Source organism: Prenolepis imparis, unplaced genomic scaffold, assembly GCF_030444845.1.
Source record: "Prenolepis imparis isolate NDT839.2.m4 unplaced genomic scaffold, iyPreImpa1.0 SCAF_4, whole genome shotgun sequence".
In the NCBI taxonomy this organism is placed as follows: Eukaryota; Metazoa; Arthropoda; class Insecta; order Hymenoptera; family Formicidae; genus Prenolepis; species Prenolepis imparis.
In genome coordinates this window covers 15,003,120-15,125,015 of record NW_028141162.1, presented here as the reverse complement: position 1 = coordinate 15,125,015, position 121,896 = coordinate 15,003,120, and the positions used below count along the sequence as shown (strand labels likewise).

The 121,896-nt window shown below is 34.3% G+C and overlaps 1 protein-coding gene and 1 long non-coding RNA gene across 4 annotated transcripts in view; one reads left to right on the top strand and one right to left on the bottom strand.

Moving 5' to 3' along the window:
- Positions 1-20,798: 20,798 nt before the first annotated feature.
- On the top strand, positions 20,799-102,998 carry LOC145935748 (uncharacterized). The gene is made up of 6 exons (XR_014425266.1): positions 20,799-20,971; positions 21,096-21,137; positions 44,001-44,050; positions 65,139-65,229; positions 102,659-102,869; positions 102,957-102,998. It is a non-coding gene; the product is annotated as an uncharacterized LOC145935748 (long non-coding RNA).
- Positions 102,999-121,688: 18,690 nt separating this feature from the next.
- The window catches only part of Olf413 (DBH like monooxygenase olf413), a 263,489-nt gene continuing 263,281 nt past the window's right edge, over positions 121,689-121,896 (bottom strand). For all 3 annotated transcript variants that reach the window (XM_083035221.1, XM_083035222.1, XM_083035223.1), the window contains one exon: positions 121,689-121,896. This exon is cut by the window's right edge and continues 7,157 nt beyond it. The gene's annotated coding sequence lies outside the window, so the exon portion shown is untranslated.

Here is a 121,896-nt window from a genome sequence, read left to right as displayed (position 1 = left end):
AATCTTAAAAATTGACAAAGTTAGCTCTTGGACGAATAAACAATTGTTTATAACTTTGGAACCGCTCAACTACAAACGAAAAGAAAATCACTACAAACAACTACAAACGATTCTAAAGAAGACTGCGCAAGCAAATTTGCGATATCTCAATGTCGAGTGCGAGTCATTAAAAAAAGTTTTTTTATTTATTAATTGATAAAACTACAAACGAAATTATTGTTACTACAAACAACTACAAACGAAATGCTATCATTTTGCGTTTTAGAAAATTAATTTTTAAAAAGTCGGATGCTAGGTTCACATAGCTCGTCGTGTGCGAATATTTTATTACTTCATTAATAGAGTTTATTATTTAAATATTTGTAAAAAAAATTGTAAGAAATGATAACATTATTAATGCTATTATCGCGATATTTGTCGAAATTATTCAAACGAGGAATGAAAGCGTGCAAGGATAAAAAGAGTTCGGACGCGTTACTATTGTCGCTTATATCGGACGGGTGATCACTGAAATCGGCTGACCAGTGCTACTTTCTATCCCTGATTAATCGCCAGACTCAAAAAAAATCACTTTCTCATTATTATTGCATATGTACATTATATTGCATATTATATGCGAGTATAATATGACTCATTCGAGCGAGATTTGTTAAATAATTTTGTGGAAACGCTCATATATACATGATGTTGTATGATATAAAACTTTCTATTTTTTTCCCCGATTTCAAACATCAAACGGTAAAAGTTTTATACGCTGTGTGAGCTATGTGAACCTAGCACCCGACTTTTTAAAAATTAATTTTTCAAAACGGCAAATAATGGCATTTGGTTTGTAGTTGTTTGTAGTAACAATAATTTCGTTTGTAGTTTTATCAATTAATAAAGAAAAAAAATTTTTTAAATGACTCGCACCCGACATTGTGATATTGCAAATCCGCTTGCGCAGTCTTCTTTAGAATCGTTTGTAGTTGTTTGTAGTAATTTTCCTTTCGTTTGTAGTTGAATGGTTCAAAAGTTATAAACAATTGTTTATTCGTCCAAGAGCTAACTTTGTCAATTTTTAAGATATCGCAAATCTGCTTGCGCAGTCTTCTTTAGAATCGTTTGTAGTTGTTTGTAGTGATTTTCCTTTCGTTTGTAGTTGAACGGTTTAAAAGTTATAAACAATTGTTTATAACTTTTGAACCGCTAAACTACAAACTAAAGAAAAATCACTACAAACAATTTTAAAGAAGACTGCGCAAGCGAAGTTTAAAAATCTTAAAAATTGACAAAGTTAGCTCTTGGACGAATAAACAATTGTTTATAACTTTTAAACCGCTCAACTACAAACGAAAGGAAAATTACTACAAACAACTACAAACGATTCTAAAGAAGACTGCGCAAGCGGATTTGAAAAATCTTAAAAATTGACAAAGTTAGCTCTTGGACGAATAAACAATTGTTTATAACTTTGGAACCGCTCAACTACAAACGAAAAGAAAATCACTACAAACAACTACAAACGATTCTAAAGAAGACTGCGCAAGCAAATTTGCGATATCTCAATGTCGAGTGCGAGTCATTAAAAAAAGTTTTTTTATTTATTAATTGATAAAACTACAAACGAAATTATTGTTACTACAAACAACTACAAACGAAATGCTATCATTTTCCATTTTAAAAAATTAATTTTTAAAAAGTCGGGTGCTAGGTTCACATAGCTTCTAGTGCCATATTTATAATTGAAATCACTGCGTATCAGTGATAATGCACTGATTTTATTTGAGAGTAAATTATCATTTTCTTTTTAAAGCGTAATATTCTAATAGATTTATATTTCATTAGCAAATTTAAAAAAGTTTTTTTTTTAATTTAAAGAAAAACAAATTTTGAACATATGCAATTCTCCGCGAAATAGTGAAAATATTATCGATAAGGGATATATTGAGTTATAAATGTATTAGATAACATTGATGATCTTTTCTAAAAGAGCCAAGTTGATTACTCATTATTAAGTTTCCGCGGATGACATTGGAATGGATCTTTATCCGAAACAATTTAGTTCGAGGAAAAAAAGGAGACGCTCCCCTTTTCTAAAAAAAAAAACAAATCCTACACTCGATCTTCACTACCGATTTTATGGAAAGTGCTTGACGCCCAAACTCAGTCTTTTCTCTCAAAACTTGAGATTTTCTCCCTGTCTAAACATCTTTCCAGATAAAATTAACCCCGAAGCGATTCTTCTCAAACGCATCTCCTCAAAATAAGTATGGCTTACTAAGCGTTTTCGTTTTCCGAGAGATTTATTTCATTTAAAGCAGTGTCTCTCAAATAAAATATACAGAGAAAAAAATGTCAAGCTCTATCAAATCTCTATTATTTATAAATACTATCTTCGATTAGTTATGTAGCAGTAACGTCTACTACTTAAGTATTACATATTACATATAAATATTCATATTCATATTTATATTTTAGAAATATTTATATTTTAGAATTTTTTGTATTTTTTCAATATATACATATAACAATGGAATATTTAACATATTTATTTATGTGAAAAACGTATCTAAATTTTAAATTTATTTTCTTCATAAAGATCTGTTCTTTTGCAACTTTATATTTTTTTCTGCATCCTTTAAATAATTTCTTAAAACTTGAAATTTCATAAATCTAAACTAGGGGCTTTGCTAAATATCTTCATTATAAATAAAAACAACAGAATAGTGTTCTGTAGTTTTGTATCAAATTCCTTACTTCCTTATTTATATTGGGAAATACTGGTTTAGGATAATGCAAATGTATCAAATGAACATGGAAATTTACTCTGTTCCATTGATGTTGGGACTAAATTAGAGATGGTTTGGTGATAGAGACAAGCTGTACGCATTAAATGGACTACTGACACCATGTATTTTTGGTAGGTAGATGTGCACGTGCGTCGAGGTACATGGGCCATAAAATAACCGCGAAACGAGAAAACGCTCTGATGGTTTAAAAATTGCTGGTTGCTGTTGTATTCATATTAGCATCATAACTTGCCGGCCCTATGAAAAAGCGCATCAATTTACGTATACAAAAGCTACCGATATTCCGGTAATTTCCAGTCATAATCGGATTTATAATTTACACAGCAATTCCTTAATTAACTTTTAATCACGATGATCTACATGTATTACATTTAGATAAAACGTAACTAAGTATTATAATAAGTTTTTTCTTGAAAAACCTTTTCTATAATAAAGATATATTTTTATACATAATTAATATTTAAATGATTGAGTGATGAATAAAATATCACATATGTAATTGTTGCAAATATATCATTTCTTGCTCTGACTTATATACATGTATTATACTTATATGTATATAATACTTATATAAAAGAATTTGTACGCTCGCGTATGTTTGTGATATAAAAATAATCTAAAAACAATGTCCTATCAAAATATACAAACGATGAATTTTTTGCTCCTTCTAAAATATTAAATATCGATACTTACAATTAGTAGCTACAAAGTATCGATACTTTGAAAAGATATTTAATATTTTAAAAGGAGCCACACACACACAACAAAAATTCATCGCTTGTATATTTTGATAGTACATTATTTGCAGATTATTTTTATATCATAAATATATACCAGCGTACAAATCTTTTTATTTAATATACGTAATTTAAATCTGCGTTGTATAGGGTCACAAAGGAGACAAAAATTCATCGACATTTGAAATATACCGATATTTAATTACGAAGAGGTTAAGGCTTATTTAATTTTTCCCAATATTTATAGTTAGACATATAAATATTAAATGAATAAAATAAATAATTAATAGACTCACCGATCGATCGCCGTCTCGCCATCCATCCCGCGATGTTGGAAGATAAACGCGCGAAATACATGTTTGGAGAAACGTCTCACGACAAACACTCGAATTCGCGAAGCGACGAACGCCGATTTTAAATAATCGCGGATGCCCGACTGCGTAATCCAATGGGTAGATCGAGACGTTCGTTCGTCGCTAGATTCGACACTCCCGACTCATCACACGCGACAGGTACCTGTGACATTTATCATAAATTACACGAAATATGTGTTTGGAGAAATGTCTGACGACAAACACTCGAACTCGCGAAGCGACGAACGCCGATTTTAAATAATCGCGGATGCCCGACTGCGTAATCCAATGGGTAGATCGAGACGTTCGTTCGTCGCTAGATTCGACACTCCCGACTCATCACACGCGACAGGTACCTGTGACATTTATCATAAATTACACGAAATACGTGTTTGGAGAAACGTCTCACGACAAACACTCGAACTCGCGAAGCGACGAACGCCGATTTTAAATAATCGCGAATGCCCGACCGCGTAATCCAATGGGTAGATCGAAACGTTCGTTCGTCGCTAGATTCGACACTCCCGACTCATCACACACGACAGGTACCTGTGACATTTATCATAAATTACACGAAATACGTGTTTGGAGAAACGTCTCACGACAAACACTCGAACTCGCGAAGCGACGAACGCCGATTTTAAATAATCGCGGATGCCCGACCGCGTAATCCAATGGGTAGATCGAAACGTTCGTTCGTCGCTAGATTCGACACTCCCGATTCATCACACGCGACAGGTACCTGTGACATTTATCATAAATTACACGAAATACGTGTTTGGAGAAACGTCTCACGACAAACACTCGAACTCGCGAAGCGACGAACGCCGATTTTAAATAATCGCGGATGCCCGACCGCGTAATCCAATGGGTAGATCGAAACGTTCGTTCGTCGCTAGATTCGACACTCCCGACTCGTCACATACGCGATGTTCGAAGGTATCTGCGACATTTATCTCAGATTGCACTCGCGACTCGACATCTGCAATGTTAAAAGATATTCGAGACATCAGAGACTATGCGAAACAATAATATATTATAATTCTTTAAACTCGATTAATATTTTTAACAGAAATCAACTGATAACTGTCAAAAATATTAATCGAGTTTAAAGAATTATAAAATTTTATTTAAAACACATATTATTATTTTTATTTTTATAACATAGTATTATTTTAAAAATTAATTAGCAAATTAACTCTTTAATCAGCTAATTTCTATCAAAAAATATTAATAAGGTGTTAATTTGTTAATTAAATTTTAAAATAAAAATATGTTATAAAAATTAAAATAATAATGTTTTAAATAAAATATGTTATAATTCCTAAAACTCGATTAATATTTTTGACAGTTATCAGCTGATTTCTGTCAAAAAATATTAATCGCATATAGATGTTTTTCTTGCTTATATATTTTAAATATATTATTTTAAATTATTATAAATAAGTATATTTAATATTTAAATTAATTAATAAAAATAATTTGAAAAAATAAAAATTTTTTGCACTGCTTATGCTATTTTTGCATACGTATAATTTTCCTATTCCTCGATGTTATATAAAAAAGAATGATATTTTTATATAAAGGTTGTTTAAACTTGATTAATATTTTTTGAGAGAAATCAGCTGATTAAAGCGTTAATTTGCTAATTAATTTTTAAAATAAGAATATGTTATAAAAATTAAAATAGTGTAATATATTTTAAATAATATGTTATAATTCCTTAAACTCGATTAATATTTTTGACAGTTATCAGCTGATTTCTGTCAAAAAATATTAATCGCAGCTAAGGCATTATAACATATTATTTACAATATATTACTATTTTAATTTTTATAACATATTTTTATTTTAAAATTTAATTAATAAATTAACGTTTTAATCAGCTGATTTCTGTCAAAAAATATATTAATCAAGTTTAAACAAACTTTATATAAAAATATCATTCTTTTTTATATAAAATCGAGGAATGGTGCTTGTGTTGTCTAGTAGATAATAAATATAACATATGTGTTATTTAAAATATTATGCTTATTTATATTTATAATTCAAAATATATGCGATGTCAAGATCTTACATTATATCATGATTATAAAAAAATAAAATATTTTTAAAATTATTGTAAGTTATATGAAATGATATAAAACATTAAGTTTACAATCATCGAAAGAGTTAAAGAATTCAGTTTGCATAGCGATACGTTTTCTCGCTTTTCTTGGAGCGTTGGGATTCTATCCTATTTCATGTGCATAATAAACAGAATACAAAGGCGCGCGCGAATACACACACACACACACACACACAAAAGAGTTTGTATTTCTTTATATAGGGTGTCTTTGTATAGTCTGGTCAAATATAGATTCTATTTTTGTATAGCCCCCGATATAAGAGTAGGTCAAGACGAGTTGCGCAGATAGAAGAAGATTCCTTCTATTGTATGGAATAAGGGGGAGGATAGATAAAGTGCGAACGAAGGAGGTAGAAAAGAGAGGTTGAACGACAGGTCAGAACTCCAATATTCGGAATTTATAACTTTTCGTAACTCAGTCGATTTCTACACCTAATACCAAGTGCTTTTACTGTGTCCACTGCTCACACTAGTCCTTTTAGTCAGTTCTTCAAAACCATTTCACTGCCACGTCATTCTATTATTGTCATCCCTCCTTGCTTTCGTATGTAACAATAATGAACGAACAAGAAGCTGAGCCTTTACGTATTTTTAAACTTCATATGAATGCAATTTCGCGTATACAATTCTTCAAATACCTATATATTTTATCGACAATTATTTAGTTAATTTAGATTCATAATAGACAAAATAATATTTATGAATCTAAATTAACTAAATAATTGTCGACAAAATATATATTTAAAGAATTGTATAATAAGATTTATGTATCATATTTTCATTTATTTTCAATAAGATTCAAGAATTCAAGAATTCAAGAATAAATAATTCTTAAATCTATTTATGTGTTCTGTCCCCCTCTCTTTCTCTTCATTTCTTTCTTTATAATCTCTGAATAATTATAAATAAATAATTTTTGCTGCTAATAATTTTATCGCTTTCTTATATCTGATACAAGATTAATCTCGTATTATATTATGTATTAAAATATTCTATATAAAAATACTTTACTGCAAATTTTTTATTCGTTATTTGACGAAACGATTTTTCGTAGATCAGTTTTGTTTCGTAAGGTATTGCTCCAGGGAAAAACGCAGTGGCGAAAGTCCCGTGTATCGATTTTGAATTTGTGTATAAGCGGCGAATCGATCCTTCCTCTCTCTTCCTCTAACCCGTGTGGTATTATACACGAATAAATTCGTGTAATCGCATATCTCAGAGCAATCGCGTAGTCGGAGAAGTGCTCTTGGAGAAAAATATAACTCCGCCGGGGATTCCCCGAGGCTCTATACATTCGCCTTCTTCTGCGCTTCCGCCTTCGAGGCCGCGGCTTCCGCTCTTTTTCTCACCCCCTATTATCTTCCTCTGCCATATTTTAATGACCAGTCGTAAAGTACAGGAAAATTAAAAATTCATATCGGCGAGAATTTAAGAGTCGTCTGCGCGCTTTACTCCCATTGCTTCCTGCATGTGCATTTGCAATATAAACATAAAAGTATGGATAAAATTGTGCACGATAAATGTGAACAATAGAATAGACTATGTAGCCTGAAGGCTTAATTGTTTAATACTGCTGATAGCCAGACATTTTCGATTATTTAAACATCGTTTAATTAAAGTATCAATGATAAACTACAAGTCTTCTTAGTTTTTAAATTAAGTTAAATTAAATCGATCGATAAAATTGTTCCACGAATTAATTTCATATTAATTTTAAATTTGATTTAAAAAATAGACTCCAAATTATATTGTAATAAAAAAATAGAGATGTAAACTCTATATACTAAAAAATAATACATAAAAAATTATTATTAGACTCCACTCTTTTTCTCTCTCTCTTTCTCTCTATTTCTTTTTCTATCGATTACTTGAATGTGACATTATTTAATTACTATATTAATTTCCATATTCAAGAAATAATCATTTAATTTGTGATCCCTCGATTAATCCGCAAATTTGTAATACTCCTCAATTTGAGAAAATAATTTGCATATCTACCATATAGAAAACAATTAAAATCATCTCGATTATTATTGTAAAGTTAATAGTATATCACTATATATTGCTAATAGAATTTATTATTTAACAGCTGAATTATTACGGTATATAAACGCGCTGATAAAAAATTTTCACATTTATAGCGTAATAATTCAGTTGTTAAATAATAAATTCTATTAGCAATATATAGTGAAATACCATTAACAATAATAATCGAGATGATTTTAATTGTTTTCTATGGTGGATATGCAAATTATTTTCTCAAATCGAGGAGTATTACAAATTTGCGGATTAATCGAGGGATCACAAATTAAATGATTACTACTTTAATATGGAAATTAATATACTAATTAAGTAATGTCACATTCAAGTAATTTATAGAAAGAGAAATAGAGAGAGAAAGAGAGAAAGAAAAAGAATAAAGTTTCTAATAATAGTTTATGCATTAAAATTTTTTAATATGTAGAGTTTACAACTCTATTTTTTTATTACAATATAATTTTGAGTCTATTTTTTAAATCAAATTTAGAATTAATAAAATTATTTCGCGGAATAATTTTATCAATCGATTTAATTTAACTTAATTTAAAAACTAAGAAGACTTGTAGTGTGATTAATGAAAATTAATGGGAACATATCACCTCCCCTTTTTCCTCTTTACGATATATCCGCGTTTTATTCGGTTTTTTTTTTTCGCATTATAACTAGTACCGCGCGAACCGGAAATACTATACCGGAAGGCTGAACTGGCACAAGGAGAAATTCACGCAAAGTCACAGCAAGACCGCGGGGATGTTTCTTGCGGTCCACTTTCATGCTTTTGACTTTTGTCGGCCTTCCTGTGCCATCTACCTCACTTTTCCTTCCGTGCTTTTAAACCTTCATCTTCGGTATATTTTACGCTGGATGATATTCTTTATATCGTGCACACCAATTTATTAACGAAATTAGAACGATAAATATCCACAAAATGAATACCAAAATATATACAAAATAAATATATGAATATAATGCAGGAATAATTGTGAAGAATTGTGCATTGATTATTTCCGAGAAAAAGTTATGAAAAATGCATAATTAAAATCTCGTAGAAGTTTGCAGTTTATATGTTTGCTGAACGATAACAATGCGCGAACTGTCTACGTAATTATCACAGGATTATGACATATTAAAGTTAGTCTGTTATTTTAGTTTTCTCAGTCCTTGTGTTATTTATGAGATTTGTAGACTTATAGGATATATCTGACATTTCTCGCGCGAAGATATATTTGAATATTTAAATAAATATTAGTTTAGAATTTTCTTTTTTCTAATTGGTCATATACATACATACATATACATTTATACATATGTATGTGTGTGTGTTTGAAATGTATAAAAATAAATCTAAATTAATTAATTACGAATATTTAATATAATTTAAAAATTAAAATATTGGAATAGACATTATAATATACGCATGTAAAGTTTTCATATTTTTTTTCGAAGAATACTCCGAGTTCTGTGATTCGAAACTTCGATCAGAGGGTTTGTTATCGTTAGTGCTTAGTTATCAGTGGGGACTAAACCTACTTCGTTCATTCCGTCAGAATCCGGGATTTTGTGCGTCCGTGTCGCAGCAATAACAATAATATTCTCTCGGTCATTATGCGAAATCCCTTGCTGCGAATGTGACGTATCTAGCAAACGTCAACCTTATATGCTGTTATTGTTGGTACTTAAGACTTATCATAAAACGGGTGTCTGGAGGAGGATCATCCTCAGTTTCTCCGTCATCAGACGGAGGAATAATCAACTATCTAATAGATTGCCTAATATATTGTTTGATGGTTCAGATGCAAAAACTGCGTTTGATTAATTAAAATTTAAATAAAGCTTAATCGGCTATTAATTAATTAAAAAATAAATAATAGTTATGCAGATAGGAAATAAATAATAAATTCATAAATTAATACAATTCTATACAGCAAGGAAAAAACATTTTAAAGCATCTAAAGCGAGAAAAGATATCTGATGATAATTTTATAAGTTTTTACACTGCCGATAAATAATTTGAGTACACAGTACTTTTAACTACAAAGTCACACTACTAATTAATACATGACTTTTAATTATTATAATAATATTAAATTAGAAATTCAAAAAGCAGATATTTTTAAAAATATTTCAATATCTTAAATAATTTCTTAAGTAATCTCTTAAATAATATGTATAAAAAAGAATTTTACGAAATAATTCTTTACAATTTTATATATATGAATTCTTTTTAATTGTGTCAAAAATTTATAATAAAACAAATCAAATATTTGTATATTTAAAATTTATAAATCTAAATGTTATTAAATAAAAATAAAATAAATTAATAAAATTTAAATATGAAAATGTATTATATAATACTTTCTTTAATTGAATCAGTGAAAATGTCAAAGCAGTAATAGAAGATTTCATTAAAAGAAATCAGGAAATATTTCATTAAACTTTTATAAAAATATTCATATTTTGCTCCTCTGTCTTATGTCATATTAATTATGATAAGATTTCACTCTGAAATATCTGTCATATTTACAAGATGTAGCTTTTGAAGTCTTTTCTCTAACCATTTATTTTAAATTACTATTTTTCAGTTTTTAGAAAAGTCTCCGCACAAGATATCTACAATAAAGCACGTAATTAGTATTCAAAAATTCAAAATTATATACATATTACACTTTTTTATTCTTGAGATGCGATAGATAAAAAATGAATAAGACTCTTGATCAAATTCAAATATTTCTGTAACAAAACGTATTGCTAAATAATAAATTTATCTCATATATATATATCTCAATTTATCTGATATATAATATAAAACATAATTCAAACATATCGTTCTGATTAAAATTACCAGTATCACTAATTAATGATACACTGATTCCATTAAAGAAAGCATATTCTTTATGAATATATTATGACCACAGTTTCCAAATTTACTTACATTCTCCTCATCGTAGATATGTCCTGCTCCGACAACCTGCTACTGTCCAATTGTCCAAGTATCCAATTATTCAACCGTCGAATAATTAATTTCAACTGAAAAATTTATATAAATATAATGTTTTGGTCATAATATTTATAAGTGTGTATAATTAAATGTTTTCAAAAATATTTATAATCAAATATCCTCTCTTGTATATTTCTATATTTATATCATAGATGTTTTTACAACATATTTACTCACCTATTACTGATTCATCATAACCTTGTTTATGCAACTTTGGATGTGCAACTCGAGTTGCTTTAAACATTCACACGATTACGAATACGATCTCGGAAATCACTTCCGAATTTTACGCTTGTAATGATATGTATATATTTTTAAGACAATGCATATCTTAATGACGAGTCACGAACAAATTACCGAAAACGAACGCGAGAAATCAAACGATTGCCCGACCATATCTCACCGATTCTACAATTAAATACAAGATATTTCACACACGATCTGATATACAATAACGTGCAATAATTATTCGCCCGCTGCGAATTCATATTTATATGCTTTTTGATCTTGAAAGAGCAAAATGTAACGGCGACGCCGATTCCAGTTTTTTACTTGTGACGTCACGACAAAAAAAAGGCACGTACCCCTTTACGTTCGTAAAGATTACTTCGTCCTTATTGTTCCGTGTCTCTCGTATGCAAAATAACGCGTACATTATTATATATTAATCGTTTCGAATGAACGCACTTGCTACGAAACACGTAGACACGATTACCGGCGTTTGTTTATCCGACACTGTGAACAACAAGCCGCAGCCGAATGCCATGTTTGCGCGGGATCACGGGACTTCGGGCCGAAGGCGCGCGAGTCGACACGAAGACGCCCGAAGTGAGACGGCGGCGCACGAGCGATCGACCGCGATCAAAATCATCGATACACACGCACCCCAGTCGACGCTACGTCTTCTCCCACGCGATTCGATCGTCATAGATAGTTCCGCGCTCTAACCTTTACAGTGAAATACCTGGCCTTTGTAAGATTACATCGTTTGCGTACGTATTACATATATGTATGTATATTTGTGACCGCGTCGATTGTCTCGCACTTCCTCGGCTGCGTCGCGTCGGTTACATTCCGCGTTCCTTCTATCGATAGCCGTGAAGTTGGGGGCATGCGTGCGAAGGGCTCCGCTGAGGAAGATACTCTCTTTTCTCGAGTGCGCGTGTCGATAAAAGTGTCGTATTGACGTCGAACGACGAGTCTTAATTAATACGTACGCGATAATGAGTGTAGCTTCGCGGCTCGATTCGCGATTAGTAAGACAGTGTTCGATTTGTGCTCGCGCTTCTCTCGGCTATCATCGCAGTCCGATATGTTCGTTCCTTCGCTCGTCCTTCATGGCTCGTGACGTCACGGCTCGTGACGTCGTCACAAACGCGCGCCAAAATATCGTAACAGTCGCTATTTCTCGGCCGCCATGTAACAATCTACGATCATCCGAACATTGCAGGACCACCAATGCTCGATTATCCGAACCGCGTTTTAGTTTCGTTATATTTCATTGACACGGATCGCGGCGCGACAAAGGTACAATAAATAATTAATAAAATGCGACTTGTACGCGTCTTTCCGGAGTGGATATTAATTAGTGTAATTATCAACGGAAATCGACTTGGATGGAAACGATGGACATCAGTCTGTGTGGTGAGTTTATTATTATACATGCATGATCATTATTTATTTCTAATAAAATCTCATATTATAATAATAATGTGCAGCGATTAAAAAATACATATTGATATAAAAGAGAGAAAAAATGAGAGAGAAAAGAAATACAGACAAGAATTCGATATGGTTTCATAAAAAAATTTAAGAAAGTTATATTTAAAAAGAGGCTATGTTTGTAAAAAATCACGGTTTTTTTCTTGCAGATTTAATATCGTGATTGCACTTGGATTGGCGATGAACACGAGTCTGTGTGGTGAGTTTATTATATTTATTATACAGATTGTGATGACTAAATCATTATTTATTTCTGAGGATCTCATATTATAATAATAATATGCAGCGATTAAAAAATATACATTGATATAAAAGAGAGAAAAAATGAGACAGAGAAGAAATACAGACAAGAATTCTATATGGTTTCCATAAAAATATTTAAGAAAATTATATTTAAAAAGAGGCTATGTTTATAAAAAATCACGGTTTTCTTCTTGCAGATTTAATATCGTGATTGCACTTGGATTGGCGATAGACACGAGTCTGTGTGGTGAGTTTATTATATTTATTATACAGATTGTGATGACTAAATCATTATTTATTTCTGATGATCTCATATTATAATAATAATATGCAACGATTAAAAAATACATATTGATATAAAAGAGAGAAAAAATAAGAGAGAGAAGAAATACAGACAGAAATTCTATATGGTTTCCATAGAAAAATTTAAGAAAATTATATTTAAAGAGGCAATGTTAAATTGTTAAATAAATAATGTTAATTGTAAAAAATAACGATTTTTTTCTTGCAGATTTAATATCGTGATTGCACTTGAATTGGCGATGGACACGAGTCTGTGTGGTGAGTTTAATATATTTATTATACAGATTGTGATGACTGAATCATTATTTATTTCTGATGATCTCATATTATAATAATAATACGCAGCGATTAAAAAATACGTATTGATATAAAAGAGAGAAAAACATAAAGGTGAGGGAAGAAATATAGACAGGAAAGTAATAAGCACAGTATTGATAATCTACATGATTTCCGTAAGAAAATTTAAGAAAATTATATTTGAAAAAAGGCAATGCTTTAAAAAAATAGCAGCATTTTTTTGCAGATTTAATATCTTGATTAAATATCTTGATTACACTTGGGATAATATATCACTTGTGCATACGTAAAGAGAGCTTGCCAAGATATTATTTAACCTCCGATTAATCCATCACAAAAACGTTGTGTTGTAATCGTATAACGTTAGCTAAGATTTTAAAAGGAACAAGAAATATAACAAGGATATATAAGGATATGCGGGTACCCTTTTTTCTATCTCGTTAAGATCTAAAAATCAACCAAAAGCGTTACCATTTTATATGTACATATAGGGTGTCTCTAATCAACACTCATACTCGCTTCTCATATCAGATATTATGTGAAAAAAATTATATAAATATATATTTCAATCATTTGCACAAGTGAAATAATATTTTACAGTGCGATATAATTAAAATTAATGACATACATTCAATAATAATATATCCTATTCTCAAAAAAATGTATCAATCACTTCTTGCTTAAATAACAAGTTTTCGGCCCTTAAGCAAAATGTTAAATAGATCTCTGTACTATTATTTTTACCGTATTATTTTTTTATTTGTGAAATTGACAAAGCAAAATTAGTAAAATAAAATTTGTTTTATTTGCACAAAGATGGTTTTCTTGCTTATATATTTTATATTATTTTAAATTATTATAAATAAGTATATTTAATATTTAAATTAATTAATAAAAATTTTTTGCACTGCTTATGCTATTTTTGCATACGTATAATTTTTCTTACTTGTATAACATTGTTCAAAATAAATTAAAATTGATTCACGACACCCTATATGTATATGAAAACGTTGAGATGTTTGCTCAACGAGTTTGCTGTTCTTTTACTAATTAAAGTCTCATTCTTTGATCTTAAAAGCTCGAGCTAGCAAATAGAAGAATCTGTCAATTTTCCGGGCCAATGCTCAATTGTACATATCTCGAAAAGAATTCTGCTTTTTTGTTGAGTCATTCTCTTTTTATCTGTCTGTGATCGAATGTCTTGAGAAAAATATTCTATATGAAACTATTACGGAAAAATCTATTGAAATTATCGAGATAAAAATGGAAATAAAAGTCAAGCGCAAAATTAAGACATGTATATTTTATTGTAAATATTTAATTATTGCAAATATAAAATTATCAATATGAATAGCGTACGTTTCAATCTCTTTTTTTTTGGGGGGGGGGGTCATCTTCAGCACAATTAAAAATATTTATTATGTATTTATTAATTTATGTAATTGGTTTTTAAATTTAATATTAAATTATTAAATTTAATTTAATTTAATTAGGCTGAAGGTGGCCCAAAAAAGGAACATACGCTATTCATATTGATTTTATATTTGCAATAATTTTATATTTACAATAAAATATAAGCATCTTAACTATATTGCGTTTGACTTTTATTGCCATTTTTCCTCGATTTTATTATATTTAGAAGAATCTTTAATTGCAATGAATCTATATTTTCTTTATTATCTTTATTCCTACTTTTATTTATTATATCCGATATAATCGTTAATGGACAATTCACGCATAAAATATAATATACTTATTTTTCAAATATATGCATTTAAACAACAAAATACTTCTGAAAAAGTACATTGAAAAATAAAATAGAAAATCTTGTTAAGAATATTGTTTACAATATAAAATATAAATTACGTTTGAATCAAATAAAACATATAACATATAAAAATAGTATTTTACAATTAAATTTATTTTATGTCACATTTATTGTCACATAATATGTGATATTTTTTATTGTTTCTTATTTTAATATATTTGTCTACTAATAATTTGCGATTGTGCTAAAAGTAAATGGTTTCTGCGCGTAAAACATTATATCGACTTTATCCGACAGTTTAATAAGAGCACGCTCAAGCGTTTTAATTGATAACACAAGAGACATAGCATTCTAGTACCATTTTCGCGAAATCTCCTCATTTCGCTATTTATTCCATGGTAATTATGTAACTTCTCGTGCTGCGCGCATGCTATTTACCGTCTTGCTTTTCTTCGTTGATGTACATTGTTATTACCGCGGGCCATAATCTTAACCAAATCTCGTGAAATTATTGTCATAAAACAAACGCTACTTGATGGCAAAGTGCGGCAGTATAAACTTATATACATGCGGCAATAAATTTAAATTCCAATTTCGCTGAATGCAGTTCGCAGCATAATACTCTCGAAGACTTCCCCTCGAGCATGCTCATCTGTATCCGAGTAAAATACTTACTATGTTTCTTGGACAATCCAACAACGCTTTTTCTTTATTGTTATCTAATGAAAATTCAATGAATCCTTCAATAAGTTACGAGACAATAGAAAATTTTGCCTCATCAATTTATTATTAATTTAAAATGAACAATTAAATCATTTTTTTAACATCAAATATTGCGTGGAATTGCATGGCTTCCTACTTGAAATCTTTTTTAATTTGAAATGAAATGTTAAAAAAGATTAATGCACGCAAAAATTATGAGCTCAGAGTTAAGAAAGTATAATGTAGAAATAAATGTTGAAGTATAATTATTTAGCTTAATCTTTTGGATAATAATTTTACAATATTATCGTGATTGTGTACACTAGATTTTTTATCCTATTTATTCACGACACATATTAATAATAGTTGCTTTCCATTTATATCAAAACTCAGATAAATCTCACTTCTGTCTTTCTTCCAACATCCATGTTAAAGAAAGACAAAAGTGAGATTTATCTGACAATGAGCTTTCATGCAAATGGAAAGCACCTAATTTTGCTGTTAGATTTATTACGGGTTTCATTCTCTCAGGAAAGAGAACCGAGTGCGAATACATGAAAAATAGACATATGCAACTGTAATTAGAGTATCGCTAATCGGTGCTTTAGATCCTCCACTTCTAGAAAAAAGAACTAATGATGAAAGTAAGGCAAGACGAGTAACGAGATCATGATACTCGATAAGTTCTGACAAGCACAATTGCGCCCCTCGAGCGGTGCTCGTTTAGGCTGAACATTTCCACGGAACTGTTCCTTTCTTTTGTTCGACGCGCGAGCTTGCGTAACGACTAAAGTTCCCGTTCATCGCACTTTTCTTGACGATCTTTCGGCGTGAAACTCACGATTTAGCCTTTTTGATATCACTCGCTGTTACCGAGTATCGGAAGTAATAATGACTCATTAAGCTTCGACGAGCGAGCAAATAGTGCCGGTGGAAGTTCGTTATGGAAGTCTGTAAAATGTCTGTTCTATGTTACAAGGAGAATTCTGGCATGTACATGTGAATTGCAAAAATGATTATCGATCGTATTATTATTATATTGCGTCAGTGAAATATTTTTGTGCTTTACAAAAATAATCTCTAAGCCGTCATAACGTAATTAAAGAACAAAAATAGACGTTGCAATTAACAATTAATTAGCAATCTAAAAAAATATACACACATATTACAGTATACATATTGCAGTAATAAATTTCTTGCAATAATTTGCGCATTTATATTTATTGACAAAAAATAAAGGAATTAAAAAATTAACATTTTTAATATACTTTTATTCACACTTTTATTATATTTATATTAGAAGAAAAAATTATTAAAATTGAATTTTTTTAATACATAAAAATTAAACAAATTAAATAAAATTTAATTAAAATCTTTTAGTAATTTTATCAAAAGAATAAACTTCTATTTAATTTAAAGTTTTACAAATTGTTTAATTTTATTTAAAAAAGTTTATTCAATTTGATTTATTTCATAAAATTTTTAATAATCTTGAAAACAATTTAAAAATTAGCAAAGTTAGGAAGGGAATTTGGATGTGTATGTAAAAGCTTGTATTTTCTGCTATTTTATTTTACAACAAATACAAATAAATTTTATAGGACATAAAGTATTTCTTAAAGACAATTAAACGGGTTTCCTTCTTCAAATGCAGAACTTATTACGCGTTTCTGAAACATAGAGCCGCAGATCGTGGATACAAATCACGTGAGCATGCTTTCTGACGCGGAACTAATAGAGGTACAACAAGGTGGGCAAACAGTAGCGAAGGTTCTCCTGATTGCAACGAATTAGAGTGTCCCATGTAGCGATTCGGACTATGTGAGCAGGCGGGGCAACGATGTGGTCTAGATGAACCCAGGCAAACCTACGAGTGTGGTCACCTTGTTTTGTTCAGACTGCAGAGAATGCGACATGTACCAGTCGAATGCAACGCGGTTAATTGTTCGGTTTTTATAACACGCAGCACTAACTTGAAACGAGCACGAATTCGCAGCTACAAAATTTAACACTATCGTGTGGATTGTGCGGTAAATTCGCGTTATCGAACAACTTTTGCAATGATATCGTATTATATTTAAAAGCGTAGCTAAACGTATGTTAACGTCAAAGCACAAGCATTTTTTTGTAAATGAACAGAATTTATGAAATAAAAAAAAAATATATAAGTAAAGGATAAATTTATATATATATATATATATATATATGTATATATATAAAATAATTTAATTAAATAATATTATATATCTCTCGTTAACATTATTTAATGTATCACATCATGCACGTCAATATTTCCAAGAATAATTTTGCATGTTTAATCCGAAACAATTAAGATGTGGAAACACAAATAACAACGATTATCTGCATAAAATTGTTTATTAATTAAATTAATTCCCGTTGTAAGTTCGAGGATTATTAATTGATGGAACTTAGTAATCTCAAACCAAGAGATACAGTTCCGAAAAATTAGAATTAATTTTCGTGCTTGGCTCTATTGGCCGAATTTAAAAATCACATTTATTGTTTATTAATTGTTTACACATTTTGCTCGTTATTTTTCTATTTTCTGGGATATTATGTGACATTCGAGAGAAATTGCAAGATTTAAGCTTTGGCATGCGAAAAATAATATTGGAGAGTAAAATAACGAGACGGTAATCATGGAATAAAAATACAAAATCGACGTTGTGTTGCCCACGTTCACCAAGATGATTAGTTCGCGCCAATAGTGCGTTTCACTGCCTGCAAAAAAAATAAATAAATAAAAAGCATGCATATACGGACATCGAGCAATAACCACTAGAATTTGTTAGTGGAGATATTTGATCGTGCGACATTTGGGGAAATCGTGTATTTGCACGAAAATTAATTACTTTTTGATGAATATCGCGAACATTTATTGCTCGCAAATATTGTAACATTGAATGCGTTGAAATTGATTGTATAGTAATCGAATCTTGGTCATATCGAAATATCTGACATTCGGATGAAATAAATCAATAACGCGTATCCTTTTCTAAAAAAGGCGTGTTATATCGATAGTCGAAAGTCTACATTCTTACTTTGCGCATAACAAAATTATGATATATAAAGTGCGTGTTTTTTTTAATTGTTTTTGACTCGCATTTATGATTTTATGTTAATGATGAAATGATTGCGCGACGAAAAGGCTAAACGTAGTCCGAAATTGTTGACTCGTACTACTTAATCTATCTATATTCTTACTTTGCGCATAATAAAATTATGATATATAAAGTGCATATAATTTTCTATTGTTTTTGATTCATATTAATTATTTTATATTAATAACTGAGTGATTGCGCGACGAAAAAACTAAACGTAGTGAGGAATTGTTGACTCGTACTACTTAATCTAATCAATTTTATTATGCGCAAAGTAAAAATATAGAAAGATTAAGTAGTACGAGTCAACAATTTCGCACTACGTTTAGCCTTTTTGTCGCGCAAACATTTAATCATTAACATAAAATCATAAATGCGAGTCAAAAACAATAAAAAATTATATGCACTTTATATATCGTAATTTTATTATAGGCAAAGTAAGAATTTAAATAGATTAAGTAGTACGAGTCAACAATTTCTTAAACTTTGTAGACTATTTTTTTTTTTAATTACGCAAACTCTGCACTTATGAGTATTAAGTTTGCATAATCGCTTTTCCGGTTAATGTAAAGTCCTATCTATCTTTTTAACTTCCATTATAAGTGGTTCTCGAGTATACGAAAATAGCAGTATCCTCTTAAATTACCAGCGCGTGGGAAAAAACAGAAATTCCATTATTCTGCCGGAAGCGTTTAGCCGCGCAACAGAAGATAAATGAAACCAAAATATTGGGACAAGTTTGACAAAGGAGGTAGAAGTCTTATTTTGCGGTATCGCGTTACGGGGGATGCAACGCATTTCTGTGCAAAGTGTGTGCGTAATTACAATGGCTACAAACACATACACACACGTACACACATTTTACGTACACTAGAATAACATAAGCGCGCGCTACGCTCTACCAGTCTTCGACTTTATGTTAAAAAAAATATTTAAAAAAAAATAATATAAAGTTTGTTTAAACTCGATTAATATATTTTTACAGAAATTAACTGATTAAAGCGTTAATTTGCTAATTAATTTTTAAAATAATAATATGGTAAAAAATTAAAATAGTAATATGCTGTAAATAATATGTTATAATACCTTATTCTTGATTAATATTTTTTGACAGAAATCAGCTGATAACCGTCAAAAATATTATAACATATTATTTAAAACATATTATTATTTTAATTTTTATAACATATTATTTTAAAAATTAATTAGCAAATTAACGCTTTAATCAGCTGATTTATGTCAAAAAATATTAATAAAGTGAAAATTTGCTAATTAAATTTTAATATGTTATAAAAATTAAAATAGTAATATGTTGTAAATATTATATCTTATTCTCGGTAAATATTTTTTGACAGAAATCAGCTGATATATTAACATTTCTTTTAGGAAAAAAAACATAATTTTTATTATAATTGTTATATTTGTTTAAGTATTTCTCTATATATATATTTTATTTGTTACAGGTAGCATTGCTGATAAGCTGCGCGCGAATTTGACTGCGAGATTTTCAAGTGTCGAACGGACGTTGATTCGATTATAGTTTTCGCATCGTTTTTTCTTATTGTACGCAATGTACGCGAATTACGCGTGCGATTCACGCGTCGTGTCGGGAGTGCTGTGTAAAGTTTCGCGTGTCGGGAGTGCCGTGTAAAGTATCGGGCGATCGTAATTATGCGTATTTTCGCGAGTGTCGTGAGTGCTACCATGGACCAAGAGAGGAGGAGGAGGCCCGGGGAGGCATCGGGCGACATCGGAGCAACTGTGAGGTATGCAAAATAAAAATATTTTTTTCTAAACTGTATTGAGATATTCGACAATTTCCAGACTATCGAAATATCCTGTACACATACACACACATGTATATACATAATTTGAATATTTTGTTTTCAGATCAATGTGCTGTGTACTACAATTCCGCTATTGCACGTATCGGTGAGTGAGAAATTGTTTATTTATTTTATAACATTTCTATAGCGATAATGGAAGTGTCTGAAGTTGGCGTCTCATATCGTGAAAATTCATAAATAATTAAGAGTTTTGGCTTTATTTAAAGTTTTACTATTCAAATTCAATTATTTAAAACGATAAATAACTAAAAACAATTGATTATTGCTTTTACATTATCTACGTTATCTATTTTTAATTCATTATGAAATTTTAATTAGCTATTACGGTGTTAATTAATAACAACTGATGGACATTAACGATTAGTCGAACTTGTTTGATGAATAGTGCAATATGCTATTCTCGATATATTACATATGCTATGACTCCACTGGAGTCCATCAGTAACAATAATTATTAACATTGTTATAATAATAAAGTGTATAATTGATATTAATTGGAGTTATATGACAATGCTATTACTTAGCTTTGATAGATAATATTCACAGATAATAGAGTTAAATATCATAACTTGTATTGATATTGATTACGGTACATTATGTTTTCTATATTTTTCTTGAGATAAAATTTTAATAATTGATGTTATTTACTACTGAAATATAATAATCATATCAAGTTATTTTGCATAAAATATTTGTTTTCTTAAAAAGACGTTAAAAGTTTTTATAAATTTTCTCTAAAATATTATTTTCTAGTATAATAAAAAAATGTATGTTTTTCTGTTTTATTGATTGTCTGCGTCAAATTTTTCATTATTAGTATTTTTTAGAAATATTTATTGATTTTCACATTAAACACTTTTAACAATAATAATAAGATGAAATAATTATATTGCGGGCGCGTTTAAATTTTTTGCGACAATAAACATAGTAAAGACACATCATCTTCTTTAAAAGTTAGTTTCTTGTAATTCTAGCGTCTTGCCTTTATGTCTATTTTTTTATTATTATATTTAAATATTTCCTTAAATTTGCAAGGTAAAATTTGTCGGATAGATATTATGCGTCGCGCTGGTAGCATCGCGGCAGCATAATAAAGGGTGTATGATTTCAAAGATGGAACAAAAATATATAAATGGAAATACGGTATATCTTGCGCTTCTCCCTTTCTTTCTCTCTCACTCTCTCTCTCTCTCTCTCTCTCTCTTTCTCTTTCTTTGTGGAAAGCCGTTGTAAAGTGATATCGGTTGGTTTAACCCTCTCACTATATCTTCCTCTGTCTATTTTCTTGCGATCTACCAGTGCGAGGAGGATCGCATTCGTTATGACGGCGAAGCTATTCGAAATTCAATCCGTGGAAAGAAGATTTAATATTTTGACAAGGGTCTTCCGGATCTACGCGTTATTGTGAATACTTCCGCTATACCACGCGATCCATATAATCGATCGCGACATTGTTTTCTAAACGTTGCTCGTACTTACCTACTCTCATATCGTGCACCACCTGCGAAAAACGCTTTTGTTGTGGACAAAACATGTGAACGCCGGTGCATGAAACAAAGATTTTTCTCCCATTCTACTCGAAATTCACTATTTGATTGTTCGATTTTAACGTACGCTGGAGTTGTATGTTTGCTGACTACCTATTGTTCTCCGATTTTAAAAATGCGATTAAAATTTATGGATTTGTAATACTGCTTGTTGAAGTCACGTAAAAACATGTTCAATTAAAACTGAACAATTTAATATACATTAAACAGAGTACATTGACAAGCATATTTTTTATAATATTTTACACATATTGTGCATTTAGTATAATTTGTTGCATTAATTGCATTATGCGATTGATATCTTGTTCTACTCATTCATTAATTATATTTAAAATACATATAACAGATTTTATTCGAAATTAATATGAAATACTATTAAAATATATGACTTTCTTATATCTTTTTCATAAAAGAAGCAAATTGAACAAATTAAGAGCGTTGTAATATGGATTTAAATCCATTATTACCAACTATTTTCCTCTGCACGACCTCTCTGCACTACCTAGCGATGCGAATTTATTAGCCGTTTTATAGAGCTATAAAACGATTACCCAGTACTAATTACCCCAAGTTTATGTACTCAGACAATGCGTATGCATACAAGCAACGACAGCGCGCTACGGTTAGAGTTCCGGAGGCTTGCGGGTATAGATCGATAACACTTTCCGGCGGAAACTGAGCTTAAGCGACTCAGCTAACAAGAGGAAATGAGTTACCACGATACCTTTAGATCAGGAAAAGGGTTTTCTCTCGTTGTACTCGAGAGAGGTTCGAGACGCGCAGTCGTAGAAACGCAGGATTGTTTCCCCCCGTGGTTGGACGCGAAGGTTAAAGGAGATCGGAGTAGTCAAGGTGTCGGTTCACACATTACGCCATAATCCGGGTACGGTATACGGCAATGTTGGTCTGAGGTATCTCGGGATGGAGGATGCGGCGAAACCGCATCGGGACGCCTTAAGCTCTCGGGCAGCTGGACGGTTCGTGGACCCGGAAACGATTCCGCCCTTGCGAATCCGCATCGCGGTCGCAAGCTTTCCGCACGTAAAAATAACGACAATGCGCACGAGAGATATCTAGATCACTTTTAACTGTGCAATAAGTAGTTATCTTTCATATATAGTTTCCACGTACGCACATATACGGATTACTTGAACGATCTTTATATCAAAGAAACGAAAACTGAAAATTCCCTCTTTATGGTTGCCCTTATAGAAAAATTGCTATAAAAGATCAATAATACATTTTAGTACTTCTCATAAAAATGTTTAATGTCTTTATTTTCGAATAATGTTATATAATAACAGTTAATGTTGATTTTTATTTTCCTTTATATAGATATTTATCTGGAAAATCTAGATTTTTTAAAAAGTTTAAAAAAAAATTAATCTTTCTTGACAAGTAATTTAACGTTTTAAATATTTAATTCAAAACGATCATTAAAACCGTAGTTTTGATTTTTCTATAAAACATCTCTTTCTTTTAACAATTATATTTTTATTAAAATTCTGAAATGTATAATTTATTTGAAATTAATTAAAAATATAGTTTTACACTTAAAATTTATGTGATTTAACAGATTTAATTTAATATAAAATAATTTTATAGTTAAAGAATTTTCTGTAACATTTTTATTAAATTTTTACATCGAATTCATTAATTTTTATTTTTTAATATTATATTCTGTATATGCGCTCAGCACTGTTCACCCGATCATTTACTGACTCTCCGATATTCACGCATCGTGACACACAATTAATTAGAATTTGGTGTAGGTTCTCCTTTTCTCCTTAACGAGTATTACTAACCCAGCGACCGCTATTCTTGTTCGTCGTAGTTTCTCCCTGGTAGTTTCTCGCCTTTCTGCGACTATTTTTTCTCTCCTAGGAAGAACGCGTTTTCGTGAAGCCACGACAGGTTATTAGTTCCTATGAGAATGGGTATAGCCAACGTTTATGCACTCTGCTCGCTTCAGACAACAAAAATAGCTTATACATATATACTTTTCGCAAAAATAAGCGTATCTATACATACTTCGTGTAACTTCGCGAGACGTAGCAACTTTTGCAATTTACATTTTTGAAATATGATAAGATTGATGCGGTAAAGTTGCTTTGTATAGGTGCTTTATAATAAAAAAAAAAAAAACAAATAAAATATTAAAATATAATAAAATATTAAAATATAAAATAACTAATAAAATATTATTTTTGAATTATACTTAAGAAAATAATTCATAAGCTTGACTTGAAATTCTTTTATTGATTATTGCTTATTGCTTGAATGATTTTGAAATTCTTTTTTTACTGTGACTTAAGTTACTTATCTGGAGTCGACAGAAAATATATGAGAGTGATTAATCTTGTTGAGCTTATTTATCGTTTTTCGTAACGACTTTTTCACCCACATAAGTTCCGGATTATAACCACTTTAACGGTTACGCAATCGATATCGTACAGATCCATTTGATTGACTGACTAATTAATTGCGACATTTATTTCTTACAAATGTGTTCACTCAATGACAAGTATAATAATATTCGCAAAGTGGACAAGTGAAATAACTTGTTTTAGCATTAAAAAATATTGGTGAATATGACAGGAAACAATGCAAAATACCGCTTGTTTACATAAAACGTTTTTCGATAAATATTCGCGGAATTTGCAAATGGATGTGCATAAGGTAAACATCATATTACCTGCAACATGGAACTACAATATAAACCCATTTACGAGAGAAAAAATACGAGTTAATGCATTTAGCAAATCAATCTGACGAGTATGAAATGCCTATGTATCACATTTTGTTTGTAATTAATTTCCGTCACGTGTAGATTATTCCCTGTCATAATCTGACTAAGATTGCACATGTTATGATTTTTATTATCTTCTCAAATTATAATTATTCCGTGCGAATTATGAAATCCTGAATTCCATTAACTATTCGAGAGATATTATTAGTTTATCAATATTTTTAAAATCTATATATATATATAATATAAAGGGGGTTAAATATTATTCTGCTTATTTTTAATAATTCATCTTCTTATAAATTATATATGAATAGCGAAGAAAATGTGTATAAATCTATATAAATAGTTCGTCTATATAATTCCGTGAATTTTTGTGCTTGCGATCAAAAGTTTTCAGAAAACTATCAAGAACTGCTCTCGAATGGCGAAACTCTCGAGAACAGATATCTTTTGCGATCGGCCGATATGCCATTCGTCTCCATAAGACAAAGACAGACGTCGTTGTGGAGAGAGGGTTAATCACGGTCAAATAAAGTTTCCTGTGCCCCGAGGGATATCGAACGGAAATTTCAAATAATTGCTCGATGCGAAGGGTTCCCGGTTTTCCGCCGGGATAATCGCTAAGCCCACCCTTTTACCTCCTAAGCCTCGGCATAATCCAGGAACCAGTAAAGCTCCGTGAGGAAGGGGTTGAAAGAAGATGAAGGCGCGGAAAGGAAACGAGAATAACGGACGGGGAATCGTGGATAGACTCGGTGTACGGGAAAGAGCGAAAGGGGGATGATATTGAAAGACGAGGGGAAGAGAAAAAGGCGCCGAGGACGCGTTTAGTCCGGTCGCGGTCTTCTTCCCTCGCTCCAATTGGGCTTCAATAATTTGTGGATCCGGGTCCGGGTCCGCGCGAAACGACAAGCGGGAGAGAAAGAAAGTGAGAGAAAAGACTCTTCGCGCGGAAGATACGCGGGGGAGTTGAAAAGTTTACACGCTCCGACGGTGATGTATGGAGATTGCGCGTGCGTGACTCGCTTAGCTCTGAGCTCTGTCATTCGGCCGATCTTCCTCGCGGTCGGCACCGCGCCAGTGCGCTGATAACCACCCTCCATAACATCCCTCGTCGAGATACCGGAACGCGTACCGATACTCCCTTTTACGCGTGCATGAAGCAGTCGTACATCAAAGCCGATTTAGATTTTAATCTTCTGATTTATTGTTAGTTTGATTCGGATTTTGTTTCACATAGTTAATGAGTTGAACTCTTCTATTCTTTATATATCTTCTGCTTTTAATTATCGAGAGATTAGTTTTCTTTCTTTTTTTTCTTAATTTTTTCTTAAATGAATCATTAACGCAATGGAGCAGTAGCGATCAAGTCACTTGTAACAAGATAAAAATCAACGGGACATAATATTTATTTTTACTTTTATATAAATTTTCACGTGAGGCTAAATTCGAGGAATTCTCTAATGAGAATCCGCTTTGTAGAACAGACAAAGATTGAAAGTATGAATTATCACTAACTTGCAGAAAGTGATGATTTGAGTCGAGGAAAATTAGACAGTAGACCTGTATGGTCTAGACAGGCACGTTCTGAAACTAATTTTGGCTAACTCAGGATTTCACTGTCGCGAGATTTATAGAACGATCTGGGAGAAGATTGAGTTTTAGGCGCTCATAAATTATTGAGCTTCGCCGGAAACGCGAACGTCGTGTGCATTCAGCGTTCTAATTATCACGTTACATGTACCTATCAGCTATCTGTCGGATACACTTTCTGTCTTGATTGAAATTAGTTTATTTGATGCGAGAAGAGCACGCGTGACCATACGAAACACATAAAATATAACATTGATATAATGTTGAAGCATTTATATTAATTTATAATTAAAAAATACGCAAAACATATAAATTGATGGAATCTAAGAGATTTTATATATAATACTTTTAATTAATTTTAATTAATAAAAATTGTTCGTATTTTATTTGATTATACCCAACGCGATTATACAAAAAAATTGCAATTATAAATTAATACTTTTATAATTATTTATTTCTGTCAAATTTATAGCTTCTATTTGTGAGAAATAAAAAGCAACAATAATTCGATATTATTATATTAAAACAATTTTTGAACAAGGTTTTTTACAATTTTTTTACAATTTGTTTAATAAGAAAGATTATACATTTATCATATTCGTTATAAATAATTTAAAATTTTTAATTTGTATATATTATATATCTATAACTTCTTAAAAAGGCTTATTAAAAATTCTATAAAACGGTGCCAGATTTAAATGAATTCGGCAAAGCAATTTCCGGGATAAAACACTTCTCGGACTTGTATTTCCGTTTGTAAAATATTAAAAACTTTTAATAGATGAGTATTCATAAAAGCGTATAAATATATATGTTGCCCTGATATAAAACCATATAATCTTTCTTAATTTACTTTTTATAAGAAACTAAGTGGATCTTTATACGTTCTATATAGATATAAAAAAGAACATACAAATTAAAATTGTCAAAGAACATTATTACAATAAAACTGCAAACATCCAATTTACGTTACTAATTTATTGCACAATTGTATTCATTTTCTGGTAAAGAAAGACGAACATATAGCCATTAACATGACAATAGCCGTTCTGTACACACTCTTACCCGCATATTTTTCGTGCCAAAGAATAGCGATAATGAAAAGCCTTTAGTAATCATGGTGTTTATTCGGGCACTCATTGGGGGGAAGAACGAGCTGTCTCTAATTCGAGACTCAGAAGTAAAGGATTAATTGAAGGCAACAATTAATTTATGATGTTGAATTAACTTGCGACAACTTTGACAAACTACCAAGGGTGAAAACTGAAGCGAATAGAGGCGCTATAAATAAGGACGCGACGGAGCGAAAGAACGAACTCGCAAATGACATGAAAAGTCGGACGAAAATGGCTGGCGCGATGAGTTTGCAATGAGAGTGTCGAGAAAAGAAAATAAAAGAAAGAGAAAGAGATTCTTAAGCCCCGGGACAGGCGAGGACCTCCATATCCTCGGCTCGAATTAGTCGTGCCGGATTTATTCCGCCGACGCGCGAGTTGGATCAATTTTTTAATCCCCACCGGAAACCGCGAATTATTCAGGAAATTATTTTTGGGATAAAATCTGGCACGAAAAACCGCATGAAATATGATCACATGAATTATAGCATTCTTCGTTATCGTGACTGTTAGTATACTATATGTGGAAAGTATGGCATACATTGATTGCGATATTTATGAATTATTAAAGGAGATATTTTTGTTTGAAGAATAATTTACGATTCGAAACTTTTACGATTATTGTTGCATAATAATATTGAAAGATATCGAAAGAAATCTTCTTTTCTATTAACGAAAAATATATAAATCAATTTAAATTCATGTTATTGTTAAAATATCAAATTGGCATTACTATAGGTATTGAAAAATCCTAAAATGTAAAATTAAATTTAAAATTTTATATTTATTAAAATGCGCATTGGTAGTCATATATTATATTTTTCCGTATTTTTCCTAGCTGTTTAATTAATTTAAATTGAAATCTTGAATTATTTTCAATTGTCTGAGTAACTCTTAGTTATTCTAATATAGAACTTTAATAATTTACGTTTATCTTTATCTTATATGAGCGTACAATGTAAATTATTAAATCAAATTTATGCAATATATAGAGAATGTGATATCCACAATTTTTTTAATGCACATATATTTTTTCCGTATAAAATATGCAAATACGATACCGCGATAATAATAAATTCGTTTAGAACGAAAGTTAAGGAAACATGTGTCATCGTTATCAGCCTGTCGATGATACGCCTCGTCGCGTCGCATATTTTCACGTTTGTTTAATGATCTATTCTAATCCTTAATATTTGCCCGCAATCGGCACCGAACCATTTACTCCGTTTATAGAATGAAATATATCATCGTAATGGCCTGCCAGTCCATGGTTATTTTCTGTTAAAATCTGCGTCTCCGTGTTTAATCTATTAACGATCGTTGTCGCACGAGTTTTAATGGATGCGACACGATAATAACATATTTTTTGTCTTCAATATTATTATTATTTATTACACCTGTGATTCCTATAATAATTATTTTTATGATACGTTTTATATAATATTATTATATATTGGATATAATAATACATAATATTACTGAATGGATAATAAAAATAATAACACATAAATATTGACAAAAAATGAATATAATAACAAATGGCACAAAAGAGGGGAGATAAGATTATAAGAATATATTCTAATATTTTAATTTTTCATATTCTAATATATACTTTTATTCAGCAAGAATAACAAAAGGAAATTTTATACTTGAGTTAAAAAATAAGGCAGATGTGTTTCATATCTTTAATTCGATGCGTAGACGAACTGTTCGATCAATGTCGAACGATTTCGCGAGCAGACTTCCTTGCCCTGCCTTTACTACTTTGTCTCCGTCCTGCTGCTTTCCGCCTCGTTCCTCTGTTATAAAGTGCCGTTCACCCGCCGACTCTTATCGGCGACTTCGCACGGAATCGATATAAACGCTATGTCACCCGCGACGTGGGTCGGCCTGGATCCAAGTTCATTTTGGTCAATGTACTTTTCGTTGCGCGTGATCCACATGCGGTAACATGAGAATATTCTTTCGGTTGCGAGATTATTAATCTTAAACATAGCAGACTGCACGTATATATCTATAAAATATATTTATATATTTTCATTATAAATTCTTTCATCACATTTTCCGTTTACTTAGAAAATGAGATCCAAAATTTGTGAAATACCCGAAATATATTAGCGGTATCTCTAAATATAATCCACGGTGAATTCTCGATGCTACATGCTGTTTACTACAGCGCGGAAATGATATTAGGTCAGCAGTCCAGTCCCATCACACTAACCGCAATGGCATAGTTTACCGGAAATGCAGCTAATGTATTAAGGTAATAACGTGGACGAAATGGTCTATTTCGGATAAGCAATATGCGAGTGATTGACAATCATTTGACATATTCGTGATATTAGCGTATTAATAAAAATTTTTTAATTTCTCATAATGAGAATATATGAGATTATGTATATTTTTTAATATGTACTTCATACATTATTAATTTAATTAATTTATTCATCTGTAACAAGGTTGTGCGTTAATTGAAAAATATAATAAATATATAGAAATAAAATAATACTTAAATCATAATAAAACACACACACACATAAATATATATAGAAAGAAAAGTACAAAGAATATTAATAAAATATAAAAATAATAGTTCTGAAAAATAATTATGACGCTTTAGTTCATATTCCGTTTAATTTAAAACAAAAAGATATAATAAAAGTTATTAACATTAACGTGAAAAACAATTGATGTAAAATTAATTCGGTGATTAAATAGAGGTATAATCAAGTTGCAAATACACATGTAGATGCAATTTGATGTTGTTGGTTAGTTTAGCCAGTGTATATATTATCGAACTTCCGCGTGTATGTCTGGCTATCACTTCAGCAGACCAGTTCCATCGTACCGGAGATATAGGCAACGTATTAAGGTAATCACGTGGAGGAAATTGGGACATTCAGATTGAAGCGCTTGCGAATGATTGAGTCACGCAATATTCATGTCTCATCCGCGCGTAGAGAGCTCGATGATCGAACGTGCGACGATAGATTAACGATCCCTCTCAAGTTGGGGGCATACAAAAATATTTATTAAAAGATACTTTCCTTTGATCTTGTTGATTAATACGATAAAAAATAGTTGCAGGAGGGAAATATAAGATTTTAAATTTTTGTCAGAAATATATGTTATTCAGAAATTAAGATATTTTTTCTTTCTTTTTTTTTCTTAAAATATTTTTTTAGATGATAATTGTATATATTTCCGTATGAGACGTATGTCGTATCTTAATCCGATCAACGTGTTCGGCTAAACGCGGAATCCTATTATCCGTTTACAGAGCGGAGTAACGTTTTCATATTTTCCGGCTTTACGGGATGATACGAGCAAAATGCTTTTGTAGCTGCGAATACTTGCCCTGCATCGGATAAGAGTGACATAGATAGACGTTGGTAAGAAAAGGAGTCTTCTTGTTCGCGCCCACCTTCTTTGACGGGTTACACGTATTATTTATTTATATTTATTCCGTATATTACGCGCGGTCTCGGGACATGATACATGAGAGAATTTTAAATTTGAGAAAAAAACGAGAATTTTCGGAGTACATGTTTTCTCTCGCGGGTGTCGTAGAAAATGCGGAAAATATTTTGCGTCGTTACCGGACTAGAGAACGTGCTGGATTAGTCTTTGATGCCGTGCGAGTTTATATCATCCTGGCGCGGTAGATCGACGTACATACACGATGTCAATATTGTCACTCTTTGACAGTCTTTGAAGCACGCTGCATCCGCGTAGAACAAACTCGATGTAATAAAGAGTCGCATATTTTTGAAATTTTGCCAACAAGGGAGACAACAGTGCCCTTTTTAACATGAGATACAAAGAATGATATAAAGAAATATTACTAGAAGGCAATGAATGTAATAACAAGTGACACAGAAGAGGAAAAATAAGAATATATTCTAATTTTCTAATTTTTTTATGCTCTAATATATATTTTTATTAAGCGAATAACAGAATTTTTAAAAACTAACGATACCGTTTTAAAAGACAATTGTGTAATAAGAGTGCGCATACGCTCGACATCAATAAAAAGGTAATATTATAACAACGTCCGTTTCACCCACGAATTTGCTAGTATCCGGTATATGTGAAACTCGCCGGTCGGTCGCGAATGTAAGTGTGCGCGGAAAGTGTGAGAGTGCACCAACTTCTACCTCCACCGGTTTGTCGAAACACAGTTAACTTCCTAATTAGACTCCGGCCGTAGTCTGAAGCGGGTTGTAAAAGCGGGACTCTCATTTTCCGAGACAATGAGGTATCTCCGTAAAATTTTCACAATGAATTAAGAACAGCGCGTGTAAAAGCCGCCTGGTCAGTGCTGGTTCTGCAGTTTGCGTGGCCGGGTGCAAAATTCGTGCATAGAATGGATAATGAATGGTTATAAAAAGGACGAACTTTTCTCTATCGAAGCTTTTACAAACGCAAATTTATTAATTATACTTTAGTATAATCAATTTTTTTTGTTCTGTATTTCCACAGAAAAACTCTAAACAGACTGAGCCATAGTGATATTGTTTTTGTAAAGTTAATATTACTTTAAAGAATTATATCCATATTACTTATGTTATTATTATATTACTTGAGATGCAGAAAGAAAAGTTTGTAAAATTACATTTCGAAGACTCTCTTCATAACTTGTCGCTTGTGTAGTCCTTTTATATATTGCTATTCATCTCTCAAACAACTTTGAACATTGATGCACTATCTTATTACATCATCTTTTGATATAGATTCTATTTTTCCAATAACATATAAAAATATAAAGAATAAATTGGTTGTCCTGGATGAGTAATAAGAACCAAATGACTATGTCAAAAAACTGAAAAATAGACCTTCTAAATATTTTTCTAGAGAAAAGAACGTAATATATGTTTCGGCTATGTTCATGTTTGACATTGTTCATGTTTATATGTTATATGTTTTTACATATAAAAACATAATAAATTGATTATATATAAGTTAGTATATTATATATACATATATATAATCAGAATAAATTTTTATAATATTATACATTAATACATTTTTTTTTTTTAAATTATTTTTACTAAAATTCCAAATATTAATTCTTATATAATTTAAATAATAACATAAACAATAAATATTCATTTTTTCATACAATTATCTCCAAGCTATGAGAATCATTTAAATTTATAACTAGAAAGTAATTAAAATTGATGCTACTTATCCGATTTTTTTATACAAAAATTTTTTAGTTCTGATAATACACACAGTTTTATACCTCCTTTTTCCAATAATACTATATTGATTCAATCATTTTTACGCGGTCAGCATATCTCTTGCGTTTTATTCAGGACTGATTCTGCACTGAACTACTTGCATACGAATGCACATTTAACACGCACGTACGTGGACATTTAAAATAATATTCGCGCACGTTTAGAGGCACACGGATCCGCGCACGTAACTTCTCTATTATTCTCCGCGTGCAGTTTTCCCCGGCTGTCTCGGTTACACTTCTTTCGTGATGCGTTGCGAGTTTTTAAACGAACTGCTCGCAATAAACCGACAATAATATCGCCGCTTCTCTCCACCGATCTCCAGCTCTTCCATCAATAACCGGTGGAACGACGGTGGTTTTCCCGACACGGAGCAGACGCGAGCGGAAAACTCTCTGGATGATTTGCCCCCTCGTAGAATTTCGGGCTTATTATTTATGACTGTGAGAACTTCACGCTGACTATATTACGTCGAGGTATGCATAATGCACGCGTGAACAAAGTCTGCGTAATATCCGTACAAACATATTCAATGAATTCGCGCAGGCGTGACATCCTATATACGTACGTTATTTCTGGATTAGAATATTTCAGAATTAGAGTTGTTTATTGCTGAGCCGCGCGCTGAAATGTTAACAGAAGGCATTTTATACACTGATGCAAACGCTACAGAGTTGTAATGCACAGGTTTTTACAAAAGCAGAAATAAAATTATATTTTCCATTTTCAAAATACGGTGAAAACTCTTTAAACGGATATTACTAACTAATAGTAGATAATAAAAATTGAAAAGCAGAATATAATATTGCGCGAAAAATCAAATTATTAATTAATAAAATTATTAATTAGCATATTACGGAATATAACAGAGAAACAAGTTACTTTATTCCTTATACTCGCGTAATTTTATATTTCTTCGACATTATATTTACCTCGTGAAATTTTAATAATTGATTTATTCATCAATTAGCGAACACTGCATTCTGCAAAACTCATTATTTTCAAGCATCGTGATAGAGAACATAATTTCGTTATTCACTCTTGTAAGTTGCATAGGCCATTTTTAACCAATACTTGAATTAATACGAAAATTTATATGCCACATTGTACGTAAATATTTTTCCGGAGAAATAGTGTCGTGATACTTTGTTCTGTATCGGCCGCGAATCTCTTCCCGAAGCAAACCAAGCATGCACCAAGTTCGTTCTGCATATAAAATGCATTCGTAAAGAATCTCACGTCTCGGCAGAGGCAGACACTTTGCACGTAGCTATGCAATACTTTCCGAGGCGCATCTCGCGATATACTTTATAGTGGTCGGCTGTGCACAAGGGGCCAGGTATCAATTTGCGAGAAAAATTAATGCCTCCCCTCCTTTCTTCTTTTCCTTCCGATCGGAAAGACTGAATGGCTACACTTCGTGCGAGATATTGGCAGGCATATGCTTGAAGAAATACTTATTGTTAGAAGAAGTATTACCTCCCAATGCACACTTATACTGTATAAAAAGATGATGATTCAATATATGAAAATAACGCTTCATGTTTTATTGCTTTAAAAAAATATAATGTATAGTTATAAGATTAAAAATTTAGAAAAAGCTTCAAAAATATCAAAAATAACGAAGTCAAGATTAATTATCTTGTAGTCTGCTTTTTATGAAAAAGGTGAGAATTTAACGCAGTTTATCTAAAAAATGAAGAAATGTTGAAAAAAAAGAAATGTTCATTAAATTTTCCTATTTTCTAAAGATTCTATCCGAATAAATAATTCTCACATCTGTCGATCTACTATAAGTAGAATCCAAGCTCGAAATGGGGGGGGATTACGATAAAAATAAATTGCAATGCAATATTCAACGAGATATGTCATTGGAATATAATTACTGCTTACAAAGTAGAATATTTGGATAATGTTCATGATTATCTTAGCATGTGCCACAACGTAATGGCTACGAAAATTTTCGTCTCTGAGCGCACGATGTGAAAACTAGGAGCAAATGCTTGCATGATGCATTAAGTGCGACGGTATGAGGCGGGACACACGTTGTCCATACTTTTTTATTATACCACCGCGTGCTTGTAAGAGTCATGCTCGTGGCGCAAGATGCGGACAGTTTGTTACGTCGAGTTTCTTTCGAATGCGAAGAGGTGTGCATGAATTCTACATGAAGAGACCCTAGCGGTTCGCGAAGAGAGAACGGTGCCTTCGCTTCACCAAGTTGCAAGTTGCAACGGTAAATTTACATTGGCCTCTTCTCGCAGTGCATTTCTTTCGATACTTCTTGAAACACTCAAGTCAGAATCTGCGTGTTTATTTGTGTATTTAATCTCGCTGCATTCGATAAATTAACGATAAAAATAAATTGCAAATATACATATATATCTTTTAACAATATAATTTATTTACAAATAATGCTGAGTCACTTAATTTCATGCTGCTTATTTTTGTCTTGAAAAAAATGATGTATTATATTTTATATATATATATATATATATATATATATATATATTTGGTTGAAAATTATATATATATATTTAATATATAAAATATATATTATATATTAAACTAAACATAACGATTTGACTAGATTATGACTTGAGATATCTCACTTTTCTTAAACTTAAATTTTTGCTATTGGTATTAAAAGATAAAGGTTTTCAAAATCATCAGTGGCTGCGTTATTAACATTAGTATCAGAATTTTGACATTTATTCAGACTGATTAAAATGCGGCACGTCTTTCAGTACAAATATTTTCAATACTTTCAATACTTCGACACAAAGTCGATATTACCGAGTTCTCTTGGCGATTATCATGCATGTCGCGTCGTAGTGCATTTTACATTTTCTTGTATATTTTATAAGACAACTAGAATATTCTTGATAGAATACATTTATTCTAACTCTTACTTTGACAGGTTTTGTTTCTATTCTATTCTAAATCTTGCATTACGTTTCTACGAGCTGCAACATATATGCAGTAAAAAAATATGATAACAAAATAAAGATAAATATAAATCAGAAGTTTTTAAGAAAAATCGCAAAATAAACTTTGTTCACTTCGACAATTCGGCAAATTTCGCGGCTTAAACTGTTGGACAATATCTCTGCTTAGAAACTTAAGCTGTTCTCGGGAGCTTAGCTTGGTACTTTTCTATAGCAGTACAACTGGTGTAGAGTCAACACAGATAAGAGGTTGGCGACCGGAAGGAAAAGAATGGTAAGAGGCAACAGTAAGCTCGTACAACGGAAATTGCCATTAAGGTCACTGGTTCTACCGGTGTTAGTCGCGGCTAATCAATTCCGCCGCCGTTCGCCGATAGTTTTGGAATAGTAGAATGTACGAGTGACGTTTACAACCGAAGTGACTTCCGACACAGTTGCATTCGTGTCACTGTTATTACGAGAAATGTCGCGGTTTGAAGCTCAATTCCCGATATATCCGCGCCAATGCGTTTACTATTTCAAGCGATGTCTCGTATTCAACATTCGCTCACAATAGTGTATATTAATTTATTTAGTGTTAACACAATGTGTTATCACACCACTACATACATATGCAAATAGGGATTTACATCATTTTCCCATATTATGTCTCATGAATATAAGATAAATTTTTGAATTATCGATTTTCTTGTCGATTTCTATAATAATAGAGATTTAAAGACAAAATATGAAAACAGTAATCTGCTTTAATTATGAAGTTTCTTACTCTTCGTGTGAAAACTGAAGTAGAGAAAATAATCTCTAATAATAAATTATTTTACTTTTTGAAGAAATAATACATAAATAATTTACTCTTAAATATTTACTCTTAAAATTTATATATATCGATTATCGATTACTTTTTTCATATATTATTGAATCGCATTGAATTTAAAATATTTTCATATTTCATATTTAAAATATTTTCATATATTATTGAATCGCATTGAATTTAAAATATTTTAAAATTTAAACTTGATCTTATTTTCAAAATAAATGGCTTAATATTAGTTGATATTTTTGCATTTGACTGCAGATTCGCGAAATTAGTGCTTAAACCGGCTTAAACCGATATTGAATTATCTGTACTTAAATGCAAAGTGCCGTTAAATTCATGGCACATTTTCGGTATTTTATTTTTGTCGCATAAAATGCAATTGACGCAAACTATTGCGATTAGAGGTCAAATCGATAATATCTAGTAAACACACGTATATATCCTTAATAATTAATCATTGAGTCAACGATCGCATACCTGATTCGCGTTATTGCCACGTGAATCAATGCGGTATAACAGATGTTTTGTGATATACATATATTCGGAGGATAAACGTAGTATGTACATACATATGACTTCGATTTATGATAAGGATGCTAACTTAACAAAAGTTTTAAAGCTTCAAAAATATTCACGAGTTAATTATTGAGTTATATGTAGTATTTATTTAGTATTTATTAATAGCATTTAAAATTTGCACTATTTATTAATTAATTCTTACATTCTTAAATCTGTACACAGATATGTTTTCTTCCTAATCGAATTTTAATTTTTTGCATACTGTGTCTGCATAACAAGTATTCAAAAAATTTCGAACTACTGATCATAATTTAGAATAGATATATTCACGCTTGTAGGATGCACATGCGAGAAAGTCTCTCGTTAGCGCTTTAAATTATTCTTCTGTACCCATTGTATCAAGTGTTCATTCATTCAATACGATTTGTCACGTGTACGCTAAAAATAATTTACGATGTATAAAAAATAAATTCTTTAAATATCGTATGTATATGGTATTTAAAGAATTAATTTTTTATATACATTGTAAATTATTTTTAGCGTATACACGTGACAAATTATATAATAATCATATTGAATGAATGAACACTTGATTCAATGGGTACAGAAGAATGATTTAAAGCGCTAACGGGAAACTTTCTCGTATGGCAATTCTACGAGTATCTGTTCTTAATTATGATCAATACTTCGAAATTTTTTAAATATTAGTTATGCAGAGACACAAAAAATTACAAGTTATTCAATTCAATTAGGAAGAAAACATATATTTGTGTGCTAGCAGATTTGAGAATGTAAAAATTAATTAACGAATAGTGCGAATTTTAAATGCGATTAAAATACTGTAACTCAATGATCGGCTCGTGAATATTTTTGAAGCTTCATAATTTATCTCTATTAAGTTAGCACCTTCACCATAAAAAATCGAAATAACATATGTATGTCCATGTGTTAGAAGTCTATATTTATAATTTATATCATCTGTATTATATCATGAAGTGCTTTTTGTACTACTTTTTCCAATTTTTTAATATTTTAAAATTGGGAAAAAAATTCGTGCATTTTCAATGTTTAATTTAAAATTATTCAGATCATAATAATGATTTAACTGGCTTTCTACTTTGAAGTTTTAAATGAATTGCTATATTTTCACGTTTATCTAAAACAAATTAAAGTGTATAGTAATATATCTGAATTATTAGAATCGTGCTTTCTCCTCTTTCTCTCTCTCTCTCTCTCTCTTTCATCAAAATTTTTTTCTTTGAGTAAAGAATCTGCAAGACTGACTCTTCGGACACTTCAAGGAACGGTAATACAGCTTTTTTAAAAAGGCACTTTTACAGAATGACTTTTTTTTCATCGGCCACGACAATATGCGTGTTCGACGACACATCACGTATTCGCTAGCCGTAACGTTAATCGCATAAAAGCCCGCCGCGAAAATGACGTCGTTTCTCATCTTCTCCGGTATAACCCGTGTCCACGTAGCTGGAGAGTCATCCGGACGCATCCTACCAATCGGGAAATATCGTGGTGCCGATGCGTCGTACATCATGTATAACCTTACACCTTGAATTTGCAGTAACCACGCACGGCGGTAGGCTCGCCTCTAAACATGCATTAAACTTATATTATGAGCCCGCGGGTACATTTTGACATTTCAGGATGTGTGTGCGCGCCTGTGTGTTTATTTATGTAGATGTGTATGTGTGCGTGATGTGCGATATACCGCTTGGGATGCGCATACGTGCACGTGCGATGCCTGCGAAAATCCCTGATAGTGTATTCCTGGCTAAGAGATATGCGTCGAGACAAAATTTATATATTGAGATTTAATTAGATAAGAGTATATTCTTTCTCTCAACTGTCATATACACATTTTTCTCTGAAAATTTTATTTAATTTATTAGCAGTTGCGGGGGGCAGTTGCGGAGTGTTTCGTACTCATCTATTTTTCGCTCGTAAATATCATACAAATATACTAGTCCTTTTAAAAATTAAAAAATTTGACAAAAATCTGAAAGCTTTAAGAATATATAAATATAGATGTTAATAAAACAAGTATATATCAGAAATCATAAATAAAAGCTCATACAAATAAATGCATGTGACTACTCTCCTCCCCTACACACAGACTCTTTCAGTCAGTGTGAGTGGATAGACGATTGTTAGTGGAGATTTAACCGCGTTGCCATCTTTGCCACATATGTTTGCGTGGCTTGTACCTTGTGCCAGCGGCGCAGTCAACGAACGCATTTATGTACACCAGGCATCAATCAGAGATATACACGCACGCGAAGGTACCGATCTTCGATGGTTCGAGGTCCATTCCGTATATAAGTTGCGACCAGATGCCTCTAGGGTAATACTAAATTTCGACTCGAATTTTTTAAACTCTATCGAATGAAAAAATACTTAAAAACGTATAACAAACAAAGTTTATTTGTGTGAGCTAATATAAAGTCTTTAAAATGTTGGTGCAAATTAATTAATTTAATTTACACCGCAATGTTTCTAGAAACCTTGCAATTATTATAATAATGAGTATTTTAAAAAAATGCTGCATATTAAATTACTTAAAATAACTACTGCATTTGTAATTATAATTATAAATTTAAAATCTCGCGGTTGTTATGTCCCAATTAAAAAATAGCAGAGAATAAAAATCAACTTTAACCAAACTTATAATAAACAAATAGAGAAAATATGAAATTCTAAATTTTTTTATTTTTTATGATTAGTAAAAAAAAAGACAACTTTATGAACGTATCATTTCCGCATCAGCATGAAACGCGAATGGGGAAGAGCTATCGTATGCATACAGTAAAAAAAGGCGCCAGCTTTCAAAGGATTCCAGCGCAGAAGTAAATTGCGTTTGTACAATTCGGTGGAGCGATTATTTCTGTTTATACCAGTTCGCATATGCCGGTCTTTTTTTCTGCATGCGACCGCGGGCGAAACTTGTTTTTGTCGCGGTTCCTCCGCATTATGCGCGTGTGCGGATACAATGACGAACGAAACGAATCGTTCGGATAATTGTCGGTCGAACTTTGGGTTGAATGACTTCTCTTACGGAGGAGAACTGTTTGAAACGTCTGAGTTTGAAGTATATTCGAAAAATTAAACGAGCAAAAATCGTACCTGACTGTGATGCGGGAAATATCTACGTCATTAGAATTTAGAAAAATCTTTTTCAGTGATACTTTTTTTAATGAAAGCCATATATCTCAATAAATGTTATAAATAAACGTTATAAATATTATAGACAAAACGTTATAAATAAAAGTCAAAGCAAAACATTAATTAAAGACTAATATTGCTATAAATACATTGATCCAAGTGAACTCGGAGTTAATGTTTGCTTTCAAATTTGTACTTTAAACTAATTAGCGCAGAAAGATAAATTTAAAATGGGAAGATAAAACAAGAAATTGGGATAACTAGATAAGTAAATTTCTGTGCCGAATTTGTTACTGCTGTACAACGAGTTTTATCAGCATAAAATACTATTTTTCAGTTTTTCGAGAGAAAATTTGCCGATACATTAAGTCGACTTTTTTTGTCCATTGAATTTACTAGCAACTAGCAACAAATCGTTAATTTGCATTCAGTTTCCATTATGCATTTAATATTAATTTCGCAGCAGTTTTATTATTTTCTTAATCACATTTCCGTTTGCTAGAATGATTTATTCGTCGACATGAATAAAGGTTGTTCACCTTCTGGATGGTTCACGGAAATAACTGATCAAAAAAATTTCATTGGATTCGATATGCATATGTAATTTTGATTCCGCAACGAATGCTTAATTTTTGATGCTCTTGCTGTCATTATTACACATCGAGAAAAATCTACTCCATGAATATCTATCAGATTTTTGCTCAGAACTTTATTGGCCAGGATATTGGAAATTAGAAATTAAAATTTTCGTGATATCGCGCTACGTTCTTCTGCCGAAAGAGAGTCGACATCGAAGTTCACGAGGAATTCGTATATGAATGGAAAACGCGATAATTCTGGTATGTCTTACGTATAAAGGGTCCCAGGACCAAAATGCCATATCCAGCAATTGAAAAGCTCGGCGAGTCGCGAAACTTCATTTCCGCCCGAGTTCTCGCCGACAGCGATTATGAGCCGCGAATTCTCGAGGCCGCTCGACACGAATGTTCGAGCCATTGACCTTCGTCGTACACGCCACGAAATGCAATCACGAATTTCACGTGCAGGTGCAAGGGACCACGTGCATCCGCCATCGCATCTTGCGGGGACGCTTAATACTCTCGGCAGATAATTTCGCGACGAAGGAAAAACCGCGCGTCGCAAAAATTCTTTCGCAAAAATGCGGCAAGAAAAATAAAGCTCAACTATCCCGCGCCATCGGCACGCGATATATATAAATGTAAATGAGTAGTGCTTTCGTGGTATGTGCAATTAAGAAGTTATGAAATTCTTCCCTGTCGGAACATCTTTCCCGTATCTCTGTCCCCTTGCCGCCCCGTGCCCCCTCTCTCTCATCTCATCTCTCTATTATTCCGAGTTTTCCAGTTTTATGATTTATAACCCGCAGGAGCGTGTGACGGGATTATGTAATTATTTCGATGCCTGTTGAATTTCGAAACGTGTTTGCGCGAGGTAGAAACTGTGTTAATTATCAAACGTCTGACATCGAAGCGAAATGCATGATTAATATTTGTAAAATTAATCAGGATTTGCAAAATCGTATTTACCGTGATTTTCCGCATGTTGTTTTCCACAAGATTTATTTCCTGATATAGAAAATATTTTTTCAAAATATTAAGCGAATAAGTGTCTCTTTTGATAAGCGCGAAATATTTTGATATATTTATATATTACAATTTGATAATTATTTGTAATTACTATTTTTTCGATAATTCATTGTTTTGTTTATATTATTATTTTTCACATTATTGTTTTATGGGAAAATATCTAACCCGGTGAATATATGCCTGGAACAGCGTAAAGCTCGTTCCGCCATAACATATATTTCTATCGATTATATGTTTCGCCCTTCCCGCCCTAATTTCTCTCTCTTTTTCTCCCTCCCTCTCTTTCTCTCTTCGGGAAGATAAAAATATAAACAGCAGCCGTGGTATCTGGCGGACCGGAAAAATCTGACGGCAAGAGAGCGTGAAAAATGAAAAATAAATAACATCTTTTCACAAGGGTATTGTTACAGAGGTTGAGGCGCCGCTTCAAAAAGGTTTGGCAAGTACGAATCGATACATACGATACATGCTTGAGATATACTAGATTGACATAATGCATTGCATATTTTATTAACGTTATTTTATTTTATAAAGCAGTGTAAATTAATATTGCTTAAGGCGCTCGATACCCCTCAACGCATACATTGCTTTCGTATATTAAAAATATATTTTATAATACTTTATATTTAAAAAAATATATATTTTTACACTTTTTTTACTCTTTCTTCTCTAATTTGGAATTTTTCACGGTAATATAATGTCAATTAAAGAAAAAATTAATCAATATTTCCAATTATATGCACTGTTTCTTATTAGAACTCTTTGATAAAGGTACAATATTTTTGTAAAATCCACATCTTCCGTTCTTTCTCGTATCGAAACACTCTAAAATGCAATAGCATATATTGAAACGCAAAGAGAAAAAGAGAGAGAAGGGGGTGGGATAGGGGCGATATCAAAAATACGCGGAAAATGAAACGTTGTTGCGAACCATTCTTTTTATAAAGCCGTTGATGCGCGCTTCCAGAGAAAACTTGCAATACATCAGGTCTAGATCGATTGACGATGGAGACCTGCATTACATGTATGCAGCTTGGAGCTATAGCTATCCCACAGATGCACGTCATTGTTGCAGTTGCATCGATATCGATTATCGATTATGCATGCGGTGCGTACCGATCTTATTTGACTCGCATTGCGTTTCGAGTCGATCAAAAAAGTCAACGCGAACGAGACGCATATCCGATCATATCGATAATGTCGCTTTAAGCTATTCGCTGTCATCGGATGCCAATAGTTGATGTGTTAATATTTAATTGTGCGCGCGTCGAAATAGCGATCATTAAATACACGGGGATATTTCGGAGATCCGTACTATGGAAACACATGATATTCGAACTTCGACTGCGGACATTAGTTTACTACATTTTCTGTATTTGTGTTTCGGTATTGCGCTAATAGGAAATTGAATACTGAATGAGAAGGTATCGATATCTAACTTAACTGGGAAATATTTTGCAATATATCTCTGCGTATGTAGTAATTTATATTTTAAGAATGTGGAAGATAGATAATTTTAAAATTATGTTAAAGAATATTTCTCAAGATAACAGTTATTATATTAAAGTTATATATTTAAGATATTAAATATTTTGGTATTAACTAAAAATTTACACATATTTTTTTCTTGCAGATTTAATATCGTAATTGCACTTGGATTGGCGATGGACACGAGTCTGTGTGGTGAGTTTATTATATTTATTATATTTCTGATGATCTCTCTCATATTATAATAATAATATGCAGCGATTAAAAAATACGTTTTGATATAAAAGAGAGAAAAAAATAAAAGTGAAGGAAGAAATATAGACAGGAAAGTAATAAACATAGTATTGTCACAAGAATCTAAAGTTATATCTTGTGTTTCTCAAACGCGCAATACAATAATTTATAGCAAGAATTTCGAATAGCGTGTTTTGCGTAAATGCAGTGAACATTAATATATCCATCAATTTGCCGTATACATGAGATAATTCGTAAAATCCGTAGGTGAAAATTATCACGACACAATTTACAGTTGTCTCGCGCAGAACGTGGAATATATTCAAAGTAGGATAATTCACTTTTGATCGCTGGAGAACATAAAAATTGAATTTCAGCCGCTGAAAAAAACGCGATGACGTTTGCCACGATCACTTCACCCTTATATCACGCTTTTAATGCGCTTTTCACTTCTCTGTATACAACAATGCGCACGTAAGCGCGTATATACTACGGTCTGTCATTACAGATTACAGAGAGAGAGAGAGAGAGAGAGAGAGAGAGAGAGAGAGAGAGAGACAGAGAGAAAGAGAGCGACCGCGAGAAAGAGTCGCACGCGCGGACAGGCGAGTGGCAATTAAAGGCGTAAAAGCATTCTACCGGATAGCGCGTCACGCACGCATGCTAATTACGCTAATGAATATTTATTCAATCGCTGCGTGTAACCTCAGCCAGACCGCGTCACAAAGGGCCCGCGGTCGCATAACGTCCGACACGGATATAACATATGCCGCGTATGCCCACACACGTCCCAGGCATACGACACCGTGTTGTGTGGCACGATCCTCGCCTCCTAGCCGAGGTTTGTGGTATGATTCTCTATACTACGTTGGCACCCTCATCCCCTACGATGCGTTCGCCAAGTTCGTCGTCACGCGTGTCTAATTGCGACATTCAGCATCAAAAACCGTATTAACGCGAATATTTCCCTTGGAGAGTTACGCGTAAATATCCCTGATTATATACGGTTATACGACGAGATCCTATGGGAGGTCACGTGAAGTGAACCAGCCGGCGCGTCTAGCGTTGCAGGTAGCGAAATGTCAGAATATCAAATCTGCTTTTCGAAAGAATACAGACTGTTTTCAAAACGTGATATTTACATGAAAATCATTTTCAGCGACAAATAACTCGTCCCATTTGAATTCGCTCTTTCACGTATACTCTTTTCTACAGGATAATCAAATATACAAAATAAATTTGATGAAGTACTGTAAGCTATTTTTATATAAGCGCGTATATATTTAATTTTATGTCTGTTTATCTTGACGTAGTAAATTTTCGAAAAAAAAAGAGATATATTCTAAAGTAAACGCGGAGTTGGACTAAAATACATTTCGTATACACGCTGCGGTAGAAAAAGAGATTTATAATTTTACAAGGAGTAAATATGGTCTCTCTCGCAGTGCGAAACATATGCGCTGGTGGGAATGGATAGAAAAAACTTGGTGAGTACGAGAGCACGGGAAATGGTTTAGGATGTTCGCTCTGGGAAATTGTATATCTTGATATAATATAGCTACTGGTTCTCGCGCAGAATTCTGGACGTAGCCAAACGTTAAGACATAATAAGCGTCCCGACATCATAAAATGCCCGCAGCGCCAACTGCCGCTTGATAAAACTCGTGGAAAGTTTACTGGACGGATGAGTAAGCTCGCATAGAAGAGAAGACTACCAAGTTTATGAGAGTAGCAACTAAACGTATACATATAAACAATACTTTGTATAATATTTTCATTTGTTTCCTCGCGATATACGAAAACATCGCGCACGATAAATAATAAACGATGAAAGAGATAAAAAAAAATTTGCATCACACATGCTTGGGTACGAGACTGAAAGCAAATTAGTTTTTAAATTTATGGTGCGAATTATAAATTAGAAAGAGAGAGAGAAAGAGAGTAAAATTGTAAAATTTAAAATAACAAATTCATTATTAGCTTGAATTAAATTGTAAATTATTCATTATATTTTTTAATTGATAATAAACTTTGGGAAGAATATCTCGTATCTCTCTGATTACGATATTGAGATCAAAATTCTCTAGATTTAAAATAGTAAATTTTTCTCACATATTGCAAGTTTTAAATGAGGAAATAAAGGATAGCAGAAAATATAATTAGAACTTCAAAGTGATAAATCATATTAATTATGTTCCATAAGAAATTATATATTAACTATTTTTTTATATTTTATATATGAACGCAATTCAAATATTTTCATGTGAGCACATGGGACTGCGGATCTTTGTATTATATTTGTTTCATAGTATTCAGATTCTGCGAGTTGCACGTCCTGCACGTGTGTAAGAAAGTTTAGCCGTTTGTAGTTAGTTTACTCGCACGTATCCGCTACTCAGGAATTTTAATTCCTGAAAATTACACCGTCCTGTGCGCAAGTCTGCGTTAAAGGATAATAGGCGAACACGCTATTCTAGTATAATTTTCGTAATACCTCTCTTCGCCACACAATAAAACGTCCGAAGAGCGCGGTGGATACTATGCCCCCCCATCGAAACAAAATGCAATTCTAGGAAAGTTGGATAGACGAATAATTGAACTTGAAGGGATGCAATGAGTTAATTTGCGAAAATTTCCGTAACTATCCACAATTATTAATGTTATCGTATTATCAGTCGTCTGGTAACTATTCGCAATTATTAACACATTGTGGTTTAAAATAATTAAAATAATAAAAATTGAATTAAAGAAATTTGTTTTAAAATATTCTATTAAATAATTTTTGAATATTTCAGCTATTTTTAAATAAAATGAAAGACAGAGAGAAAGAGAGAATAATACGATATTTATGTAAAAATAAATTAAAAAGTAGTTTATTTTATATATATTTATTTTTTATAATTATATATGGATTTTTTATTTATATGATATAAAATTTTGAAGATACTAAAATTTCTCTCTTTCTTTCTCTTTTCTACGAAAGAAATTGAATGGAATATAACATTAAATAACTTTTGTCGCCAAGTAAAAAATTCGGAACACTCGAGCATTATCAACTTCAATATCCGAGTTGTCGAAGAGCGCGAACAAAACTCTAACACTCATGAGAGAGGGTCTAATCTATGCACTCTAGAATTAATTAGCAGAGTTCTGATGAAGCAAGCGGAGCAATCAGAAACTCTGCCTTGTCGCTTAAAGCAAGTCAAAAGTCTGCATACGAGACCATGTTCCGCAATTTCCGATTTTATTACTCCTCTCACCATCGCTTTAATTTGAGTTATTCGATTTGCACGAGTGAATGTATCGAGAAAAGTTTTCGTATATTAATAATAGCTGTAGTTGAGACCGATATCTTAGTAATATTTTAGAATGTGGCACAAATTAAATTTTTTCTCTATAAATTATAGAAATGAGTATAGTTGTATGTAAAATTTAGTGATATATTGTCTCTCTTTAGAAAGATTAAACAATATTGATGAAACAATATTGATTGAAAATGGATTAAAGTATACTAAATGTCGATTTTCTTTAGTGAAAATTCCATATACAATAATAATATCTTATTTTACAAATACACACAAGTTCGATCTGAATCTTTCTTCCGCGTATACATATTTAAAATAATAAAATCAGATCGTATTGCGAATCCGGAATTGATGCTAACACGTCTGATATTATCTCATGTGTGTCGTTGTTTTGACAAGAAACAGCGGCAAACTTGAAGTCTCGTTGCATCTCGCGCCGGGCATAAAACGCTCGAGATCCACCTCGGGATGCATGCATAAATGGAACGCGTTTGTATATGTGTGCACGGGACGCGACGTCACGAAAACGGGGAAAATAGGGAAGCGCGTTGTTCGAGCGCGCTCGTAAAATTGGTATGAAGATGCCGCGACGGCGACGTGCCGCTGCTTGTGGCCCAGGATGAGAATGGTCATTCGTTTCCGGCTCGCGAGAGCAGTGCACTTCCATGGGTTTGGCATAGGACGGGCTGCCCTAACCGCCACAAAATTACCCTACAACGCGAGGGGAGACTACTCTACTCTCTATAAATTTGCAAAACGGTTCGTTAGCACCGTGCTTTTCGCCGTCTCGCTGATATGTAACAACACGGAAATTATACTCTTACTATAGTGAGGTTGAGCTCAATTAGTGTCTCTCTTGAAGGAATCTCCCATAGTTCATTAATCAGAATTAACCGTTGGTCCCGGATGGTCCCGAGCGTGGATCATGGAGCATTTTTCTTCGACATCTGGATCCTGCACTTTGGCAAAAATCTTGACACGTGATATTTTTCCTTGGATCGCTTCGCGTACATTTATTAATCAGAAATTGCGGAATTATCGTTATCGTGTGGCTTTCGCACGAGCCGATGAATAGACAGATGATGGATTGATTCCAAGCCGCAGATTCCGGTTAGTGCAACTTTGTTGTGCACATGGTCTTCGAATATAGATGCCATTCGCTACCGTGTTACGAGTCCCCAATTAGGATAATTAATGATCGCGATATTACGGATATCTGTACCAGCCCGGCGCGATCGATGTATTGCAATTCTCCATCAACGACAAGATACTTAAGATATAAAAATTCGTATAATTGTCGGAGTGTATTACAGAGTTTCCGCATAACTATATTGTGATTACTTATCTCAAAATTAATGACACTGCAATTGCGAGTTTCTCTTCTTTTTCATTCTTACGGGGCACCTTGTATATACCGTGCAATTCGCAATGGTTCGTCGTGTGAACCGCGCTTTCTTTTCCGTGTTTTCTATCCAGTCCGCGATGCAATTCGGCACTCCCGGTGCTCCGACGAGAGACTGCGAAACAAGGTGGCCGACGTGCCTTTCTTTTCTCGACCGCCGAGCACAGAGAGCGAATTATCTCCGCCTCGTTTCCCACGTCGTACGCAGCTTTGTCGCGCGCGGAGGAGAAAGAGGTCGGGGACTCACGCGAATTTCGCGTATAAAAATAACGGGCGCGTGCCGCATTATTTTACTTTGCGAGCGATCGTGCCGACCGCGAACGCATCGCGCATTGTAATGCGTGCGGCCTCCCCCCGACCTCGCAAATTGCAGCCGAGTAATATCTACGTCTGGACGTGACCGCGGAGTCGGATTCGTGTCTCTTCGCGAGAGCCGGTAATTATATCTACTCTCGCTGCGAAAAATCTCTGATTGCGCGGCAGCTTCCCTAATTAGCTGGGGAAATAAAAGGCCATCGTATTCACGTCCGACTTTCTTCGCCCTTTCGCTCCGCGTAGATTGATTCTCTTATCAGGTTTTTCTAATGCGCGTTCGCATACGTTAATTTTAATTAGATTTCAGAAATCTACGAAGAGAGACTTTTAAGAGAGCCCAAAGTTTTTGTATACAGATCGAGGATAAAGTTACTGTAATTAGTTTCAATGTTTTTAAAATTTTTTTTAAATTTATTCAAAAGGGAAATTAAGAGAAACGAAACAAATTTTTATATTTAATTATATTACCCAAAGAGGAAAGCTTAATGCAAGACATGCAGATGTAATCCATTATTGCGATAAAGTTTATTTAAAGTGTGACATATTGAGAGATCAGTAAATAATTTCACATCGATTCTTTAAATAAAATTCTCAAACCAACTCGAGACTATCGAGGCTATCAAATCGCTATTAATTTTAGCTGCTAGAGGGTCGATCTTTCTCGTTTCCAGACGGGCTTTGATCTCAAAAAAAAAGAAAATCGAATTGACGAAAAATTGCCGGAAAGAGAAAGATATTTATTTTCGTCATCCAATCATCACAGCTAATTCATCTCGTTGCGTAATATTGCTAGGCGAAATTTATATCTTCTCCATAGATTAGATCCTGTTACATTCGATGCTCCACCGAATTGCTTCAACACATAGTAGCAGTCGTCGGTATACAATGGCCTGGCGATTTATTCGCCCACCGATATCGCGGCACGATCGAGAGATGGCCAAAGGGGATCGATAAAACTACATAAAGTAACTCATCGACCATAAATGGCTAATAGAAATAGAGGTCGATGGCGTTGTAGGGCTGCTCGAGCGGGGACGCTCTGAAAAAGGTACAGAAATAGATATTGGCCTGATCATTCGTCGTTCCGAAGGAAATTGTCCCATCAGGGGATTGAAAAGGGATCGAGAATAAAGCTCTTTCCACGTATCGGCCCGACAATGATGAGAGCGGGATGCGATAAAGGGTAATATTTCCCAGTTGTGACAACAGCCTCCCAAACTTTTCCCTTTTTTTTTAACTCGCAGTCTTTTTTCTGGGACAATTTTCTCGGAAGACAACGTCGCTCTTACCGAGAGCGATGTTTCGATAAGACGTGAATCTCTCAACTAACTTTGCGAAAACTTAATCTCGACGTGCCGGTCATCGGTGATCGTTATGGCGTTTAACGCGCGCTAAGATTATAATTTGTTGCCTTCAGCGAGAAATTAACATCCTTCAGCTTCGATGACATTAATAGTACGCTGTGTACTTCTCAGGGAGAAGCGAATGGCCCGAAGATGTTTACGCGGCTACATCGGGTGTAACTTCGCTTCTCTATATCTCTTAGGTCCTCTTTCTTTCACTCTTTCTCTCTCCTTATCTCTTCCTTTTTAATTTGGTACTCGCACAAAGCTCCTTGTATTTCCTTTGCCGCGCGAGAAAGACAGGAATCGGCTCGATGCATCCTTCCTCACGTCTTGTTTCGCTCTATCGATCCAAGAGCCAAAGTCTGCAGTTATCTTTCACCCTCTTGCCTCGAGCTAGAGCGTAATTAAACCAGAAATAAGGGGTAAGGATTTGCCTTTAGCAGATCCAAACATTGACTTGAATGTGCACGTATTATTATTATAACGAGTAAAGATAATGATTAGGGAAGAGAATTTAAAAACTTAATTTTCGACTACCTCACTCTTCATCGTTAAATACATAATAATTACATTTTTTAAACAACGTACACTAAATATAATTACGTAATTTTGTAATATTTTTTCAAAATTAATTATTAAAAAAATAGCATATTTATCACTCTACATTTGTACAATTTTTATCTAAAAATTTCTTTAACGAGAAGTAGATAAATATAACCAGTGTATAAAAGTATATTTACTAATTATGAATGTATATCGCAGTCAAATAATAAATTATACACCGGCTGAAAATTTAATGTGGCTTAAATTTCGCTCTGCTATAAGATGCATCTTGCTTCTCGTGAAAGACTGATATTTCGGGATACTTAAATGGCTCCTCTCTCTCTCTTTCTCTCTCTCTCTCTCTCTCTCTCTCTCTCTCTCTCTCTCTCTCTCTCTCTCTCTCTCTCTCTCTCTCACTCTCTTATGTTGGCTCTTCGATCATAAAGCAAAGCGACGAAGCGCGGGCGGAACCACATAATTAGGACGAGTCACGGGGCGCGCTTCCTCGTTGCTCGTTATTTTTAGACGGCGGTGGATGCGCGAAATCCCCGCGAATTTCCAAGCGCGCAAATTGCTTCCGGCGCGTTTCGTCTGTCGGAGCGGGCCATTTGTCACCGCGTGGATTCTGGATGCGCGACGCGCATAAGCCAGCCGTCGCGCTAATAATGACGGCACAACGCCGGCTAACTACAAGCTCATCGCCGCGCGCATTCATGAAGCAATATGCATGCATTTACTCTCTCTCGGACGCGCCACACCACTCTGTCTGCGCTTGGTCTCGCCGCTGCGACGCGACGCCGTCCTGGTTATTTCGCGCATGCACCTAGGACCGTTTATCTATTAAAGGACGTACCCTTGTACGATCAATATTATTGTATGCCATAATTGTACAATACTATCAATAATGCAGAATATTATCGATCGTCCCGAGAGGTTCTATATGAGCCGTAATTGAGGATTGAATTAAGGAGGCTAAATTATTAAACCGAAGAGAGTGCTTTCACTTTTTTACTTATCGAGAGCTTTTTATTTTATTGAAAAGTATTGCGATACTTGCTTTTGCTTTTACAATAATTTATAGTCGCTGTCACACTCGTGACAAATATTTCGTTTTATTCTCGTTTACAGAGTTTGAATTTTGGAGAAGAAGAATTAATATATTTTATATTATATCGTCTGTATATACATATATAACTGCGTGACACCGCGTGATGATGCATTTCTATTAAGGCTAATAGTTATTCATGAAACAAATATATTAAATTTGAAATTTCCCATAAGTATTCTCTCCTTTTTTTTAGTAAAAATACGCTATAAATAATTATTTATTTAAAAGAGAAATCGATTGATTTAATTCAATATTCACTAAATCATTGATCAAACATGTCGACTGATACGCAGTTGATTAAATTGCAGAAGGTTTTAGTGTCTTTAAAAAGCATGAAACGGTCTTGCATGCACTGTCGATATTGATCCCTTAACTGGTCTCTAAAACCGAACAAGACACGTTACCGTGTCAATCTGGAATTAAACATTCAAATTAGCCATTGTTATCGCTAAGATCGAAGTAATAGTATTGCAAATTCTGACGTCTCGCTCCATTTTCTTCTCATCTCCCTCTTTCCCTCGTGAACGATAAAACGCTCAACAACACGAAAGAAATTTTTTTTTCTAGGAAAATAATATTGTCCGATGTTATATGTATATATATGCGTATATCGCTTGCAGCATTTATGCGTACACAGCAAGGAACAACAACTTAATTACGAAATGCAGAATGTAAGCTCACAAAGTTTCTGTATACTCAAACATATATGTACATATAGCTCTCTCCTCTAGCTTCTCCTCTCATCTCTTTTTGCTAGTAATTAGTATATGTGGTAAGGGAAAAGAGAATAATATTATTCCGTTAGAGGATAAGGAAAATTTAGAGATTATAAAATATATTATAAACACAGAAAGGGAGATTTTTTGGGGGAGGAAGATAGTAGAAAAAAATGTGAAAGAAAATTATCGAATAGAGAAAGAAGAAGTTCGAAAGAAAAGATGACGATGGACACGCGAACTTTTATCTTTATCGACACTTTTATCTTATCCGAAGATACCGCCCTATATATTATGAACAAACAATGCTCCCGGTAGAAATAATTCCGCCGTAAAACTGCTCATCACTGGCGAAGTGGTTTTACTTGCGCGATATCCGCCGCCGTTTCTCCCCATAGCTGCCAGCTGGAATGAGAGGATGAGGGTAGAACTCGAGGAAAAGAAAAGGAGAAGTGTCGTAAGAACGGACGGGGTTGTCTGTCGCGTCGTCGTCGTCGTCGTCGTCGTCGTCAGGTAAAAGAAACGCGGTTGGTAAGCCGGTGGAGGAGAGTGCAGCGGTTTGTGCGCGAATATGTCACTTGAATACCGTGTAATGTGTTCGCAAAATTCCGGAAATATAAGCGAACGCGACTCCGACACCCCCGGGAAACTGTCGTTTACATAAATAGCTTGCGCTTGCTCTCGCCGGATTCCGCGTGCGGTCGTCTTGTGTGCACGCAGGTTGTCTCTCTTTCTCTCTCTCTCTTTGCCCTTTGCCCATCTGTCTCCTTCTCTCTCTACCTTTCCTTCTCCATCCACCTGGTGTGTACGTGTCTCAATATTTGACGGCGGAGTTTCCGAGCATTTGCCTACCAAATGCGACCAGGCGTCTCGCATGCTCAAGATCCCAGTGTGGTCTACGTGCCGTGCAACGAGCGTGATACCTTCCGGATGTGGACTCGCGCAGCGATCGTCCGCATCCGACTGTTTCGTTCACCGTGAAAGCGTTCGAAAATATTTTCCTCCGGGTTCCGCACCGAGGAAGAACTCTGCTCCTCTATACCGACAATAATATATGCGCGATAGTTTTTAAATAAAGTCTTCCCCATCTCCACCTGACAAGAAATTGCACTCGAATGATAAGCAAACATGTATACATGGGCGATAAAATTGATAGCTTTGCCTATTTTATTCAAATGGAATATATTTATTAAAAGATGGAAAATATTTTCGCAGCAGAATATTTCGGAAACAATATTTGATATATAATCAGCATCTTGTAAGGTATCTTTTCTTTTTATTTTTAAAATCGTATCTCTCTTTCTTTTGTAATTTTATAAATAAAACAAGAGATGTACGAATTTACATGCATGTCATTTAAAAGTTTCTCTCTTCTGTATAGCGTTACAGATACGAGATCGTATCTTGCTGTATTCATGTTGCATCGATATCGGTCGTACAATGCTGGTGAAAGCCTCCACGCTATAAACGTCAATTACCTCGTTTCTGACTCTATAAATTCTTCGGAGTTTTCTGGAGCTCGCCAAGGCACCATGATGCTTTAACGCGGAAGCTACTTTTGACATACTTTGCCGGGTATTCGTAGCTTGCCCCTCTTATTGTTGGCTCAGTCGAATTGCAGGATACCCGGAAATTTGAAGGGTAAAATACATAGAACTTATTCTTTCGAGGAAGGCGGCATCAAAGTTTCAAACTTTAGAAACGCGCGAGACCGGCGCCTGCACATTACCAGAATAAGTAATGAGAATGAAGTCTTGCGGAAATGTCCTCGCCGGTTTTTACTCCGGTAGTCGTTTTTTAAAGAATATCCATGTTAGAACATGCGCGGAATGAGATTTCTTTCTCCCGGAACTTTTGGTAGGCACAATGTGATAATGTATTTTAAAATGTATCATTACATCGCAAGAAAACTAAATATTAAACTTGATCGCAATTATATAATTGAAATGTCATTTTTACGATAATGATAGTTCCTAAAATATTTTATCATTTAGATAATGCATTTTTCAGCAATTTACTTGATCAGATAAAATCTGACTTAAATTAAATAATCAAATATTAAATTAAATAACTTTCAAGCTCTGTTCTCAATTAATCTCGATTTCAATATACTATTCGCAGAAAAGAATATATTTAAATTAAACAAGTCTTTTGTTTCTACTCATTTTTTTCTTGTATTACGCATAGAGATTAAAAACTAGTCAATGACGGTTAGTTACGATCGAGTCATAGATTCTTGATAAGAACGCACGATAGTCGGACGAACGCGGAAGAGAAGCTGGCTGCTTCGAGCCAGCTAGGGGTTTAGAGGTAGCGAAGAAGGTCAGCGACATCAGCGGTACCGCGACCCCGCTCGATCCTTCGTGCGTGTCTCGCTGACCGTAGCTGGCACCTCAGGAGAAGGAGAGACTGGTCTCTTCATCTTCACACGGCACGTCCTTAGCCGATGAGTTTCCATTTCCTTAACTACTCATTGCCGCGCCGGAGGATAAGCGCGCATCGCAAAGTGGCATATTGGATGGAAGAAGGAATCCCGTATTCGTTTCTTTCTTCCTCTTCTTCTTCTTCTCCTTCGGCGCGACGGGTATTCGGTTGATTGAAAAATCTAATTCGATTCGTGACGGGGGACGGTGTGGAAGCCCTTCAGTATGCACAAAGTATGCGGAAGCAAGACGATTACCGCCGTATTATTCGCCGATCAAGTCGCATGAATTAACTTTGTTAACTTTATCCGGCAGATATTAGCAACGATTTTATTAGCTATTTCTTAAACCGTTATTTTATTAACGATTCTAAAAGACGATATGTTTAAACATTTTTAATCGATGGATCTTATAATACGAATTTTATATCAAATGCTGGGTTTCGAAGCCAAATACCTGTGTTACATGTTAAGCAAATTTAATACATCGCGGTATCAGTTTTCGGAGTTATTCCGATACCATGCTAATGTTCATAAATTGAAATAAATATATCAGTTATCGTTTAATTTATATATCATACATATTTACATTCATCGCGCTTTTATCAATTGAGATACATTTTTACATCCCAGAGCGCGAAGGGGAATCGATATTTATTTAAAATGCAATATATCTCGAAATTATTCAAAATTATTTAATTTCATATAAGAGATGAAAAGATTACAAGCTTCCTTGATATTTACATTGTTAGCTGCCGACAAAGCGCGCGCATTTCACTCGCAGGATTTTCTTTCCACCGGCGTTTAGAGGCTTTAGTCACATTCAAACCTAGGAGTGTACATTACGACTGTCCCCGAAGTAGTAATGGCTGAGCCGGACACGACGTCGTTTGCAAACGTACAGCTTTGAAACTGCGCTACGGCCGCGGTTCTATGAAATTAGGAATGTTCACGACATCCTCCCAGGCTGCGAAACGATGACACGGGTGTCTTACTCTACGTTATATTATCCCGTTTTATTTCGTTTGCTCTCGCAATCTTTGAAATACACGCATCGCTCTGTGTACCCTTTGCGACGAAAGGTCCTTTAACAACTTTATGGAAAAGCGCGTATAGAATTGCGTCTGAATTGCATTCTGGTTTCTCTAACTGCTTAAATTGCGTAAAGTATCTTCATACTACATCTTTTGAAAGCTGTGAATTTAGGAAAGATGGATGAAAAATAAAAATAAATCCCAAGAGGTTTAATATTCCAGAAAAATTATATTATTTCGATTTTTCTATTACATTTTTTCTACAATTATATATTTTTTTATATTCTTCGCTATAATATATATAATCCTAAGTTAATTCGCTTTGTTTTATCGATTTTAGGGTAAAACGTTTTACACTCTATATAGGACATTTTCTCTGGGTGCGACTACCGGTGTCGCGTAACGCGACATTTAATGCTTGGTAAAATCAAACGCGTGTATTTTCACTAGGAACATACGGGCATGTGCGACTACAATCGCACTATGGCGGCGAGAACGGAAATGTAACTAAACAAACGCACGTTCTGGGATCGTGTTAAGTGTTTGCACGGGTAGTTGAGCTGTATTATACCGCAGTTGGGACAGCACAACCAACGCGAATTCTAGCCACGAGACAAATACTAGCGCAATAATTATACCAATGTTTTTATGACGTGGATAAAATGAAAAAGAAATTAAATTAAATTAGAAAAACAATATAACAGTATAGGTATATGTTATCTAGAGAGGTATATGTTAACTTTCGAAATAATATGTGTGTAGAGAATATTTTTCTTTATTTTGAATATCAAGTATAATGGTAAAATTGTAGAAATATACATTTCTTTTCACAAATCTAATTTCATACAAGTTACATGCAATAAGAAACACATACACTTTAATGCTTTTTCTGCTTAGCTCCCTTATTATTATCAAATCTTCTTATCAAAATTTTTAATTCTAAAAAAAATTTATTTAATTTAATATTGAGTTGAAAAACAATCCAAATATGTTTTTATTAATTAAAAATGCATAAAAATAAATTTGCATTTTGTATAAATTGCAGATAAAACTTAGGGGGGTCGCAAATATCAAATTATTTTACTCTGCCTAAGTAATTTGCTAATTGCGTCGGAACATTAGCATTTATTACAAATTAATAAGGTAATGGAAAATGATAAGAAAGAAATTAAATTAAATTAGAAAAACAATATAACAGTATATATATGTTATCTAGAGGGCAACTTTCATTTTAAACTTTTGTTTATATATATACAGTTTGTAATAAAATTTACATTCTTTATTAAAGAAATTTGCATGTAAAGCAATGAAGAAATCAGAAAAACAATTAAGCAGAAACAAGCAACGCTTTTTCTGGTGTTTCAAGAAATTTCTAAAGTCAGATTTAACCGCACTTTGATGGTTGATGGTTAAACTTAACTTCTAGCTTTAACGAAAGGTATAATTCCGCGCACGAAACCGATCGATCCATTTTGCGCAGGCAACGACGGCGCATCCGTTACGAACGCCCGTTAAGGACGTGTTTCCGTTCGCCACGTGGCTCGGTTCAATTTCAACATTTCGCGTCCGTGTCGGCAGCTTTAATTATCGCTGCACGCGAGCCTCTGCGAGGTGTAAGGCCGGCAGTTCACGATAAACTGGACCGACTGTCGCTCACCCGTCCAGTTGGCACTCCGAAATCCGGTTAGCAAGATTTAACGAGATTGAGACCGCAGATTGTGTTACCGGCAAATGTCTCACAATGTAGTTTTCTTCTTGTAATAATCACGATTATCTCTAATAGCCGCGAAGCCACCAGGTTAACCCTAAATTTCGTTATATAATAAGTAAGGCGAGATATATACGTACGTCTGTCTTTTTTCTCTTTCATTATAGTTTCTAAAATTCTTTATTATTAACGGTATTTATTGCACAGTTTGAGAAATAAAAGTTTATAAAATACAACACACGATGAGATGGGAATAATTGTGAGAAGATTGTAGAAAATTGTACAGTTGTCGAATAATTAAGGGAATTATGTACAAAGATTAAACTTCAATTTTTACAATAAAATCATGAATGATAGCTTCGTTTCATTCGTTGGATCAGAGATTTGCTTTGTATAGTACGTAAAATTCAATATTAACCCAGCGAATGTTCCATTATCTGAAAAATCGATTACCCAAGCAAACACTCGTCTCTCAATAAACTTCTAAAATCGATATCATCCCATCGCGTAACAGCTATGTGTTTGAATAACAGTAATCCTCGAATATGTCGATATTTAATAAAAATATAGTGAAGCAATTTTCGATACAATTTCAAATAGCAACAGTGTGAAGTATTATTTTCTTTTCTCACAAACGTGTACTATTATAACTAGCAAAGAATTGTGAATGAATAACGATTTTATGAATCGCGCTAAAAGTATCCCCTTTTTGTTTTTAGAAGGAATGTATAATTCTGCAATTAACATAGCCTGTGGTAAAAGCCTTAGTCAATGGTGCCTTGTTAGCGCAAAGAAAGAACAAGATAAGCTCTCACTAGCTTTTCACGCGCTTTGATATTTTCTTTTCTTTTATATTTTCTCAAAATTCTTAATAGTATTTATACAATTACTTAGAAATATAATGTCGCTTAATCTAATTAACTTGTTATAATGCGATAAGAAACAGAGACAATAAAATGGATAAATATTTTGAACAAAATATTTTAAATAATGCTGTCTTTGATAAGATTTTTTAGTTGTAAAATTAGTTTCAACTTTTCCCAAAATTTTTAAAAAATTCCCATATTGTTTATAACTATTTAGACACTCATACAAAATTTAAATCTTGACCACTAAATAGACTCAGACATCCGAAAGGCTTGATCACATATCGCAACATGAAATTTTGGACGTTGACATGAGAAGAGGCATGGAACGGGCACAACATGTAATAATACGTAATACGTAATAACCGACATTGGCCAACGGGCATTAGGGACGAAATCCTGATTCACGCTCGAATTTACATTTTAATTGCATTACGTTTGACAGCGGTATTAATTTTATCGAGGCGCCCGACCGCAGGAATTCCGATATCTTCGACGTGGAGCCATTTGGCTTATACTCTCCGCGCATTCCTATATATATGATATCGCACCATAATAGATCAAAGCGAATCTAACGTGAATTAATTGCTCGTGTGTGCGCACGATCGCGTTTCCCTCAAAGAATTATTATCGTGACTTGTGAAAGAAGAAACGTCTTTATATACGTTTGCGCGTATAGATATTGTATAGCTTTCGTTAGGATGAAAACGTGTTCTAACTCGCCATCGACCTCGATTGGATAAAAGTGTGTGACACGCTATGCGCGAACGAACTGTGAAATATAGAGAGGAGAGATATGAAGGCGCGTATAAAATTTCATCGGCACGATCCGCGCCGGTAATTAAAACATTCGCGTAGACGAGCGAACGCATGGCGGCATAACGTGGTCGGGGAATAGGCTAGAAACAATCGAATCCCGGCAAATACGAATAAAATGATGAAATATTCATGCTGCGTAGGCGATGCAGATTACAGTTTCCATTTTTCGGTCGACATTCGGTCGAAGATATATTTATTTCGCGTGTCGCTAAAACGTAGTGCGAAACGCACTTATTGCGCGCGAAAATTCTTTGAAATTGCATAGCTCTTAAATTTATTTTTGAAATTTTAGCAAAAAAAAAACAGAGATTACCATTTCTTTTGATCTCTTCGAAAACCAACGCCGAATTAACATTCATCGTGTGCATACAAATATTTGGATTTTTGTTAATAATTAAAATAAATACGACACAAGGCGTATATTTGTTTTAAAATAAAAAAAACTTTTTTCATCGTCAACAATGTTTTAATTCAAGTCTAAACTTGTGTGACATAAATAAAGTGTCGCGATGCATGTTGCATAAAATTGCATTAGCATAATTAAATTTTAATTACTATGCGAGGTACTCGGTGCAATAGCGTGACTTCTCAGTTTTGATAGTTTTTACTCTTACACTAGTTTATTATGGATCTATATATTGTAGCAAAATACTGTGGCATGCAAATTTATCTTAGATCGTCCAATTAATATTTGCGTATGGAGACTACATTTAGATCAGCATCTTTAATGGCTATAGTATCATGAAGAACGAGATACTTATATACGGAAATAATAATAAAACGAAAACATGTTTGCGCGACACGCGAGGAAGAAAACTTTGATCGCAGCGCATTATCGTGTTAGTGGCTACGTCAAGTAATTACTTTCGATTACCGGGAAGAGAGGGGTGGGTGATATCCGTCAGGAAAGAGCATATGATAGTCACAGAAAACTGCCCGGAGATATCGATAATAATGATATCTAACATGTGGTCGACGGTTCTTCGCTTCGAATCTTATGGAAATTTCTTACGAAATAAGCCCATTAAATGTGGCCACTCGACTAATTTCGCATGACCTCGGGCCGTCGCCACAAATTGCACGCAATCAAAGATCCAGATGTGCCTGGATTATGCTTTAATACGGCCATCATGTATTCCGTAGCCTGGTAAAGCAATGTCCTGTAATTTTGTAACTGTTGTATTTAAACCTTGGGTTTATGCATCGCGAAATTTTATGTCCCGAATCATATTAATTTGCATAGATATTATTGTAGCAGATCAATTGTCATAGCGAGATGAAGTAAATGGTTATTGGATGATATAATGGTTAATTGGATCGGCACATTGAGCGAATATCTACTTTAACAGATAACTATTATTTATTATTAGAGTAAATTACAATCAAACTCGATTAAACAGTGTCCAAAATTATTCAAAAATATTTTTAAAAAATATCTTAAATTGTAAAGTATGTAATATATGTATTTCTCGTGTGTGAGACATTAACAAAATTTTAATTTTGAAAATCTAACTTTTTATAAAGAAATTTAATAGGCCGTTAGACTCTCTCGCAAGTAGATATCAGTCCCGAATTCCGTCGAACAAAAGCGCGAGCCGCGAGAAGTAACGATAAGCTACAATAAAAGGGAGTGACTCGAATGAATGACAGAGCCCCGAGCGAATGCCGTAAGATGGCTGCTAATTAATGGGGGCATCCATCTGACGTCGTCTTGCTACTCACGGGCCGCCTTCCCTCCTACTCTTCGCGACCGGTTACAAGCTTTAACATCGTACGTGCACAAGCAGCCTGCCTACATCAGCGACCAAAACGATTTGTAATCCAGCTAACCGTGCCCAAAGATTGAGAGAGTCGACTCGGTCCCGCGGCGCGCGTTATAAATTGGTTTCAGTTTCGTCCCTCGCTGGGTCCCGCTTACACATCGTCGATATTTCGATCGCGTTTATTTAACATACAGAACTCCGCTCCCAAATTGATCGAGAGACATCAAAAAGAAATCAATTACATGTGAATTTTTATAATTTTACTTCATCATCTCTTTTTTAAAACAGTAAAGTTCAAACGTAAATTTTTCGATAATTATCTTTTATACGTATTTTGCATGACGTACATTTCTTTTATAAATGAAACGTCAAATTTAAACATTAACGTAATTGTCAGTGATTACTAATTTTAACACTGAAGTAATTCTTATACCGATAACGATCATCTCATCATACAGAATAGTTAAAAGTTTTTAAGTTGTTGGTGTTGAAAGTTTGTTTTAATTTATAATATATATTATTATATATTGTATTTCTCTTACAGAGTATTTAAGTATAACAATTTTTACTTTATAAACTTGTACGTCACATGTATAACGATATATTTCTGTGAGTAATTTGTAGTTGCAAGTTTCTCACGCAGCCGAGTGTAGTGACTTTTAAATGTAACATACTTGGAATGTACTGCTTGTTTTAATCGATAAATAATTAAAACAACATTGAACATGCTAGGATTAACATACATATGAAATCATGGTTGATTATGTTTGTACATTTCTTATCTACGTTACATTTCGCATATAATTAGATACGAAATTACGTGAGCTAATTATCATCCCCTAACGTATACAGTTGCTTTAATTCTTGAACGTGATTAAAATTATCATGATAGTTTAAATTGCAAACCTCGTTTCTTCGTAGAAACGTCTGTATCTCACGTTAGTATCGCATGCGTGTTACTTCTATTTTCAAAATACACATACACTCACGTATAAACAAATAATTTTCTTCCGAGTACTTCATCTTCGGCGCAGCTGGGGGATTTAAAGCTTCAAACTTGTCGCTTTCGACTAATTGACAAGACATATGGGAAACATCTAGGCTCAAGAGACTTGGTATTATGTTACTTAACTGAAACTCATAGAGAGGAAACGCATTGTCGGAGTAATCTTCTTTCGCCAGCAGGTACTCGGGCGATACCAAAGAACAATGGGCTTGGTATAATGAAAATCTTGCGTTATCCGGCATGCGTTTGATCTTTATAGCGTTTAATATCGAACATATAAAATTATATTCTGCAGAATTCGTAATCTCTGTCCCGAGGGATTGCTTTTTACAAATTTTTCCACGCCAAACTCCGAAGAACTTAAAATTACAATTATATATCAATTTTCTAATTTTAATTAAATTCTCTCGCATCTTCAATCGCGGCATTAATTATATATGAATGAAAAAGGGCTTTTATATATACGGCTTCATGATTTTGAAATGTACATATTTTACATTTGAATTGCAAATATTTGGGTGCAGTTGGTTATCACATTATTATCGGAACATATTTCTAAATTTCGTGAATCGAATGCATAATACTTTTGCAAATAATGATTGATATCAGCGTAATTGTCTTTATGCGTATATGTGTGCATTTTACGGTACTGCAATAATGAAAAAGCAGTTTAATTAAATGATTTCGCCTGATTAAAGCGAATTCTGCCGCTCATCCATATACGCTTATTAAATCGTTTTAAACATTGGATTGCTTTAACTATTGAGGTTTTAGCGGTTTGATGAAAATTGTTTATCGTGGCTTATTATTCGCGAATCTGTTCTTCAGCTGTTAGCTTTGTCGATATATCAGCGTTCACAGCGCAAATTGAAAATTACTAATTTGTTAAAGAACTTAATCCATTTTCATATAGAGAGGTTTTAAGCCATTTATTGTGCATGTAAAATTATAAATAGGATCAACATAAGATATTCCTGGTTCGAATTTTGTCGCGATTATAAATTATCTAAAGCGATTATAAGAAAAATATTCGTAAGAATGATCTCACACACACACATGTAAATAACAATCGCAAAATTCGTTACTTTTTTTACGTTATAGCATCGCAAAATAGATATATTGAGAAAGGGGAGGAGAAATAGAGAGAGATAAAATTGCCTCCATTATTTTAGAATTTTTAAATCACTAGTAAAACGGAATGTACATAAATTTGTGTACGTATGATTCCACATGCAAGCGACATCAAGACGCGTTTCATCAACAAAAACAGTCACGTACTTATCAATCACGTAGCAAAAGAGAGAAGGGAAAGGGGCATTCTTTCTTTGCGGTATATAGCGCGCTTTTATTTATATAGTCGGCCTTCAAGCATTCTTGTCATTCACGCGGCAAGACTCGAGCAGAGAGGTAGTGGCACGAGCCGTTGACGTATTATCTCATTAAATATCACGATATAATATAGAAGACCGTAAAACGATGATCAATTTTTTGCAATTATGAAAATTAACGATTAACGTTATCATAAGCACGAGTCACATGTGATGGCTATCGAAGCGTGATTTATTATTCATTTAAAATAGAAATAATACATGCAATAATTTCGCGAGTATAAACGGTTATGTATTTTCAGATGATCTTTCGTATTTTATTAATTAGTCATTAATTCGACTCGCGGAGAATTAATTGACAATGTTATTCGCAAAATATCTCAAATACAAAAGTATTGACTTCGGAATTGAGCAACATTGCAATCTCTACCGCGTTTTTTCCATAATATATGTACAATTAATTACAATAAAAGATTTGCATCATGTCACGAGTATCGTGCAAAATATCGCATGATTATCATGTTGTGCTAATTAATGAGGATATTTAATCGCATTTTTCAATAATTATTGTGGCATATGACGTGCCGTTGTTTACATTCAGAGGTCTTCACATATGTTGTCATTCGACGAGATTCAAGCAGAAAAAGAAGGCCACTGTTTGTATTATTTGGCAAAATATAATATCGTGACACGTTGAGATACTACGAAATGTCAACCGCGATCATTCTTTACAATTATCAAAATTAACGTAATCGTAATCGTAATTCGTAAGCGAAGATTATTTATCCAAACATGTATTTCACACGATTTATTCAATAAAATAGAAATAATGCACTCATTTCGCGGAATGTATGCGTTTGTATTACGTATATATTATATGTAAAACCAAATTTCTATTGTATATTTTTAATCGCATTTTAAGTAGTCATTAATTCAATTCATGTAGTATCGCGCAATATTAATTGCAGATGTCATTCGCAAAACAAAACAAATTGATTTCTAAAATTGAACGATGTTATGATGCGTTCCATTACAAAATACAGTCGTACCTAATTACATATTTTAATATCTTTAATAATTCGATTTTGTTATATAATATACGATAGTAATCTATAATAATCCTATATAAAACGAGAGCACATATTATTTTTTATCTGTATAAATATAGCGTCACCACGATGAATCACACACTAATTTGATTGCATGATTTTCGGAAGCTGAACTCGCAATTTTATGAGATCGTATTTCTGCATTGTTTTCTCATCATAATATAATAAGATTCGTGTCGAGAGTGCCTTGCAAAGTGCCTCACAGCCGTTGTACTGTTCTGATTACTGGATTTGTAATCGAAATTCATTGTGTTTTTAGTGAGTGCCATGAAGAGAGCAAAGGATGAACAAGAGAGAAGGACGAGGAGGAAATTCGGAGAGGCATAGGGCGACAATGGAGCAACTATAAAGTGAGTACTTAATCAAGTCTTATGAGTATTCTGTTTACATAAACGTATCACTATAAAGGAAGACGCATCGTATTTATATTTATCACTCAAATTCTTTAGTCATATTATCCATAATATGTTAATAAAATATAAATTATTTACGAGAGGGTATTGCATTATTTACGACTGCGATACTCTTTGATGGCATTGGCAAATTAATTCTGCTCTGTGGAAAGTGCAGCTAAAGCCGCGTTAATGGGAAATCCGATCCGTGAGAAGTTCGTAATTCGTTTGACGCTAATTATCGAGCGCAACACATTTCCGTCAAAATCTTATGAACCTCACGTAAACGTTACTTGAGCATTTTATGTGGACATCGTATCGATATATCGCTTCATATTACAGGCATCGTTGCATATTTCACCCTTATACAAGCAAGAATGACGTTTACTTATTAATAGCTGTATCGGTATTACTTACCTGAATATATCGACCAACTTTATAAATAAAATTAATTTTCTGTCAGGGTCGCACGATATAAGAGAAATTATAATCAACCACATAAAAGAGCAAAAAAATAAATTTTTTAATTAGTCTTTATTATAAAATTCGAATATATGCAATCTGATGATATTTTTAAGATAAAAACAGTTTTAAACGATTAAATTTTTAAATTGTATTTTTTTTCTATAAAATTCAAACGTAATCTGTTGATAATTTTTAAAGTAATGCAACAATATTTTATACAAAATAAAAAAAATATTTTAATTATTCTGTATATAATAAAAATCTTTTTATATTCAATTTTATTACAATATTTTCAGCGATAATTTGTTTTAAATACTGCATTTATTAATTTAGATTATTCTTTATTAATAAAATTTTTATGAGATATAATAAAGCTTAAACTCGTACAATTAAATGCACATGAGATGAGCTATTAAATATAAAAAAAAAAGAAATTGTTAATTAATTCGGATCGCTGACTGTTTTGCTTGATTATGCTACTTGGACATTTAGAAAGTTATCGCATCAAGTTCTGACCAGTTATCTTTTTCGGTTACTTCAACCGATTCAACTACGCGAAGACCGCCAGTATGTAGTTCCGAAGTTTATATTGGCTTAATTGGTTTTAAAGCTGTAACTTTACGTGAACTTTTCGGAACGCAAGTTTCGCTATACGCGATATATACCGCAATTCCGGATGTAACGCTGCTCGAAAGGAATCATTGCATTAACACGGGAGTTTTATACGCAACATCTTAGTCTATTAAAGTGAGAAGAAAGTTGTTTCATTGATACATCACTTTTAATTGAGAATAATTGTTTTAAATATTACAATAAAAATGGAACAACAAAAAAGGGTTTTTTATTACATATATCGAATATTTTAAATATTTTTTTCTTTATAAAAGGATTAATATTAAAATTTTTATATTCATATTTAATAATTGAATTTAACAAAGAAATTGTAATATTTAAATTTGTATATTATCATATTTAATAATTGAGTTAACAAAGAAATTACAAAAAATAAAAAAGATAAAAAATAACAATGAATATTAATAAAAAAGACAGAGATTAGAATTTCAATTTTTTATTTAAAATTTTTATCGTGTATACATATAACGTTTTGTGAAACAATATTATTTGCGCTTAAATATAATACTGTTAATAATAAGCGATAAAATAGTAACTCATTTTTTTCAAAAATTTTTTTAGCGGATATAGCTATAGTTTAAAACTTTTAGAGAGCGCGCTTTATACATATATGCGTATATAACATCGATATCTCATAATTTATTGACTACTAAACAGAGTCTATAGGATCGTGTTGAGCTGCCTTTTGGCAGTGATAGACAGTAGGACGATACACGTGTCACTGTCCGAATGCCAGTGACTAACTAAATCCGAATCGATGCAACAGAAAATGGATTGCGTGTTTGACGTAGCTGACAGAACTCGCCGAAGCGGATTATCCTACAAATGCGCAGCATCTGTATTCACTGATTCTTGCGCGCAATTGCATTGGAATTTTTTTGCATTTTTTATATAAATATGGCTTTATAAAAGTCATATAAATATACAAATATAAATATATATCATAATACGCTTATATTTTGTCAAGAAATAATATAATTTTCTTTTTTTTGACATTAAATTCTAAACGACTCAACTTTTTTCAATAAGCATAATCATATAATAGTTATAATAATAAATAATATATGTAAGTTCGAAATTTTAAAATTGCATTCTATGGTATAAATATTTACCTGTTATAATATCTGTTAAATATATAAATATTTGAAGGAACTGTACGTAACATAAAGATTACGCAAGCATTACTTTTTTCTATTATATATCTAATTAACTTTTTATGCTACGGCATGAAAAACGTGGTTTTACTTGTACTTGCAAGATTGATTTCCATTTTTATACCATATAAAAAAGTCGGAATTTTCCGCGGAGACGCTATTATACTCTGCGTATGAAGCGGAAGTTAGAAATGAAGAAAATGTATGCGTTCTACGATCGACGCTCAAATATCGAATGAAAATATGGCAATACGGAATTATTATTGTAGGCTATAGGTACTCTCTGAAAGGTATCTATAGAAGGTAGATATTTTCCCATTTCGAAGAACCACTACAAATATATATCTTATAGTCCCATTATAGTACGAAGAATATTTCGTCGAGTCTCTCGCTCTATCTTTTCTATCAGTTTTTATTTTAATATATATTACCTCGCGGGATATATAATTTATCATCTCTTTTATCCTCTTTTTTAATCTCTTTTACCCTCCTATTGCATATTTAATTTTTGTTTAAAGAAGCGACATAACATTGCTATTCAAACTATCTAACATTTTAATCGCTCTTTTTTAAAAATAAGTATAAGTTTTTCGCATGTGCTCATGAATCTGAAAGTTTTCTCACATTTTTCCTAAGCAATACACAAGCTTACATAATTAATCTAATTATTCGTTGTACATACATACATTTGAAACTATAATCATTTCAGCAGAATGGCGCAACTTTATCAAAGTAGTACGCATTGCAATGTTAATTGTTTTAACAAAATTCCGTACTAATGAAACGAACAATTCCTCGATACATTATTAACGCGGTATATCTAACGTCGAAATCACAACTGTAGCAATCTGCATAAGAAATTATTCGTCCGGCTCACGCCAAGTTGCGCGGTTTTTCACGCGATTCGGTAACGGTACGACTTCCGGCGCAGATACGACGACCGGGAGGAATAACGAACTCCACGAATGCCTCGCGATTCGTTTATCCAAGGAAATAGTGAGCAACGAACACGACGAAGCACAATCACGACCGCGCGTCGTTCGCAGTAACGAATCTAACAAACAGGCGGATTTGCGGTTGTTTAAGACCATAATCAGAATTCACATTTACGATGCGTCGAGGCTATGGTATAGACCGGGATTAATTTAGCTCCTCTCATTTGCATGATTTCCGCATGATATTTACATTCTATACTTTTTACGCGGATACATTCATGCAACGCAAATGAGAGCGAAAGCCCGTGTCGCGTTTACGAACACGCGCTAATATAAAATGCAACACACGACATATTCTGTTCTTGTTGTATATCGTGTATATATGTATGTACTAACGGGTGTTAGCGTCTCTCATTAACGCGGCCTATAATCGGATCGGATTAATTATAACCCCATAATCCCTCGAGGTTGGAGTAATAGAAAAATGTACGTACGTTCGCGGAATATTAAACGTGTCCCTTCGTAACGAATCGGCGCAATGCGGATCGCCGCCGTCGAAAGATTATTATTCCAATTGCGTCTTTCCGACGGCTAACACCCCTGGCTGAAAGGAACAGGGAAAGGGTTACGACGAGAGACGGTACGGAGCAGCTGGAAAGCTTAATTTGTCGGAGGATATCCGCGGCTTTAATACATATTTATAAAGCGCATTAGTGTCGGCTAAAGAATATTCATGAAAATCTTGGCGAGTGCCGCATCCGGACGTATCCGCTTCCATTTTCAAGAAAACAGAAGTAATACACCGAGGCGATGCCGCGTTCTGCGGACGGGTATATAATTTGTAATTTTCCTCGGCAAAAACTTGCAATCTAGGTCCGTTATCTCGCTGGTGCGAGCTGGATGAAGACGAACTTCGGTTCTCTGCCATTCGTATGCAAAACGAATGCTTGACGATAGTGTAAAACGAAATTTGAGGAAAGTTCAAACAAATTATCTTTCGAGCGGAGAGACAGAGAAAGAGAGAGAGAGAAATAACTAAGCGACGTATTTTGTTGTATAAAAGGACTTTGCATAATTATACAAGCGTCTTAAAGGAGGTTAATAATATCAGATGAATTTTACATAGGGAAATATTAGAGAGTCTCTAAATTATACCGCGCTTCGAGACATCAAAACATCTTGACGCCTCATTGAATCGCAACCTCTTTGAATTTATCAACTCTCTATTCTTTCGAACGGCATTATTCAACAATACTGAAGTGTTATGCAAGTATTTGCATAGTTAGGCCTCACACGTGTCGTCAGAGATGTTTAACGAACGCACGTTCGGACTATTCCTTAGAACGGTCCGTCGTTTTCTGAGATCCGCATGATTGAAGTGGAGACCAGGGGAATAAACGATGAGACACACATACAAGAGAAACACACAGAGAAACACCTTTCCTCTCACCGTCCCGTTAAAATCGCAGTAGCAGCTCCTCCCAGTCTTCCGTCTGACAAATTATCTCTTAAGCACCTAAGTAGTTTTCCGCTTCGTAAAACAAGAAACAACACTTCAACTTTCAATGAGTCCTGCGCGCTGCCACGTCATCCCAACTTGCTAAATGTATCGTACACCCGGGCATGAATGCAGTCGTCCGTAGATCGAGTATCGGCCTTCTCGTTCTCCTTTTTTTCGGAACATTCGAAGGTCCATGTACATACACCTACCTCTCTCTTCGTGTTACTACCACTGTGCTCAAACAACAAGAAACTCGCACGCGCGCCACACACGTAGCTTTGTACACACACGCGCCCGTTTATTGCCGCTATTGTAAACTCCCCGGGTTACTTTGTGACGAAGCGCTTTCACCTTTTAATTGCATAGCGCATTGCCAAGGTGCAACTAACTATTGCTACTTGCGGCGGAACTGTGGCGATTATTGAATTCGTCACACCGTTTCTACTATAGCACGAACGATAAGTCAAATAAATCGCTCGGTTTACTTTATTATGTTGCTTTACGAAGAAGTATTTATTGTAGGATTATACTTGCATTATTAATATATCATACTCATACCTTCAATCTACGACGCTGTATAATAGTTTTTTATTTTTAAATTATACATGTATAATATTAAAATATTATATATTTTATTTTTTTATATATTTTTTTATTTTTAAAATATAAATAATGTGATATAAGATTGCATACTGTATATTCTGCACATTTTACGTAACAAATTTATCATAATAATTTATTTTTCTAATTAAAATATTTATAATGCATTAAATTAGTCGTGCGCATATATTAACGAGTTGTACAATTTTTATACATATATATTTACGGATATAAGCATGTATATAACATCTGTTTTATTCAATTGTTAATATGAATGTATATGTTGTTTAGTAATACCAGGGTGAATTTCGAATAAAATCAGATTGCCGAGGGCAAGTTTTACTCGTCGTTAAATCGTGCGGAATTAAGGGGACGGTATTGAGTCATAGCCCCGAAGCTTACGCGCGTAAGATCGCGAAATCGTTTGCTTCACGTGCAGACACGGCCGATCGATTCCTCCGGGTTGCGCTTACGATGAGAGACACGTGTTTACTCGCGACGCGATGGTCGACCGTATCGTAAAGCACGTAAACGCAAAAGGAGGCAACGTTGTACCGTTGTTGAAGTAACAAGGGCTGCGCGTTATCATTTCGCGGATATACGACTTTCGTAACACCTTTTGCGAGCACGCGAGTAGTTTCCGAGGACGCTGAGAAAGTTTCTCGCACGACTTAAGCCCGGGCCCTCCTTCTGTCTTTCTCTTCTCTCCCTTAACGTTACGGAGCGCGCGCATAGCTACCCGACACAAAATCCTTATCCAGCCATCACAAAGTTATCACGAGACGCTAGCTAGAGAGAGCAGATCAAGTAACTTGGCAAGAGAGCGCGCAGCGAGAGATCGAACTCTCCCCGAGTTCTCCGTCTCGGCGTGGATAAAGTACGCTCCTCATTCTAACGTCAAATTTTTCTTTCCCGTGATTTATGCTCCGTTAAATTTTGCCCTTCAGGTTCAACACTGAGAGAATACCGTGGCGTAATAAAAAGCTCGATTAATTACACCAATTAGTAAAGCCATTTATATCATAGTTCGTTTCAAAAGGACGCTCGTGTAAAGGGAGCAGTTTCTTTAAAGGTGTACTTAATTTTTAAACTCTCTTATTGGAATTCTCGTTTTTCTTTAATCTTTTTATTTTCTAAATTTCCTAAACGTTACGAGAAAGGAAGATGTCAGAGTGTATAAATGACGGGTATAAAAAACGGTTGGAAAAAAATACGCATATTTTTCCTTTTTCTATTCGGACAAAAGCGTGGCACCGGTACGTGTTGAAAAAAAGCATACGCGACTCGCTGTCACCGCCTAAAAATCTCGCCTAAGTTTTCGCTAAACTGACGGAATTTATCGCTGTAATAAGGATCTCGCGTGCGCGAGAAAAATATATGTACCGCGATTTGGACGATCTCTCTGGCTAGCCGTGAAATTTCCCAGATTTTGCATAAGGGTCCCTCATTTGCATGAGCTTATTAAATTTTTGGCATCAGCGGTAAAACATCGTATATGCGTGGACTATACGCGGAACTATAGCGGCAGGTGGACTTAATGCGTTTTAATACAAGGTGCCCCTTTGCAAGCGCGTGGAGAGTTGCGCGATTCTTCCTTTATATACAATCCGGTCTTAAATTTGCATAATGACAAGACTCGCCTTTCCTTTTTCATTACGTCTCAAGACGGTCCGGCCTAAATACGCATGCATTCCCAATGAAATTCAACGCAATCCCGATCTTAGAACAATTTCGCAGCGATGCAAATATCATTCTTAGTTCTTAGTGACAGGGTGACGAGGGAGAATAGGAACGTCGCTGATCAAAGCTCGACTCCTTTTGTACCAGTCGTCGGGTGCTCCTCTCGCTCCTCGTGGAACAATAAAATCAAGAAGCGCGATTCTCCGCGAACTTGAGGGAGTAAATTTAAAAGCGGGAAAGTAAAATTTGCATAGAAGCTCGTTGAGCGCGGTTCTTCCAGGTTATTTCAGGTGGGACGAGAAGAATGGCGAATGGGTTTATATACGACGGGACGGAATGGTATTTCTTGATAAATAATTCTCGAGTACGTGGAAATTGAATGATTCAAGTTACTCACTCGGCGCGGATTCGCCATCCAAAATATGATGAATCTACACATTCTTATATCGCTTCATGAACACTCACATTTTAATTGTGATGATAGATACAAATATAATTAAATATATTTAATAATCAACGTTAGTTTAACTCATTAAAAATTGATATTAATTGTAATCGTAATTTAATCTACTTTCTTCATTTTTTTTTATATATCGTATCAATTTGTATCAATGTTTTTTCGGTTTTGTATTTATTTATTTATAATTTAATATCTTTTTTTATAATTATAATTCAATATCTTTAATTTTCTCAAGATCCAGTTAATTAACGCACAGATTAGATGCATAATTTTTATATATATAATATTATCCACTAATAAATATCGTATTATTTTTTCTTTCCTGCAAAACAATGACGAAAACTCTCTTAAATTGAAATTTTACTAATTAAAGCACAAGATTTCACTAATCTTTTGTGAAAACACTCACACACACTTTACTCCTTCGTTTTATCTCTCACTAGTTATTACAGTAAGATTTTACTTAAAAAAAAACTTTTAAAGCCTTTTATTTATCTTAATGTGATTTATCTTATTGGGATATATATATATATATCGTATATAATATTATAATATATATAATATTATGATACATTTTAAGATGTTATATATATTGATTGAAACAATCATCTCCGCTGATTCTTTCAATAAGATTTCATTAATTTCCAATGATATACTTGTAATTAAGACTATCAGTTATTATCACTGACTTTCACTGTTTTTTCAGTGATAATACATTGCTTCCATTTAAAAGAAGGCTGTTAAGGCTGTAATATAAATGTGACAGGTCTTATGATAATGCGTAAGATTACATTCTAAAGTGATGAGATAACTAGCTCCGTTAGCCAAATTATAGTACGGCAAATTATAATATCCCCTTCCTCCTCTTACATTTTGACCTGCCCCCGTTTACATAGCGTCATATGCTGGGCTGTTCTCGCGCAAGAATTACAGCCCGAAGTTTCCGACGTAAACCATCCGTCTTAAACATGCATCACCTCGGCTGCCGCGTGTATATTAGGCAACGATTTGCGGATTAGAAACTTTGCTCGGCCGAAGTTGCCGAGATACGTCGGCGGACTACGTAACTAAGCAGCGGCTAAGGAGCCGGGCGAACTTGAGCCCGTGATTACATCCTGAATTTATTAAACCGACGTCCTCTCGGGTTTTGACGCATGTCGACTCGTCGTCCGACGAATATTCTAGTCTGAGTACGATGACATATTTGCAATTAACCCTACAGCCCTGCCCTCGATTAAGATATACTTACATATATTTCCATCGATTGTAATAAAGTGCGAGAAAAGTTTTGAATAATTTTGTATCTAAAAATTGTTGAATTTTGTATTATTTAATTTTATTTGTTCTTGTTTCCGAACATGTCCTGAATTATATTTGATATATTATTATCTGTTATTTTAAATGAAATAAGAAATAGAGAGAAGAGACGCGCATTAAATCATTGTAGCAGAAGTTTTGCTGAAAAGTCTTTCCTCACTTCTCATTTCAATCTCTCAATCGTACGATTACGTTTGGAAAGCCATCTGCAAATAACACAAATGTCTATAAGTGTCGTAAAATCGTTTCCAATCTTCCGAGCCGCCTTTTAAGCGTCTTTTATATATTGGCGCTTTGATGCAATAGCGCATAAAAACGAAGAAGTTTTGCAAACGTAGGAACTTTATATCCCAGAAAATCAGTCGGGGGAAAAAAAGGAAAACGTAGCAAAATACCTTTCGGAATGATGACGCGTGGCGTGAACTTAAAAGAACATCCGATCTCCTTCCTCTCTCTTGAAAGGGCAAGATTCGTTTCTAACGAATCCGTCGAAGAAATCGGTCGCGCGAAACTTCCCCGGCAACTTCGGACGATACCTCGCGCGCTCAAGGGAGTCTCACCCACAATGTATCGCGTACAATTTACCGCCTGCGTGAACTTTGCGAAACTTGCCGCCGCAAGGAAGTAACCTCAGGCCGAGTTTCGAGAAGTAGTTAACATTTCAACTGTATATAATATTCCGTCTCTCCGGCAGGAGGACGCGCGTGAACCTGGGTGTCGTCGTGCTTGTGGTTTTCGCCGGCGGTCTGTGTACTCGAAAAATATACGCGATGTTGCGCGAGGGGCGTAATAAAATGCACGAACGCCCGCGAGCGGGTCACCGCCGCCGTCATCGTCCTCGCTGCTCGCGAAAACCAATAAACGCAAGCTCGAACTCTTCATTAAAAGTCTACAAAGCTCGGCGAAGCGCGACGTCAGTCTGCCGACGTTAAAAAGTCGCAGGAGTTACTCTCCCCCTTCGCCAACTTGCTCTCTCTCTCTCTCACATTTTCTCTTTCTCTTCCTTTTTCTTCCGGCATAAACCTAGAACCGGGATATTAAAAGTTATTCCGGGCATCGAATAAAATATTCGAACTTTTCACTGGCGAACTTTCACCGAGCGGCGATGGCCCTCCATTATACCACTGTGCTCGCGCGAGGACGAATGATAGTTCGAGAATGAAGAGGGAAGGGAGTTTTTAAGACGAGGGGGAAACACTGGGAATGGCGGCTCTTACGATGGGGATGGACTTCTTCATAAGCCTTAAATGAATCTTCCGCGCTCTTCGGGCTCTTTCAGGCCGCTTACTTTACGCCGCCGTATATTCCTCCAGTTGGGTCTTATCACGCTATGTAGCCGGGATTATTTCGCGGGAGAATTCCCTCAGACTCCGGCGCGCGTCGGTGGTGGAATGCGCGAGATGAGGAGATGCATCTCACATCTTGATATAATTATATTATTAATTATGAACGTTATCGGGACATATTATCGGGGCGTAAACGGTTTTATTAAATGATGGTTTGTAGAATGATTGTGTTATTATTCTTCCAATTACACACGTATTTATTTCTACAACTGAAAAATTGGGAGAAATTATTATATTACATATATATACAGATTGTTTCGTGTAAAAGCGTAACCGCGCCAACGGAATAATAAAATGTGATCGCGAGTAAAACAGTGGAAAGTTATCAATTTTAAAGTTTAATCGATGGCGTGATTGATGTTGGTGCACGGACGAATACGCCACGTGCAATATTAGACCGCATATACATAGTGGAGTGGTTCACGGATGAGTGCTTCACGTGCAATATTGGACCCTGCATATACAGTAGTATCGTCTAATAACGTACATCGAGCATTCATCCATGTACTAATTTCACTAAACGCTAAGAGTTGGCTTGTATATATGTATGTACATATTAAAATAAAAAATAATTTACGTTACCATGTTTACAATAATACGATATATTTCTTTCATTGATTTCTCTCTTTAATTATCGTATTATACGTATAAATTGCATATATCTTCATCTTTCTCACAAAGCTTTTGAAGAAATTCAAAGTTAAATATTTTACCGACTAAAATTCCAAAATTTAGCATTGCGTAGAAGAAAATCCAGTTGAACTTTGCAAACACACTTATCTTCCATTATCTATTTAAATAACATTTTTAAAATTCACTCGTATTCATAAGTAAATATGCAAAGTCATCCTGAAACGTGTCTTGTCCCGTGACCAACCGGCTAATTTCTCGGAAAAATTCCGAGCATGATATATCATTTTGAGATATACATATATATACGCGGAGATTGAGGGCGCGACGTGTTCGCTGGCATTCGACGCATACCGAGTGAAATCAGTTGAATTCGCCATCGGAAGTCGCTAACTTTATTACTCTCCAGACAAAGGAAGATGGAACGGGTGAGAATGGATAAGTCACCGGCGAGGAAAAATGGAAGAAGGAGAGAGAAGGATCGAGATTCAAGGAAGGCACGAACGAAGTCGAGGAGTAGGAGTCCTTCAAGAGGCGTTGATTGAAAAAAATCACTTTGAGGAAAGTTTGAATTTGCCTGAGTATCCCCGAAAGCCTTCCATGGTTGTGGCGTCGGATTCAGTCGGAAAGCATCGCGAGGGAAGGAAGGCAAATAAAAAAAAAGAGAAAGAAAGAAAAAGTGGTGGAGAGAGGGAGGAAGAAGAGAGCTCCCGAATGGAAGTGAGTGGAACTGAATATTATGCATAGTTTTGCATCTTTACCACATTCTATTCTCACTTCCCGCGCGTTGACTCGCGGAAGGAAATGCTTCTCCATGTCGTATAGGAATCGTCGCGTTGTCACCAAGTTAGAAACCGAATAGTTAACTTAGTTACTGTTGCGGCGCGATGTGTATAGCTATACCCATCGAAGAACCGTGTTTAGTGCAGACACTGTATTGCAATTTATCTCGTGGCAAGAAACACATATTCTCGTTTCGTCACGTTCAAAATTATCTTTCATTGAGCGATATTTTTTGAACGATCAAATTTTGAGTATCTCTATTCTTTTCTTTTCATTAGCGTATATATTATTTTTTAAATTTTATATTGCTAAATTTAATCTCTTCTCTAATCTAATCTTTTAACATCGTAAACAACAAATATAACAGTTATTAAAGTTATTATTTTTTAATTATCATTGGGACGTAAAAATTGCAATGTGATAATTCATTTAATATTATTCACGAATTTTCTCATTATTCAAATTTTCTTCTCTTAATCTCCATTTTACAATAAACTGCGAATAAGAAGGAAGAGATAATCTTATTATACGAAGATTTCTCAAATTACCCGGCGAGATTTTGCATTTAATCATCACTTTAAATATTCAAATTGTTGAATCTGTCAAGTTATCGACAATATGACTGAACGAATTACAAATTCTCAACAACACATGCAATATTCGTTATTGGAAAATGTAAAATTATTAATGGTATCTACAAACAACGATCTAGAAACAATCACAAATGCGATCTATGCGTTTGTAAATATATTACTGCGGAACATATGATTCAATTTTGCATTTTTCCCGGTATTATACATCTACAAGAAAATTGTGTTATTTTTTAAAAAACAATTTGAGAGAAATTTGTTATACCTCCAGCAGCAAGAAATCTGGAGCGAGTAGACTTTTCACGATAGACACGACCGAGCTAAAATCGCATATTCATCGATCGTACACGATAGATTCGTCCCGAACCCTTATCCAAACGGCGCTGCCAATCGCGCGCCCCCGATGTGCATTCCTCTCCGACTTTTTCTATCTTAACTGTACCTCCATCGGGGACGTCCATTTCTGTCGCAACGTCACAAGCAAATCCGCGGGGACTTTCCGGGATTCAGGCTTTGCGGATTTGCGGCGCGCCACATCGAAGTGGAACGCGCTCCTATACGATATAGCGGCGCAGTAGTCGAAGCCTACGTCGGATCAGACGGATTCGTTATCTCGTTTCTTTTTTTCTCTGTCCTCCCCGCCCTTCGAGCTTCACCAGCGAAATCGCTGGAAGAGTTTTCTTTAATCGTGTCGGCTCTCTTCTGTCCCCAACGAAGCGTATATTTCACAAGACGAGGCGAAAGTTTCCTATCGTCGATTGAAGTTCCCTTAATTTAAAACGTTATCGATCGGCGCTGTGAAAATTACGCGTATTAAAATATTCCCGATCGGATCGCCGGACGAAAGAAATTGCAGCTGACAATTAATCGTGCCCGAGCGAGTCAATGCGTTCGGAAAATTAATCGCCGTTATCGAAAGATGAAACTCTCTCTGACGGCTTTCATTTTTACAGTGTTAAGGAAAGAGTAAGGATGAATATATTGTAGATTGCCAGGGAAAGTGATAATGAAATAGCTTGATTGAAATGCAATCCATTTGCCATTTAATTTTCCAGATTATCAATAATTAATAATTCTTAATTTGTTATTAGCTGTAGCTTATTATATACAATTTAAATTTACGTGTAAAGATATAAAGTTTTATAATTTTATATCATCGCATGACTTTTGTCATTTCCTATTGATATACGGCGTGTGTTTGCCCGTAATTGGTGGACATGTAGTAAAAAATACGCTATATTTCCCGGGTTTTTTTTTTCGTGGCAAAACCAGTTTATTTCGATAGAAATTTCGCTTGATGCTGCAGAAACTCAGACAGCGGCATTCGCGTTTTCCATCAAGGTTTGCGTCCGAAAATACCGATATATTTTTTTTCTTTTTTTTTTTGGAATCGGCGGGGAGGAATTTCGAGCTTTCCAACATATTTTCAGGCGAAAGTTTAATTTTGGCATTTAATAGCGAGAAGTAGTCGAACAATGGCACGCAGCGATTTTTTTCTCTCGTCGTTCATTCTTGAAATAATTTCCGCATGACTGCCACATTGGTTCGCATGCGAGCAAACACGTTCTACCCAAAACATCACATGTGAATTTAGCGTAAATAAGTGATAAACACGATGCTTAAACGCGTATAACTATAGTATGCAAGAGGCAGAAATCACAATATTGAGACGTACGAGATGGAAATTTGCTTCCATGAATCTTTCGTTGGAGTTTTAAAAAAGTTTCAATATCTATTCGCATATCGTGATACATTTCCGTTCATTCGCGATAAATGTTGAATCCATGTACTATTCATCCCAATAGTATATCGACGTTCGCTGAACATGTTTATCGCAATCACGTACAGTTACAACACAATATTCGCGTAGCAACGTAATATTTGAAACACATCACATTTTTTGCGGCACAGAGCATTTTTATTATTAGTTAGATAAACGGAACGTCATTTTTTCCTACTAAAAGAGAATTTTTTTTTTTAGAAAAAAAGATTTATTGTATTTGCCTTTTTTTAGAAAAAAAAGATTTATATTTATATTTTGCCAAAAATATAGAGCATATAAATTATAAATAGTTAAATAATATTAGAGTGTAGAAAATCGAAAAATTACTTTAAATTTAAAAAAATCTATTACTCATATTTTAACTCTTAATAATAAAAAAATTATGCGCACACAATATTAATTTTTTTATTATATTTTATTATTTTGTTTTCTAAGTCTTTACACTGTAAATTATACTTTCCTCACTATAGTTCTGATATATGTGTAAAGACTGGACTTACACTACGTTGCTCTGGAAAAAATCAATCATTTGTCACTTTAACACATCCGTGGCTTTTAATGGTGTAATGCTGTACGAGCATTTTCTTTTAATTAAACGCAGAAGTGTTTCGCAAACGAGGAACAATTATATCGTCTCGGTGCCGATCGGTCACAAAGACACGATCTCGGTCATGAATAATGTAGAAGCCTTGACGAAACAGTTTTAATGACACAGCTTTTAATTCATTCCTAATAAGAAAGGGTTAGTTTAACCTAGCAAATTATGTAGCTCTCTTTAGCGTCTGAATATTTGACATGAATTCATGTTTGAATGAATTGTTCTATTGTAATCTCTATCTAATATTCATTATATTCCACACATATATAAAGCGATTAGAAAAAGACAGCGCTAATCTTTTTAAAATTTATTTTGACACTATAGAAATTAGTGTAAAACTAAATCTAAACGATTAGATTTTTAACATAAATTAAAAATATATTTCTATCTGCATTTAAATATAATTATCAAGCTCGACTTATTTTGTTTGTTCTTTCCTTTTAACTTTTTCGAATACGACAATAGTATTTCTTAAAGAGAAGAATAAAAGAGAACCAATGTTGAAATTTTCACAAATTTTTTTATGTAATAGTCAATCAATTATTTAACAAAATTATAATAAAGATTATGTTAAGATTTCACTCTTAAAAAACTGAAACTAGAATGCTTAACCAAAACTACATATTAAATTCACACAATTCCATCTATCGATATCAACGTTATTGTCAAGTCATGTTATAATTCTTTCAACCCTTTGAGCTACCTTTCTTACCCCATGTCATGTCGGAATGTTACACAGTCTGCATGTCTTCCAGATCTACCAGGGGGGCTTTACATATTTTAACGAAACGTCTTCTGCCATACGGCAACGCCATATGGCTCATGTATTTAATTATTTATTATCCGGGAGTACTTTTGCCTTTGAAGTTTCTCGATGCAGAATGAGGGCGGGTGTACCGAATAACAGAAATACTTTTGTATGCCTTATATTTTGCGAACATATGCATATTGTACATCAAAATACGCAATGGGCATAATGAAAAATGTATATACAGAGACAATAATGCCTTAACACATGAATTGACACGTGCATTGAAACTTATTCGATTCACGCACGATTTATCTGTAAATATTCATATCATAACTATTGATTATTCGATAATAATTTTAATATATAATAGTTTTATTAATAATAATTTTATTATTAATTAATAATTAATAAAAAATCAATAATTTTAATAACCATTTTTAAATAATAATTTTATTCTGCTTTATGACACAATATTATCATTTTTCGAGTAATCAATAATTATATAATACGTGAATATTTAGAGATAAAAGACTCGTACCAAATGCATTTCGATACTCATATAAACTCTCATGTGTTAAGATATTTATTATGTATATTTATTATGATAACGTATTATGATTGTTGATTTTGAAATGAACACTTTTATAACAAATAATTTGACCTATTAAGATAAAATATAGATTTCATATCTTGTTTGATATAACATTGCCAATTCTTTTTAGAATTAGCAATTATGATGTATAAATAGCTAAACATTATATGTTCAAAAATACCAAATCCGAAAATAAAGGAATTTCTGATACTTTCTGATATGTTGAATTATCTCAAAGAGGTCAAAAGAGAAGAAAAGAAAAACAGAACAACGAATGCACTAAATTCGTGAGATCTTACTCCAAAATAACACGTATTACTTATTGATTATGCGTGGTATTTGATATTTAATATTTCCTGGAGTTATTGCAGGATCGAATGATATTGTGCAAAACAATAATTACTGCGAGTCGAATTAAAAATATTATTCGCGTTCAAATGCGCGTCGATATGTGCTGTTGAAAAATCAATTCCATATATTTTGATTTATAACGAAATAAAGACAGCGGCATGTTTTTTTCTTTCTCCCCCTCTTTTTCTGTCTCTCTCTCTTGTGTTTCGCTATCATTTTTCAATTACAAATTCCACGCGCGGCGCCTAGCGAATTCAGCGTTACGAGAGTAAAATATAATTGAAATATTGATTTTCATGCCAAGTCCGTGAGCTCAATCGGTTATTAATGTCTACACGCTTACGCGAAATAAATCTGTTCGTCCCATATTAAAATATTTGAAAGTAACATTTTATCTACCTTTTCTGTAAAAGAATATTCTCCGTGTGCGTTGCATTTCATCGATTATTGTTACTACTACGGCTTTATTTTCTAAATAAATCGACATTCTATTATTACCATGATTTTGTTGCACTTGGTAACGTGTATAACATTTTTAAATTATTAATATTTAAGAAACATTTTTTTTTAATATTAATAATTTTTTTTTATCATAAAAAATTTCTTTTTTTTTTAAATTATTAATATTTATTAAATTCTATTAATTATCCTCAATTGTAGATTTTATAGTTTTTAATTTCGCATTTTATTACACTTTTCATTTTTGTGATAAAGAAATTTTAAGTTACATTAATATTATATGTTTAATTCTTAAAGTAAATATTGTTTTAACATTACACCGAAAAATGCTTACAACGTTCAAAAATATAATGCTACGAATGGTGAAACTTGGCGAAAGTGGAACTTGAAAATCCCTGACTAGATCCTGATTTATGTGATAAGTCATGCGATGCGGATATTTTTCTGTTATCGACAATATCGCGGCCGGGTGTTTTTAATCAGGATCACCGACCCGTAAAAGCACGCGTCTGTTTTCTACGTTACAATTTCACACCTTGCGCGAGAATTTCCTGAAAAACAATCGGCATGGATTTCCCGGGGACAACTGCATGAAAATCCCACATTCGACCCTCTGGCTTTCGCATGGGCAAACGTTTCATCGTGGATGTAGAATGAGTCATGGGATCGGGGGTGAGTCGTAATTCCGTTTGCATTTGGGGGCTCGTTCGGGAATGAAAACAATAAAAAAGGTTTCTATAAACATGGACTCGGAAATACGTAGCTCTACAGGGAGCGCTATAGGAGATGGAGTGGGAAAGAGGCGGAGAAGGGCAGAGAAGGATGAGAGATAAAAAATTGCTCTCGCCGTTTTTGATGTGTCGTGTCCAATCCTTTAAAAAAATCTAACCCATTATGCGTATATACGTATGCCTCCTAACGCGTTACAGCAGTTTGCAGTGTGGTGTGTCGCCCGACGTACTTTATCGTGATGTATTTTTATACAGGAAACAGGAATTATGGTCGTAAATAATCGTCACATATCGTGTAAAAAACGATACTTTATTCCGTCGAGAAGCAAAATAATATTTGCATTTAACAGCGCTCATTGTTTATGCGCGTGTTGCTATCCAATTTGATAAATGACAATTTCATCCAATTTTAGCACGTGTTGTTAATACAATTCCATACTCGGATAAATTTAAAAAAAAATTCGAAAAGGACAAAATTTTTTCATACGTTTCGAAAAATTTGATCTTACAACGCATTTAATATAATTATAATTAAAAATAGAAATGTTATATGTAAAATTAATAGCGTTTTTCCAAATTTAAATATTATTGCATATTTAAACAGAGACATATATGAGAGGAAAAAAAATTATTTTTTATCTGATGATATTTTTTATCCGATTAATCATTAATGTAACTAGTTTACTAAGCTGTTAACGTCAACTGATTGTAACGACAAAACCTTGCGACCGGCATTTCTCGCGAGATGCATAACTGGCTCTGCGATCGGCAGAAATTCCATACCTCGCGGTGATTGTACGTCAGGAACCGCAGAGAACTGTCCGTGGAAAATCGGTTGATTCCCCGGGAGGCCGCCGAAGAACCTCCTCCTGGTTAGGTACTACCTCTTCTCCGGGATAGCTCGCTCTCGCATCGCCGCTCCGCTGGATTTCAACCCCGGCGAAGACTCTCTTCTTCCATCCTCTGCATTCAGCCAAGAGCCATTTCCATCCTGCAGGAGAGAGCGCGCCGGAATTTACAGTCCTGCAGACTGCGGGGAAACAAACGGTGCCTCTCGGCGCTTCTCTCGCTTGCGAGGCGAACCGGTTTCGTGAAAAGCATGGAAGTGCATCACGTCAGTGCAGCGTGCACTCGAGAGACCTGAAGACACTCGCTATATCTAATTTGAAGAAAGAGAGGACAGACGGAGAGAGATGCATCTAGTAAAGTTCGAAGGTCGAGCTGACGTTTCTCTCGATTCGGCGCGGTTGCTTTGCATCATCATTGTCATCGTCGCACCGATGATACAATCCGCAGTGGAAGCAGCGAAGTTGGTAATCGACTGGGTTATCCTACCTGGGATTTGTCGTGTCGGGATTGCTCCATCCGCCTCTCTCGTCAGCTGGCGAAGGGAAAAATAGATCTTTTTCCTTTATTGGCGACTTCGCTTCGCTTATTCGGTGGAAAGAAACTGAAAGAGAGAGAGCGCGCGCGAGCGTGCGGCCTTTGGGAAAAGAGCAATCTCGAGTGAAGTTGCAGGAGAGATTGGGAAAAAGAAGGCGGGTTCGGAGAGAAGCTTTGCGAAATTTACAGAAACTGCTAGAGGTCCATCGCCGAGGAGGGCGAACGAAAGATTGTCAATTAAAAGGGAGAAGTTTCCGAGAGGGCGAAATCCCATATATAACGTGTGATTTCTCTATACATTTTCCGGGAATGGCATTTCTCCTCCATATACAGTGGCAAAATGGCAGGAGCAAGCGCAAACCACCGCTCGATTTCGTCGTTGAAGATGCTGAAGAGGGGAGAGATGGAAGGAAAGCGGAAGGATGAAATGCGCGTTCTCATTTTTATTGTCGAATCTCTTATATTTACCGAATTTACGACGCTGCAGATTGAAGAAAACAAACGGTCGCTCCGCGTGCTTTCAGTACTAGAGACAGAAAGTTAACCGGGCGTCCTTTGGGAAAACTAAAGCTCGATATCGGCTCGAAGAGCGAGCGCGAGAGCTTTTGCGGCAGAGGAAAAGCGCAGAGATGAGGGAGACATAGACGTATCGACTTTATGGAATTCAACGAAAGAATAGAATCAAGAACAAAGAGTACTCTTATTTTACTGCAATATACCTCTTTTTGTTCACATATGTAATACACACACACACACACAAACATTTATAGAACGTTACAATATGTATTATGCAATAGTTTGTCAGTAAGATTGAAGCGCAATTACATTTCTGATAAATTTGCGTTTAAAATAATTTTGATTTCTAAATCTGGCAATTTGCTTTAAATATGTAAAAACAAAAAATTAAAGCAATTTTAACTATTTCGAGCTATAAACAGATAAAATCTTATTTGATTTGACAATTTCAAGAGAAAATCACTCTAATAAGTAAAGTTAAATTGAAATTTTCAATATTTTATAAAATTAAAGTATTGCAAAAAATAGTAAAATTTAAATTTTGATTAAAGCTATATCGATTATCCCTGAGAATAAAAGTATCTATCACGCTTTTGTCTTTTTACCGAGCACGAACACAGACATGTATATACATGCATATCTTATATTTACTTCATTTATATTTACTCGCGATAAAATTCGCGATGTTCATCGAAGAGAATCATTTGAATTCAAATCTTAAAATTCAACCCCATTGATTTCGGAGTTTATTTCATCTTTTATACAACATGGCGCGCATTTTAGTCTCGATCCTCCTCCGCTTTCCTTCCTTGAAACGAAGTTGTCGAGATAGTCCAACCGATAAGAGTTTTAACTTCGAAGGCGAGAGTATTAAAGTATTTGGTTATCAGGCTCGTCTGAGAACTTTCAAGTATTCGGGACTTAGCCTTACCAATCTACAGTTTAGACGCCCGACTACCTACCGTCTTCTCGTTCGGCCGTCTCGAAAATTGCGATACCCCCTGGAAGATTCTCTTGGAGAACGGTCTCGTTACATTGTGAATTCGGAAATTTTCGTTTAGCTTCGCGGCAGAAATTTTGCTACCCTGCATTCGAATGATAAAATTTTCCGATTCATAAGCGAAGATTGTTCAGCTTATGCAAATTATATATTTAACGGGATAATGAGAAAGAAAGAGAGAGAGAGAGAGAGAGAGAGAGAGAGAGAGAGAGAGAGAGAGAGAGAGAGAGAGAGAGAGAGAGAGAGAGAGAGAGAGAGAGAGAGAGAGAATATTCGGAGGGCAGCGAAACATTTCATTGTTTTGGGACGTGTTCCAAGATCAACATTTTTGCCCTCCAACACCGTCAAATATAAATGCCGACGTTTCTGCAGCACATTTATCAAGCTACGAAATTAATTTCACCATCCGTATGTCGAAGGGATTAATGTATTAACAACAAAATACGCGTGATACGAAATACACAATTAATCATTGGCAATAACGCAGTTAGGCGTGACAATGTATTGTTTTCCGATAGCCAATCAAGCAGCGGGCAGAGCGTCCGGAATTCACTATCAGTCCATCCAATTAGTGAACAATTGCCCGACATTTCTTGTTAACGTACCGTCATCCGAAATCCTCAAAAACTAGCGAAAACCTGGTGAGAAATTCTGCTCAAATCTAAATCGTTTTTGCTCGACGAACGTTTATACACAAATATGACAACGCTGTATATGCGCAGGGAAAATTATTTACATTTTAATTACATTTGCAATTTTGGTCGCAATATTGTAAATCGCTAAAAACTTGTAATATTGCAATACTATATAATAACTGTGCTCATCGCATATTGATTCTCTATTTTAAAATATCAAGAGAAATTATTTCTGACAATATCTTGTTTATCATTCTTTAGATATTAGCTATTATGCTTTAATTTTTATTTTTATTCTTTTGCATATAGACAGTAATATTGTTGTTTAATATCACGAAAAAGTGGATCTTTAAATCACTGCCATCTCGCGTGTGAATGCGTCTGTGCGTCTGCGGGGAACGATAAAAATAATGTATATGCGAGATAAAATAGTGGTACAGACAGAGAAAGAGAGGGAGAGAGAGAGAGAGAGAGAGAAGAGAAAGATATTACGTGCACCTTCGTATTAATTCATAAATGGTCGCGAGACACGACTGGAGCTGCTCCTGCAGCCCTGAATGAAAGAATGAACCGGCGCGTTTTGTCTCACCCGTTGTATTAACCCCCGGCGTTATGTCACTCGAGAGTGTACTTCCGGCAAGCACGGTATGACGGTGAAATTCGCGTGGATCCTCTCAACGAGCCGTGTAACATTGCTCTTAGGAATGCGCGAATATTAAAGCATAAATTGCGAGCCGCGTGCAAGATGCGTGAGGAAGGGAGACATTTTGTTCCCATGTTCTGCATTATATTTCTCGTACAGTCGAGCTCGCGTAATATTGTATAACGTTGGGACACTCGTATAACTGTGTGAAATATTTCCATTCAAATCTAAAGTAATAAAGATACAACGAGAGCTATATATCTCACGCTCTCAATAGGTCTCTTGTATAAGTTTCTTAATATACGTAAATTAAATTCATTTGCATCAATCTTTTCTCCGACTTGCTCTTATTTCGAACAATTTGCATACATGGCCATGAATGTTTTAATGTATAGAAAATTACCATTAAAATATTTATTATCGCATTACGTGTTCAAAAAATATGCGTGCATGTTAACGATCATTCTGAGATTGAAATACGAAATCGTGCGATACGCGGTTGGCCATCACGGTTATCCAGGTGTCCGCCACAATTCCGTCATATTAACTTCTATCATGATCTCAACTCGGGCCAACTGTTATGTCAAGCAAGAGAGATAGGAGCAACTGTCACGGTGTGTACATGATGGTAGTGTCTTACAAACCCAGAGGGAAGCGTCACTCCCATCATGTCAGACCGATTATTATCAGAATCCCATAATTGCATATTTGACAAGCCTCCTACGTATTATTAAACAACATTTAACCGATATTATACGGTTGGACGGCAACAGCGTTGCTCGCTGATAGATAATACGAATACACAATGGAGGAAATATTATATACATGACATCATTAACGTATAAATAATTTTTCCCCTCTTTTTGATAATAAGTTTGATAGTAAGAATTTTTATTTCTCCTCTCACGATGATGAAGTAAGTTTTCGTAAGTTCAAAAAAATTCTTAAAATAACCGAAAATTAGGAAAGAGCAAAGATAGAACATGCATTTGCGAAATGAGGAAATTTCTAATTAATATCGTGATCATTAATTGCGCTGGGAATAATTATCGCCTGTCGCTAATCGTGAATGTTGCGAGCTGAAAACATTACGAATTGATATATATATATATTCGAAACACACGTTGCATTGATCAGCGGGTGAAAAAGTCGGTCGATTTGACAGGGAAATAACGCGCTGATGCTAGGACGCATCATCAGACGGAGGGGCATTCGCTCGCATCGTTATGGCATAATATTTCATCGTCCTCGTTACCTCCCAATTTGCTCTCGCAATTAATGAAATCCTACTGGCGCCGCGTTGCGTCCCAAACCAATCTAGACAATAGCGTATATATCCGATCTAAATAATATAAGCGAGTCACGTTTGCGGCTGACCCGCGTCTGAACTTACATAATATTCTGGCAATTACGACTACTTTGATGCGCGAATGACAGTTTATTTCGAGATTCACCGCGAAATCTTGATACATCAAGCGCTTATATAAATCTACAACGCATTCTATAAACCGCGATTGACCGAAATAAGTTCTAAAACGAAAGCAATTTTAACACGCGAAAGATTTATGATGTAAAGCTTCGTGTACTTGACTGTCCATTCCGCAAATAAAATTTACAACCTCGTAAAGCATTGTCGCGAAATGCGAAGACAAAACGAGAAAGAGAGAGGATTATGTTATTCTATACTTACTTATTGTATAAATAATACGTAACGGCGATTATAAATTACGGGATTGTAATGAGAAAGGTGTAAAATACGACGTTTGCGAAGATGAGGCGACCGCGTAATTTACGAGCCAGGAAATTTATCTAAATTACCGTAGAACGCGCGTTTCTGTGCGCGTTGCACCATTTTTCATACACACTACGGCATTATGGTAATGCGGCAATAAGCGAGCAGATTTAAAGTTCGTGTAACGGGTGTAGTTCGATGCATCCGCGGATAACGCGACCAACAAAGTAACATTATCTCGACCTTTCTTATGCTAATAATGAAATTTTGAGATTAGAGCTGGAGCTAGAATAGGGCAAAGCACGTTGAAAAGCTTTTATTAAAAAAAAATTGGTCGGGTCTTTGTTAATAAGAATAACGCGTTAGACAATGTTGCAAGCAAACGTTTAACGCGTTTAAATTATGGACTCATACATTAAATATCACGCATGAATTGTAAATTATACGTCTGCCAATAAAATATCAAAACGGTTCGGCAACCTCTTTCTTGATGAATAAAATTATTCGCACAAAATTTTGGTATAAATTAAATATTATTATTTTACGTGAATAATTAACTTAGCTCGCGATCAGCATATATGCTAATTTATATGCATTATATAAATTGCGACACACGCATACACATATCAGTCGCATTAACATCATCTCTCACGATGCTCGTAAAATGAGATGATCAATTCTATTGGAAGGAACAGTTTAAACGCTCGCGGTTTTGTGTGTAATCGACTTGCATTATTAATTTCGCATAAATAATAAATCAACGTGACAATGGCAAACAAATTATATAAGCCAACGGATGAAGAGAATCGGGATGACCGAATGCGGAGACCCGATGTATCGTGTATTACAAATGTCTCTACGTTACAACAGAGGAAAGAGAGCACAGTCGAATGTTCGAGGAGATGTCAAATGAACAACGTGCACTAGAAATCTCCTAATGGAAAGGCAAAAGAAAAAGAGAGATGTGCGCGCGGGCTGGTTCACCGTCGATAAAACAACGAAAGTTGTTGGACGGCGGGCTTTTCATGGCTTTCTCGTAGTCCAGTGTATACAGTGGCTGCAGTCGCGATGCGGTGGCCAGAGTTGTGTGGGTGGATTGCGGTGCAACGAGCAAGACGTGCATAGCGCGATGCGCCGTTAGCGACGGCTACAGTATGTATTGTTCTCCCCATTTTGGACCGTTTTGCGCCTCGGAATTCTCGGAGATCGCTCGCTTGGCCGATCTTGCAGTTGCAATAATCCCGCTGGCTGATAGGTGCACACATAGGGTCACAGTAGTGCTCTGAATTTTAAAACCTTTAATAGCTTCGTCTCTCTCGGATAAGTTTTATAGAATGACCACAAAGTAAGATATATAAATTTATTTATACCAACTAATATTATTTACAACTACATTACTTTATATATATAATTATATCTAAAATTATGTATACAAAATTAATGTGGATTTTTCATTAAAATTGTGGTGGTTAAACAGAGGATTATTGATGCGGAATGGAAGGCTTTATATGATCGTTGGAATTCACAATGCAAATTATATAACGTAATCTTTCCCGGTTTTGACTTACCGCGTCGCATCAAATGCATTTTGCAACCCTCGTAAATGGCGCGACGTAATCGGTCATCGTGAGGCTGTAAATTGTGCACGCGAGCAAATTTAGATTTTATTTTTAGCCGGGCTTGCGGGCTCGCCGCTAAGCTATTAACTATTTGCGGTGATGTGGTTAATTTATGTGTATAGTAGATATTAATTAGCGTATCGTGACGCGGTAGAGGCAATTAATGTAACAAAGTGAAACGTTACGTACGCGGCATTCCGAGTTAATTTCGGTGAAATTATACATTTCCTTTAAACTTTAATTAAACGCCATACAGAGCGGCGTGGAAAATACGAGGAAGTCGGGAACCGCGCGCGCGCGCACGCGGGGAATTAGAGGGCGAAGTCATTTCTCCCAAAATACGATGGAGAGAAATGCTTTCGGTGAGTGGAGTGGTGGCATGCCGGTAAACGAGGAGAAGCCCCCGGAATACCCCGAGCACGTGAACATTAAGAAAATTCTGCAAAGTAATAGCGAGTTGCGAACAATGCATGTACGGTTCAGAACCGTCGGAATTTGGCGAACGGAACAATAGATGCGCTAAATAAATAAAATGTGATGGAACTCGAAGCTTCTGCCCGTTGCATCGCGGACGTTTTGCATTTATATATCTGCGCATCTCTATATATTTAAATTATTTCTGGAATAAAAGTAAAAGGCACACAAGAAAAAGTGAAGTTTAGATAATTTATAATTTGCGGCAAAATTTCTCTCAATAATAAAAAGAATTATAAAATGTCTGTGAAATGTGAGTATCAAAATGTATATAAATTAAATAATAACTATTCGAAAAAAATCAATATATATAAAATACACACACACATACACATGCACACATAATAAATCTTTTAATATTTACACACAAGTATAATCAATATAATATAATAATAACTAGAACAACTCAAGCGCGCGCGTAGCGGTTCTTCTGTTTTGTATTAAAAAAATTATATTTAATAAAAAATAATATAAAGTTTTTTACAGAAATCAGTTGATTAAAGCGTTAATTTACTAATTAAATTTTAAAATAAAAATATAAAAATTATGTTATAAAAATTAAAATAGTAATATGTTGTAAATAATATGTTATAATACTCTATTTTTGATTAATATTTTTTGATTTATATATCATAATTTTATTACGCGCAAAGTAAGAATATAGATAGATTAAGTAGTACGAGTCAACAATTTCGCACTACGTTTAGCCTTTTCGTCGGGCAATCATTTAATCATTACCATAAAATCATAAATGCGAGTCAAAAACAATAAAGAATAACAGGCACTTTATATATCATAATTTTATTATGCGCAAAGTAAGAATATAGATAGATTAACTAGTACGTGTCAATAATTTCTCACTACGTTTAGCCTTTTCGTCGCGCAATTATTTCATCATTAACATAAAATCATAAATGCGAGTCAAAAACAATAAAAAATAACACGCACTTTATTATCATAATTTTATTATGCGCAAAGTAAGAATGTAGATAGATTAAGTAGTACGAGTCAACAATATCTCACTACGGTTAGCCTTCTCGTCGCGCAATCACTTAATCATTAACATAAAATCATAAATGCGAGTCAAAAACAATAAAAATTAACACGCACTTTATATGTCACTAGAACAACACACAAGCAGACAATGTACTGATGAAATATATGAAAGATTAATTTTTGGCTCGTTTTAAAATATTGAAAATTAATTTTTTTAAACCGCGAACCCCATACGGCACACAATTATCAGCTGATTTCTGTCAAAAAATATTAATCGAGTTTAATGTACTATAACATTTTATTTAAAACATTATTTTATAATTTCTATTACATACTATTATTTTAAAATTGAATTAACAAATTAACGCTTTAATCAGCTGAATTCTATAAAAAAATATTAATCAAGTTGAAACAAACTTTATATAAAAATATAATTTTTTTTTATATAAAATCGAAGAATAGTGCGCGCAATGCGAATTATAAAATAATATGTTTTAAATAAAATGTTATAGTACATTAAACTCGATTAATATTTTTTGACAGAAATCAGCTGATAATTGTGTGCCGTATGGGGTCCGCGGTTTAAAAAAATTAATTTTCAATATTTTAAAACGAGCCAAAAATTAATCTTTCATATATTTCATCAGTACATTGTCTGCACATTTTGATGGTACCATCAGCATACCAGCCTACAAACTTTTTGATCTAATATACGTAAAATGAATCCGCGCCGTAAAGGGTCCGCAATTTAAAAATTTTAATTTCCAATTGTTTAAAGCGAGCCAAAAATTAATCGTTTATATATTTCAATAGTGTATTGTTTGCAGATTATTTTGGTACCATAAGCATATTAGCGTACTACAATTTTAATCTAATAAACGTAAAATGAATCCGCGCCGTATGCGATCCGCGGCTTAAAAATTTCAATTTTCAGTATTTTAAAACGCGCCAAAAATTATTTGTTTACATATTTCAACAGTACATTGCCTGCACATTATGATGGTACCATCACCATACCAGCCTACAAACTTTTTGGTATAATATACGTAATATAATTGTGCGCCGTATGGGATCCGCGGATTAAAAATTTTAATTTTCAATTGTTTAAAGCGAGCCAAAAATTATTCTTTCATATATTTCAACTCTACATTATATGCACATTATGATGGTACCATCAGCATACCAGCGTACAAACTTTTTGATCTAATATACGTAAAATGAATTTGCGCCGTATGGGATCCGCGGTTTAAAAATTTTAATTTTCAATTGTTTAAAGCGAGCCACAAATTATTCTTTCATATATTTTAACATTACATTGACTGCACATTATGATGGTACCATCAGCATACCAGCGTACAAACTTTTTGTTCTAATATACGTAAAATGAATCCGCGCCGTATGGGATCCGCGGTTTAAAAATTTTAATTTTAATTGTTTAAAGCGAGCCAAAAATTATTCTTTCATATATTTTAACATTACATTGACTGCACATTATGATGGTACCATCAGCATACCAGCGTACAAACTTTTTGATCTAATATACGTAAAATGAATCCGCGCCGTATGGGATCCGCGGTTTAAAAATTTTAATTTTCAGTTGTTTAAAGCAAGCCAAAAATTAATCTTGTATATATTTCAACTACATATTATATGCACATTATGATGGTACCATCAGCATACCAGCGTACAAACTTTTTGATCTAATATACGTAAAATGAATCCGCGCCGTATGGGATCCGCGGTTTAAAAATTTTAATTTTCAGTTGTTTAAAGCAAGCCAAAAATTAATCTTGTATATATTTCAACTCTACATTATATGCACATTATGATGGTATCATCAGCATACCAGCGTACAAACTTTTTGATCTAATATACGTAAAATGAATCCGCGCCGTATGGAATCCGCGGTTTAAAAATTTTAATTTTCAGTTGTTTAAAGCGAGCCAAAAATTAATCTTGTATATATTTCAACTCTACATTATATGCACATTATGATGGTATCATCAGCATACCAGCGTACAAACTTTTTGATCTAATATACGTAAAATGAATCCGCGCCGTATGGAATCCGCGGTTTAAAAATTTTAATTTTCAGTTGTTTAAAGCGAGCCAAAAATTAATCTTGTATATATTTCAACTCTACATTATATGCACATTATGATGGTATTATCGGCATACCAGCGTACAAACTTTTTGATCTAATATACGTAAAATGAATTTGCGCCGTATGGGATCCGCGGTTTAAAAATTTTAATTTTCAATTGTTTAAAGCGAGCCAAAAATTATTCTCTCATATATTTTAACATTACATTGACTGCACAGTATGATGGTACCATCAGCATACCAGCGTACAAACTTTTTGATCTAATATGCGTAAAATGAATCCGCGCCGTATGGGATCCGCGGTTTAAAAATTTTAATTTTCAATTGTTTAAAGCGAGCCAAAAATTATTCTTTCATATATTTTAACATTACATTGACTGCACATTATGATGGTACCATCAGCATACCAGCGTACAAACTTTTTGATCTAATATACGTAAAATGAATCCGCGCCGTATGGAATCCGCGGTTTAAAAATTTTAATTTTTAATTGTTTAAAGCGAGCCAAAATTATTTTTTCATATATTTTAACATTACATTGACTGCACATTATTATGGTACCATCAGCATACCAGCGTACAAACTTTTTGATCTAATATACGTAAAATGAATCCGCGCCGTATGGGATCCGCGGTTTAAAAATTTTAATTTTCAATTGTTCAAAGCGAGCCAAAAATTATTCTTTCATATAGTTTAACATTACATTGACTGCACATTATGATGGTACCATCAGCATACCAGCGTACAAACTTTGATCTAATATACGTAAAATGAATCCGCGCCTTATGGGATCCGCGGTATAAAAATTTTAATTTTAATTGTTTAAAACGAGCCAAAAATTATTCTTTCATATATTTTAACATTACATTGACTGCACATTTTGATGGTACCATCAGCATACCAGCGTACAAACTTTTTGATCTAATATACGTAAAATGAATCCGCGCCGTATGGGATCCGCGGTTTAAAAATTTTAATTTTCAGTTGTTTAAAGCGAGCCAAAAATTAATCTTGTATGTATTTCAACTCTACATTATATGCACATTATGATGGTATTATCAGCATACCAGCGTACAAACTTTTTGATCTAATATACGTAAAATGAATCCGCGCCGTATGGGATCCGCGGTTTAAAAATTTTAATTTTCAGTTGTTTAAAGCAAGCCAAAAATTAATCTTGTATATATTTCAACTACATATTATATGCACATTATGATGGTACCATCAGCATACCAGCGTACAAACTTTTTGATCTAATATACGTAAAATGAATCCGCGCCGTATGGGATCCGCGGTTTAAAAATTTTAATTTTCAGTTGTTTAAAGCAAGCCAAAAATTAATCTTGTATATATTTCAACTCTACATTATATGCACATTATGATGGTATCATCAGCATACCAGCGTACAAACTTTTTGATCTAATATACGTAAAATGAATCCGCGCCGTATGGAATCCGCGGTTTAAAAATTTTAATTTTCAGTTGTTTAAAGCGAGCCAAAAATTAATCTTGTATATATTTCAACTCTACATTATATGCACATTATGATGGTATTATCGGCATACCAGCGTACAAACTTTTTGATCTAATATACGTAAAATGAATTTGCGCCGTATGGGATCCGCGGTTTAAAAATTTTAATTTTCAATTGTTTAAAGCGAGCCAAAAATTATTCTCTCATATATTTTAACATTACATTGACTGCACAGTATGATGGTACCATCAGCATACCAGCGTACAAACTTTTTGATCTAATATGCGTAAAATGAATCCGCGCCGTATGGGATCCGCGGTTTAAAAATTTTAATTTTCAATTGTTTAAAGCGAGCCAAAAATTATTCTTTCATATATTTTAACATTACATTGACTGCACATTATGATGGTACCATCAGCATACCAGCGTACAAACTTTTTGATCTAATATACGTAAAATGAATCCGCGCCGTATGGGATCCGCGGTTTAAAAATTTTAATTTTCAGTTGTTTAAAGCAAGCCAAAAATTAATCTTGTATATATTTCAACTATATATTATATGCACATTATGATGGTACCATCAGCATACCAGCGTACAAACTTTTTGATCTAATATACGTAAAATGAATCCGCGCCGTATGGAATCCGCGGTTTAAAAATTTTAATTTTTAATTGTTTAAAGCGAGCCAAAATTATTTTTTCATATATTTTAACATTACATTGACTGCACATTATTATGGTACCATCAGCATACCAGCGTACAAACTTTTTGATCTAATATACGTAAAATGAATCCGCGCCGTATGGGATCCGCGGTTTAAAAATTTTAATTTTCAATTGTTTAAAGCGAGCCAAAAATTAATCTTGTATATATTTCAACTCTACATTATATGCACATTATGATGGTATCATCAGCATACCAGCGTACAAACTTTTTGATCTAATATACGTAAAATGAATCCGCGCCGTATGGAATCCGCGGTTTAAAAATTTTAATTTTCAGTTGTTTAAAGCGAGCCAAAAATTAATCTTGTATATATTTCAACTCTACATTATATGCACATTATGATGGTATTATCGGCATACCAGCGTACAAACTTTTTGATCTAATATACGTAAAATGAATTTCGCCGTATGGGATCCGCGGTTTAAAAATTTTAATTTTCAATTGTTTAAAGCGAGCCAAAAATTATTCTCTCATATATTTTAACATTACATTGACTGCACAGTATGATGGTACCATCAGCATACCAGCGTACAAACTTTTTGATCTAATATGCGTAAAATGAATCCGCGCCGTATGGGATCCGCGGTTTAAAAATTTTAATTTTCAATTGTTTAAAGCGAGCCAAAAATTATTCTTTCATATATTTTAACATTACATTGACTGCACATTATGATGGTACCATCAGCATACCAGCGTACAAACTTTTTGATCTAATATACGTAAAATGAATCCGCGCCGTATGGGATCCGCGGTTTAAAAATTTTAATTTTCAGTTGTTTAAAGCAAGCCAAAAATTAATCTTGTATATATTTCAACTATATATTATATGCACATTATGATGGTACCATCAGCATACCAGCGTACAAACTTTTTGATCTAATATACGTAAAATGAATCCGCGCCGTATGGAATCCGCGGTTTAAAAATTTTAATTTTTAATTGTTTAAAGCGAGCCAAAATTATTTTTTCATATATTTTAACATTACATTGACTGCACATTATTATGGTACCATCAGCATACCAGCGTACAAACTTTTTGATCTAATATACGTAAAATGAATCCGCGCCGTATGGAATCCGCGGTTTAAAAATTTTAATTTTCAATTGTTTAAAGCGAGCCAAAAATTATTCTTTCATATAGTTTAACATTACATTGACTGCACATTATGATGGTACCATCAGCATACCAGCGTACAAACTTTGATCTAATATACGTAAAATGAATCCGCGCCTTATGGGATCCGCGGTATAAAAATTTTAATTTTAATTGTTTAAAACGAGCCAAAAATTATTCTTTCATATATTTTAACATTACATTGACTGCACATTTTGATGGTACCATCAGCATACCAGCGTACAAACTTTTTGATCTAATATACGTAAAATGAATCCGCGCCGTATGGGATCCGCGGTTTAAAAATTTTAATTTTCAGTTGTTTAAAGCGAGCCAAAAATTAATCTTGTATGTATTTCAACTCTACATTATATGCACATTATGATGGTATTATCAGCATACCAGCGTACAAACTTTTTGATCTAATATACGTAAAATGAATCCGCGCCGTATGGGATCCGCGGTTTAAAAATTTTAATTTTCAGTTGTTTAAAGCAAGCCAAAAATTAATCTTGTATATATTTCAACTACATATTATATGCACATTATGATGGTACCATCAGCATACCAGCGTACAAACTTTTTGATCTAATATACGTAAAATGAATCCGCGCCGTATGGGATCCGCGGTTTAAAAATTTTAATTTTCAGTTGTTTAAAGCAAGCCAAAAATTAATCTTGTATATATTTCAACTCTACATTATATGCACATTATGATGGTATCATCAGCATACCAGCGTACAAACTTTTTGATCTAATATACGTAAAATGAATCCGCGCCGTATGGAATCCGCGGTTTAAAAATTTTAATTTTCAGTTGTTTAAAGCGAGCCAAAAATTAATCTTGTATATATTTCAACTCTACATTATATGCACATTATGATGGTATTATCGGCATACCAGCGTACAAACTTTTTGATCTAATATACGTAAAATGAATTTGCGCCGTATGGGATCCGCGGTTTAAAAATTTTAATTTTCAATTGTTTAAAGCGAGCCAAAAATTATTCTCTCATATATTTTAACATTACATTGACTGCACAGTATGATGGTACCATCAGCATACCAGCGTACAAACTTTTTGATCTAATATGCGTAAAATGAATCCGCGCCGTATGGGATCCGCGGTTTAAAAATTTTAATTTTCAATTGTTTAAAGCGAGCCAAAAATTATTCTTTCATATATTTTAACATTACATTGACTGCACATTATGATGGTACCATCAGCATACCAGCGTACAAACTTTTTGATCTAATATACGTAAAATGAATCCGCGCCGTATGGGATCCGCGGTTTAAAAATTTTAATTTTCAGTTGTTTAAAGCAAGCCAAAAATTAATCTTGTATATATTTCAACTATATATTATATGCACATTATGATGGTACCATCAGCATACCAGCGTACAAACTTTTTGATCTAATATACGTAAAATGAATCCGCGCCGTATGGAATCCGCGGTTTAAAAATTTTAATTTTTAATTGTTTAAAGCGAGCCAAAATTATTTTTTCATATATTTTAACATTACATTGACTGCACATTATTATGGTACCATCAGCATACCAGCGTACAAACTTTTTGATCTAATATACGTAAAATGAATCCGCGCCGTATGGGATCCGCGGTTTAAAAATTTTAATTTTCAATTGTTTAAAGCGAGCCAAAAATTAATCTTGTATATATTTCAACTCTACATTATATGCACATTATGATGGTATCATCAGCATACCAGCGTACAAACTTTTTGATCTAATATACGTAAAATGAATCCGCGCCGTATGGAATCCGCGGTTTAAAAATTTTAATTTTCAGTTGTTTAAAGCGAGCCAAAAATTAATCTTGTATATATTTCAACTCTACATTATATGCACATTATGATGGTATTATCGGCATACCAGCGTACAAACTTTTTGATCTAATATACGTAAAATGAATTTCGCCGTATGGGATCCGCGGTTTAAAAATTTTAATTTTCAATTGTTTAAAGCGAGCCAAAAATTATTCTCTCATATATTTTAACATTACATTGACTGCACAGTATGATGGTACCATCAGCATACCAGCGTACAAACTTTTTGATCTAATATGCGTAAAATGAATCCGCGCCGTATGGGATCCGCGGTTTAAAAATTTTAATTTTCAATTGTTTAAAGCGAGCCAAAAATTATTCTTTCATATATTTTAACATTACATTGACTGCACATTATGATGGTACCATCAGCATACCAGCGTACAAACTTTTTGATCTAATATACGTAAAATGAATCCGCGCCGTATGGGATCCGCGGTTTAAAAATTTTAATTTTCAGTTGTTTAAAGCAAGCCAAAAATTAATCTTGTATATATTTCAACTATATATTATATGCACATTATGATGGTACCATCAGCATACCAGCGTACAAACTTTTTGATCTAATATACGTAAAATGAATCCGCGCCGTATGGAATCCGCGGTTTAAAAATTTTAATTTTTAATTGTTTAAAGCGAGCCAAAATTATTTTTTCATATATTTTAACATTACATTGACTGCACATTATTATGGTACCATCAGCATACCAGCGTACAAACTTTTTGATCTAATATACGTAAAATGAATCCGCGCCGTATGGAATCCGCGGTTTAAAAATTTTAATTTTCAATTGTTTAAAGCGAGCCAAAAATTATTCTTTCATATAGTTTAACATTACATTGACTGCACATTATGATGGTACCATCAGCATACCAGCGTACAAACTTTGATCTAATATACGTAAAATGAATCCGCGCCTTATGGGATCCGCGGTATAAAAATTTTAATTTTAATTGTTTAAAACGAGCCAAAAATTATTCTTTCATATATTTTAACATTACATTGACTGCACATTTTGATGGTACCATCAGCATACCAGCGTACAAACTTTTTGATCTAATATACGTAAAATGAATCCGCGCCGTATGGGATCCGCGGTTTAAAAATTTTAATTTTCAGTTGTTTAAAGCGAGCCAAAAATTAATCTTGTATGTATTTCAACTCTACATTATATGCACATTATGATGGTATTATCAGCATACCAGCGTACAAACTTTTTGATCTAATATACGTAAAATGAATCCGCGCCGTATGGGATCCGCGGTTTAAAAATTTTAATTTTCAGTTGTTTAAAGCAAGCCAAAAATTAATCTTGTATATATTTCAACTACATATTATATGCACATTATGATGGTACCATCAGCATACCAGCGTACAAACTTTTTGATCTAATATACGTAAAATGAATCCGCGCCGTATGGGATCCGCGGTTTAAAAATTTTAATTTTCAGTTGTTTAAAGCAAGCCAAAAATTAATCTTGTATATATTTCAACTCTACATTATATGCACATTATGATGGTATCATCAGCATACCAGCGTACAAACTTTTTGATCTAATATACGTAAAATGAATCCGCGCCGTATGGAATCCGCGGTTTAAAAATTTTAATTTTCAGTTGTTTAAAGCGAGCCAAAAATTAATCTTGTATATATTTCAACTCTACATTATATGCACATTATGATGGTATTATCGGCATACCAGCGTACAAACTTTTTGATCTAATATACGTAAAATGAATTTGCGCCGTATGGGATCCGCGGTTTAAAAATTTTAATTTTCAATTGTTTAAAGCGAGCCAAAAATTATTCTCTCATATATTTTAACATTACATTGACTGCACAGTATGATGGTACCATCAGCATACCAGCGTACAAACTTTTTGATCTAATATGCGTAAAATGAATCCGCGCCGTATGGGATCCGCGGTTTAAAAATTTTAATTTTCAATTGTTTAAAGCGAGCCAAAAATTATTCTTTCATATATTTTAACATTACATTGACTGCACATTATGATGGTACCATCAGCATACCAGCGTACAAACTTTGATCTAATATACGTAAAATGAATCCGCGCCGTATGGGATCCGCGGTATAAAAATTTTAATTTTAATTGTTTAAAGCGAGCCAAAAATTATTCTTTCATATATTTTAACATTACATTGACTGCACATTTTGATGGTACCATCAGCATACCAGCGTACAAACTTTTTGATCTAATATACGTAAAATGAATCCGCGCCGTATGGGATCCGCGGTTTAAAAATTTTAATTTTCAGTTGTTTAAAGCGAGCCAAAAATTAATCTTGTATGTATTTCAACTCTACATTATATGCACATTATGATGGTATTATCAGCATACCAGCGTACAAACTTTTTGATCTAATATACGTAAAATGAATCCGCGCCGTATGGGATCCGCGGTTTAAAAATTTTAATTTTCAATTGTTTAAAGCGAGCCAAAAATTATTCTTTCATATATTTTAACATTACATTGACTGCACATTATTATGGTACCATCAGCATACCAGCGTACAAACTTTTTGATCTAATATACGTAAAATGAATCCGCGCCGTATGGGATCCGCGGTTTAAAAATTTTAATTTTCAATTGTTTAAAGCGAGCCAAAAATTATTCTTTCATATAGTTTAACATTACATTGACTGCACATTATGATGGTACCATCAGCATACCAGCGTACAAACTTTTTGATCTAACAAGCGCGCGCTACGCGCGCGCCATTTATTGATTTGATTGAAAAAGATTGATATCTATATATAACGTTTGTTTTAACTTGATTAATATTTTTTGACAGAAATCATCTGATTAAGCGTTAATTTGCTAATTAAATTTTAAAATACAATAATAATATGGTAAAAAATTAAAATAGTTATATGTTGTAAATCATATGTTATAATACCTTATTCTCAATTAATATTTTTTTACAGAAATCGGCTGATAACTGTCAAAAATATTAATCGTGTTTAAAGTATTATAACATATTATTTAAAACATTATTTTAATTTTTATAACATATTATTTTAAAAATTAATTAGCAAATTAACGCTTTAATCAGCTGATTTTTATCAAAATAATATTAATAAAGCGAAAATTTACTAATTAAATATTCTAGCTTACATATTTATATTTATATTGTGTATGTTATAATTTGCTAATTAAATTTTTATTATAATATAATAATTTATTATAATATGGTAAAAGTTATATATATAAAATAGTAATATGTTATAATACCTTATTCTCGATTAATATTTTTTCTTTCTAAAGCTATATCTTTTCGAACGAATTTCCTTCGAGCTTTAATTAATTATTAATATTATAAGTCATGTATATAGTATCGCGCGCGCGTTATTAGAGTGAAGTTGCCGATGTTTGAAGCCTCGGCCATTACCGAAACGCCGCGAGTATCAGGCAGTTGGAGCTGCGTCCCGCTGTGATTAATTAGTAAGCATAATCGTCAGAAACGATTTCTAACCTTTGTATTGTAATATTTATCAATTGCATATCATAATTTCAACATTAATATGTAGTCGTAATTGTTCGAAACGCATATTTCGCGAAAAATTCGATGCAAAATCTCTTGCCAACATAACCCAACTTAATCTGTCTTCGGGCGCGCGAATGTGTTACGATCCGTGGATATATCTATCATTAATTCTAGCTTACATATTTATATTGTGTATTGTGTAATGCGAAATAATAAGATTATTCTAATATATGTATGTATTTTATTTGTTACAGGTAGCATTGCGATACACATTGCGATTCACGCGTCGTGTCGGGAGTGCCGTGTAAAGTTTCGCGCGTCGGGAGTGCCGTGTAAAGTGTCGGGCAATCGTAATTATTCGTATTTTCGCGAGTGTCGTGAATGCTTCGAAGAAGCAATGACGGTCGACCAAGAGTGGAGGAGGAGGCCCGGGGTGGCATCGGGCGACATCGAGGCAACTGTGAGGTATGCAAAATAAAACATTTTTTCTAAACTGCATTGTTTATGAGATATTCGACACATATATACATAATTTGAATATTTTGTTTTCAGATCAATGTGCTGTGTACTACAACTCCGCTATTGCACGTATCGGTGAGTGAGAAATTGTTTATTTTATAATATAAATACATGAATGACGCGCATTACATGTATACTATTTATAATTTTATGAGTCACATGTAATACAAAAAATATTTGAAAAATTAATATATATGTGTTATATAAAATAAATATCAGAATACACATACGCACATACATTTATTAAAATATGTAGCAAATAAAATTATAAATTAATTTCTAATTTCTTTCTTTAGCTTTTTATAAATTAATAAGTATATTTAAAAATAATATGTCAGTAGTTTACATGCATTTGTAATAATTTTAATATCTGTGTAGAAAAAATGTATACTCTACACTAGCTCATATAAAATTTACAAGTAAATGATACATATACAGAGATATTTCATTTTTTTTGTTATTGTGTAAAAAAATAAGAGAGACAAGAGAAGTATACAAAATTACATAAAGAAGTAATTTAAATATATTCAAGACGCAGATCGCGTCCGGTATGCATGATCCAGTTTTTCCGAAGCGTCATAGATTCACGACATGTACGCCATTCACGTGCGAGGAGCCGATTGTTCGCGCGGACAATGCGTCATAAACGGAAAAATTGGGTCAGCTCGGGAGGTTCTCTCAGGTAGACACGCTACCATGGGATAGGGTTTATTCGTATACACGTAACCGGAAAAAAAAGGTTTGAATGAACGGTCAGGGGGAGCAACGGGAATCTGCCCGGGGTGTTGCATGAACCCGGGTCGTCCGTCCGTACGTGTGCAGTTGCTTTGCAGCATGGTCCGTATATAGCATAGCAGAAAGAAAGACAACGCGATAAAAGAGAAGAAAAGGTGGCGTATATAAAGTGCAATTTGACCGAGCCGATCTTTCCCCACGAGGCACTTTCATATATATGTCCGTTTCTGTGCGATCACGTTTAGAATTGCCGCATTCGCAGAGAAGCATTTTTAAAAAACGACAATCATTTTTTTTATCTTTTAATCTACGAGTTCCACCGACACGATAGTCTTATGTGGAAGTTTGGAATAAATTTTTCTGCTGCATAATTCATCCAAAAATATTTTTAAAACAGTAAAAGAAATCACTTCTTTTGTAATTGTAATATGCATATCGTGTTCCACAGAATAAAATTTTAATATCAAGTTTAATATTTAATTTAGCTTCGATATTTTTCAGGAAAAGTTTAATAGAAAATCATTATTTGTCAAACTTTTTACATTCTTAACATATTAGATATCTTTATAATTAATATAATTTTTAATTAGTAGAAAGCGAAAGAGATTTAATTTGTAATTAAACTGTCTTAAAAATTTTACCTGATGATAAAAACCCTTTTAAACAATTATTAAAATCATTAAAATTCTATTTGACGGTGTATCATTCTTTTTTAGCTTAACCAACATAATTAAACAATCATATCAAAGAGTCTGAGAGAAAAAATCTTGCAAGACACATTAGAATTCAAGCTGCATGAATGATTTTCGTTCTTCGATTATTCGAGTCCACACATCTCAATAATCTAATCTGCTACGCTGGTTTTTTTATTTTCGCGTCTATGCGTCCTAAAATGGAACGTCATTTAAATATCTAGAAGACGTCCTGGACTTAATCGCGCGAATTCTTTCACGCGCTTGCCGTAAAGATGAACTTTCCGGCTCTATTATTCCGGTTAATAGACGGGGGATATTACATTTTTTACTCGTCCTAGCCTTTATGTTCGTTTTGTCGAATTAAATATCGCGATCCTCCGTCAACATCTTGCTAGAAATCCAAGCCGTAATTTAAAATCGTCATCTCTCTCGATATCCGCGAGAGCGAGATTAAATCGTGACGCGTATATCAGTTTGATAATCCCGCGTTTCGGTCGAGCTCGCGCCGATCGTCGCTTTACGACACCATTTTTGGTATAAAGGGGAAATTATCCTCTACGGGTAGCAGCATCAAAAGCGGATTTATCCGAATGGGATGCTATCTGTACGCATAAAGGTCGTGCTCCTTCAAGACTCTCTGGATGGAGGAAAAGCCGCAAATCGTCTTTTTGTTGCGCGCAATCATGCCGCGATGGCGAGGAAATACATGCACACACACACACACATATATGTGTACACATACGTGTACTTTGTATATGTTTCTCTACGCGACTCTCGGAAAAATGGGAAAAAAGGCCGCGAAAACTGAGCGCAAGGGTGTGAGGGAGAAGGAGAGAGGGATGGGGGGGCTAATGCGACGAGGGATGATGGAATTTGCAAATCACCCTGCACTTCACTTTTCTCTCCCTTGTTCTCGATTCCCCCGACCCTCGTCCAAATCCTCATCTCCCCATTCATGCTCTCCTCTCGTCTGTAAGCCCTGTGCACCGCTCTTTCCTGGCGCCTGATTTAAGGGTGCCGCACATTTCACACTCGCGCGAACGTTCTTGTTAACCCCGGCCGGTTTTAATAAAAAGTTCAAGAGCTGACGTCCCGCCGCGTTTGCGCTCGACAGTCATCGATCAGCTCGCTGAAGCTCCCAACTTAGTGTCTGCAGCTCGCAACTGAAACGCGCACATAACGAGTTTCTACATTACGTTCATGTTTACGAAGATTGGGAAATAGTTGGGAGAATTTAATTACATTGCGAGAAATCGACAACTGTGAAATGAACGTGCCTCGTCTCTCTGAGATCTTCGTTAAATTATAGTAGTTTATTAAATATTAATTAATAGACATTAATTAAATTATTATTATTTTATTCTAATAATGTTAATTCAATGCTGATATACAAACGAAAGAAAAGGTACTCAAAACTCTCTTCGATATTTACTAAATGTATAATAATAATTATTTGAGATTTCGAAAAATACGTAAGCAAAGGAATAAAAATTTATTAAAGTGAGCATAACGATTCGCGATGATATAAGGTGTGAATAAAATTGGCAGTCCGTAAATTACATCTTTACAGAAAACTTGCACGTCTTTCTATAACGTAAGAGAAGACATGGATGAGATGTAATGACCTAAGAAATGAGGCAGCGAGGAAGTATTATACCCATCAAAGAACCTATAATCTTATCCGACCCTTTCAAGGGACTAGCCGCTATCTCCCTTAATCATTTCATACGTAGCCTATTCAAGTCTTTCTATCCCGATGCTCTTTTCAAGAGAGGATAGTTTTTGGTCTTTTTCCTCGTTGGTTCATGCCTCTAATAAATGGCTCGATGAAGCACGGAGAGAGTTGCGCGTAAGATATATTTCACCTAATCGACTTTTATCTGGCTACCTTAAATATATCGCACATTGATTGCCAATACTGTTTGAAAATTTAAATTTATAATAAATCGTATTGTACGTCTGCTATTGACGATGATAAATGTAACGCGAGAGAATTTAGAATGTGCAGGATGGAAAAATTTTGCTCGTAAAATCTACTACTTCATATTATAAAATAATAATTTTTGATCGATCGTTCAATGATGTTTAAATAAATTTAAACAAATTTAAATTTAATAAATTTCTAAACTTTGTGAATATAAAACTTATACTTTTTAAATATTTAAATTTAATTAAAACCGTTTTTATACCGCGTTAATCATTTCTCTTTGACGTTACATGAGCCGTTACGGCTATTTTATTCGATCGTATATATGCGCGCACGCTCCATTCCCATCAAACAAAAACGGCAGGAACATTTCCAATTAACGTGGCGCTAATGATGAATTAAACCTTTCTCCCATGCGTCATTTCGAAATGGCGTTCGTTAACGAAATGTACGGGATTCTTCGGCTCGCGTGAAGAAGGATCCATACCGCAAAACGTGCGAGGTGTTGACTCGGCGTTAACTCTCTACATACTCGCTCGTAGTAGGTCGTATGAGGACCCCGGGCGCGAATTGATTTCGAGATCGCCGAATCAGCCATTAATCACGCCGTTTGCCGCGATAGTTGAAGGGAAGATAACTAGTTCACTAGAGTCGGCATGCGAGTCGATCGCTTACGCGAAGCTCGCGCTTGAAAGAGGCGTCGTGATTGTAAGGTAAGTCGAGGTAATCGGTTGCTAACAAACCATTCAGCATTCACACTTTCTACGCGCGCCTTTTTCCGATGGGAGAGAACTATTTCCGTTCGTACGCGAATACGAAAAGTAAGCGCACCTTGCCAGGAATATAATAGTATCGGATAAAATGGAATGAAGTGAAAAAGGATTTTGTTGAAATCGAATAAGATTATTTTGGCTCTTTATTCCCTGATCGTGATATTGAAATAAAATGATAAAATATATAATGATTACTGTAGAACGTCACAAGATGTGAAAAGTAAATAAACAGGAAAAAGCGAAAATAAAGAAAACTAGAGAAACTAATATCTCGTTATATAATTTTCGCATCGCGAAACTTTTGAAAATACAATTTAATAAACTTATGCCGAGTATTGATCACAAAAAGTGTAGAAAAATGTGTGCGCGATAAATTGCAATCTAATCACGTTGATCACCCACGACGAAGTAACCTGTAAATAACTACAGGAACATGATAAATTACGATGTGATCACGTAAATTCACGTAGGAAAACGCTCTCCGCCAGAGCATGATCATGCTCGAGGAAAAAGGCAAGGGGCAACTTTCCTCGATTATGGATCGAGCGGGACGCAACACATCACTCGGCAAGTTTCGAAAGTTTTGAAGCTCTGGGGCGACCCAGGGGCCGTTTGCTTTTCTTTTTTACCGCTGCGCCGCGTCCGGAAAAAAGAGCAGGAAGGAAAAGCACCCGAAGCGATCGTTTCGCAAATGTGTCACGGTCTTTAATTCGCCATCGCCAGCCGGCGAATATATTTTCCTCCACGAGGAAGAATCTCTCTCCCTTTCCCTCGATCGGAGTCGTTATTAAAGTCGACCCCTCGCGGTAACCGGCAGGTTCATCGCGCGTCAATTAATCGTCGCGACGTCGCGGGATTTTAATGAATGTCCTATAACAAAATACGTTGCGCGTAATTAGAGTATACCCGCTGCGGGTGTTGGCGAGCGAGATAAATGGCTGCTCGTCTCGCGCAATTATTTTCTGTCTAATGATTACGAAAGAAATCGCGAGTAAACTTGAATGAGACTATAGCCTCTTGAGAATATAGAGACATACAGACATGTGATCTCTCTGTCACGATTATGGATATTTATATAGAATGAGACCCCTCTTTATGTATCCACCAAACAGGTCAATGGCAGAATAACGGAATTGTATAAAATAATGAAGAAAAATAATTAGAGATAAAAGTTTGTTCAAATCATATATTATACATATATTTTACATATATTTAAATAATTATTTATTTAATAAAATTGTATAACCATTATTTTTAAAAATGTGTTTTTTTTTGCACATTTTGTTTAATGTAATGGAGATTACATCTTTTATTTATATTTATATTATGTGTGTGTATGCGCGCGCCCTGCAAGCTTTTTATAAAATTAGTCTTTTTACAAAAATACAAAGGTTTAATCTTTTCATAAAGCGTTGAATATTTGTAGGCTGTTGTTGTATAAAAAATTCCAAGTTTTTTCTGAAAATATTGAATTTCCAAGAGAGCTTATAAATATATATATATATATATATATATATATATATATATAATTTTATTACATGTATTTTAAATAATTGCATCTATCATATTTGCTAATATTTTGCAATTTAATATAATATTTCTCTTTTAAATAAATTCACAAGACAAATATAATAGTACGCAAAGAATATATCCACTGGCAATGTTTTTATATATAAATTAAATTTTAATTAAGATTTTAAAGTTTATTTTTCTGTTATTTTTACTGATTTTAGCTTCATCAAATTTTAATAATTCTCGAAGTACGGCGAAAATAAACTCGGGAACAAAAGCCTTTAAATAATCTCGTATCATAAACTTTATGAAATTTGCAATAAACCGTTTCACACACATAATGGGATAATTAATCATTGATGCAAATGGTTTTCCATCGTATCCAGCATAATGTAGCATCCGCGATATTCACGCCATTTGTCGCGTTTGTATGCCGTTAATCCGATTGGCAGAAAGCCCGCGACAAAACTGGGATTAAATCGCGCAACACTTCGTGTATTTTCGTCCGGATTCCATAAAAGTTTTCCCAATCGTGAGTATATCGAGTACGTCGGTTGACTTCTATCGGTACATCGAATTTAACTGCAATCACCCTGGATTTCCGTTCGACGCATTGTACAAAGATCGCGTTTAACCTTACGCTAACGTGAACTGATTGCCAATTAACGTTAATATGCTTTCACATGTGTAATACGAGAAATGCTTGCATGCTCGATGCATAGAAGCCAATATAAACTCACAATGCGTTTATCTGATCATTAATCTTGATCATTAATTGAAAATCTTATAATTGTTATATCAGTACGCAATTACACCAACTTAATACTCTAGTGTTTTTATTTGATTTTCAAGAAGATATATGAATAAAATAGTTTTTAAAAATCCATGAACTTCTATATATATATATTTGCATATTTTTTCGTATATGTATACACAAGTGGCTCGTGAAAGATCTAGCTTTATTTCTTAAACGAACGACAAGGTACTTGACACTGAAAGGATTAAGGCACAGCGCCCTTTCGCTTTGTATATGTGCCTTTATTGCGCTCTTGTAATTACCTCTCGTAATGCTTGTACGTACCTATATACATACACGTACGTGATAGGTGCATTCAATAATGCGGAGTAAGAGAACGAGCGGCGCGGTTTATTTTCACGACTGGTCGACGCTTGTCGACCGCGTTAAAACTCGTAATAGAGTGAAACTCTCGGATGCGTGTTTCGCCGTGTAATACCCGAAACTCCATCCAGCACACCGAGAGTCTGTAACTCCCTGTGGCGTGGGTGAGAATGCGTCGTAAATAGTGCACTTGCAATGAAAGCGCGACCGGGGCCCGAAAGCCCGTTTCGAGATGATTTACCGGGCTCTTAATTTTTCTGCCGACGAGTTCGTACACTACATACGTAGGTATATACTTTCTTTTGCCTCCGTAGAGTTAATTCCACGGATTTCTCGGACACAATATTGCCTCGACGGCTATCGCGCCGTTGATATAAAATGCTAGTTTCGAGTCGCGCTTTTGCTCAAAGTGCTATCTACTTTTTCTTGATTATTCCCTTGTTTTTTATATACTTGAGGATTTTATAAGCTCATAAACTGTCTTCATGTAACAATAACGGCAGAACGGATTTATATTTCAAGCGCACTAAAAGTACATATTTTATTAGACAGTGTGAATAATTTTATGCTTATTTAATTAGAAGACCTTATGTCCTTAAATTACGTAATCGATTTAATTAATAACGTCAATTGACTTCATACTGACTAGTGAGAATAGCGTGACACCGACAATTGTTCGGTCCAGTCTGTCATCTTCCAAAATGTCATGTCATGTAAAACCGAACTCCACCCGCCAAACTTTTTATCTTTTTATTCCTTATCGCCGTCCATAAAACTCGACGAGCTGCCGCAGCCCGTTGAAATTGGTTTTAATAAAGAGTGCTGGGAAAACAGCGTCCGGGGGAGAGATCAATCTTCCCTATCGAGAAAAGTATCCGGTCGCAAGAGCAGGTGGAAGAGAAAAAAAAATGTGTGAGTGAGAGAAAGAGAGAGAAGCGCGCACTCTCGACGTACACGTTCAATCACTGCCAACCGGATCGAAATGCAGACGATCGCGGCATGCGAAACCCGCACCTACCGTCACCAGAGGATGAGCCATCTGTACAGGCCGGGGATTTCACCGAACGACGAAAAAATGCTAAAGTCAGCGACCATAGTGACCGTAATAAATTCGCTCGACGGGCCAACGAGGAGCCAGCCGTATAACCATACCTATATAGTCGCGTTCGATCTTGCACGATTTTCTCCGCAGCCGCAATTTCCCGTCAAGTGTTCCTTTCGGTTCGCGGTCGGAGGTTGCGCCAGGGAGGAAAGGAGAACGGAATTAGAGCAATCCTCTCTAATGGTAATTAATGCGGCGACGCGGTCGATGTAACTCACATCGAGAGAACAGGTCGTGTGCGATCGGGTGGACCTGTTCGGTTCTCCTCGAATCGAAGCACTCGCCGGTTGAAAACTGGAAACTGGACTGGCGAGTGAAAAGTGAGAAAAGAAAAAAAAGAGCCCCAACCCCGTTGGGTGACGACGGGACGACACGTTCGCCGCCGGGACTACGTGTACGCGGTGACGATCGCGGTAGAACGGTCGAATACCTACGTATACGTGTGTGTATGTGTGCGCATGTGTGGTATCGCGGCCAGCACTTTTAAACAATGAGGACTGATTGAATCGGGGGTCCGCCGCGCGCTTTAGTCGGAGTCCGGGTGCTCTATGGGTTCCGTTTCATTCACCCTCGATCGGGAGAGCAAGGACCGCCCGTCTCGACGACGACGACGATGAGATGGCGGTGGCACGTACGAGCGAAAACACGGACGTATATTTATCCAGCGCCGTCGTTTTGCCGGTTTACCCTTACCAGCAAGGCGATCGGAAAGGCGTACGTCGCTTATCCTCGAACAGGCAGCGATGCAGTCACCAGTATAAATGATATTACCATTCATTGTGCGAGTATACTCTTGCGCATATATACATACATATAAAAAAAGAAAGAAAGAGAGGCAGGAGAAGGTGCATTAGAATTAATATAATTTTTTTATATTTTTATAATACGTGTATTTATTATAAAAATTACAGTGAAAAAGTTTTTTTATGGCTCCATCCATTTTACTATAAATTATTAAATTAATAATAATGACAGACGCGAATATTTGATTTTTTTTTAGTCTTACGGATTCAGATGTATCTAGCTTAATTCTGTTATTATCAGAAATCAATCAATTTACGCCATCTATTCTAAATTAAAAATTTCTCTATTATCCTCTTATATATTATATAAAATAAAATATATAAGAGGATATTATATAAAATGATTGTATGATGTGATGATTGTATTTATGATCCTGCACATATATATATGTATATATAAGAAATGACTACTATAAGTAACAATATTTTTAAAATAATGCGCTAGTAATTAAAAGATAACAAAGTAACTAGGATGGGTGATCTCACGCATCCGCGCAAAATATTGCTTTTTTTCTTGCACAAAAGCGGTTCTAAAAACGTTATCATACTATTTCTACAGTAACGCAGCGTTAAGTGTTAATGCAATCTCGGAAAACTGAAGTACCGTAAGAAAGACATACCGGGAGAAAATGGAACAGGTACAAACTGCGGCTCTTAAAAGCTCTCTTCAGTAACCTCGTACTGCGCTCAGTGTAACATCCCTTTCTTCTCTCTTGCATGTTTCTTCCGAAACACTTTGAACTTGCGCCACATTAACGGCCGTGCACACGGAAGCGACGTGAAAACGCGAATTCGTAACATTTCTTCGGATAGCTTTACGCTGAAGAACGCTGTTCTTATAAGGATGTTAAATTAGCCCGTCGTAAAAAAAATATAACAACCGGAAAAAGCGCAGGAAGTAGAAAATACAGCGCTCGTTATAAACTGAGTTTAGGGAGCTGGAGAAATGTATTTCGCAGCGAAACGCCTTATTTGAGGGTATTAATTTCTATGAGCCAGTTTTTCCGCATCGCAATTTGCGAAGCGGACACAGACGTTTTAAAGGGTACCAGTGAAAAAATTGATATACGCTGTAACTTCTCTTCCACAAATTAAAAAAAAAAAAAATTACAAAAGCGCGAATTGAAATTTTCCAAACGCATTAACATTGTTAACCATCTAATTGTCAAGTGATACAATAAGGATCGTGGTTAATAATTTAGATAAGTGATCACTTTGTGAGGGATTTATTCGCACACGTGACTTCTCCATCAGTCGGGTTAAATTATGACAAAATTCAGCGATCAGTATGCATGCCGCGTGCATTAAATTAATGGAAAAGCGGCGAAGCTTTAATAGAGCGACAGGGAGGGTCGATAATAATATACCGCGCGCGCTTACTTGCTAATGGTTTTCTATCGCGAGTGAGAGAATAATTAACTCATTACAAGCGATCGCGCACTGATTAAAGTCCGCTATTGCGGCGGACGAATTCGGACGGTATATAATGCGCAAAATAATTGGCTTATAATTGGCTTTAAAAATGCGAATCAAAGGTAGCATGCATGTAGCGTGCAGTTAAATTCTCTGCCAAACGCAAAATATTGTCGGACTCTGTTGTAATTATTATTCCAAGCGCAAAGTTTATACTTAACGCATCAATAAATCGCGCGCCGCATATTTGGCGCTGTAAATACGATTAAATACGTTAAACATCAGTAAAGTAAATAAAATTACAGCTGATCGCGCGTGCAGCCATTAGATTAGTACGCTTTAAAGATATTCATTAATTAGATAATATTTAACGAAGAAGTAGCGCGAAAACGAGAAACACGTGCAAACTTGTATCGGTTCTTCTAAATCATCTGACTGCTCGAGGATATTTATTCTTTATCAAAGCTAAAAATTTTGGTACAGAGTTTTAAAAATATATAAATATGAAAATAATCCTTATTTGTTAATTTTAATGGGAATCTGAGAAAGCTGGGATATTTAATCGAAAATTAAAAATTAGGGATTTAAATGATTATGTCCCATGGCTGAGGAGAAATTGACTTTACTCCTGCCTTTACGTACGAAACTACAGACAACGAACCTGTGTCGGGTTTCGGGACACTCCGTACTCGTGTATTCCGGACGGGAGGAGGCACGTAAATGCCTTCGCCCGGTTGATTGAAATTTATGTTTTAATTCATAGCCGAATAGGCGGGAATGGCAAACACAGAACGCAAACGCGCAGCTCGTCGACGATGGACCGAAAGGGCGAACGAGAGAGCCGGGAAGACAGAAAGGGACGGGATGAACGAGAGGGAAGAGTGCGAGGGCGGGTCATCTCGTTTCTCTGTTTGCTGTTAATTTACAGTGACGCGCCGCGGCTGAGTGCGTCCGGCGCTAATAAATTTCTAGAGCCACCCTGGCAACTCGACACCCTCCCCTCGCCGCACTTTTTCCCCCGGTCGCGTCGTTCCGTCCCTCCGCGGCATTTTTTTCCCCTTCGCGATCCACCGCAGTGACGAGATATTCCGGCCGCATCGAACAGCCCCGTCGGCGCCGCTTCGCCCCGATGCTATAGCAGCTCGCCGGAGAAAAAGCGGCCTGTAAACGTGACGCGAGACCGCACGCCGGGATTTTGTGTATTTGATCAAATTGTAACCATTATTGTTTGTACATTACGGAATTTCATTTTAATCGCGATGCACAACCGAGCGCATCGATTGCGAATGAACTAATTGCGAAAACGCGATGCTTGTGATTTATTGATCTTGGAGGTAGCATGTTATTATAACGTCAATTATATATAGATGGTTTTCACGGTGAAAAAAGAAAGCTTAGTCAGTTTTTTGACTATTTTGAGAGCTGAATTCTAAGAGAATATTCCGAGAATTTCTTAATTTTTTATATAGAAAAAATATTAAATATTGCGTTTATTACATTTTCAATAATCAGCGAAGATTTATTTATATTGAAAAAATTACACAGAAATATTTTGTACCCTTATCCCTGTTTAACGAATCTCGAATCCGTAAATGTGGAACTATATACAGAGATAAAATTCAATAGAATCTGTTAGGTTAACGGGGGATTAATAATTTTATGTAAATAAATGATTAGAAAGTAAAGAGAGAATGAGCGCTTCGCGAGCTTTGCTGAAACTGGAGCTGGAAACGCCTCGGATAATTATAAGTTTCTAGAGTTCTCTCGTTGCTAAAGCGCTATCCTCGCTTCAAACTCGTTTTCTGCTTTTTTTTTCTACTTTCTAATTTTTCTACTTACTTTCCTTATTCGGTTTTAACGAGTCTCTAAAACTGCGTCATTATTATCGAGATAAAGTAACTTTCTCCGTTATTGCTACAATTTTCGTAAAGTGACGTAAGATAATGCAACCTATATTTTCTCAAAAATGGATGATAACTTGCGCGAGAGAAATTACTCTTTCTAAAACTCTCCCGGAGAATTTATAGGACTTCCGTGCAATTTCTAAAAAAAGCTAAGAGAAACAAGATTCAATTTGATGATTATCCCGACACGTATGAAATGTCTAGTAAAGTACTTGTTGCGTTTGCGACTTTAATTCTATCTGCTATCGCGAGATTATATGAAATTATCCCAAATTCTTTAATACAGCTCTATACTTAACATTTGTGCAACTTCGCGTTTCGCTATAAATCTATGCACGAACGAAATCGATTTTTTTCCGGTTTATTTTCTCGAATCGTAATATGTATCGTGATGATATAAAGTCGTCGTAATGCATCAGAGCTCGAGAAGGAAAAGTTGTAAAAAGGCCGACAAACAAAGTGAAGGGGTGCCAGCGACTGTAAATTTTCATCGATATACAAGGCAAAGCAGCATGAGAAATGGCGTTGCGAGCAAATTGTACTAGCAGTCAGTATTTTTGCGCGACAGAGATTTATGACGATCGACGTGTTTCCCGAATTTCAGGCAGTCCGCTCGTATATATATGCTTCAGACATTTCGAAATGGACGTTATAGTTTCCTCTCTCTGCAACGTTTTAAAACAATTATAAAGTTTGATACTGAAAAATAAAATGTGTCAAAAATAAAATATCTTTGCCGTTCAGAAATGTTTCTTGAAAACGACGAAAAGTTGCAACAAACTTCGGATTTTTTAAAGTTTCGTCGAATCCGAGTATTTATAAATTAATGCAGATCCTTATCTTATATTGTGTGTGAAACGAAAGAGAGAGAGAGAGAGAGAGAGAGAGAGAGAGAGAGAGAGAGAGATATCTCACTTATTTAATAAAAATTTATTGCAATGAGCGCGCTGTATATATCTTTAAAACGCAATTAAACCCTAGTTACTTGACGCAGTTGTAAAGAGCCTCATTTAGCTTTATCGTCGGTTTAAGAGTGCTCGACCATGTTTAAATTTACACGAAAAAGGAGCAGTCGACGATTTTGCGTGGAAGTTTAACCGCTTTCAAATATCTCATTAATTTCTGCCAATGGCAGGCGCAAGTTTGCCGCTCCTGCTGTAGTTTCAAAACTCCCGAGAGATCATACTTCGAGGCAAAATAAAGAAATGCGGAGAACTTTACTTGAGCCATCCCACTGTGGAGCAACGAGACGAACTGAAAAGAAAAAAAAAGAAAACAAGTATTTCTTTTCTTAGATATATGCGAGTGTACACGAATCCACGAAGGAACAAAATTAATTGTCTAATAAGACTGATCTCGCAATGTATAAAATATATCGATGCTCTCTAATGTCAATATATGTCAATAAAGTTAGGCCATCTCTTTAAAGTTCTTGAAAAAAATCTGACAGCATAACGGCCAATTAGAAGTAGTAATTAATTTAATGAGAAACATGCGATTGTAATAAGTAATAAGGAACAATTCAAGTGATTTGAAATTTTTTTTTATAATAATACATAATATTTTCTTTCTACAAGTAATTGAAATTTCAATATAAGTTACTAAACAATACGAAATTTCGAAGTTAGAATTCCAGTTTTTTTATCGATTTGAAATTCTTTGTGGGAAATTGCATATTAATTTTTTAAGCATCTTTTTAGTCGGAATACTAATGCATTTCTTTTTTGAATATATATTTTCTAGTATGTATTTCACATTTTGATATTAAACTCGAAAAATATACTAATTTATAAGTTTCTTTCTCTCAAAAATTAAAGTACGTTCCTTTTTTCCAAAAAAGATGATATAAATTCTCTCTATCCATATATATATATTTATTTTAGGATAGTAGTGAGAACGGAAAGGTATATGAAATATCACCTTCATATATGAGGTGTTGTGCGTAACTTTTGTATATTTTTGTTTATTTTGTATACGTTACTCTATACGCAAAATGTAAAGCAGAAAACAGGCGAACACGTCAGAATTGCGAATGCCGGTTTCACTTCAATACGACTCGTATTTCACTGTACGTCGTGAAGCAACATATAGACATTGCTTCCAGTTTTCGAAACTATCGTGGTGTTTTTGTTTGCGACTACTCGCCAAATACGCATGCCGCTTCTATTCAGCTCTCAATTTGTGCAAGCACACATTTGTTTCTATAAAAAGACTGACGCGAGTTGGTCTCTCTTTCTGTACCGAAAAAAATCATTTTTTCCAGTCAGAGATCCGAAGCATCAAAATTTATAGAGGCGATCGCCTGGTTAAGAAACAATACCAATAAAAGATATTGCGAATAATATCGATTTTCGAGACAATTTTTAAACTTTAGGAGATTGTTGTGTCATGTCGAGAAAAATTATTTGATTTTTGATTTTGAATTCTCGATTGGAATTTAAAACAAATCATAAAGAAACCCTTTTCTCTATTTTAAATGTCGCGTGTCTATATATATTTGTGTGTGTAAGGACCGATTGTTCCAACTTCTTGGTAAGATTTACCCGACAGGTAGCATATTTTCCACCCTTTTCAAATAAGTTCTAAGAAAGAGACGAAGATGTGCTACCTGTCGGGTAAAATTTACCAAGAAGTTGAAACAACCGGCCCTAATTGAACTACAATAAAAAGAGAAATTGTATTACCGTGCTGGACGACTCGAATTCGGTATTTCGGCTCCCTCAGAGATAGAGTTTAATAATAGAGTAGTCTCAAAGGACGATCGAATTGATCGGACGCTTATTACGGGAAGACAAATTTGTCCAGGAGCTATAAATTTGTAAGTCGGTCGTGCGGCGGAAAGTTCTCAAGATCGAAGTTCCACTGCAGAAACGTGTAGAATCCAAGCGGTAGATCAGCAACCGGGCACTTTATCAGCTAAAAGTCGGACATGGCTCGGTCGCGGAAGCGCGACGGGGAAAGGAGCAGATTTACATGCGAGCGGCGCATTCGAGTCTGCGACCTCTCGCATTCGAGGGGACATATCGCCCCTTATGGATACGCGCGATAACTCGCATAACTTATGCAATCTCGGTCGCCTCGCCACATGCAAAGTGGGATAGTCCGTTATTTCAATGAAACGACGTGCTCGTCGGACGATGAAGTTGTAAAGGATATGAGAATACGAGAGGACGATGCTTATCGTGTAAAGTTATGGATCGCTATATATTTCGAAAAAAATATGCATATATATGATGCTCTGCGCAGTGCAAAATTTAAAAAAATTATTGACAATTAACTTGTTATTTAAAAAGGTATCAACGTTTAATTATTCATATTTTTCTTTATATCGAATTTAATATAAAGAATATATATTCAAAATATTTTTTAAGAAAACATGGCTAATAAACGAATCGAAAATATAATGAATTCGAGACTCGCGACTATATATATTCTGAATAATATTTGAAATTCGCAAATATACAATAATAATTCCCTATGCAATTTTAATAATCCTTTTTTCCGATTTTTTTTTCCTCCCTTGATGCTTCTCAGTCTGTACCAAATAGTATATCGCGAATCGATCCGGGAAAACAATCAACGACGAAGATCGCAGCAGTTCACAGTTTCTCGTCGTTTTCAATCGGCGATGCCGGCTTTAAATTACCCGTAGCTTTTAGTAACGAAATTTAATTAACTTCGCTTTCGAGAAAAGTAATAATGGCTCATTTTACATGGCAGCGGGGGCGAGAGCCGAGAAGTGTCAACCCGGGACATTCGTTCGCGTTCGATTCGTTCGTGAAAAGCCTCGTTATTGCGTCGTTCCTAGGTGGGATAATGAAGCGCAGTTCTGCGATATAAACGCGAAACAATTCGAAACAATCGCTCGAATTCTCTATTGCGACTCTCGCGTCGAGAATGTATCGAATTTATATTAATTCCATCCGTACCCCCTCGACGTTTCCTATCTTGCCGATTCCATGCAACGGTCCAAGTTTTAAGAAGGTTCCCGACCGAATTTGTAAAACAAAACCTACCCGATCGTTTCTGTTTTATCTTTCCTCTCATTCGCCGATCGGATATATTCGCTGATCTCTATGCATGGGATACAATAATGTCTATCGAATGTCCCTTTCGGATTTGTCGTACAATGAACTTCATTTACACAGAGAGAAGGGAAAGATATATTCTATCAATATACATTTATACATCGGGATGCACACTTTATAGTTCGTATCAATTATGCTGATGATATTTAAAAAAATCACACACAGCTGCTGTTTTAATGATATCGTATTCGCGAGGACGAAGATCCGTTATACAGATGGACGGGAAAAATCGGACGTGTTCAAGTTTGATTAAGTGGCGGACGTTAGACGCGGAGGCCAGGTATTAGCGAACTTGCCCGAGAACTTGTTCATTAATGGATCTCTCTCTCTCTCTCTCTCTCTCTCTCTCACGGACGCCTTGGGTAAATCCACGTTGTAATCCGACTGGGCGAGCTCGTCCGACGGCAATTGAAACTGCCAGCGGCAGCCGAACTGCCTTCCCGGGTCGTCCGCAAGTAATATACGCGCGTATAATTAGTTGCGTCGCGCACTCGATAGCGGGCACCCGTCGGGGTGATTTGTTGGACATGGTTATTTTATCGCCCCTGCGCGACGTGTTTCGTCGAAGGGAGTTACATTAGGATTCACGTTCTAGGAGAGAGAGAGAGAGAGACGTTTTGCTATAACTCAGTATCATCAGAGTATCGATATCTTGCCTTCGGTCTTCGGTGTCTGCATCGTAATGTACTATATTTTATATTTTCTCCCATACTTCATTCGTGATTGTGCGCATTTTGTCATTGAATTTTACGAATAGAATCCTACGGCATTATATACGGTATATCCGAGAAAAGATATAAGTTTCAGAAGTTTGAAAATGTTGAGAGAGGAATTTCTTTTTCTCCGAATATAAAAAAGGTAGCTATTATATTTGATTAAAAATAAATTCTTGATGAAACGTCAAGAAAAAGTTAAGAGATAATTTGATTATTACCGCGCATGATTGGTAACACGCAAATAATTAATGTTCTCTCTTAAAAAATAAATAATCTATAGAATGTATTGTTATATAATATATATTAAAGAAGTTATATTTTTCTGAAGAATTAAACGGAAAATATCGGAGCGAAAGAAAAGTATCGATATTTCAATGGTATTGTTAAAATAGCTCGCAAGAGCGCCACGTCCAAAATATACGGCCGGTCGATGGCTCGAAGACGGCGGAAATTGATGATGATAGAAGAGCGAGAACTTTGCCGTCCGGAAATTAGTGACTCGAAGTAGAGCGAAAAGCAGGTGCGCTTGATAAAAATATTAAGGTAAACCCAACTGTTATTGCCCATTCACGCGGTTATCGACCATTTAAGTTTGTGAACTTGTTTCATTTTTGAATGATGCATCGGTCTTTGCTTCTATACAACACATACATATAATAGAAGTAAAAATTATATGAAGATTGAGATTTAAAATTAAATTATGCATATGTCGTGCATTTTAAATCAGCAGAGAGCATGATCTGTTTCATCCGTCTCGTTATTATTCTCTATAAATAATTAACTTTTTACGATATCAACGATTAATTAATTCCACGATTAAAGATTCGTAAACGACGGTAATTATTTATCAAAACAAATATTTCGCATAATTTATTCGTTCGAAGTAGAAATTAAAATGATGGGAATTATTATATTCTATTGCGACGCTTAAATATGTATAAGCAATAATTATTTTTTTAATAATTCGTATAAGCATTTCTTGTATTAGAATTGAATATTTCGCATCGCGCTTATAATCGATATAATCGTTTATTTTTCACGACTTGGATGACGTGCACATTTAAAAGAGGATTCATATTTTATTATAAGCAAACAAAAAATCTGTTAGGCTTATCTGCCGGCATTGGCAATAAAAGATTTTCTTTGGTTAAAAATCCAGCCAAAATGCTTGTATGACCAGAAACAAAAAGTGAATCTACTGTCAAGAAAAATAGATATATAAGCTAAATATACACAAGATAGATTATAGATAAAATTAATTAAAACACGTAGGCCCATTAAGTGGTAAATAAAATTTTGGGTCATAAAATTAAATTTATTTTTAGGAAAATATGAAAAATTAAAAGGTAAGATTGTATATAATTTAAATTTAAGAGAGAGTTATTGAAAGAATAAAATTTACTTACCTCTCAATTTCACACCTTCTTTCTTTCTTTATTTCTTCATATTGGTCATTTTAACGACATGAAATCATATATAATAAAACTATGCAATATTAATCCATAGACAGGCGATACATAATAAAATTTAATATTAGAGATCCTTTTTTTTATAACTTTAAATTAGTTTCTCTTCAGAAAAATGCTGTTTGTACATGATAATTAAAAGAAAAGGAAAAAGACTCTTTCAAAATAAAAATAATTTATATTTATTCTAATTCTATATATATATGAAATATTAGTTTCGATTATCGAATGAGTTTTATAAAATAATTTGACATAAACAATTTAATTATAAAACAGCACATGAGTGAACTTAGCGTTCGCCGCGCGATTAAAAATAATAAAACAATACAAAATAATTTTCATAATAAAATCATGCATTACTTACCATTAAACAAATATATATTTATGTAATTTGACGCAAGATAAAAATAAATTATAAAATAAATCGTTCAGAATTTGAAACGTATTCTCTATATCAATTACGGGGGGCGGGGATGAGGGAAATGATCAATCGATCAATAAAAGACACATATGTTAAAAAAACATTTACATATTTATATATATAAAATATAATACAATTTGTTACAGTGTAGATGATAGTGTAGCGTTTAGATGTTAATATCGAGTGTAAATCGGGTAGGTATAAATCTAAGAGCATTATGGAAGGATAGGGCGCTCGGTGTATGTATGTGTGTATGTATATTATAAAGATATAAGACGCTGTTTTTTTTTCTTCAGCC